The following is a 144,179-nucleotide window of genomic DNA, read 5'->3' as shown; positions in this document are numbered from 1 at the left end:
ATTTTTCATTATTGGTACTAATGATAAATATTTATTGTTTTTAAATCATCACTAAAACTAAAATGATTATAACATGAAAATACGATGTAAATTGATTTTATTTGTAAAACAAAGTTTTAAAAAAATTGCATGAATTCGCTAGGTAATCTTTCAAAGAAAGCAGTTGATTTACATGTCCCAAAAAATGTTGAAAAATTAAACAAAACATTTTTGTCAAGAAAAATATTTTCAAACATCACTGATAATTAAATGATACAATGGAAAATAAGCAACGTAATTTTGGAATTATAGAAACATTAAGCAAGTACGGAATAAAAATCGACTGTAAACAGATCGTCATATCAGGGAATATAACTTTAAATAGGAAGTAAGCGTTACACCTCAAACACTATTTAAGTGGCTTTCTATTTGATAGTTTAAATACTGCTGAATTTCTATTAAGTTTCGAACAATCACAGAGTAATTGATTTTTTCAAACTATTAACAAAATTTTATAATCACTGATGTATAAATGATTAAACCGAAATTTATTAATTAATTCTCGTAATAGGATTTCAATTTTTTATTTTTTTATTAATATAATAATTATAAAAGATAATACAAGAAACACTTACCTAACTTAGAAAAATCGATTTACTTGGTTTCAAACAAAAGTAAATATTTAAAAATATATATATTTCTGTGAGAGACACTTGAATCCTATTGAAAACTATATCGTCTTTAAAAATGGTTTTAAACTCTATCTTCAATTGACATTTATTCCTTAGATGCTTAATTTTCATACCTTACCAAAATTAGTTCCTCGGTGTCTAATTATATATATATTTCAAATAATTAACAAAATTTTATAATCACTGACGTATTTATAATTAAACCAAAATTTATTATGATGAATTAATTCTGGTAATAGGATTTTAATTTTTTTAATTTTTTATTAATATAATAATTATAAAAGATAATACAAGAAAAATCTCCTTAGAACGCGTACCTTACTTAGAAAAATCGACTTGCTTTTAAACAAGAGTAAATATTTAAAAATATATATATTTCTGTGAGAGACACTTGAATCCTGTTTAAAACTATATCGTCTTTAAGAATGGTTTTAAACTCTATCTTCAATTGACATTCCTTAGATGCTTAATTTTCATATTTTACCAAAATTAGTTCCTCGGTGTCTAATTTTCCTAAATACAATTCAAATTTAATTAAAATGAAAATATAAAAGTGATTTTTAATGTTTTTTATTCATTTGGGATTTTATCTGTTTTTGTTTTAATTAGCTGGTGGGTTTTGTCCGGTGTCCTTTTGTCCGATCCGCTAGGTATATATATATATATATATATATATATATATATATATATATATATATATATATATATGTGTGTGTGTGTGTGTGTGTGTGTGTGTGTGTGTGTGTGTGTGTGTGTGTGTGTATAATTTTTTCCCGATTCCGATTCAATTACCGATTCTGTCTTAAATCCCCGATCCGATACGGATTAGAAATTTAAAAAGAATCTGAATTGGAATGGATCCCCGATTCCGATTCTTTTTAAATTTCTAAATATTTAATTAGTGATTTGTTTTAGTCTTTTTTTTCCGAATTACTCTAAAATTTGCAAAAAAAAATGCATTAGTGTGTGTGTGTGTGTGGGAGGAACATATATTGAATATACGGTGGGGGGGGGTCTAAATATTTTTCTCGAATCTTTTCATTTAATTTGATTGAAAATAATGAAACAGCTAAAGATGCATTTCTCTTTTAAAACAACCCCGACTAGTTGGCAAAATGCTATTTGAATATTTCAAAAATACTTGAAAATAATTAACGATTGTTATGCAAAATAAAACGATAGAGGAACAGTATAGTTAAAAAGTCCCATCTCAATTTTAAACATGAGTTCTAAATAACATAGTTACTATATAGAAAACAATTCTTAACTTAAGAACGAATGTGAATGTATTCTTAACTATTCTATACATTCTCTCTACCAAAGAATGTTCATGTGTTCCACTAATCATCAATATTTGCCAGGTTATTACTACTGACAATGTCATAGATATGAAGTAGATTGATTTATTTTAATGAAAAAAATAAACGAAACAAACAAAACAAAAACAAAATACAGACAATTATAATAGAAATATTTTTACTTATATTGTGAGAATCTTAGACTAACACTCTTGGCTAAAAATGATATTTTGCTTTGGTTTTATTTGATTTTCATTTTGTTTTATGCGATTGCATATGGACATCCTAAAATCTTGCCGGAAAAAAGCACAAACAATTATTTTTAAATTTAAACTTTCGTACATTAATTTAACCTAAAATGATGAATAATTATCATTTCAAGGCTACTCTAACATTCTAGAAATGTTCACTAACTCGAAGTTTGACTGGTAAGGTTGTAAAACTATGCATAATCGATTAGACTCCCGCCCCCCAAAGCTTACAGAATTTATTTCCATGGGGAAAATAATCATTTTTAGTTAGTGTTCTAAAATGCTACAATGTGTATGAAATGAACAATCATTTTACGTCCAATTAATATTGCTCAAGCGTTTCTCAACTCTAGAGATCCAACTTGCTGAAGGAAACATAGTTGACAAACTAGAGCAATATCTTATTGAGAAGGAAACTAAGAAGTGGCGGGAAATTCTGGACATCATCAGATTTCTCGCCAAGGAAAACTGACACTACGGGGTCACCGGGAAGACATCCATAATTATGAAAGAGATCAAGAAAACAAAGGGAATTTTTTAGAATTGGTAAATTTATTGGCCAAGTATGACCCTGTGTTCTGTGAACATTTGATGAAAGTCAACCTGGGAAAGAAAATCGCTACTTCTTATCTGACACCAGAAATTCAAAATGTTTTGTGAGCATTTTGGCAAAGCAGGTGAGAAAGAAAATCATCGATCAGATCAAAGAAGGCAAACATTTTTGCATAATTTTTTACAGCACTCCTGATGTATCTCACAAGGACCAAATGAGTGAGGTGTTGCGCTACGTGAAAATTGACGAAAATAAAGTGAGAGCGGAGGAGTCGTTTCTCTGCTCCATCGAGACAAAAGGTAAAAACGCAGAGGACATTTCTAAGCGGATTTTGAGAGAACTGGAGAACGATGGGATTCAGATTGGTGACTGTATTGTCCAGCCACTTGACAATGCTGTTATGGCTCGCCACCGATCTGGTTTGTAGAAACGAATCTCAAGAAATGAATCAAAAAGCTCTATTTGTGCCATGCCCTAACAATTCATTAAATCTGGCTTGTGTACATGCCGCTTCTGTAGCGGTTCACTCTGTTACATTTTTTTTGTTTGCATACTGGACCGGTTATTTTCGTTCTTTTCTGCATCTACACATCGCTGGCACGTCTTGATTCAGTTGACCGGTCTAAATATCAAGTGGACTATGGAAAGTAGATGGAGTAGTTGAGCAGATGCTGTAAATGTTGTGTTAAAAAAATATTGGAAGTCGTCATTGCCCTGGAACAGCTCACAGAAAAAGGAGAAATGCAACCACAAGATCAGATGCATCTTTAATTCTCAACTCGGTATTGTCGTTTCCGTTTCTTTTATTTCTGGGTTTTTGGAAAACTATTCTCTCAGAAATCAATGATGCCCAGAAGTATCTTCAAGAAAAGGGGCTGGAACTGCAACAAAGTTCTGTCAGGCTGGCGGTGTTGAGAGATTGCTTTCTTCAGAATAGAGAAAAAATGGTGGACACTGCAATAGACGAGTCAAAACAACTCTGTTCTGAAATGGGGATAAGCATGGAGCATCGTATCCGCAAAAAAAAAGAAACGAATGGGTGGTGAACGATTGATTGATGCAGCACTGGGGTTTGATACTGAGTTGAGATGGGAAATGCTGTCTGTCATAGACATGTTGACTGACAAAATATCTTGCAGATTTTCGTAAGTTCACAATCTTGCAAGTAAATACGCTTTTCTTACACCTTCAAATCTGCTTGATGATTATTATGATTGTCAGCTTGGTGAAGTTGACGAAGATATAGAAAAAGATAAATTCTTTGCCGAAAGGAAGAGATTACTGTATTTTGTGAAAGCTTCAGCAAAAGACAAAATCAGTGGACCTCTTGAACTTTTGAACTTTATACAGATTCCATCCCATATATTGTGATCTTGCAGCGCATTTTTCTTACCCGTTGCCAGCTTTGAGCGCTCTTTCTCGAAAATGAAACTCATAAAAAACTACTTTCGATCAAAAATGAGTCAGACTTGGCAATCCTCTCCATGGAGAGGGAACTTGTCGATAGAGTGAATTTTGATAGAGTTATTGATAACTTTGCCGAAAAACAGCGTGAAAAGTATGTTTGTAAATTTTCAACCGACTTGATGCCTTGCGATAGTTATCTCACAGAATTTAAATTTACAGCCTTATTTTCAATTGATAAATACATTCATTTAAAAAATTTTTTTTAACTATTTTTATAAAGGATTGAAACATTATTAACAACAACAACAACAACAAATTTCTTAAATTTCGCGCTTAAACCGAGCGATTACACACACGGATTTCAAAAAGCACGGATACAAGACGGTTTTTTCTCTTTGGGGTGGGGGTGGGGGACTCGACCTTTTAATAATAACATTATGAAGAAAAAGAAAAGAAAACTACATCGGACTATCCTCTCCTTGATACAGCCATGTTTTTGTGAAAATTCGGAAATAACAACAATAAAAAAATAAATAAAAATGATTTTATCATTTCTTAACCTTTTCATGTTTTCAAATGTTCTCATTTAAATTTATTAAAAATCTTATCTAAAATGTGTGACTTTCCATTTCTTAAATTTTGCGCTTAAACCAAGCGATTACACATAAGGATTTCAAAAAGCGCTAATACAAGACGTTTTCCCCCTTCGACCTCTTAATAATAACATTATGAAGAAAAAGAAAAGAAAACTACATCGGACTATCATGTCTTTGATACAGCCCTATGTTTTTTTGTGGAACTTCAGACTTTAACAACAATAAAAAAGTAAATAAAAATGATTTTATCATTTCATAACATTTTCAGGTGTTCAAATGTTCTCATTTAAATTTATTATCATATTTGTTTGTGTAGCCAATTAATTTAATTTAACATTTTTTTATAATTTGAATTATACGTTTTTGTTTTGAAAAAAAAATATTTGGTTTCTTTTGTTTCATATTAACGTTTACATAAATCCTTTCAGATTAATGTTTACATAATTCCTTTCAGATTAATGTTTACATATTTATTATTATGCAAATTATTGAAAAGAAATTGTTAAATTAAATTAAAATAAAAAGGGAGAATTGTGTCGGAAGGGAAATGTGTAAACATTAGTCCAATGAAAATAAATATTTTGAGGGCTTTTTGGGATTTTGAAGGTTTTAACAGGTTGTCATATGCCATTAGTAGGCGAGGGGCAGCAAAACAGGTAATCATATGCCAGCGGGGGGGGGGGACAGTTAATTGTATGCCAGCAGGGGGTGCGGCAAATTTTCCGACCGCCCCTGGCGGCAAAAACTGATGCTACGCCACTGCATGTGTCTATATAAATCTAAAATACTGTTTTCCTTAGAGCGTAATGTTTAATTATTTCCCAGCATTAAATGCTATGTAAACACCCACTGTTTTTTTTTACCAACGTGATTGACTCAAAGTGAGACTCAAACTTTGTAATGAATAATTTATATTATTTTTCAGGTTTTAATTTTTCAAGCAAACTTTACAAACGGGTTGATACAACGGAAGAACTTTTGCGACTCTCTATTTACGAATGTAATTGATCGAAATATTTGTAAACTTTACATTCTTTTTCTTTTCTCCTTTTCGCAATTTGGTCAAGTCAAATGCTGTCTCTCTTTTTACCCGTCCTTTTAATCGGTTGATTATTTTTGTTGATTTTTTTTCCAAAAAGTAAAACTCAACGTTCCGTGTTTATTGTACAAATTAGTAATTACCAAAAATGTCTCTTTGAGACACGATATCCTTGTGCCTTAAAAAAATCAATCAATTTTATATTCATTTTCTTTTTTTGTACCGAAAATAATGACTTTGTAAAGTTCGGTATTTCTAGAAGAATCGTCAGTTGGTCTGTCATATTTGAAAAGATTGTGTTCGTCCTTCGATCTGTCACACTTTAGTTTCAAATAATATTTTTCAGATGCGTCTACGCAGTAGATTTTGTGTAATCAGAACTAACGCAGAGTTCCAACTACATATTTTGTCCGAAGGATCTACAACATTCTGACAACGTTATTATAACATTACAATCATCTTTTTCCCAGCTACAACGAACCACTCATTTCTATGTTAGTAAAAGTTGTGGTGAAGAACAAGAAAGATAAAGGGCATCAGGTCTGAACAATATTACAAAACCCTTGCCACTGATTGATGATATTCTCGCCTTGCTGGGGAAGTTAACATACGTCTCCACTCTGAGGCAGATAGGAAGAAAGCTGCGTTTGCGTATTATGTAGAATAATATTAGTTTAGATTCATGCCTTTCAGGATAGCTAATGCGCCGGAAGCACTGGAGTAATTCTCTTTGGCATACTTGGATGATATACTTGTTTTCTCCTGCAGTGTTGAGAAGCACGTTCAGCATTTGCAAACAGTCTTTGATCGGCTGAGAAGACATTTGTTGCGTATTAAACTACTCAAATGTCAATTTATGCGAAAGGAGACAAAATATCTGGGGTTAGGGTCATTAATGCAAGTGGTGTGAAGCCTGAGACTGACAAAATCGAAATGATTCAGGTGATGCCTGCACCATATACGGTCAAGGAAGTCAGGGGATTCATATGGGCGATTGGGTACTACAGTCGGTTCATACCAGCATTTTCTAGGTTGACTACTCCACTCATGGATCTGACAAAGAAATATACCCGATTCAAGTGGAGCAAGGATTGCCAACGTTCATTTGATGCTTTAGAAAAAATCAGTTGACGGCGGTACCTTTATTAGCCTATCCAGACTTAAGTAAACTTATTATCGCATACATTTCTCTTTTCACTGAAATGCAACTCGCAACATGAATGATGCGACGATGAAAGATTTGAAACCAGCATCAAGCAGAGATCAACTTGAAGTAGTAGGACAATAAACGAATAAAGGATTACCATCTTATGGTAAATTTATTAATGTAACTAAAAAAGGGGGAACTTATGAAAAAAATTTTCAACGAGGTACAGTGATGATCATATTTATTGGCACGGTAAAATAAAAGTTAAATTTTGTCTAATAAATTCTAAAAAAGGGATTAAATTAAAGAAAATAACAAAGTATATTATGTATTTTTAACTGGCCTTTCCGATGCAGCAATCGGATTTTAGAAAAAATAAATAACAAAGGAACAACAAACATAATTGCAAAAAACCCCTTGTTCCAAATTATTGGCACGGCTTTGTTTTTCTTTTAGTATCAGTATAATATCAATCAATTTCCGGTTTACGTGCTTTCTGAACTTTTTTATAGCCATATTATGCTTGTTTAATGCTAAGTCAGTGAATAATTTTTTTCAGATAATTTTTAGATAGCGATTTATTTAAACTATTATAAGTGACTAAATTATAATTTTCAATCGCCATGGTTAAAACTAAGGAACACAGCGAAGACGTCAGGAAGCTTGTTGTCATGCCATACCAATGGGGAGGGCTATGATAAGATTTCAAAGAAGCTAAACCTTCCCAAATCCACTGTTAGAGCCATAATAAACAAGTTCAAATCGCAAGGCCACGTTATGAGTTTAGAGGGTAGAGGGAGAAAAAGGATTCTTTCCCCAAGAGATGAACGGAAAATTGTTCGACAAGTAAAACAAAACCCAAGGATCTCTGTTGGGGAGATTGTTGATGAACAGAGCACCTCTGGAGTGAATGTATCTCGACATACAGTTGGTAGAGTTTTTAAGAGAGCTGGTTTAAAAGCATGTCGTCCGAGAAAGACTCCCTTATTGAAGCCTATGCACCTGAAAGCAAGGCTAGCCTTTGCAAAACGTCATATTGATAAAGATGTTGCATTCTGGAAACGTGTTCTATGGACTGACGAAACGAAAATAGAGTTATTTGGCCATAATAAAGTGTCTTATATTTACAGAAAATCTGGCGAAGCTTTCCTGTCTAAGAACACCATACCCACAGTGAAGCACGGTGGAGGCAGTTTGATGTTTTGGGGATCCTTTGCTGCCTCTGGACCAGGGCGACTTGTTAAGGTCACAGGTAGCATAAAAAAGGAAGATTATGTTAAAATATTGGATGAAAACCTGAAAGACTCTGCTAAAGAGCTCTCACTTGGTCGTCGGTGGTGGTTCATGCAAGATAATGACCCAAAGCATTCGGCTAAACTGACTAAGAAATGGCTTGAGGACAATCATATTAATGTTTTGGAGTGGCCATCACAAAGCCCAGACCTTAATCCAATTGAAAATTTATGGAGAGCATTAAAATTGAGGGTAATGCAAAGAAAGCTTAAGAATCTTATTCAATTGGAGGATTATTGTCAGGAAGAGTGGGCTAAAATTACTACTGAAGAGTGCAACAACTTGGTTGTAAACTATGAAAAGCGACTGAGGAAGGTAATCAAGGCCAAAGGCTATACAATTGATTATTAAATAAATCGTGCCAATAATTTTGAACAAGGGTTTTTTGCAATTATGTTTGTTGTTCCTTTGTTATTTATTTTTTCTAAAATCCGATTGCTGCATCGGAAAGGCCAGTTAAAAATACATAATATACTTTGTTATTTTCTTTAATTTAATCCCTTTTTTTAGAATTTATTAGACAAAATTTAACTTTTATTTTACCGTGCCAATAAATATGATCATCACTGTAACTCATAGCGATATAAATCTAATGAAAATAAAAATAATAACATGAGTCCAAATTTAATAAGAAAAAAACGGAAGAGCGAAATAAAAGAATACTTTTGAAACAAAGAGCGAGAGTTAAGTCCCTTGATACTGTTTAATCATTTATTTTTCTTTAACTTTTCTAGAATTTTTTAAACTGTTAAATATGGAAGACAGAGGCAATTATTCCTTTTAACGATTGCGTGAGTTATTATTTGCTTGAGATGTTGAACAATGGTTCTTATTACAGTGCATAGACTTGTAGTTAACGGATGAATTTGCTGTTGCAAAGAAAAAAAAGCACACAAAACCTCAGCTCACTGCAGCAGCGTCGTCCGTCAGTACTTTCTGTAGACTCGTTTTCACCTCTGTCCCATCTGCTCCAGTGGCCTGTTTTTATAAAAGACAGAGCCATCCAAATTTGAACCGTTCTTTTGTGTGTGCTATTTAGCGTAGATATCTAGTGTTTTGACCTGTTTTAAATCTAGGTTAAGTTTTTTTTTAATATGTTAGTTTATATATATATATATATATATATATATATATATATATATATATATATACAGTATATATATATATGATGGCAGCAAATTCGCTTTCAAACATTGCCATCACTCGATATAGCACAAAAAAAATGGTATAATCTGTATCTGCTTGATTCAAAGGCCAGGGCATTGCATGCTTATCTCGGGGGTGGTTTGGCGGATGGTGAGCAAGATCGATTGAAGGACAATTTTAAGGCAATCAAGCATGTGGTGCAGAGGAGGTTGCGAAACATGCAGGATGAATGGTAGAGGCAGAAAGCTGAGGAAATACAGCTTGACTCGTATTCAAACAACACCAAGGTCTTATACAGTCTACTGCATGCGGTTTACGGACCATTCAGATCACCTATCACTCCTCTGCGCTCGAGGGATGGTGGGGATCTTCTTCGAACCCCTACTAACATTCTTCATAGATGGCGGGAGCATTTCAATGACCTCCTGAACAAACCTTTTTACGTTGATCAGGAATTTGTTAGGTCGATTCCTAGCAATCCGGTCAAGGATATCTTGGCAGAGGTTCCTTATCTCCAGGAGGTTGAACAGCTGTCCATAAGCTGAACAATGGAAAGTCTCCTGACCTGAATCGTTTGCATGCGGAAATCTTTAAACGTTCTGGACCCAAGATGATGCAACGCTTTGCTGACTTGTTGCAGACTGCTTGGCGGGATGTCGGGATGCATTGACGGTAGTGCTATACAAGGGGAAGGGTACATCTACCGCAGATGTGCTGACGGTTATATCTCACAGGATTAGTGAATCTCTTGCCAAAGGCTTCCTTTCTAGGGCAATTGCTCTTGACATATCAAAGGCCTTCGACAAGGTATGGCATAAGGGTCTACTTCACAAGATTTCCAGCTACGGTATAACTGGAAATGTTTTCTCAATCATTAAATCATTTCTCTCCGATAGGCTCATAAGAGTAGTGGTAGATGGACAAAAATCGGAGGCCTGCAATATAAATGCTGGAGTCCTTCACGGGCCAATCCTGGGCCCAACTCTCTTCCTGATCTACATCAATGACCTCCCTAAACACATACTTAAATCATTCGTTGACATCTATGCTGATGACACGACCATCTACGGCAACACATCAAAGGCTGTAAATGACAAAGTTCTCTCTGATTCTCTCTCCTTTGATCTCGAGCGCGTGGTTCAGTGGGGGAAGACGTGGCTGGTTACCTTTAATGCATCCAAAACCAAGCTCCTATCCTTACATCATCAACGCTCTGATCCCCATCTGGCATCAATTGGGATGGATGGCTCTCGTCTGGGTGAGGCCCCGTGTTTTGACAAGCTTCTGGGTTTGACCTTTACTCCTGATCTGAAATGGAACACGTACATCAAGTCTGTTGCCAATGTCGCTGGAAAGATGGTGGGATCCTTCTACCGCTCCAGAAGATATCTCACTACTGATGCAATTCTCTATCTATATAAAAGCCAAGTACGTCCAATGATGGAATACTGCTGCCATATTTGGGCAGGAGCTGCTAAAAACAGCCTATCCTGCCTTGACAGAGTACAAAATAGACTTCGTGGCTTAGTGGGGGATGCCCTTTTCTCTACCCTGCAACCTCTCTCCCACAAAAGAGACGTTGCGAGCCTATCCTCGTTTTATCGTTATTTCCATGGAAGGTGCTCGTCTGAACTCCAATCTCTGGTCCCCCCTCGCCAATCTTTCACGAAAACACCCGTCTAGCTGAATCCACTGTGAAAAATTTCCCCCACTCTTTATCTGTGCCTAAATCAAAACGTGAATTCCATGAACAAAGCTTCTTTCTTAGAACTGCACGCTTGTGGAACTCTGTTCCGTCTGCCTGCTTCCCTCCGGACTACAACTTGGATGTCTTCAAGTCCAATGTTAACAAATTCCTAATGAACCGCCCCCTTAAGTAAACACTTCATCAAATCTCCACACTAACGTAATGTACTTGCAATAACCCTTATCCCTGAGTGGCTTCCGGGCCTTGATAAGTGGTGATCACTGTGTAAAAAAAAAAAGGGTAGCAGAGATGAATGTGGAAACTATCGGGCCATCTCTTTGCTGTCAGTAGTCGGTAAGGTGCTCTGTAGGATCATGCTAGACAGAATGCTGGAGCATATTGCTGACGATGTTTTGCCTGAGTTGCAGTGTGGTTTCAGAGGTCGAGGGACAGTGGATATGATTTTTACAGCCAGGCAACTACAGGAGAAATGTATAGAACAGCAAAAGGGACTGTATCAGATGTTCATCGATTTAACTAAGGCCAATAGGGATGCTTTGTGGGAGATTCTGAAAAAGCTCTTCCATGAAGGCTGTGATCAACGTTGGGAGAAAGCTGGCTGATCCTATCTTAGTAGAAAGTGGTGTTAAGCAGGAGACATTGTAGCACGCACACTCTTTGTGTTATATTTCACCATGGTCTTTCAGATGGCACTTGGGGGTTGCTCTGATGGTGTCTATATTCGCTACTGAACTACTGGGGGGGGTTGTTCAACATTAGGCGCTTCAATGAAAGTACAAAGGTACTCACCAACATGATTCGTGACTTGCTGAAGATTATGTCTGAGCAGAGCTAGACTGATGAGCCATCAGACTACTCATTGGCGCAGTGGGCCACAAAGCAGTCTTGAGTTGCCAGAGCTAATCTGTGTCAACTGCGGGCGGACGTACAAAAAGCAGGTGGTTTGAAACGGCATTTTATCATACATAAAAGAGAACATCAAGAACGTGCTGCTAGTGGCGCACATGTCTGTACAATGTGTGCCAAAGAACACCAGAGTTTGGCAGTGCTTAAAAGCCACCTTCGTGTGGACCATTACTGAATGTTTTCGTGTTTCTGTATAACTTTTTTTGTGTTGCATCAAGTAATGGCAATATTCGGAGACGAATTTGCTGCCATTATGTATATATAAAAATCGTATATTGTTGAGAGATATGTTGAATAAACAATTAAACGTTTAGAATAACTATTGTTTTCTCCGCCTTAAAAAAACGACCTTGGTGCTTAATTCTGACCCCGTGGCGAGGAAAAGTAAATAGGAACTATTGTTTTAATTAGAACCGAATATTTTGGCGGAATTGTCTATTCGGCTGAGCTAACATGCCAATTACGGCTGAGTTAAATAATGACCTCTGGTAACCGCGGCGTATCGACAATTCATGTGAACCAACAGTCCTTAAAGTTTAATTTAAATGCGAGAAGTCCTTCTGGTGAAAAGTCGCGTGGTAGACTTGGATTTGTCACTAGGAGGGAATGAGTCTTGCCCACCCATCCACTCCCTCAATATAAAAAGGTTGCACGTACGTTTTTAGACAGTCCCAGTTCAGTTCCAGTTTTGTTCCAGAGAATTCGAACAGAGTCCAGCACGGTTCCAGTTCAATCATGGGCAATGGTAGAGAGCTAAGAAGACAGATCTGGGTAGAAAAAAAACAAAAAAAACTCAATCAAGATGAAAAGCCGACCATAAAATTTAATTATTTAAAGAACCGAAAAAAAATGATAATTCGAAAATCCGCACTAATAAAAAAAACATTAACTTGAAACATCGTAAAACTCTGGATATAAAATTCTTTACAGCAGAAAAATCGATGGACTGACAGACTAACCAGTAAAAAAAAAAGTAAAAAAGCAACAAACACATGATTTAAAATACCAGTAACATTTTGATTAAAATAAAAAAAATCTTAATAGAAATTTAGAAAAAAGAAGTTATTCGTTGTCTGCCGTGAAAAGACTAAAAAAAAAAAAAAGAAATTAAACTATGAAATGCTACGGCAATTTTTTGTAAAAAGTAGAAAAGGAAAGAAAGAGAGTTGTGAAAAGCTACGACAATATCCTTAACGTAGCGAGGGAGAGAGTAAAGAAGTCCCCCTTTCTCTCTCTCTCTCTCTCTCTCTCTCTCACACACACACACACACACACACACACACACACACACACACACACACACACACATAATTAACAACTACTGCTGATCGGAACTGAGTAACCAGCAGAAGAAAAGAATAGAAAATGTGTACAACTTTGCTTTTTAATTTTTTTGTTTCACAATCATTTTTTGTTAAACAGAATTTTGTACAGATTTGTTTAACCAATTGGCAATATATATTCATAACATGAACTAAAGCAGATTTGTAGTTTTTCTCTTCCTTTTCCTGCCCCTATTGTTATAGCTGATTAGTGCTACTCTGTTTTACTGACTGTGAGAAAACACCATTACAATCGCACAGCACAGGAGCATATTCCATAGAAATCGAGTTCCATGAGTTTATCGGGATTAAACCAATTGACTATAAAATAAAAGCAACAAAACAAATTTAAAAAAAAACTTGAAAATGTCAGGATGTACGCAGCTTTCTAATAAATTACCTTGGAAAGTTTATTCCGCGACTGGCAACACTTAGTGAACCATCAAAAAGGTTGGCGCCGGCAAACACGCAATAGAGATGGACGAAGGAAGAATCTTGCTTTCTTTAGCTGGAGACTACAACAATCCAAAGCAAACCGTTCATGCATTTTGATTCCAAACTAGAAACATCAGTTATAGTGGATGTCAGTCCTGTAGGTCTAGGAGAAATACTCTGCCAAAAAAAAAAAAAAAAAAAAAAAAAAAAAAAACAAGGTATACTCACCCTCATCAGCTACACGTCGAGAACTCTATCGGAGAGTGAGGGCCGTTGTAACAGAAATGTGTAAGGAAAAATTCAAGATGGCGCCCGACTCTCTCTTTAACACGGTAAGTTCAGGAAAAGATGTTATAAATGTTGCAGCAATTCAATAATCTTTATACACCGGTTCTGCACGGAATCCAACAACGGTAAAATATCCTCACACGGCACAAGAAGCAACAGTCACACGATTCCCCGGCCAACTCAATCGTCGCTCTCCCCACGTCTTTTTCCTCACCCGCTTTTATCGTCGTTCTAGGCCGGCTAAATTTGCATATTCCGAGAATTCGTGTGACTTTGCGAGACATCATACTTTACAAAAGACGGCGGCCGCCATCTTGGTCTTTCTTTTCTATTTTTGGTCGGTAACGCTGAGCTGGTCTCGAGGTAAGTCTTTTCCCCTCATCCGTCTCTCCCACGTACCCACACAACACGCAAACACGCGGGCGCTTATCTCCTGGATGCACGTTACAGCCGTTACCGCCAACTAGAAAAAGAAGCCCTAGCAATCGTATAGGCTTGCGAAAGATTCCATTTTTAACTCTAAGCGACTATTTTCAATCATAAAAATGACCGCTCTGCTCGAATTTTGCGCTTGATTCTGCGCTTGCAGCAATACGATTATTTCATAAAATATATTAATGGCAGAAAACCTCCGGCAGACATACTCTTTCTGTAACCAATTAAGTATCAAAAGACAGTGTCACCCGCAGAAGAGATTGCTGAAGTGTTTATCAACACCGTTGTGGCTAATAGCATCACTAAATCTACTACTTTATCGGAAATGATGGCAATAAAACAACAAAACAATAGCGCTGCTTAGAACTAAAAGACATAGAGGCCACCGTAAGCCGATGTATTCCGTGTACAACCCTAGAACTTCAGAGGAATCACTGTCCATTGCATATGGCCGAAATGAAAAGCCCCTATGAAGTTCTCCACATTTACAAATGTGGACCTTTTTTCTAGCGGGCATTACGGTATTGAAATGGTAGATGCAGGCTCAGGATGGCCTGAAGCATTCGTTACAAGATCCACCAGGGCCGATACAATCCAAAACTGTTTTTATGCATATTGCATCCCAGCAACCATTGTTTCAGATAATGACCCCTCAGTTCATATCTTCGGAATTTAAGCAATTCTGTAAAGTGGGGTATCCAACACCGAAAGATAACATCTTATCATCCCCAAGTTAATGGGAAAATTAAACGGTCTTTTGGAACCATGTTGAAAGCTATGAATACGGAAGGAAAGACCGGAGAAAACATCTAGGAGAGTTCCTGATGTATTACCGAAATAGCCCCCATGCCATGACGAAGGAAACACCTGCAAAACTCCTTTTGGGTAAGGAAATGAACATCAACCTTCCAGGACTGCAAAAGAGGCCTGAAAGCCAGGCATGAAGAATAGCTCGGCAAAAAGACGAAAAAGAAAAGGACAAATTGAAGAATCGCATAGATCACAGAAATAAAGCTAAACATACTAACATAGAACCCAGAGATATAGTACTCCTTAAACAACATAAGCTAACTCCAGTATACCATTCAATACCATCGACAGTAGAAGAACGCAGAGGGGAGTCCACAATTATAAGGCAAGGCGATAAACTGATCCTAAGACACGCGTCGCAACTGAAAAGACTCCCCATAGACAGGAGCTGTCAGTAACTAACGGATTTCTCTTTCAGCGACGACCTCGGAAGACAAGAGGAGAAGGAAAATGAGCGAAAAAGTGATGAAAAAGAAAGGGAAGAAACGGATCTCCCGATCGCCCTCAGACGAGCAAAACGCCACATAAGAAACCCAGGTCATATGCAAGCAGCAGTTCAGAGAACGAGGAAAGCAATCTGAATAAAAAGGAAGAGGCCAGTATGACACCGAATACAACGTCACGAGCAGAAGTAGAAATATGACTCATTGAGGGAGTGTTCGAGACTCTTCAGCAAACAGCAAAGTACTCTTATATACAACTGTGATTCAATACCGACTAGGTCGAGGAACGCTCTTTTGTACGATAGAGGCACCGCACAACGTAACGAGAAGAATTGATCATTTTGACCACATTGAAAGAAGTTTCTTCACAGGTTGAGCAAGTGTCTCGCACAAACATTCTCACTTTAATAGATCTAAAGATTTGCTAAGACTGAGAGATTGTGAAACAACGGGAATTGTGAGCGTTCAAGGGGCGTCCATAAGTGAAAATGTTGCTTTCTAAAAAGTGAGCACATATATTTGTTTCAGCTGTGCGTTTAGAAACGATTCATAAGAATTGCCCGTCATATCCTCAATGACCTGTGACCCGGATCCAACTAACACAACGTGAAGTGTGTCACAGAGGTTACGTTTAGTGTCCGACGCTGGATGTTAAACGACTCTATACCCGACTGAGTCCGAACGATATATTAGATAAGACCCTGGCGTAAATATTACAATTGATGATCCCAGGGTTTGAAGGGTTTACAGTTGTTAGTTTTTTGCTTGTAGATGGCACTATTCCTAAGCTGTACGAACACTGCTTCCAGGGTATTCATAGCAGTATCGTAGTCATCTATGTCGGATATGTATTTAAATATAGTCAAAGAGACTAGATTAATAAGTAAATTTAATTTCAGACTGACAGATGAGCCTCTTGTGCGTCACGCAAAGAAAGACGAAATAATTTTTTTCCAGTGATGCCATGTATCCGCACTATCAAGTTTATTTGGATTCAAATTCAATTGCTCTAGTTTAAGATAGTTTTCTATTTTTTTATGAAGGTGTTCGAAATAAAAGGAGACGGAAGACCGAATTTTAAAAGCTTCGATGAAGCTTTATTCTACTTAAAATGAGCTGGCAGTAATACTGAGAGAAGGAAAATGGCCGACTGTTGCTGCTACTATTTTAGCGAGGAAGGAAAGCAGAGAGAAGTAATTTAGTACAGAAAAGGAAAGTAAGGTAGAATATTACAAACTTGTGTGGAATAGTCGTCTCATCAACAATTTGATAACTACGATAAATTGGTTGAAAAGTCACCAGATCTTGTTCGTTAAAAACACGTCTTGTTTCAACAAAAAAAAAAAAAACTACAAGATTGCAGGAAGTTATGTCGCCTTGAACTATTGCTCAATCTGATTAGAATCTATTTCGATCAGTGCAGCACTTTACGAAACATATTTCGATTCCAATTCGAACGATTAGTATTTTGTCCGCATCTGAAAGATTGCAGATCGTGGACACCGATGTGTTTTTAGTTTGTTTAAAGAAGCAGTGACAATAAATGTTGTTATTACGTATCAACTTTTGATTGGACAAAGTTCAGATCAGCAGCTTCATCTAACCAATCAACACGCAAGAAATATTAGTTTCTAGAAAATCGCATATACTATAAAAAAAAAAAGAAGAAGAAACCCCCATCTCACATACTATCAAAAAGCAAACGACTTTCTTTTTCTTTTACGGGATTTTTTCTTCAACAGACAACACGTATGCGTACAACACGTGCCGGTCCATTCGACAAACACAACGAAAGATTTTCACGGATTAATTAGCACAAAGTCAATTAACACTGATAACCGAAAATCTTGCACATAGGTATGAACCTTTCTCACTAACAAAACAATCATTTTAATACACAGACACATCTACATCTCATTTACGCAAACACACATAAACAAATGGGGAGAACTTGAATGCATACTAGACACTATCCTCGAGTGTCTAAAGCCTCTCTGTACAGGAGTTTGTTAGAACAATATGAAATGAGGATACGTTTCCCTAGAAGTAAACCCTAACCAAATATTCAAAATCACATAGTATTTGCAACCCAAATAAGATCTCCTTTCTATAGCTAACCCACATTAACTTTTACGAGGAATGGTGCACCTTCCCTAAGTGATGTTATTTCAAGTAATAACACGAAGCTGGGTACTCCACCAGAGTAAATGAATTCTTGTCCTGAAATCCATTAATACCAAGAGACCAAAACGAAAGATATACTACAGCATATGAAAGTGGTTAATTAGGGGTAAGGAAAATGATGTTCTCGATGTCTTTACTAACTCAGTGTTTGAAAGATAAAGAACTTTAATGGAACATTCGAATGTCTATGTAGAATTGAATATCTATATAGAGTTCAAGTGTTAGCGCCAAGTAGTGGGCTTCTTATTTTCTGAGAATTTCGACTGAAGTAAAATAAAACAAAAAGTGAAACAAATATATGTGCTCACTTTTTAGAAAACAACACTTTCACTCATGGACGCTCACAATTCTCATTGGTTCACGATTTTTCCGTTTTAGCAAATCTGTATATCTATAAAAGCGTGGTTGTGCGTGCGAGGACACTTCTTAACCTATATACTCAACGACTTAAAATTGGGTATATATCGTATTCAGACCTGTGGAAAACGTTTTAATCCGTTTTCATCCGGACAAAAGGGCAGCTAAGGGGTCCAAATTTAAAAAAATTATAATGTGGGGGGGGGGGGTATCAGATTTTTATGTTTGTCAACGAGGTTTGAAAAACAATGTTTAGAGAACTTGGAAAGCTGGTCTAATGGCTATCATACTTGACGCATGCTCTTTAGGTTTTGGGTTCGACCTTAGCTCGAGCATTTTATTTTTTTACTTACAAGAAGTGAACTGCTAAAAAAAAACTTAATACTCATATGCAAATATCTGTTTCTTTACACGTTTTTTTAATTTTCTTTAAGAATTTAACGTTACGTTTAATACTGGGCAACGTTGGGACATCTTCTAGTTTATTAATAAAAATAAAATAAGAATAAAAATGTGTTTTATGCATAGATTTCGTAATTTAATTTCATAATGAATTGCTATGAAAATCACCTATTTTAATGCCACACAAATTAATTCCTTGATATTTTAAACTGAAGAAGACCGGAGAAACCAATCGAAAGAGAGTTTTTTTTTAATCAAAATGCTTTGAACTAATTTGAAATTGGACGTATCCATTTAATTCATTGGCTCAACTTTGCAAATGAAATTTTAAACCAAGGTGTCACAGACCGACGGACAAAGCTTCTCTTGAATATGTGAGGACACATCAAAAACTAATTGCTGTAAACTTTGAACTTATTGCCAGTTTTGAATGCTGCATGCAGTTGGTGTCCGAACATTTGCCCGGTCAGCAGGTCATTACGTTCAACATGAGAACGCACACAATACCTCTAACCCTCTTAAGGCACGATTTCGACAGGAAATTTCACGATAATGAAGTTCGCTAACTGTAGTGCAACACATTTCGTTCTAAAACATTTGTTGGCACAAGGTTCTTTATTCAGACTTAATAAACAAAACTTTACTTTACATATATATATGTGTGTGTGTGTGTGTGTGTGTGTGTGTGTGTGTGTGTGTGTGTGTGTATAAATATATACACACATGTATATGCACACAAATTTATAAATATATAAGAAGAGATGCGAATTCAAAATTAAATAAAATCCAGGTTTATATATCGAGAAAATATATAAAACTGAGACTTTAACCTTTTCTGGTGAAAAGTATTTAGTTTTAAATACGATGGGCTAAAGCGGTTATTTTTCTTTATTTTTCTTTATTTTTCTGATAAAGTTTTATTTAAGTCTAATGTCGCATCTCTTACTGTATTCTAATTTATATATAAATTTATATATAAATTTATATATAAATTTATATATAAATTGCTTCACTTAACCGTGTAGAGCTTTTACTATTTTGGTGGATTTGTTTACTAAAAGATTATTTATATCTTTATCAATTATATATATATATATATATATATATATATATATATATATATATATATATATATATATATATATATACAGTGATGATCATATTTATTGGCACGGTAAAATAAAAGTTAAATTTTGTCTAATAAATTCTAAAAAAGGGATTAAATTAAAGAAAATAACAAAGTATATTATGTATTTTTAACTGGCCTTTCCGATGCAGCAATCGGATTTTAGAAAAAATAAATAACAAAGGAACAACAAACATAATTGCAAAAACCCCTTGTTCAAAATTATTGGCACGGCTTTGTTTTTCTTTTAGTATCAGTATAATATCAATCAATTTCCGGTTTACATGCTTTCTGAACTTTTTTATAGCCATATTATGCTTGTTTAACGCTAATTCAGTGAATAATTTTTTTCAGATAATTTTTAGATAGCGATTTATTTAAACTATTATAAGTGACTAAATTATAATTTTCAATCGCCATGGTTAAAACTAAGGAACACAGCGAAGACGTCAGGAAGCTTTTTGTAGCATGCCATACCAATGGGGAGGGCTATGATAAGATTTCAAAGAAGCTAAACCTTCCCAAATCCACTGTTAGAGCCATAATAAACAAGTTCAAATCGCACGTTATGAGTTTAGAGGGTAGAGGGAGAAAAAGGATTCTTTCCCCAAGAGATGAACGGAAAATTGTTCGACAAGTAAAACAAAACCCAAGGATCTCTGTTGGGGAGATTGTTGATGAACAGAGCACCTCTGGAGTGAATGTATCTCGACATACAGTTGGTAGAGTTTTTAAGAGAGCTGGTTTAAAAGCATGTCGTCCGAGAAAGACTCCCTTATTGAAGCCTATGCACCTGAAAGCAAGGCTAGCCTTTGCAAAACGTAATATTGATAAAGATGTTGCATTCTAGAAACGTTTTCTATGGACTGACGAAACGAAAATAGTGTTATTTGGCCATAATAAAGTGTCTTATATTTACAGAAAATCTGGCGAAGCTTTCCTTCCAAAGAACACCATACCCACAGTGAAGCACGGTGGAGGCAGTTTGATGTTTTGGGGATCCTTTGCTGCCTCTGGACCAGGGCGACTTGTTAAGGTCACAGGTAGCATAAAAAAGGAAGATTATGTTAAAATATTGGATGAAAACCTGAAAGACTCTGCTAAAGAGCTCTCACTTGGTCGTCGTTGGTGGTTCATGCAAGATAATGACCCAAAGCATTCGGCTAAACTGACTAAGAAATGGCTTGAGGACAATCATATTAATGTTTTGGAGTGGCCATCACAAAGCCCAGACCTTAATCCAATTGAAAATTTATGGAGAACATTAAAATTGAGGGTAATGCAAAGGAAGCCTAAGAATCTTATTCAATTGGAGGATTATTGTCAGGAAGAGTGGGCTAAAATTACTACTGAAGAGTGCAACAACTTGGTTGTAAACAATGAAAAGCGACTGAGGAAGGTAATCAAGGCCAAAGACTATAAAATTGATTATTAAATAAATCGTGCCAATAATTTTGAACAAGGGTTTTTTGCAATTATGTTTGTTGTTCCTTTGTTATTTATTTTTTCTAAAATCCGATTGCTGCATCGGAAAGGCCAGTTAAAAATACATAATATACTTTGTTATTTTCTTTAATTTAATCCTTTTTTTAGAATTTATTAGACAAAATTTAACTTTTATTTTACCGTGCCAATAAATATGATCATCACTGTATATATATATAGTCTAAAGAAGCTTTGAATAAAAAAAAATGCAAAAATAAAAATAAAGAATGCAGTTTAAATTCCCGGAAGAAAAAAAAATAATTTTAACCTATCGCAGACTTAGCACCTACATAATCGGATTCCTAAAATGTTTATAATGACAAAAGAGAATTCATTTATATATGGATGAAAAAAAAAGGCCTCAACTAAAATTGTTACAGAGAAATAGACTTGCATAAACCGGTTTCGAAAAAAGTTCTCAATTTTAAAACATAATATATATATATATATATATATATATATATATATATATATATATATATATATATATATATATATATATATATATATATAGTGTGTGTGTGTGGAATGATAACATTGTTATCCTAGAAAAAATGACATCATTCCATTTCATTTTGATGGAAACCGGTTTTCTTTTTGTTGCAGACAATTTTTGTTGCAGACAATTTTTTTTGCAGACAATTTTTGTTGCTAGTTGGTTAGGTGTGTACTAATCCCAAGAGCGATAGGAGTATTATTATATATATATGATGAAAAAGTGAACTATAATCGAATGTTAAAAAATAATACATAAGTCGAACTATAATCGAATGTTAAAAAATAATACATAAGTCGATTAAAAAAAGTCACGAAGATGTAATGCAACCCAAGAAAAAAGTTAACACTATTCGGAATGTTATAAATAAAAAAAAAAAATGTCGATTAAGAAAAAAAAAATAAATAATCACGAAATGTCAAAAGAACGAAACCCAAAGCGCTTTTCGTACAGACGGACTTTTTCAAGGATATACGTCTGTAAGGAGGAATAGAAATTTTTTTCGTAGAATTTTAGTAGTAATAATAATAATAATAATAATAATAATAATAATAATAATAATAATAATAATAATAATAATCCTTAGATGGAATAGTTCCAACTGCCAGCATAGGTTTCTGTGCTTACACAAAGTAGGGGGGCTGAAACTTATGGCAAGCGCCTCGAGGACAGGCAGGTGGAACTTAGTGCGTCCTCTGTGTAAAACAGAAAAACAATCCGAAGAGAATAAGTGTTGTCCAATAGCCGATTCTACTAATTGGGAACTCCTGGAAATAGGCTGATGATCTCGGATGTAACGCGGCACATGCTGGGCGATTCTAACCTGAAGACGCTGGGTCGTCTTGCCTATATAGTCGGCACCATACCGACATTGAAATTTATAAAAAATATTACTTGACTGCGAGATAGGCAAGACGTCCCTATGAAAAGAGGGAAAGGTGCTCTTTGTAAAGAAACAATTCGGAGGGTTAAAGCACCAAAATTCCAAGTGACAAGAGAGTACATCTTGTCTCCAATATGTTGGCCTTCAGGTCCAATCCAAGGTAACTTGAGGTATACTGGAAATCTAGATGGACCATATTTGGGTTGCTCGGAAAAGGATTCTATTTTCTTGTTTGCATTTTCTTTAACCAATGGAGGCAGATAACCATTTATAATGAAAATGCGTTTAATATTATCGATTTCTGAATCGATACAAGAAGGAGAGCAAATGGCAAGTGTCCGATGGGTTACATCGGCCACTTGCCATTTGCTCTCCTTCTTGTATCGATTCAGAAATCGATAATATTAAACGCATTTTCATTATGAATGGTTATCTGCCTCCATTGGTTAAAAAAAATGTAAACAAGAAAATAATTTCTAATAATATTAAGCTTCCTACTTGTTGGTGCAGAATCCCAACACCAGTAAAAGTAAGTTTTCTATAAATGGACGTGATTTGTCACCACATTTGGACATCCAAAAAGGACATCCAAAAAGGAAGGGAGTTGTCTTTTTTTACCTCCATCGTTAATGAGATGGAAGGGTACAAATCATTTAATAATTTAAAGAAAGACACAGCTTCGTCATGCGTAGTGAAACAAGAAAACATGTCGTCAACGTAACGGATGTAGAAGGTCGGTCTTGGGCACTTATTGAACAGTAACTGTTCCAAGAAACGGACAAAAATATTGGCTAGAGTTGGTCCCAGAGGAGAGCCCATCCATACCGTCAACTTGGTGATAAATAACGTTGTTGAAATTGAAGGCAATTCCATAAGTTCGACAAATACCGTCTCAGGAAACGAGGGAGGGGACCGGGGCCTCTATATAAAAAATCATCACAAATATTAATGACCTCGTCAAGAGCGAAATTTGTAAATAAATTATTAATGTGAAAATATAATAACAAGAATTACTAGTAAGAGGCAACTCCTTCATTGCCGAAGCAAAGTGAAAAGAGTCAGGAGTGCAATAAGTTGAATAGAAAGAACGGATTGGTTGAAGAATGTCAACCAACCATTTTGCCAAATTGTGTTGGGCCAAGCCTACCATCGACAAGATTGGTCTCAATGGAGTATCCAGCTTATGAACTTTAGACAAGCCATAAATTCTGGGTCGATGTGAGCCTACCGGTCGTATAGTATTATATACCTCCTTGGACAAAAAACATCCGTTTATGCCATCGGAGTAGCTTGTTTTTGAGTTTGGTCTCAGTGGAAGCAGTATCGTCCTGGGAACCCAAACAAATAAATTTACTATTGTTGTTTAAAATAGAAAGCATTTTTGCAACATATTCTTCGTAGTCGAGAATAATCACGCCTGCGCCTTTGTCTGGGCGGGAAATGTAAGTGTCAGGATTGCATTTTAATTGCTTTGCCGCAATAAAACGATTTCTTTGAAAAATAAAATGGCGACAGGAAATATTACACTGACTGAATTTATGGCAAGTTCTGTCAAACGAAGCTTAACTTGATTCAAATTGTCACCGAAACCGTGATTTTTTTATTTGAGAAAATAAAATCTCAAATTCACTAAAAGTTTGGGTAACATCAATTTTGCGAGGGGGAACACAAAATTCGAAACCACTAGACAAAACAAATATGTCAACGTCAGACAATTTAAATTTCGAAAAATTAAATATGTACTTATCAGAGAATGAAGGCTCACCAAATTTACTTTTAATCAAAAAGTTTTAAAAATTCGTAAACTTTTGATTGTTAGAGTTAAGGTGCTTAGCATCTTTAACTGAAAGTAGCTTAGAAGACCGTAATTTATCGAAAGGGGATAACGTTTTCCACGCAGAAGACCAGATCAAGTGATGTTTATTCCGTAGGTTCAAAAGCAAGTCAGAGTAAAAGGTAACTTCGTCTTTAAGAAAGGCAAGAGTAAGGTTCCAAGAATTCCTACATTTAATCTTAGAAATGCGTCTGGAGATATAACCCGCGGCAACATAATTGGATATGCAACTTCGAAGGAACTTGATTTTACATTTGAGAGTAGTGATCTTGTTCCTCAGGCTAATTATGTGATTTAATGAATGTATGAAATTTTTGCTATAATGGTTCAATAAATGGGACATAAATTTATTAGAATAGCAAAATTTTAAAATAATGAGAAATAAGTGAGCCATAATCGAATGCTAACAAATGATACATCGATTAAAAAAATCACGAAGTGTAATACAACCCAAGAAAAAAGTGAACACTATTCCGAATGTTATGAAATAAATAAGTCGATTAAGAAAAAAAATCACGAAATGTCAAAAGAACGAAACCCAAAACGTTTTCGTATAGACGTACTTTTTCAAGGATATTTGTCTGTAAGGAGGAATAGAAATTTATATATATATATATATATATATATATATATATATATATATATATATATATATATATATACATATATATATATATATATATATATATATATATATATGTAGTCGGAATCCGATGAAAAAAGCAATAAAATACTTGATCGCGAATGTGGGAGCTAAAATACAAATTATTTATCTAAACTCTCTGTTAATATATATATATATATATATATATATATATATATATATATATATATATATATATATATATATATATATATATATAATTCTTGGTTCGTTCAACATCGATAAAACCATATTTCTACATTACCAATTATATTGAAATTTTCAGAAAATCTATCTGTAAAGTCAATGAATGTTTGCATGTTATTAAAATAATTTAACATTGCGAATTATAAAAATATTAATTAAAATATATTTTTCGTAAGTCGTTTCTGCGAGACTGTCCGGTTTTATTTCCGGTAACTTCCGTTTCAACTACTCTCGAATTACAAGATAAAAAAAAAAGTACTCATGCAGAGAGTGATCCGTGCTGAAATAATAACGTTATTATTTAAAAAGCCATTCTTAACATGGGGAAGGGAGGGTGTTTTGTACCTATTCTGTACTTTAACCTTACAATTGAACAAAAAACATATTATAAAACTTTAATTAAACGTGGAAATACGATTTAAAAAATAGCGCGGATCACTCTCTGCATTAGCACAAAAAAAATCCCATATTTTTTTTTATTTAAATTCATTTATGTATCTTACCAATTTTTAAATTTTAAATTCCTTTATTTATCTTAAGGCTTTTCACTCATGAAACATTACGTTTTAATTGTTTAGTTTCTTTCACGGCATTGTTTACATAAAAAAGTTTGTTTTAACTTTTTCTAAACTGTTTCATTTTTACGGCATGTCTCAGCGTATTATAAATACCCTAACATCTCCATGTTAAAAACGGCTTTCAAATTAAACACGCCCTTCCACAAACCTCGAAAGCTGTTGTTAACATGGGGAGGTTGGAGGTGTTCATTCCGAAATCCGTTTTAATATGGGGAGGTTAGGGTGTTTATAATATGCTGGGGCGAGTCGTAAAATTAACGAAGTTGCTATTTATTATTTATTAGAAAAATTGCTTGAAATTTGTTTATTTGACAAAAAAAAAATTACATTTTGATATTCCTTGGGAGTTGAGTTCCATGGCGCCCAGCAGAAAAAAAATTATAGTAGCTCCCCTAGTCCCTCACCCCACCCCGCACGTAACATATGTTATTTACTGACATTGTCGTAACTAAACGATTATTTGTGACATTTACAAACATATTTTTTATTTATTTTGAAAAAAGTTTTATTCTTTATGAATATTAAAAGAAAAATGTTACTAAACATTTATTAATAATTTGTCACTTTTACAAACATTTGATTCTAAATTTCTTTTTAAATGACGACTTTTATCGACTTTTTTTAAATAGTATTTGCGAATGGGTTTCTTGATAACAAATATCAGTTAAATTTTGTAAATATTCCCCCCTCCCCAAATGGTGTTTATTCCGAAATCCGTAGTTTAACATGGAGAGGTTGAGTGTGTTTATTCTGAAAGCCGTTCTTAACATTTGTGGAGGTGGACCTAATGTAAAAAAATGAATAAATAAATAAATAAAATAACTAAATCATTTACTGATAATTTCTCACTTTTACAAATATTTTTAATTTACATGCGCGGATGAACAAATTGTTGAATAGTGCGAAAACAAACATTTTTGTAATAAACTTCGGGTTTGCAAAATTTAACTGATATTTGTTGTCAGTATACCCATCCGCAATTACTATTAAAAAAATTCGATAAAAGTCGTCATTTAAAAAGAAATTTAAAAACAAATGTTTGTAAAAATGAGAAATTATTAATAAATGTTTAGTAACTTTTTTTGCTTTTAATATTCATAAAGAGTAAAACTTTTTTAAATAAATAAATAAATAAATGTTTGTAAAAGTGACAAGTAATTGTTTAGTTATAACGGCAACATCAGTAAATAAAAAATGTTACGTGCGCATGCGTCAGGGCGCGAATAAGGGCGCGACTATTATATTTTTCTGTTGGTCGCATGGAACTCAACGCCCAAGGAGTACCAAACTTTTTTTCCAATATTCATGAAAAGAGTTAAGCTAACGTAAATAAATAAATGTTTGTAAAAGTGCGAAAGGCAACGTAAGTAAATAAATGATAAATGTTACGTGCGCATGCGTTAGCCTTGACTAAGGGGGTTAAGGGAGCGACGATTAAATAATTCTGCTGGTCGCCATGGAACTCAACGCCCAAGGAGTACCAAAAGTTTTACTCTTTATGAATATTAAAAGAAAGAAGTTACTAAACATTAAATGTTTAGTAACTTCTTTCTTTTAATATTCATAAATAATTAATAATTTCTCACTTTTACAAACATTTGTAATTCATGTATTTACTTACGTTGGTTTAACTCTGTTCATGAATATTAAAAAAAAAAAATTAAACCATGTATTGATAATTTCTCACTTTTACACACATTTTTAATTTACATTTTTGGGGTAAATATTTACATTTAGGTCCCCCTCCACAATTTTCTTTTTTAAATGACGACTTTTATTGATAAATAAATCTACTTCTCGGCAACGGGCACTGAACCCCTCCTTTTTTTAATAGTATTTTCGGGTGGGTATGCTGACAACAAATATCAGTTAAATTTTTCAAATAGTTTTTCACTCCCCATCCAAAAATGGTGTTTATTCCGGAAGCTGTTCTTAAGATGAGGAGGTTGGGGGTGATTATAAGGTGGACCTAATCTAAAAAAAATACCAAGTTTTTTAAATGATTAAAATAATTTCTCATTTTTACAAACATTTTTACATGCGCACATAAGCAACTATTTTTTATTAACTTTTTTTTACTTTTTTAGTTACAAATTTTATCATTAATATGTGTTTTTTGTTTTGTGTCGACTGAAACTTCTTTTTTCATTACAACAATAATGAACCAATTTAAATCTTCCGGCATGCGTTTAAGGGTTACGAAATTATCAATAAATCGATTAGTTACTAAGCCAACGTCAGTAAAGCAAAAATGTTACGTGCATGCGCACTTAACATTTTGACTTGACTAGGGGGGACTAAGGGAGCGACCATTAAATAATTATGCTGGTCGCCATGGAACTCAACGCCCAAGAGTATCTAAAGTGGCACTTATGCACTTATGTTATAGTGCTATATTTTAAAATAGTATTTTCACGTTAAATTCAAATTTTACAATATCTTTTTCTTTTATTAATTTGTTAGGTGAAAGTACGGATAACCCGGTCGGTTTCTAATGTGTGGAAAATCTAGCTCCCGAAAAAGAGGGGTACTCTGGATAGTAACAAAAATTAAAATTGCCTCAGTCTCGAAAGATTTCTTCTGAACGAGGAAAAAAATGGTGAAGTGTAGTTCACCTTCTGTTTCTCTCCCTCCTCTCTCTTCCTATCTTAATATCTCTCTCTATCCATCTCTCCCTTTCCCTCTCTCAATTTATCTTTCTCTCTATATCACCCTCTCCATCTCTCTTTGAGCCCTTTCTCTCTCTAACTCCCTCTATCTCTCTCTACTTTCCTCTGTCTCATCCCTTTTTGTTTCTAACTCTCCCCTTCTCTCTGTCTATCTATCAATCCCTTTATCTCTCTCTATTTCCTTCTCTTTGTCTATTTTCCTCTCATTTTCTCTTTTCTATCTATATATCTTCCTCTCTATCTGTCCATCTCTAATCTCTCATCCTATTTTAGTCTCCTAAATTAATTTCAGTGAATAAGGCATTGTCAAAACATGGATAAATCCTATTCTAGTCACCTAATTTACTGACTGTGAGAATAGAAGTTATTTGGAAACCTTGAACAGCACCAGAAGTAACTGGTAAAACCTTTCTAATTAAATTGATTTTGGCAGCCATTTGGTAACAAAATGATACGCTGCATGAGGAATACCTGCAACCTTGCTGCCAAATAGTAGAATTATTTATTCTACTTTGAAACATTCATTTTTACAAAAATTTCAGTTCAACATCTCCAAAACATCCAATATGGGGAAAAATATTGCAGAATTGCAAACTTATTGTTTAAGATGAATGCCCAATGGTACGCAAAAAATCACTTGAGGCTCTTGATCGATCCTTGCAAGATTTGCGTGGCAATGTCAGACCATTTGGGAATGCAGTAATAGTGCTTGCAGGAGATTTCAGACAAATGTTACCTGTTATTCTTCAATCAACACCAGTAGATGAAATAAATGCTTGCCTCAAATACTCTACTTTTTTTTATTCCATGTGAAGACATTAAACTTAACTCAATATATACATGTCCAGTTGCAGACTGTTCGATCCGCACAAAATTTTTTGCATCACTTGTGGGAAATTGGGTATGGAAAAGTGCCAGCTGATCAGAGTTAAGGGCAAAATTATTTGCCTTTTAACTTCTGTAATTTTATTACATCAAAAGAAGAGTTAGTTTAAAAGGTTTTTGCAGATATTCATATTATAAGAATTCCACTTGACTGAGTGAACGAGCTATTCTTGCAGGTCAATACAAAGATGTCCATGAATTTAACGCTATTATTCAATGTAAATTCCAAGTGAGGTAGTCAAATACAAATCCATCGACACTGCTGTGAAAGCAGATAAAATGGTTTATTATCCAACAGCTATATTTGTCAGGGATGCCACCGCAGGTATTGCAACTGAAATTTGGCGTGAAATATAAACCAATCCAAGATTTGCAATGGCACATGGGCTTGCAGTAAAAAAAAATTAACAAACAATATCATAGAAACAACAATCTTAACAGGACCTTTTACATATGAATATATCTTCATTCCATGCATTCCTATGATTCCACTGGATATATCATTATACTTTCGGAAATTGCACTTTCCAGTTTTATTGCCGTTTGCAATAACCATCAACAAAGCACGGGGAACAATATTTACAAGTGTGAGGCTTACAGTTACACACTGACTGTTTTTTTCACATGGACAATTTATGTTACGTATTCAAGAGTCACCAAACCAGAAAATCTCTATATCAGCTAAGAAAATGGAACAACAAAAACTGTGTACCCATACGAAATGGAAAATTATAATCTATAAGAAACATGCTTTTTCTCATTTTGGAACTTGCGCTAATTTGAGCCACACCATTGCGCTAATTTGAGCCACAGCAATGCGTGCAGGGTACAGCTAGTATATATATATATATATATATATATATATATATATATATATATATATATATATATATATATATGCGTGCAGGGTACAGCTAGTATATATATATAGTATATATATATATATATATATATATGCGTGCAGGGTACAGCTAATATATATATAGTATATATATATATATTGAGAGAGAGTTTATGTAAATAATTTGTATTTTAGCTCTCACGTTCGCAATCAAGTATTTTATTGATTTTTTCAACGCACCCCCGACTATATATATATATATATATATATATATATATATATATATATATATATATATATATATATATATATATATAGTCATCCACATGCAGTACTGTTTCGCTGTATCACAGCTCATCAGTGCGACTAGACCTGAAGCCATGATCGAAACCCGACCGCCCAAACGACAGTCAAAGCTTCTAACCATTACGCTATACGGCTGTTGCTGTGCACGTAATGAATTAACGATGTTTTGACATGGTATTTCGAAACCTAATGCTTCTCATCAGAAGAGGAGACAAGATGCTACGTAACAAAATAAAGATGCGACGTCTAGCGATAGTTAAGTAAGAGGCAAATAGAATATTTAATTTCGCTCCTAATGTAAGAATCGCTAGACGTTGCATCCTTATTATGTTACTTGGCATCTTCTCTACTCAACTGATGAGAAGCATTAGGCTCCAAAATACCATGGTATAAAGAGTTCTTACTCACCCTACACTCCAATTGATATTTACACTTATTGAATAAATGAATAAATCTCTATATATATATTACTACATAGTTTTATATCGTCATTTTCTTTCTTTATTGATTTATATATATACTAGCTGACCGCCCGCCATTACCCGGACGTAAATACACTTAAATATGATATTTTGATTAATACATATTTATTATTATATTATATTGGACCCAATATATAGTAATGATTTAAAAAGTTTGAAAAAAAATGATTATTGGTACGCCACCACCGAGAATCGAAACTAAAACGTTTAGCTTACGATTTACTTTTCCCTTTGACATTAATGGCTGTACTATGAAGACATGCTTGCTGCAAGGCTAAAAATTAAAACATGAGCAAATAGCTATTACGTCACGTATGCATATTCGCAATGTCGTCGTTCGACCTTCACCTGGCAAATTTCACTTTTTTAATTTTCACACTTTTGCACCGATTTTCCCCGGCTAAAACTCAAATGTAAATTTTTTGTTTTGGCTTTTTACTCTATTTTTTTTTAAATATATTCCATGTATATATTACGGCATTAATATGTTTACTTTCCTATGAAACACGCCATATCTCATATTTATGCCAAATTTATGCCATCTCTACAATAATTTCGAATCCTATAGAATTTGAAACAAAGACAGATCGACTATAGCAGTTGCAGTCTTTCCTTTTCGATCGACCTCGTTGACACTAAAATTTCATCAGTTCCTGAAAAAGATATCATTAAGAAAAGACGTTAAAAACACAGTAGAAAATAACAATGCGAGACGGATTAAACTCGTGCAAACTACTCTTACCAGCATATATTCCTCTTAAATAGAGTTGATTTTTTATCGTCGAGATGTTGGTATTTTATTTGAATTTTGTGACATCCTTATACTGTACAAGCTAGCACAGTCAGATGCCTAGTCAGAGGCCGACTAAATATCTAAAAATATCTTCCATTTCGGCATTACAGGACAAAGCAATCTGAATATATCAAACAACACTTTCAAATGAACTATTTTTATTATTTGAAATTTTACAAAATGACAATGTCAAGATAATGAGAAATAAATTCACATAAAGATACAAATATTTTGTATTCACTTTGTTTTTGTTTTGGGTTTATGTTTTTCATTTAAAAAAAAAACAAACGAAAGCATTATTTTTAATGTAACACAAAAAGCGATGGTAATGCTGTATTCATAGTGCACTGTTAAAGCACCGTTTTCTTAGGGTCATTAAGTACTTATCTAATCGCAGAAACGTAAGAAGTCACTTCAAATAAAAACATGGCTCGGATCAAAATAATAAAGGTAACTGTGAAGCTTGGAGTTTTGGAAATAATAATTGTTTGTTTGACTGATCTAATTAATTGAAGAATAATTTTCGTTTCCTGTTCATCTTTGAATAATTCTCTTTTGATGCTGGATTTGAAGTTGTACACGTAAGAAAACCATCTATTTAAATCTTTTATTACTGAGCAAATTGTTGTTGTTGTTGTTGTTGTTGTTGTTGTTGGTGGTGGTGGTGGTGTAATAGTAATAATAATAATAATAATAATAATAATAATAATAATAAGAAGAAGAAGAAGAAGAAGAAGAAGAAGAAGAAGAAAAAGAAGAAGAAGAAAAAGAATTTTCAAACGCCAACAACGACAACAAAAACGCCATTAATCTAACCCGGCAGCATATTCAAAAACGGTATTGCTATATTAGCGTTGTATATGGAGATTTTTTTCTCGTGTTGTAACATTACATGACAGCTGAAGGACTTTTTTATCGCGCCCTCTCTCTTTCTCTCTCTCTCTCTCTCTCTCTCTCACTCACTCACTCAGTCATGCACACAAACTTCTCTCTCATACACACTAGATACATCTCAAGGGTGCTCCACTTCGATATAGGGTTAAAGGATGTTGATAATTAATATTATGGTTCATGTTAAAAAAATAAGGAACTAAAAAAATATGCGTAAGATAAATTAAAGATGAGAACGGACAAGGAGATAAGACAACATTAGCAAAACGAAAGTGCTGGTTAATAAATCTAGCTTCTTGATAATTATATGTAAATATAAAACTTTGAAATCCTATAAAAAATTAATTATCTGTTTTTATTCGTATTGGAGTGAAATTTTATCTTTTTATGTTGAGAAAAGGTGATTTACCTTTGTAATGCAGTTTTATGAAATTCTCAATTTATGTAAACATCGATGGAAATGCTTGAAACAGTTTTGCTTACTAACGACTTTTGAATATCAAAATAAACTGATGAACAATCGTACAGAAAAGTCATATTTCTCGAAATCATTCCGAAATCACAATGGCAATGTCGACAAATATTAAAGATTGTTTGACGGAATTAAATAACAGTGGCCTCCCCTATCTCTGGCTTTTTAAAAGAAAAATGAATCTTCGAATTATTATCGATTAAACACAACATTTTCAGATTACAAATAAAAAGTTTGTTTAACGTAAAATGATCTTTTTAGTTGAAAAGATGTTTATAGAGCTCTTTATCTCAGCTAAACGTAAAATTGAGTCCTGAATTGAGTCAATAAACTCATATGTAAGCATATTTGTAAGTACTTTTTGCAATTTGTTCTCAACGATAAAAATCTGATGCATATTTGATAATAATCAGAACATTTTTTTAGAAAATGAATAACAATAATATTCGATAGGAGAATAAAGTCATTTAAGTCCGGCAAAGTGTTATGCATTTTCTTAGCATACAATTTCCAAAAGATGAGACGTAAGTAAAAATAAACGTTTTCTTATCAACAATGAAAAGGAATTGCAAATAGTGATTTAAAAAGTCAAAGATTTGATTATATAATAGTACAAATTATATAAATACGGTTCGTCACTTCTTTGAATAAGTTGGTTTTGCTTTTTATTTTTTGTTTTATTTTAGATGGACATTTTTTGTTGTTCAATTGGACCTTTTCATGCGGTTAAATCAACTGTGTTCGGTGATGTTCTGTGCAGCAATCATTTTCACCTGTAGAAAAACATAAAAAAAAACAATTTCAGTAGAATTTATGGTCAGATTCAAGTGACAATCTATCAACCAATCAAGTTACCACACGTGTCAACAAGAGAACAACAGATGAAAGTTATAATTGCTTTAAATGCTTATCTAAAAAGAAAATGCGAAACGTCAAAGGGATTTGAAGGAAAATCGCTTAGACCTTGATAAATTTAATTATTTGCTAAATGGATACTAAGTTATTTCCACAAACTTTCACCATTTTTAACAGCTATTATTTTAGATATCTAAATTCTAACTTTAACACTCAAATAGCTTTTGGCCTTGATAAGTGGTAACTTATTAGTACAAAAAAGACAACCCTTTTATTTACCATTATTTAGAATTATATAGATTAAGCAGAAAATTCACAGATTATAAAATTAATGTTTTGTAAAAACGACGGATTACTCAAAGATTGTGTAAGAACATAAGTGAGACTGCAATACTGAAAACGTGAGTTGAAATTCCGTCCAAATCTCAGATTTGACTACTTTTTAAAGTTAAAGTCATATAAAATGTGCAACTTCATTGTCTATACTATGGGCCAACTAGCGAGTCTCTATAATGAATAAAATCAAAGTTATCACAAAATTATAACTTTTACCTTTTTCCTAACGTTAACTTTCGCTATAGTTGTTACGTTAGTACATACTATATCGTTTGTCTTTATGTGTAATTTAGAAGCCGCGCAGATAAATGTGTAAAACAGTCAAATGCAAAGTATTCTGCATTACGAATTTGATGCCGTGGAAATAAATAAAAATATCGTCTCAAATATGGCGGCCATGTTGATCATAGTCACCAGAAACGGTCCAATTAATTTCTCTTGGGTTACATCAACAGTTATACAATGTCATGCAAATCTAATATGTAAACCTTATAACCATAAACTTTGAGACTGTGCCCCAAATCCGGTACTCAAAGAACATGAGGCTCCAATATAGTTCCTCATTTTCATAAATTTGTTGCATTTCTTTCATTTCTATCTTTTAAGAAAGGCTGAAAACTTTCCAGAAAAGCATGTAATAGTAATAATAATAATAATAATAATAATAATAATAATAATAAATAATAATAATAATAATAAGAAGAAGAAGAAGAAGAAGAAGAAGAAGAAGAAGAAAAATTATCATTGTCATTATCATGATTATTATAAGAAGAAGAAGAAGAAGAAGAAGAAGAAGAAGAAGAAGAAGAAGAAGAAGAAGTAGAAGAAGAAACAGAGAAGGTAACAAGCTCCTCCTATACCATCCCAACAGGTACTATTACAGACTTTAGCAACTTAATTTATGCAGGTGCCAAGACGGCAAGTATGAAATTTAAAGTAAAAAAAATGCTAGGGAAAGAAAATGGATCGACAAAACCTGGATGGGAATTCAGGCTGGAAATCCAGATCGACAAGCGTAAAAAGAAGTCAAAGATGGAAGCGAATAGAAGAGGATGAAAAAGTGGAAATGTGCCTCGCAGAAAGAGGCTAAACAAGAAACATGAAGAACTGAAGCAAAAATAACATTAAAAGGAGGGAGATTAATACGATACAGATACAAATCGAAACATGGCATTTGGAAACAATGAAAGCCAATTCTACCTAAATGTAAACGGAGGAAAAACGGAACGACCGGACCCGACAAAAACAAAACTATTGGGTAAAATATCGGAAGAGTGAAAAGATCACAATGAAAACGACAAATGGCATAAAGATATGAAGTAAGAATTACAACTAACCGAAGAAGAGAGAGAATGAAATTAGCAAGGAAATACTCAATAAAACCCTACGAAAAATGGCAAACTGGAGAGCATCAAATCATGACGGAATACACGCATGCTGATTAAAACATTCATGAAAGGCTAATTCAAAACCTGAAAAGATGTATCCACAAAGCAGACGTGCCATGATGGATAACCAAAAGTAGAACAACACTGATATAAGAAGACACGGAAAAGAAAACCACGTCAAACAACTGCAAGCCTATGGCATGCTTAGCTACCAAGTGGAATATCTTAATAGCACAACGAAGAGAAAAAATTTACCATTACTTTCATAGTCGAGGATCACTTCCTGAGAAACAGAAAAGGTGCCGAAAAGGAAAAAGAGGAACAGATGACCTACTATACAAAAGGACCCTGAATAAGGTAAGAAATAGAAAAAATAAAGAATATAGCCATACAAGAAAGTGTATGACGTGGATGATAGAATACCTGAGAATGTACAAAATATATGAGAATGTACAAAATACTTGAGAATGTACAAAATACCTGAGAATGTACAAAATACCTGAGAATGCACAAAATACTTGAGAATGTACAAAATACCTGAGAATGTACAAAATACCAGCTAACATAATGAACTTTATAGAAAATGTCATGATAACATGGAAACGTGAAGTGGCAGCTACATTACTGAGATATAGATACAAAGAGACATCTTCTAAGGTGATTCTCTATCACCACTACTGTTTATCATAGCCATGATGCTCTTTAGCAATATACTAAGGAAGTGCCAAGTCAGATACAAGTTCAGGAATATAGATAAAAGACTGGCCGGAAAGTTTTTGCAATAACTAAAATGGAACTAAAGACGCTAATAAACACAACTAGAATCTTCAGTAAGGATAGCCAAATGGAGTTCAGTGTGGAAAAGTGTGCACTGCTACTTATAATAAGTGGAAAACTGAGGCAACGGAGAGTATGGAAGTACCCAACCAAGCGAAGATGCAGGCTCTAGGTGAACATTATACATACAAATATTTGAGAATTTTAGAATCAGACACTTTGATAAGGAATAAAAATAATACATAATATATAACACAGAAAGGATAATTAGCAATAAACACTGAAAAAAATGAATAAGAAAATAAAAATGAATAAGACAGAAAATAAAGAATCGAGGGATGAAACGAAAAAAGAAAATGGGAATATACACGGCTACACGGATAAGGATGACAAAAGATGAGACTAACGAAAAATACTTAGACATGGCTAGGAAAATGACACCTAAACAGAGAAACTCAATCCCTTATAATAGCCACAAATATAACACGATTGATACCAACTACATTAAAGTAAGGATCAACAAAACACAAGAAAATGCAGACTCTGTGGACGAAGAGAGAAAAAGATAAACCACATAATAAGCGAATGCAGTAAACTAGCTCAAAAATAATACAATAATAGATACGATTAAGCGGGGAAGGCAGTACACTATGCAAACAGCTGCATCTTGAACATCCAGACAAATGATACAAACATAAACTAGCAGGAGATTTTGAAAAAAAATTCACAAAATTCTGAGACATAGACGTACAAACAGATAAACACATTCAACCAAGAAGACCAGATGTCATGATAGTTAACAAGAAGGAAAATTCCTGCCAGATTATAGATTTCGCCGTTCTACAAGACCACAGGATTAATATCAAGTAAACAGAAATGGAGCAAATACGCGAACAGAGAGCTGAAAGATATATGGAAGATGAAAGAAAGTCAAGATAAAACCAATAATAATAGGAGCACTAGGAACAATCCCGAAACACTTTTTTTAAAAAATGGGAGAGATTGGAATCAAGGGAATGGCTGAGAAGATACAACGAATAACAATAATGAAAATAGCTGAGTTATTAACGAAACCCTTGGAATGCAGCGATAAACAAGCATAAGTTACAAACGCTAACTGGACATACAAAAACTACAACAGAAGTAAAACGACAAAACATAAAGAAACACAACATAAAATCAAGAAAACTGAAACTGTATAATTGTAAGTTACCTCTCACTACTCTAAAAAAAAAAAAATTGTCGGCATCAACCGGCACCACATCAAATAGTCGTGAAGGATCAAGGAAGATGGAAAAACCGAGGATAGAAACAACTAACCAGACCACAAGTGGGTGAGTATGAAGAGGACTGAGACCTTGGAGAAGCTTAGTTCCACCCAAGTTCCAGTGGTCGTTGCCATCGAGAAATCAATGGTAAGTTTCTGTTGCAGTAATGCAAATTCATTTGCAAAGGTCTTCGAAAGATGTTGTTGTTATTCATACTCCAAGGAACAAGTCGATACTTTGATGACGGCCTGCGTGAAAACTCCTAGTAACTACATATTGATGATAATAATAATAATATGCATGGTGATTTTACTAAGATGGGTCGATTATTGCTTCAAAGAATCAATGAATCAATTGAAAAATGAACTCACTCGTCGTCGTCGTCGTCGTCTTTCAATTCCGGGTCGATTCTTGCTATAAGATAAACCGATGCGAAAATTAACAACATCTGAAAAAGAGAATGAAACAGAAACTGATTTTATTAACCATAATAACATAGTGTATTTATTTATAAATGTCACTTCTTAATTCGATGGCAGAAACAATAAGTGTTAGAACGACGATTAAAACTGCAATGGCTGAAACTATTCATAGAAGATGTGCTTCACAAATGATGATATGAAAGATTTGGAAGAAATTGCACGTATACTCACCACAACATGGCCACAATTATGGATTCTTTTAATTTTATTATCGATCGTTTTATTTTAGTCTTCCTTACAAGATTATTACACTCATGTTATGACATTCTTTCTTCTACTTCCTCTAAATTCGAAGAATTCTGTCTCTTTCTTTTTCTTTAAATAGGTCCATGATTTGTTGATGGAACTTGTGTGAGATATGTCAATATCTTAATATTGATATCATCTAAGAATTTCGTATTAATTCATGTCATATTGGATTGCCCAGTCGCGCCCAAAAGAGAGTTTTCTGCACTTTGTTTTATAGTAAATTAAGAATACATAAAAACTGATATGCGCCCATGGAATTCTCTGGTCCGGTGGTTTCGAACCATTTTTTTAGTCCGCACACCTCAAGGAATTTCACTCAAACCTCGAGCCCCTAAAATTTCTGACCTCGCGGTTGAATCAAATATATTCGACCATGTATTAAATGGTCACCTTATAACAATACTTTATAACAATAATTTATAACAATATTTTATAACAATATTTTATATCAATACTTTATAACAATACTTTATAACAATATTTTATAACAATACTTTATAACAACACTTTATATCAATAATTTATATCAATACTTTATAATAATTGTTTATAATAATACTTTATACCAATACTTTATAATACTTTATAACAATATTTGATAACAAGACTTTATATCAATCCTTTATAACAATATTTTATAACAATATTTTATATCAATACTTTATATCAATATTTTATAACAATACTTTATACCAATACTTTTTAACAATACTTTATATCAGTATTTTATAACAATATTTTATAACAATACTTTATACCAATACTTTTTAACAATACTTTATATCAATACTTTTTAACAATACTTTATATCAATACTTTTTAACAATACTTTATACCAATACTTTTTAACAATACTTTATACCAATACTTTTTAACAATACTTTATATCAATATTTTATAACAATATTTTATAACAATACTTTATACCAATACTTTTTAACAATACTTTATACCAATACTTTTTAACAATACTTTATATCAGTATTTTATAACAATATTTTATAACAATACTTTATATCAATACTTTATAACAATACTTTATATCAATATTTTATAACAATACTTTATATCAATATTTTATAACAATACTTTATATCAATACTTTATAACAATACTTTTAACAATACTTTATATCAATACTTCATGACAATACTTTATAACAATACTTAATAACAATACTTTATAACAATACTTTATATCAATACTTAACCATAAATTGAAAGCAAGAAATTGGTTAATTACAAAAAGAAAAGAACACAAAAGAGTAGTATATAGCGAATACCCTATTTTTTCTTCTTCTACACTTTTCACACACCCCTTAGCATATTGTTTCGCACCTCCTGGGAGTGCGAGCATACCAGGTTGGGAACCTCTGCTTTAGTCTTACTAGTTGTCCTGGTTCAGACACAGCAGAACTCAGTCAAAACATAATGCTCCCGCCGCCTTATTTTATTGTAAGTTTATGAACTTCATTCGATTTCATATCGGCAGTTTATGTGACCAAATGATGCTAGCTTTGTTACATTTCATCAAAAAAAAAACTGTTCAAATATTCGCTCTTATGTACTAATTTTATTTTAAATTAAAAATCCTTGATGAAACCAAATAATTCATGTCATTCGAAATATGTTTTATAATGTTCCTTTCTATTTCTCAGAAATTTACTGTTTTCTTCCAGACGACAAATAGAATTTCATTCTGCTTCTTGATTTGATAATGCCCAGAATTATCGATCTAGGAAGATGTAAATAATTAAATACTTAATACATACTCAGCATCCTTTTTCCCTATAAACATCAACTAGTTTACATTAGAATGTTCTTTTTAGATTAGTAATATTCGCAATGCAGAAGGAATGAATTATTGCGGAACGTGGCATTCACTCACTGTATTCATAAGAACCATATTAGTATCCAGTATAATAATAGTGTTTCATTTACGAACGCTGTCTGTATTAAATCTTGAATGAACAAGAAAAGAGAATATTATAATTGATGAAAGTAATATTGTTTAATAATTTCCATAATAAGTGGAGGAGGGATAATTTTAGGTTGAACCATTTTTTAAGAAAAATATAATTTCTCTGTGATAAAACTATCAGAAAAGACATATGTTCGCATGTGTTTCTCATATATATGTATTAGGATCAACCTAAGAAAAAATTAGAGTTACTTCAGTTCAACTGGCAAGAGAGTTATCGCCCTTGGTTGTAGGAGGATGCCTTCAGTCATGACACCTTGAGAACGAAAGACACACAGCTGCTAAGGTGAGATTTATCATCATTGCATACCCAGAGGTTCAATTATTATAATATCACTCGTAAGTCGTTGAATAAAGTTGTTCGATGTTCGTCCTCCTATCATTTTACGTGGTTATTTCACATATAACGCACATTTTAAAACCTGTAAAAATATGCAACTTTGTTAAAAATAAGTTTTACTAAAACAATAATTTAATATTGAATCATATCGAATTGAAATATTTTTTATTTATTATTAAATATTTATTAAAACAAAAATAAAATATACGGACATTGAAATCGATTTTTAAGGATTAAAAAATCGATTTCCAAAATAAATAAAATACTTTAAAACATGACTATATTTTAAATTATTTTTCTCTAAGCCACCAGTTGACAATATGTATTAACTCAAGCATTGCTATCGACCAAAATGTAAAAAAAAAATCACAAAATACTTTTAAGAATAGAAACGAGGAATAAATCATTTGTTTCAAATTTAGTAACTACTTCTAAACAATCGCATTAATATACTTCATATATAACATAATTAATAAAATATATAATTATTTAAATAATACTGGCGTCAGCTGTATATATATATATATATATATATATATATATATATATATATATATATATATATATATATATATATTCTATTGAAGGGAAGCATTCTTACCTGTTTGGCAGGAGAGGCAAATAGGAAAACTCCAAACAGTCGATTCAATAAAAAAAATAATGTGTGTTTGATCTAAACAATGAGTAAAAAAATCTTCTTGTGTGAAATCAGTTTTATTCAGTTTATGCGACGTTTCGATGGAATCGATGTCTTCTTCAGCCAAGATACAAAAGATTTTTCAAACATGAATAAATATTTGAAAATGTTAAGAATTTAAAGTGTAAACATGTGAACAAAATAGTTGAATTCAACAGTAAATCACCTTAAAATGTTACTGCCTCATCATGCCAACCAACACATGTGAATATATTGGCTTTAGAAATGCATAGACTTTTCTTTACGTACCTGAATAATTGTAGCTACCATCATAACACAGGCCAACGATAGTTCCGCTCGGCTGATGTAATTCCAAAGTTCATTGTAACAACCCTGTAAGAAAAAAATTAAAAGAAAAGTAATTAAAAATTAATTTCAAAATTGCTTTCTGTAATTTGCAAAGGCGCATTAGGTTGGTTATAAGGCTCCTCGTGATCAGCTTGTAATGGCAGATGTTGAGTTAAAGTTTCTGTGAAATAACTGGCCAACTTAGCCGGTGAGATTGGTTTACAAAATTAAATTATTGATGCTGTGAATGTTCTGTGTATCTATGTTAATCCGTTAATCCCAAGTAGGTCATTTTCTAATTGTTATAAAATATGTGATAAAATACTGATTGAACGTAGATGCTAGACAGAACTACTAGAAAGGCAATATCTAAGAGAAAAATTCTAATGTATTTAACAGAAAATTAACAATTTTACCTTTTCTATTTTCATTTTTATTAGAGATTTTAATTAGAGAGAATTTTTGAAATAATATGGGATTATTGAGATATGTGAGCATATCTATGTATTAGTTTATTCCATATGTTGTATGTCCATTTGTAAGTGCATAATATATTTATATGATATTATGCAATAATAAATCGATTATCCATTATATGTTAGACTATTTAAATATGCAGTAGGTGCTTTTCACAATGTTATCGCCTTCCTAATATTTATTATCGAACACATTAGACGATGATATTTGATACCATCTTATTATGTGTTACTGACACTGGCGATTAGTTGCCCAATAAACCTAATTTCTTACATATATAGAAATCGCTGATATGCTTAAACGTTATATATATATGTGTGTGTGTGTGTGTGTGTGCGTGTGCGTGTGCGTGTGTGTGTGTGTGTGTGTGTGTGTGTGTGTGTTATTCGCATATCCCTCAATATTCACATGAATAAACCAGAAAAGCAGCAGCAGCTGCGACGGCAACAACAATGGCGACGATAAGAAAAATCCGTTCATCGATGCAATACAAATGAACTCCATAAATACACACATCAATTTCAAAGCCCATTCTCTCACATACACACATCAATAGAATAGCTCGCACATCACTTCAACCAAGAAAACCGCTAGATAAGGCTGCACAACAAAAGAGAAAACCAAAATTAAAACACAAGCATCACAGCAAACGCAACTTAGATACCAAGTAAATATTACACAAAACATTGCAACAATTCAACACCAACTAGGTTACATTCACAACTTTTTCAGCTTTAAATCGATATAACACATGCATACATACACCAAACAGACGATTCCCTACAGCGCATTAAGACACATTAAACAAACACAAAAAAATAAATAAACAAACACAAAAAAAATAGCAAAATATAAGCTAATTATCAATTTGCCCTTTGTCTTCACCTACGTCCGCAACACCATTATAAAAACAGTAGCCGTTGCGACAAAAAGTCGGTCGCCCAAAGTCACAGCAGATCTACAGCATGGGATAATCATCGGCTCCGTCGGATTCCCCCCCCCCCCCCCCGACGTTAAATCCACTTTCACGCACATCATCCATCAATTTCTCCACGTGGAAACACCAACAGCAAGAACATTTTCACTTTCCATCACAATTTCATATTAACGCTCGACTTTTCTCTCCTACGAAGCACAAACATTAACCTTACGATGAAACTCTTCTTTCCCGAACTTTCATCACATGCTTACGAACTTTGAACATTTTGTTTATTTTACTTTCTCATTAAGTTTAATTTTATAAATAAACGACTGAGAAATCAATCATTTAAAATTTAAATACATATTGTTTGTCTGGTTCCTTCTCGCCACCATACGCTTATTCGTAATATAACATATATATATATATATATATATATATATATATATATATATATATATATATATATATATATATATATATATATATATATATATATATATTGTGGAAGCGATTATTTCCGTCCAGAAAGACACCATAGGAAAAGTAACACTGGGGCCATATATTAATCCAAAATCGCCACGTTATCTGCGTATATCTTTTTGCGCGTTTTCCAGCTATTACCTACCGACTTCATTCAATATGCTAAATTCCTAACAAGTCAGATTAAAAATACTCTTTGAAATAAATCATAGCTAGAGATGGTAGCATAATACTTCCCTGCTCTTTGTTATGCCTCTTCCTTCCGTAGTTAACACCGCCAGCAAATATTTTATAGGGTCCAACTTGTCAACGTCACCGAAAGTATTATATTTTCTCGTTCTGTTTAATCTATAGCTGGCTAATACTCTATCGACATGCAGTCATTCATTGGCCGCTCCCGAATTTTTGTCTTTATGCAATTTGATTGGCTGATCGGAGTCTCGAATGTCGAATTGCAATATGGCTTCAATGACTACTCGTTTCCAACAAACAGATCTTTTTCGCTAATCACACTTAGCAATTACATTTTCTTTTAACGAGACGCTGTCGCTACACAAATATTCATTTTCAATGATTACAGAAACATAAACATTGCCACACTTGCCTTCTTTTTTTCACGGCATACATAAACATTTTCACGACATACATAAACATTTTCAATTTTAACAAACCGCGAGCCAGTTCATTCATTTTTTTCTTTCTTTTGTTTTTCCAAAAAGGCGTTTATCTTTATTCGCTTCATCTCATATCGCGATAATAAATAAAAATTGTTGTTTTATTTTTTTACATTGCGAATAAGACCATATAAACACGTAAGTTGCTTTTAAAACATTTTATAATGTATGTCTTCTGTAATGTTGCAAAAGAAGATGGTCTTCTTTATTTGTCGCAAGAAAACAAAACAAAAACAAATGCGACTTCTTTTTTTAAAGAACTTTTTGGTCATATAGCAATGAAAGATGAATGCTTTAGAAGAACTGCTTGATTTAACTTAAATAATATAGAGGTGTTTTTCGCAATGTCTTCACCTTCCTAATTTGCAGCAAATCATAATATACTTGATTAGTATTTTCTACATTTACATACATGGGTGGAGAATCACTAGGGGTATCAGAATTGGGGGGGGGGATTTTTGACACCCTTAACAGAAAACTGCGAATAAAATATAAAAAACTCGTAAGAGATTTTAAAGTGTGTTGTTTATTTTCTGTATAGAATATATTTCCAAAATAAACTATTAAAGTTGTTTAAAAAATGATAGAAATATTATTTAAAAAAAACAAACAAACAATGTTTACAAAGTGCCGGTGCGGTGCGCGTTCAACCAGCCATTTTTTTACGTATGAAATCAATTGAATTTTACGAGTGAAATTCTTTTCAATTTTTAAACTTAAAAAATCTATCAAAATTTTTCTATTGGTTCAATGTTTACGATATTTTCAGGATCAATGTGAAATTTTATGCTCTTTCAAATAAACTGAATATAATATTTTAGACAAACGATTTTTTTAAAATTTACCCCACATTTTGAAATGTCTATTAAAATTTAAATAATTAATTTACGTACCAAAGTTTCATATATCACAAATTGAAGATAAAAGATCAATAAATAAAATATTCTAATTTAAAACAAAAAAAAAGAAGTGTTTGTTGGAAATTTACATGTAAAGTCCAAAGTGTAAAACCTTTTTTTTTTCAAACAACGTTGATTTTTTTTAATGTTATGCTTATATCGTCAAGTAAATACCTGACGCTGACGGCAATTTTTCTATTTCATTGAATGTTTTCTTTTTTTAGATATTAAAAAAAATCACTCGATAAAGTAGAAATAAGATATAATAATCCAAATCTCGTGTATTTCATTAAGAGAATTAAAAAAAATCAGTCGACTAGATTTTTTGTTTAACGGAAAAAACTTATAAGTGAATGTGTGCTTTTTTTAACTACAGAGACCCAAAAATACTAATTTTGGTTAATAGCACACAATAAAAAGACATATTAATTCTGGCTTCTGGCGTTAATAAGTCACCGTAAGATAATCGCGAAAAAAAAAATCAAAGATTTCTCTCCCTTTATTTGAACAGTCAATAAATCTGAGTTCGCGTTTTTTTTTGTTTTTTTTTTATCTTTGTTTAAAAAAGTATTTTATTTAAAAAGGACATGGAATATAAGTATAAATATGGATAAATTCTTAACAATGAACAATGGAAGTACACATTAAATAGAATTAGTTAGTGAAGTACACATTAAATAAAATTAGTTAGTGATTTTTTGGAATTTATATATATTTTTATATAAGTAAAATTTCGTTGATTTTCTTTAAATCTTTTTAAAAGAAAACCGATTAAAAAAAAAAACAAATATTGCATAATTTACTTTTAAATTTGTTATTTTTTTTTAAATTTGGTCTTTGCCACTTTAATTGAAAAAAAAATAGGGTTCGAATTATATTTTTCAAGTAGTTATAAGCTTCGAAAGATAGTAAGTTGATTTATTCAAGATCATATACGGCATTTTTAATGGCCGATTCTAGAGAATCACAGACAAAAAATACTTCCACTACTATAGATGACAGCATATGTATTTATCCTATATATTCATAGGAACGCTTATAACTATTGACACATTACCGTTAGTTTAACTTTACTAGACTTATATGTCTGCGCCTTTATATGACTATGCCATAGAGATGTTCTTTTAATGCTTCGATAATGTAAACATGATACCGAATAATTTCATCATTTTAACTTATAATTGAACAGTGAGCATTATCTAAGTCTATGAGGCATTCTCGTACAAAGAACAACCAAATACTTTAAACATTTTTATATACATTTCCGGGAAACATTTATATTTGCCTTGGTCTAGGAGGAATTCTCAAACAAATAAAACTTACAGATAATGAAAACAAAACACTTTAAACAGTATTTAGACTTTAAACTTTCTTTAAAACCAAGTATTTTCAGAATTTTAAAATACTTAATACAAACAAATTTATTTTTTCCTCGGTCTAGTTAATTTCAACATTTTTATATACTTATTTTGGAAAAAGGAAATATTACAGATATTACAGATATGTATGTATGTATGTATATATGTTTTTCGTCGATTCATACGTTGATTTATTTGGAAAATTATGTGTGAATTTGTCAGCATCATCATCATCATTATCATGTACTGCATATGTGTGAGTCTAAAACAAACTTTTTATTTTAACAAAATCCAAGCGCCTGTAATTTCATATCAATTGGACTGTTGTTTTTCGTCGATTCATATGTTGAGTTATTTGGAAAATTATGTGTGAATTTGTCAACATCATCATCATCATTATCATGTACTGCATATGTGTGAGTCTAAAACAAACTTTTTATTTAAGTAGATCATACAGCATAATGAATACAATCACAATAAATAGCACGTGTTACGAGTACATTTAAGACATTAAAATGAAGCACACCAAAGCAGAATCATATACTTATATATGTACAGGATTATTTATTCACACAGAAAGGTTACGAACATTACAGAGTGTGTGTGTGTGTGTGTGTGTGTGTGTGTGTGTGTGTGTGTGTGTGTGTGTGTGTGTGTGTGTGTGTGTGTGTGTGAATTAGCATGCATGTAGATAAATGTTCGTTGCGTATATGTGTGCGTTAATGTATACGACAGTTCGTCGCAGTATACGTGGAAAGTCCATTGTGTGAGTCTGTTATGTTATACACAAGTATCCGATTATACCTTGGAGAAGGAAAACGATTCTGTCAAGGCGTGTTTAAAGGTGTGTCCCTTCCTTACATGGACAATAAGGAATGTGTTGATAGGTCGAAGGAAAGCGAGGGAAAAAGAAAGAGGAAAGAGAGAGAGAAACGGAACAAGAAATAAAGAACGCCACCTGCTGGGCAAACGAGAGTTATAGGGGCAGTTAACCGGAGCGTTATTTAAAGGTGTATGCATGTTAGATTTAAAAGGGCATGTGCCTATATATATATATATATATATATATATATATATATATATATATATATATATATATATATATAAAATTATCTAACAATCAACTGATATGGAAACCTATGATTATAAGTTTTACAAAATATTATTGGCAGTAATATTCTATAAGGACTATCCCACCTATATAAAATTGCTCGATAGAGCAAATAAATCAAATTTCAGTCATTCAATAAATTTATAAAAGTTATGACGTGAAATGTTTAAATTTAACATCAAAAGATTTGTATTATTCTATGTAAGACAAAGAATACATTTTAAATATTATAACTCCTTATCCTATAGAATTTCGATGTCTGCCATCTTTTCAGAGAAAATATTAGCTAATAGTTATAATGGTTTACACTTATTTGCTAAAATCAGTGAGACATGGAAAATCACAATTAAAAGTTGTTTAAGCATAAAAAAAAAATTTTTTTTGATAGCTTTAGAGCATTTCATTTAACTAATATATTAATGCATTCTTATTTTTATATTATATAGAAACTCACCATACACGCATTTACATACTATATTTTAAATTCCAGCAAATAATTTACACTTCTAGGGTTTTGTTCGAATACTATTTCAAGCTAGTTTTTAGCATCTCTTAATTAAGGAGTTTATAAATCTTCTCTCTTTTTATTACCCACAAATAGAGTAAGCATTCCCCATTGGAAGGTACTTTCCCAATTCACATATATGAATATGAACACATAACACTCAATAATGTGTCATCTTTGTGTACGATAGAAACCCTGCTTTTATAGGGGTAGTTCCGTTACCCTATTCTCTTAGTTTTATTTAAGAATTATAGTAGTTACTTTGATTATTATTATTATTATTATTATTATTATTATTATTATTATTATTATACTTTAATTTTATATACATATAAAGGTTTTTTTCAGTTAAGTATTATTATCAATATTATGATATTTGTTCAGTAAAGTATTATCATTAGCATTATAATATTTATAACACGTATTCATATACGCCTAGATTTAGTTTTGCAAATTACTTCCACAGATTATTATAGTTCTAAATTTTCAGTTGAATATTGCCATATAAAGGATATTATCAATACACATAAAATTAGCAAGAATTGTACTGTATATATTAGATAAGATTATTTTGATTTGACTTGATTTAAATTTATTTAAGCGGGAATTTCTACTTGACAAGTGTGATTTTTTATTTGTTTTCTTTTTCTTTCCTGCATATGTCTAGACTTACTTTCGCGTTCTGACCTATTTTCGCTGCCTGTCACTTTATTTTCTTCGTCTTCTTAGTTCCTCTCCCCCTCTCTCTCTCTCTTTCTCCACTCTATTTCTTTCTTCATTATTATTCTCTATTTTATATCTCTCCCTATTCATTAATCTACATCCTTCCCTTCCCCTTTATTTTATTTAATTTTATCTAATCTTCTCTTATATATTCGTTATTTTATTACGCGTAAGCATTTTCTTTTCTTTTCTTTCTTTTACTTTATTTTATTATTATATTTTATTTATTTATTAATTAATTTATTTATTTATCCTTTTCATTTTTTTATTTTTATTTTTAATTTTAATTTTTAACTTTTTAATTTTTTAATTTTTCTTTTTTCTTTTTCATTTTTCAGACCAGTTCAGTTTTTCTTAATTTGCGTAGCCTATCTACTGTAAGCGATTTTATTTTATTTTATTAACAATTTGAAGTTATTTTGGAGTGGAATTTGAAGCTCATGTTCTATAATTATTAAAAAAATATTAAATATATTAAATTATATGTTTATTAATAAACAGATCCACCGGACCTATATAAAAAAAATTTCCCGCGCCCATTATATAAACAAAGAAAATTGATTCAGGAAAATGTCTACTTCGGACCATTACCTTGTGATGTGGATTACTCAAAATAGAGTTTGGATCATTTAACCACACTGCTATCAAAGACATTCACTTCGGATTTTACCATGCAATTTGGATATGAATTTTTATATCCTTTTCATTAGCTTCCCTTACTGTATGACATTTAAATACTTAAACAATATTTAATTGTGATTTTCCATGTCTCACTGACTTTAGCAAATAAGGTGTAAACCATTATAACTATTTGCTAATATTTTCTCTTCTGAAGAGATGGTAGACATCGAAATCCTATAGCATTAAAATGTATTCTTTGTCTTACATAGAATAATACAAATCTTTTGATGTTAAATTTAAACATTTCAATTAATAACTTTTTTAATTTATTGAATGACTAAAGTTATATATATATATACATATATATATATACACACACATATATATATATATATATATATATATATATATATATATATATATATATATATATATATATATATATATATATATATAATGTGCGTATATGTTTCTGCTGCATTTTTCTGTCATATAAATTGGCTGGAATATTTTATATTAAACTTTTCATCAATGCAATGTCACCTCTCATTATTGGATCATGTATTTTTGATGGTTTTTTTTTATTCAAGTTCTATAAAAACACAGGTTATATAGAAAGTATTTTTGATGTTTTTTTTTATTCAAGTTCTATAAAAACACAGGTTATATAGAAAGTATTTTTGATGTTCTTTTTGATTCAAGTTCTATAAAAACACAAGTTATATAGAAAGTATTTTAAAGCAGGTTCTGCATCCCACACTTTTCTTGATTCTACCATATTGTTTTCTGTTTTATCACTCGGCAAACGTATATATAAAATATAATGTTTGTCATAACGTCTGTCGATCCACAGTACTTAGCTGGTGTGCTCAAATGTCTTTTCTTAAATACGGTTGAAAGATTTCAATCATCACATCTGCACTCCATACACCTGATTCCGACGTGCAATAACTTTGCAGTCGACAATTTTCATTGCTCATTTGAAATAAACGGATACATCAAAAGATTAATGATTTCTAAGTTCTGTTTCTCTCAATTTGGTTGCGTCCGCATTGTACGCCAGCAGAAGGAATCTTCTATTTAGCAATCTTCAAAAAAATGTCTTCGTTACGTTTGGTTTCGTTATTTCCAGTTCACTTGCCTTCTTAAAAGGGCAGGGTTAGACACAACGTCGGTTTTTAATGTGGGAATTGGGGAAAAAATAAAAATTACTTTAGTCTAGAAACATTTCTTCTTCACTGATTGAAGACACAACAGATGAAGTATCAGAACAGATACTGTGATCATAGCCAAAAGATAATGGCCAATCTTTTCTTGTGTGATTATTTAGCGACGAAACACAAAATGTAATTAAACGATTCATTGCATACAATTAATTGAACACAAATTGATATTTCACCCATGCATAAAAATAAATTGTTTGCTTTTCCAAAGTTTATTTATGCATCACAACAGATTCTACGAAGATGTTCTGCTCCCATGATGTACACCGATCAGCATCAAAAATTAAAATCATTAAAATAAAACAATTAAAGAAAACAGATAAAAGCATCCGAGATAAAATCACTGACCGTTTTGTAATTCGAAGTGTATCTGTCTGGTGCTATCGCGCAGGTGAAATTCCTTGGTGGATTGATGTTCGGATAGTCACCCAAATTCTTGCAGCAAATCATTGGAATTGACAAATGAACTGATCTCATTGTGTGCGGGTCATGATAAATTCGGTCCCAATTGCGGCTTTTGTCAAAATCTTCTGCACCATCAACGCCACAACATTCCAACTGCAAAATAAATTGAAAATTTTAAGAATATGTTTAAATAATCTAATATATAAAAGACAAAAATTAGGCAATGGCTATTCTATCATATACACATATTGACACATACATAAATATTCTATCATATACACATATTGACACATACATAAATATTCTATCATATACACATATTGACACATACATAAATATTCTATCATAAACACATATTGACACATACACAAATATTCTATCATAAACACATATTGACACATACATAAACATTCTATCATAAACACATATTGACACATACATAAACATTCTATCATATATACATATTGACACATACATAAATATTCTATCATATACACATATTGACACATACATAAATATTCTATCATATACACATATTGACACATACATAAACATTCTATCATAAACACATATTGACACATACATAAATATTCTATCATAAACACATATTGACACATACATAAATATTCTATCATAAACACATATTGACACATACATAAATATTCTATCATATACACATATTGACACATACACAAATATTCTATCATAAACACATATTGACACATACATAAACATTCTATCATAAACACATATTGACACATACATAAACATTCTATCATATATACATATTGACACATACATAAATATTCTATCATATACACATATTGACACATACATAAATATTCTATCATATACACATATTGACACATACATAAACATTCTATCATAAACACATATTGACACATACATAAATATTCTATCATAAACACATATTGACACATACATAAATATTCTATCATAAACACATATTGACACATACATAAACATTCTATCATAAACACATATTGACACATACATAAATATTCTATCATAAACACATATTGACACATACATAAACATTCTATCATATACACATATTGACACATACATAAATATTCTATCATATACACATATTGACACATACATAAATATTCTATCATAAACACATATTGACACATACACAAATATTCTATCATAAACACATATTGACACATACACAAATATTCTATCATAAACACATATTGACACATACATAAATATTCTATCATAAACACATATTGACACATACATAAATATTATATCATATACACATATTGACACATACATAAATATTATATCATAAACACATATTGACACATACATACATAAACATTCTATCATAAACACATATTGACACATACATAAATATTCTATCATAAACACATATTGACACATACATTAATATTCTATCATATACACATATTGACACATACATAAATATTTTATCATAAACACATATTGACACATACATAAACATTCTATCATATACACATATTGACACATACATAAACATTCTATCATATACACATATTGACACATACATAAATATTCTATCATAAACACATATTGACACATACATTAATATTCTATCATATACACATATTGACACATACATTAATATTCTATCATATACACATATTGACACATACATAAATATTTTATCATAAACACATATTGACACATACATAAATATTTTATCATATACACATATTGACACATACATAAATATTCTATCATATACACATATTGACACATGCATAAATATTCTATCATAAACACATATTGACACATACATAAACATTCTATCATAAACACATATTGACACATACATAAACATTCTATCATATACACATATTGACACATTCATAAATATTCTATCATAAACACATATTGACACATGCATAAATATTCTATCATAAACACATATTGACACATACATAAACATTCTATCATATACACATATTGACACATGCATAAATATTCTATCATAAACACATATTGACACATGCATAAATATTCTATCATAAACACATATTGACACATACATAAATATTATATCATATACACATATTGACACATACATAAACATTCTATCATAAACACATATTGACACATACATAAATATTCTATCATAAACACATATTGACACATGCATAAATATTCTATCATAAACACATATTGACGCATACATAAACATTCTATCATATACACATATTGACACATACATAAATATTTTATCATATACACATATTGACACATACATAAATATTCTATCATAAACACATATTGACACATACATAAATATTTTATCATATACACATATTGACACATACATAAATATTCTATCATAAACACATATTGACACATGCATAAATATTCTATCATAAACACATATTGACACATACATTAATATTCTATCATATACACATATTGACACATACATAAACATTCTATCATATACACATATTGACACATTCATAAATATTCTATCATAAACACATATTGACACATTCATAAATATTCTATCATAAACACATATTGACACATGCATAAATATTCTATCATAAACACATATTGACACATACATAAACATTCTATCATATACACATATTGACACATTCATAAATATTCTATCATAAACACATATTGACACATGCATAAATATTCTATCATAAACACATATTGACACATACATAAACATTTTATCATATACACATATTGACACATTCATAAATATTCTATCATATACACATATTGACACATTCATAAATATTCTATCATAAACACATATTGACACATGCATAAATATTCTATCATATACACATATTGACACATACATAAATATTTTATCATATACACATATTGACACATACATAAATATTCTATCATAAACACATATTGACACATACATTAATATTCTATCATATACACATATTGACACATACATAAATATTATATCATATACACATATTGACACATACATAAATATTATATCATATACACATATTGACACATGCATAAATATTATATCATATACACATATTGACACATGCATAAATATTCTATCATAAACACATATTGACACATACATTAATATTCTATCATATACACATATTGACACATACATAAATATTCTATCATAAACACATATTGACACATACATTAATATTCTATCATATACACATATTGACACATACATAAATATTATATCATATACACATATTGACACATACATAAATATTCTATCATATACACATATTGACACATGCATAAATATTATATCATATACACATATTGACACATGCATAAATATTCTATCATAAACACATATTGACACGTACATAAATATTCTATTATAAACACATATTGACACATACATAAATATTTTATCATATACACATATTGACACATACATAAATATTCTATCATAAACACATATTGACACATGCATAAATATTCTATCATAAACACATATTGACACATACATTAATATTCTATCATATACACATATTGACACATACATAAACATTCTATCATATACACATATTGACACATTCATAAATATTCTATCATAAACACATATTGACACATGCATAAATATTCTATCATAAACACATATTGACACATACATTAATATTCTATCATATACACATATTGACACATACATAAACATTCTATCATAAACACATATTGACACATTCTTAAATATTCTATCATAAACACATATTGACACATACATAAATATTCTATCATATACACATATTGACACATACATAAACATTTTATCATAAACACATATTGACACATTCTTAAATATTCTATCATATACACATATTGACACATACTTAAATATTCTATCATATACACATATTGACACATACATAAACATTTTATCATAAACACATATTGACACATTCTTAAATATTCTATCATATACACATATTGACACATACTTAAATATTCTATCATATACACATATTGACACATACATAAACATTTTATCATAAACACATATTGACACATGCATAAATATTCTATCATATACACATATTGACACATACATAAACATTCTATCATAAACACATATTGACACATACATAAACATTTTATCATAAACACATATTGACACATACATTAATATTCTATCATATACACATATTGACACATATATAAACATTCTATCATAAACACATATTGACACATACATAAATATTCTATCATAAACACATATTGACACATACATAAATATTCTATCATATACACATATTGACACATACATAAACATTCTATCATAAACACATAATGACACATACATAAATATTCTATCATAAACACATATTGACACATACATAAATATTCTATCATATACACATATTGACACATACATAAACATTCTATCATAAACACATATTGACACATACATAAATATTCTATCATAAACACATATTGACACATACATAAATATTCTATCATATACACATATTGACACATACATAAATATTCTATCATAAACACATATTGACACATTCATAAATATTCTATCATAAACACATATTGACACATTCATAAATATTTTATCATATACACATATTGACACATACATAAATATTCTATCATATACACATATTGACACATACATAAATATTATATCATATACACATATTGACACATACATAAATATTCTATCATATACACATATTGACACATACATAAATATTCTATCATATACACATATTGACACATACATAAACATTCTATCATAAACACATATTGACACATACATAAATATTCTATCATAAACACATATTGACACATTCATAAATATTCTATCATATACACATATTGACACATGCATAAATATTCTATCATATACACATATTGACACATACATAAACATTCTATCATATACACATATTGACACATACATAAATATTATATCATATACACATATTGACACATACATAAATATTCTATCATATACACATATTGACACATACATAAATATTCTATCATATACACATATTGACACATACATAAATATTCTATCATATACACATATTGACACATACATAAACATTCTATCATATACACATATTGACACATACATAAATATTATATCATAAACACATATTGACACATACATAAACATTCTATCATATACACATATTGACACATACATAAATATTCTATCATATACACATATTGACACATACATAAACATTCTATCATATACACATATTGACACATACATAAATATTCTATCATATACACATATTGACACATACATAAATATTCTATCATATACACATATTGACACATACATAAATATTATATCATAAACACATATTGACACATACATAAACATTCTATCATATACACATATTGACACATACATAAATATTCTATCATATACACATATTGACACATACATAAACATTCTATCATATACACATATTGACACATACATAAATATTATATCATATACACATATTGACACATACATAAATATTATATCATAAACACATATTGACACATGCATAAATATTCTATAATAAACACATATTGACACATACTTAAATATTCTATCATATACACATATTGACACATACATAACCATGCACACATAGATATGTGTATGTGCATGTTTATGTATGTGTGTAAAAGAGAGATAGGGAGGGGATTATATTTAGAGAGCAGACAGAATATATAAATAACAAATATGGAAATGAAAAGCAACTAATTAAAACAAAACGACTTTGGCGCAATCCATTTATATTAAACGTAAACGCACACCCATTAAAATTTAACATAGATACTTATATACGCAGTTATATCTATACAGATATTTATTATAAAAATAGCCATACACCTCCGTGTTTTTTTATATATACCATCCCCATTATTATACCCGTATCAATAAAACTGTTAATCGGGAACCTTCAAACTCCAATCGGATATACCTTTCAATAAACTACATACACACATACAGAGAGCACTCTTTTACAAAATTACTCTGTTGTTGTATTTGGGAAGCCATTTAAAATCTGTTTTTGAGGTTGTGGACTTTGATAGCATTGCCTTCCCTGTGAGAAGTAACTCTAAGACGACCAGATTTAGGGGCATCATGGATACTGCCGATGTTTTGCGCATTCGTACCGTTTTCTTATCACATTTCAATTTGTGGCTGATTCTCGATTGGATAAACCAGAAAGATGAAGATTAATGAGCTCCTGGACGATCACTAAGAGAAAGCCAAGGAATATGGACTAACCTAGAACAACAACAACAATTACGATTAGGGATACTTTGTAGTCTAAAAGATGGATATTTTAAAATGGTTTTAAGTTCATTTGTTACTGCGGAGTTTCTTTTTGCCTTCTCGGTTTGAAGTTAATTTGATTTGAACACTAAGAAACCTCAATCAGAAGTCAAATATAAACAGGTGAAATTATAAAGGAATAAAAGGAGAATCAAATGAGGTAAAGGTTGTTTAAACAGTTTCATTCAATTTTAAATTAAATTTGTGGTGTTTGAAAAAGTGACAAGTGCGAACGTTTTTGGGGCGCCACTATATATATATATATAATTGTTTTTTTACTATAATAATTATTAAATACCTACAGACACTAGCGTTTCATCCTTTCGGGAATCTTCAGTGCAGGGTGTCACGATTAATACCAGTCGAACGATTCGAACCCCGCATCACGAGACATCTCTGGCTCGATTTAACGAAGACCTAATCCATTCGGCTACCATTAACCGCGTGAAATAACGTCGAATTTAAACATTTTTAATTTTAAATGTTCATTTACATCAGTCAGACAGTGATCTAATCGTTATACGATGATCTATGCATAAGAGCTAAATTGACCGACTTTAATTCAACTGAAAGTGCTCAACGATAAGAAACGAATTTCTTAAACGGGCTGTCATAGTTTCCGGTGTGATTAGAACCTTAACTTCTATTTTCTGCACGTAATGTTGCTTTACTTGAGTAGCATGAATGCACACGATTGAACTGTTAAGATGCTAATGATTCAATTTGCACAGACCATGCGGATTTAAGTTAACCACGCAGATTTGGGGTCATTAAAAAGAACGCATGTTTAATGCGTAAAAAAAAAACCGAACATTAAATTGTTGCTGTGTTGTTCGTTGTTAGTGACAGCGACAAGTACTTCATTTTTTGTTTTTTATGACACCAGATAATGTTTTAGCAAAAGGACGAATTCGCAGTTCCTCGTGTCATGACATTACACATGTGATGCTCATTTAAAGTGTAATAATGCGTATTATGTTTCTGTTCATTTGTTTACAAGATTAAGGGTGGTAACTCAATCTATCTATATATCTATAAAAGTGAACGTGTCTGTGTGTCTGTCTGTGTGTCTGTGTATCTGTCTGTCTGCGTACATTTCCCTACGCAATAACTCTGTACATTTTAAGTCTACAGACTCGAAATTTGATATACAGGGTACTGAGATTTGGGAAAATCGATGTGATCGGTTTTCGGCCAGAATTTTCGCTGTTAAGGGGTCAAAGTTCAACGATTTGACCTTTGAGAACTCTACCAAATTCCTCCGACAATTTTGGGTCTACACACTTGAAATTTTAGATATAGGTTCCTTGGACATGGATCTAACTTAATAACTTCATTTGAGCCCAAAACAAAAAGTTTTAGCCCAGGGAACGAATTCACACACACACACACACACACACACACACACACACACACACACACACACACACACACACACACACACACACACACACACACACACACAAAGTGTCTTTCTAGAGATAACAACAACTAACTTAATATTTAAGCGATAAAAAACCGTACATCAGGCAAGTTTTCGTAGACTAGTGGTAAAACGCTGGACTACAATGTAGTTGTGAGTTCAATCCTTGCAAAATTCCAGCCATACTGATGACTATTAGTAAGAAACGTACATCCGTGGATAACTTTTATGTACGTGAAAATTATTAAAATAATATATACAAATAAAATTATTAAAATGATGTATACAAATAAAATTATTAAAATAATATATACAAATAGAATTATTAAAATGATGTATACAAATAAAATTATTAAAATAATATATACAAATAAAATTATTAAAATGATGTATACAAATAAAATTAGTAAAATAATATATACAAATAGAATTATTAAAATGATGCATACAAATAAAATTATTAAAATAATATATACAAATAAAATTATTAAAATGATGTATACAAATAAAATTATTAAAATAATATATACAAATAAAATTATTAAAATGATGTATACAAATAAAATTATTAAAATAATATATACAAATAGAATTATTAAAATAATGTATACAAATAAAATTATTAAAATAATATATACAAATAGAATTATTAAAATGATGTATACAAATAAAATTATTAAAATAATATATACAAATAGAATTATTAAAATAATGTATACAAATAAAATTATTAAAATAATATATACAAATAAAATTATTAAAATGATGTATACAAATAAAATTATTAAAATAATATATACAAATAGAATTATTAAAATAATGTATACAAATAGAATTATTAAAATAATATATACAAATAAAATTATTAAAATAATGTATACAAATAAAATACTAAAATAATATATACAAATAAAAATGTGTCTCGTCAAAAGGGGCGAATTAATGCAGGAATTTTAATTCAAGAAAAATTCTCTCTCGATTAGGTAAGTGAATTAGAATTGATGTTTAACAGCTATAGTTAAAATTCACAAAAAATCTAAATTTTCACAAAGGATTTTCGCTCGATTTTTACCCACTTTCTATTAAAATGAATTAAATTAAGTCTATTCCTCATTTTGACCCTCTTATGCTTAACAGTTCTGTTTCAAAATTCATACTATTCGGTGAAGAATAAAGCAGTCTCAGAACAGGCGGACCTCCATAATGGGGGGAGGGTCACTTCTTAGACACACAAAAGGATTATAATTTCAGTCTATGTGCTGCCGAAGCGTGTACTCTCCTGCCCGATCTGGAATTGCTCAGCACCGAGAAATGAAGCTCATTTTGTAGTTTCCAGCTTAACGCGCACACAAGATTATGCGAGAACACACGTAATAAAATGCTGACCGCCATCTTTGTTTTTTCTTTTCTCGGCCTGAACTCACTCCCTGAGCACCCACGGTAAGATTTGTTTTTTTTTAGCTTCTAACCACATGCGTCCCTGATCTCAAGATCATATTTCGTAGTCTCTCATCCACTGTGGCGGTTGCCTCTCTCTACTTGGCCTCTGAGGTGTCTTATCCCCCTCCTGTTGCTGCACATTCCCCTCCATTGCTTCGCTTTCGACTGGTCTGATGTCGAGAATATGCCTCGGTACTCCATCCATCACAATGTTGTTTCTAGTGTTCCTCCCAGTCACGTGACCTCTACTCCATTGTGTGGTGCAGGACGCCCCCGGTAGCTTTACTCATACCTCATCCCCAAGTTTAATGGTCCCTGTAAGCCTCAGCCTCTCTGCTTGCTTGCTCAACCCTGGGATGTCTCCAGGAATATGAGAACGTTGACAGTTGCGGAACCGTCTCTGACACTTGTCCCAATGTAGGCGACATATTATACCAGTAAACGGCTTGCTCAGGTGAGGTGTCTCCTCTCTCCACAACTGCCTTTATGGTGTGGTGGTTTCTCTCCACAATCCCGTTGCCACTGGGTCTGTAAGCAGCTCTGAAAAATTGTTGGATATTCCACCTCCTCATTACTTCCGTCACTGCTACTGACTTGAATGCGGTTCCGTTGTCGGTTAACAACTCTTCCATGGGACCTCGTTCCAAAAACACCTCATCGAGGATTGTCGCTATTTCATTGCCTGTTCCTCCACGTAGCTTCTTCCATAGGGCAAATCGCCCGGGCCCGCAGTCAATCATGGTCAGTCCACCCCTGTAATGGGTGACATCGCATGCCAGTCTCTCCCAGGTCCCACTCACCCCCAATTGACCAGCTTCATGCGTGTTTGGAGCAGGATCAATCGAGGTGACATCTGTCCCATGTCCTGACCACTTGCCTCACTTGCTCCTTGGTGACACTCGAGTCGACTTTCTTCACCAAGTACCATGTCCTCTCTACTCCCATATGGTGCAGATTGTGCAGCTCTCAAACGCCAACATCATCTAGATCCGATGCAGCAACAACATCTTTCTTTGGCAAAAGCCAACTCTTCTTCACTCTCGTGAGAGCATCTGCTCGGTTCTTCTCAGAAGCCACCATGTCTACGCAAAGCTTAAAACAAAACGCCTGCATCAGCTCAGCTAGCATCCCAAGCCTGCGCTTCACTAACATCTCTGCTGCCCCTTTCGTTCTTATCCTTTTTTCGCTTGAAATGAGGGACTTTAGCCAAGCAAACACCATGGCAGAGTCTGTTTTGATGCAGATGTCACTCAGTCCCCATTTCAAGGCCAGATTGACCCCTTTGATTACCGCATCTAATTCCGCTACATTGATGTGGCTGACATCATTTTTCTTCCTTAACCAGGCCGCATCTTCTGCAACCACTTCTCCAACTTCCAAAACGACCCCTGTTGCAATGCTGTTTGCATCACACCACATGATTCCATCCAATGTCCGCGGTATGTCTGGGTCTTGCCGTTCTGCTTCTTTCAGGAGCTCTTCCATCATGGCGACCATTCTTCCTCCCACTTTATCATTCCATCCTCTTCCTTCGGCATGCCTCTTTATGTAGCTGCATACTGGTCTAAGCCAGCTAGCAATGGGGTAATGTCCGATCAACTTCCCGCATAGGTAAAAAAGTTCCCGTCTGTTGAGCTCTTGCTTCAGTTGCGAGATCTCATTCCCCCTGCGAAACTCTAGGCTGCCCGACGCACCTCGTTTCAGCCTTAGCCACAAAGCAGCCCCTCCGTCTAATTTTTCAGGCGCTTTGGCGACCAACCCAAACCTCTTCAAATGAGTTACCACCTCCACCAGAGTCTCATTCACCAGAATGTCGTCTATGTATGAACTCACTGTCCCATCTCCTTTTCCCATTGTCTCCAGAATCTTCCTGAGGATAGTTGACATGATCTTGGGTGCCAAATTCAACCCGAACCCCACTCGCGTAAGGCAGTAGGGTTTGCCTTTGTACCTGACTAACTGGTGTTTCCAGAGCTTCTTGGCAACATGGAGTTGCAAATAGGCAGATTTTAGATCTACCAACGTAGACGCCCCGTTCATCTGCCTCCATTCTCTAATGGTCTCATTGCACACATCTACGGTGTCACCTCCAGTATGGCACTTAACAAGCTGGATGCTCACCAAGATCTTTGCAGTTTTGAACAGCTCACTCACATCCAGTGTCTCCACGCCCAGGACCTGCTGCAAACGTTTCGATATCTCTTCCGGGATCCCGGTAACGAATGTCATTTTGACTACGTGACTCGTGGCATGTCCTCTGATGCTCGACAACTCAACCAATCTCCTTATCTCGTTCACGTAGACATCAACAGATTCACCAGTCCACCTCTTCTCCTTCAACTTATTAAAGGCCTCGAAAGGCCCCTCTGCAAAAGCTTCGATCAGTCGACCCTTGATGGCGTCCGCATCACCCTGTTCCCGCTCGCTGAGCTCCAAATAGAGGGCCAGTGCGTCCCCTTCTAGAAACAGTGGTATTACTGCGGCCACATCGTCCAACTTTTGAATCCTTGCCACAAGGTCCACTTTTTTAAGCCACGCCATCATATCACCGTCGCCATTAAAAGGCTTAATTGTGTTGCTTAAGCCAGCGTTGGCCATCGCCGAAATAGCTTGAAGAACAGAGCAGACGGAGCTCCGTAATGGGGAGGGGGGTTACTTCTTACATACAAAAAAGATTATAATTTCAGTCTATGTACTGCCGAAGCGTGTACTCTCCTGCCCGATCTGGAATTGCTCAGCACCGAGAAATGAAGCTCATTTTGTAGTTTGTAGTCACACGAGATTATGCGAGAACACACATAATAAAATGCTGGCCGCCATGTTTGTTTTCCCTTTTCTCGGCCTGAACTCACTCGCTGAGCACCCACGGTAAGACTTGTTTTTTCTTAGCTTCTAACCACATTCGATTAATTAGTTTAGGAGTGAATCCTGCGCCTACATTCGTAAACATTGTTGATGTGCTTTTCGTATTCCAGATATTTTGATAAACATTTAAAATGGTTTCTCTCGACAAACCTTTGAAGCTTCTGGTGTGCTATATTATTATTGCTTTGTTTCTTCAAACTCTTCTTTGCTTATTAGCCGGTCAGGTTTGAAAGATTTAAATTCCTTCGTCACACTAAATACAGACAATGCCAAGGGTCAGATATAAAGGTGTGCTTTTTTTTAGTAGACTGATGCATTTTAAACCTATGTTGCTTAATATAATTTCGTTTTTTTTAACAGCGCGTTAATAAAATGCCGAGTTTAAGAAAAACAAAACAACAACAACAACAAAAAAACAGGATCTCTATTATAGAAGGATTGGTACCCAGTGCGAGTATAATTATTGTCAGCACTAGTATCAAGACCGTCATATGTAGCCGTATATGGGTATTTCTAAAATTATTATTTCCTTGTATAATTCGTACGCATTTTCTCTTCAGGTCGCATTTTGTTGAATGCATAGTTATAACTTACCGAGTTCATGATATAATTCCATGACACACTAATGGAATCCTGTCCTTGTATTCCTTCATATTGAGTCAGCAGCGTGTCCTTCCAGGGTTTCTTTAAAGCAAGGTCAACCTGAAAGATTAAAATTGAGGATTATTGTATACCGACGTAAAAGACGTGCATGGGTACACGCCATCATCATAAACATATTCCTATTTGCTTGGCTCCTTACAAGGGCACAACCAGATAGAAAGTTAGTTTTTAATTTGGGGAGAATCCAGCTCCCAAAAAGGGGTACTTTATGAACGCATCTACAAGTTTATAATTTATTTCTTTCGATGTTAGAGACTAAATGTGGTTAGAGTGGAATGACAAATACGAAGCAGTGATTGCTTGAGCAAATCATGTGACAGGGAAAATGCATTTATAGCGAATCAGTTGACGAGACATAAAGGACGACTTCATGGGGAAATGTGAGACAATCTTCGTCATTGTCACTATCATATAAACAATGAAATGAACGTGAACAGTGGACTTGAAAATATCAGAAAGCACCATTTTGCATGAAAATTTGTCAGTGAGAAAACTGGGTTCAAAGTGGGTGCTGCGCTGCATTTGCTCACAGTTGACCAAAAACAACAAAACGTTGACGATTCAAATCGTTATTTGCAACAATAAAAACGAGATTTTGCGTCAATGAATGAAATGCATATCCATGACTTTACCCCGTAATTAAAGTGAGTGAATGGCAACAGATGAAAGTCATCGAAAGACATCAATTAAAGTGAGTGAATGGCAACAGATGAAAGTCATCGAAAGACATCAATTAAAGTGAGTGAATGGCAACAGATGAAAGTCATCGAAAGACATCAATTAAAGTGAGTGAATGGCAACAGATGAAAGTCATCGAAAGACATCAATTAAAGTGAGTGAATGGCAACAGATGAAAGTCATCGAAAGACATCAATTAAAGTGAGTGAATGGCAACAGATGAAAGTCATCGAAAGACATCAATTAAAGTGAGTGAATGGCAACAGATGAAAGTCATCGAAAGACATCAATTAAAGTGAGTGAATGGCAACAGATGAAAGTCATCGAAAGACATCAATTAAAGTGAGTGAATGGCAACAGATGAAAGTCATCGAAAGACGCGAAAGAAAGTGAGTGAATGGCAACAGATGAAAGTCATCGAAAGACGCGAAAGAAAGTGAGTGAATGGCAACAGATGAAAGTCATCGAAAGACATCAATTAAAGTGAGTGAATGGCAACAGATTAAAGTCATCGAAAGACATCAATTAAAGTGAGTGAATGGCAACAGATGAAAGTCATCGAAAGACATCAATTAAAGTGAGTGAATGGCAACAGATGAAAGTCATCGAAAGACATCAATTAAAGTGAGTGAATGGCAACAGATGAAAGTCATCGAAAGACATCAATTAAAGTGAGTGAATGGCAACAGATGAAAGTCATCGAAAGACATCAATTAAAGTGAGTGAATGGCAACAGATGAAAGTCATCGAAAGACGCGAAAGAAAGTGAGTGAATGGCAACAGATGAAAGTCATCGAAAGACATGAAAGAAAGTGAGTGAATGGCAACAGATGAAAGTCATCGAAAGACGCGAAAGAAAGTGAGTGAATGGCAACAGATGAAAGTCATCGAAAGACATCAATTAAAGTGAGTGAATGGCAACAGATGAAAGTCATCGAAAGACATCAATTAAAGTGAGTGAATGGCAACAGATGAAAGTCATCGAAAGACATCAATTAAAGTGAGTGAATGGCAACAGATGAAAGTCATCGAAAGACATCAATTAAAGTGAGTGAATGGCAACAGATGAAAGTCATCGAAAGACATCAATTAAAGTGAGTGAATGGCAACAGATGAAAGTCATCGAAAGACATCAATTAAAGTGAGTGAATGGCAACAGATGAAAGTCATCGAAAGACATCAATTAAAGTGAGTGAATGGCAACAGATGAAAGTCATCGAAAGACATCAATTAAAGTGAGTGAATGGCAACAGATGAAAGTCATCGAAAGACATCAATTAAAGTGAGTGAATGGCAACAGATGAAAGTCATCGAAAGACATCAATTAAAGTGAGTGAATGGCAACAGATGAAAGTCATCGAAAGACATCAATTAAAGTGAGTGAATGGCAACAGATGAAAGTCATCGAAAGACGCGAAAGAAAGTGAGTGAATGGCAACAGATGAAAGTCATCGAAAGACGCGAAAGAAAGTGAGTGAATGGCAACAGATGAAAGTCATCGAAAGACATCAATTAAAGTGAGTGAATGGCAACAGATTAAAGTCATCGAAAGACATCAATTAAAGTGAGTGAATGGCAACAGATGAAAGTCATCGAAAGACGCGAAAGAAAGTGAGTGAATGGCAACAGATGAAAGTCATCGAAAGACGCGAAAGAAAGTGAGTGAATGGCAACAGATGAAAGTCATCGAAAGACATGAATTAAAGTGAGTGAATGGCAACAGATGAAAGTCATCGAAAGACGCGAAAGAAAGTGAGTGAATGGCAACAGATGAAAGTCATCGAAAGACATCAATTAAAGTGAGTGAATGGCAACAGATGAAAGTCATCGAAAGACATCAATTAAAGTGAGTGAATGGCAACAGATGAAAGTCATCGAAAGACATCAATTAAAGTGAGTGAATGGCAACAGATGAAAGTCATCGAAAGACATCAATTAAAGTGAGTGAATGGCAACAGATGAAAGTCATCGAAAGACATCAATTAAAGTGAGTGAATGGCAACAGATGAAAGTCATCGAAAGACATCAATTAAAGTGAGTGAATGGCAACAGATGAAAGTCATCGAAAGACATCAATTAAAGTGAGTGAATGGCAACAGATGAAAGTCATCGAAAGACGCGAAAGAAAGTGAGTGAATGGCAACAGATGAAAGTCATCGAAAGACATGAAAGAAAGTGAGTGAATGGCAACAGATGAAAGTCATCGAAAGACGCGAAAGAAAGTGAGTGAATGGCAACAGATGAAAGTCATCGAAAGACATCAATTAAAGTGAGTGAATGGCAACAGATGAAAGTCATCGAAAGACATCAATTAAAGTGAGTGAATGGCAACAGATGAAAGTCATCGAAAGACATCAATTAAAGTGAGTGAATGGCAACAGATGAAAGTCATCGAAAGACGCGAAAGAGTGTGAGTGAATGGCAACAGATGAAAGTCATCGAAAGACATGAAAGAAAGTGAGTGAATGGCAACAGATGAAAGTCATCGAAAGACGCGAAAGAAAGTGAGTGAATGGCAACAGATGAAAGTCATCGAAAGACATCAATTAAAGTGAGTGAATGGCAACAGATGAAAGTCATCGAAAGACGCGAAAGAAAGTGAGTGAATGGCAACAGATGAAAGTCATCGAAAGACGCGAAAGAAAGTGAGTGAATGGCAACAGATGAAAGTCATCGAAAGACATCAATTAAAGTGAGTGAATGGCAACAGATGAAAGTCATCGAAAGACATCAATTAAAGTGAGTGAATGGCAACAGATGAAAGTCATCGAAAGACATCAATTAAAGTGAGTGAATGGCAACAGATGAAAGTCATCGAAAGACGCGAAAGAAAGGTAGTGAATGGCAACAGATGAAAGTCATCGAAAGACATGAAAGAAAGTGAGTGAATGGCAACAGATGAAAGTCATCGAAAGACGCGAAAGAAAGTGAGTGAATGGCAACAGATGAAAGTCATCGAAAGACATCAATTAAAGTGAGTGAATGGCAACAGATGAAAGTCATCGAAAGACGCGAAAGAAAGTGAGTGAATGGCAACAGATGAAAGTCATCGAAAGTTGCGAAAGAAAGTGAGTGAATGGCAACAGATGAAAGTCATCGAAAGACATCAATTAAAGTGAGTGAATGGCAACAGATGAAAGTCATCGAAAGACATCAATTAAAGTGAGTGAATGGCAACAGATGAAAGTCATCGAAAGACGCGAAAGAAAGTGAGTGAATGGCAACAGATGAAAGTCATCGAAAGACGCGAAAGAAAGTGAGTGAATGGCAACAGATGAAAGTCATCAAAAGACATCAATTAAAGTGAGTGAATGGCAACAGATGAAAGTCATCGAAAGACGCGAAAGAAAGTGAGTGAATGGCAACAGATGAAAGTCATCGAAACACATGAAAGAAAGTGAGTGAATTGCAACAGATGAAAGTCATCGAAAGACGCGAAAGAAAGTGAGTGAATGGCAACAGATGAAAGTCATCGAAAGACATCAATTAAAGTGAGTGAATGGCAACAGATGAAAGTCATCGAAAGACATCAATTAAAGTGAGTGAATGGCAACAGATGAAAGTCATCGAAAGACATCAATTAAAGTGAGTGAATGGCAACAGATGAAAGTCATCGAAAGACGCGAAAGAAAGTGAGTGAATGGCAACAGATGAAAGTCATCGAAAGACATGAAAGAAAGTGAGTGAATGGCAACAGATGAAAGTCATCGAAAGACGCGAAAGAAAGTGAGTGAATGGCAACAGATGAAAGTCATCGAAAGACATCAATTAAAGTGAGTGAATGGCAACAAATGAAAGTCACCGAAAGACGCGAAAGAAAGTGAGTGAATGGCAACAGATGAAAGTCATCGAAAGACATGAAAGAAAGTGAGTGAATGGCAACAGATGAAAGTCATCGAAAGACGCGAAAGAAAGTGAGTGAATGGCAACAGATGAAAGTCATCGAAAGACATGAAAGAAAGTGAGTGAATGGCAACAGATGAAAGTCATCGAAAGACATGAAAGAAAGTGAGTGAATGGCAACAGATGAAAGTCATCGAAAGACGCGAAAGAAAGTGAGTGAATGGCAACAGACGAAAGTCATCGAAAGACATCAATTAAAGTGAGTGAATGGCAACAGATGAAAGTCATCGAAAGACATCAATTAAAGTGAGTGAATGGCAACAGATGAAAGTCATCGAAAGACGCGAAAGAAAGTGAGTGAATGGCAACAGATGAAAGTCATCGAAAGACATCAATTAAAGTGAGTGAATGGCAACAGATGAAAGTCATCGAAAGACGCGAAAGAAAGTGAGTGAATGGCAACAGATGAAAGTCATCGAAAGACATGAAAGAAAGTGAGTGAATGGCAACAGATGAAAGTCATCGAAAGACGCGAAAGAAAGTGAGTGAATGGCAACAGATGAAAGTCATCGAAAGACGCGAAAGAAAGTGAGTGAATGGCAACAGATGAAAGTCATCGAAAGACATGAAAGAAAGTGAGTGAATGGCAACAGATGAAAGTCATCGAAAGACGCGAAAGAAAGTGAGTGAATGGCAACAGATGAAAGTCATCGAAAGACGCGAAAGAAAGTGAGTGAATGGCAACAGATGAAAGTCATCGAAAGACGCGAAAGAAAGTGAGTGAATGGCAACAGATGAAAGTCATCGAAAGACATGAAAGAAAGTGAGTGAATGGCAACAGATGAATGTCATCGAAAGACGCGAAAGAAAGTGAGTGAATGGCAACAGATGAAAGTCATCGAAAGACATGAAAGAAAGTGAGTGAATGGCAACAGATGAAAGTCATCGAAAGACGCGAAAGAAAGTGAGTGAATGGTAACAGATGAAAGTCATCGAAAGACGCGAAAGAAAGTGAGTGAATGGCAACAGATGAAAGTCATCGAAAGACATGAAAGAAAGTGAGTGAATGGCAACAGATGAAAGTCATCGAAAGACGCGAAAGAAAGTGAGTGAATGGCAACAGATGAAAGTCATCGAAAGACATGAAAGAAAGTGAGTGAATGGCAACAGATGAAAGTCATCGAAAGACGCGAAAGAAAGTGAGTGAATGGCAACAGATGAAAGTCATCGAAAGACATGAAAGAAAGTGAGTGAATGGCAACAGATGAAAGTCATCGAAAGACGCGAAAGAAAGTGAGTGAATGGCAACAGATGAAAGTCATCGAAAGACGCGAAAGAAAGTGAGTGAATGGCAACAGATGAAAGTCATCGAAAGACATGAAAGAAAGTGAGTGAATGGCAACAGATGAAAGTCATCGAAAGACGCGAAAGAAAGTGAGTGAATGGCAACAGATGAAAGTCATCGAAAGACATGAAAGAAAGTGAGTGAATGGCAACAGATGAAAGTCATCGAAAGACATGAAAGAAAGTGAGTGAATGGCAACAGATGAAAGTCATCGAAAGACGCGAAAGAAAGTGAGTGAATGGCAACAGATGAAAGTCATCGAAAGACATGAAAGAAAGTGAGTGAATGGCAACAGATGAAAGTCATCGAAAGACGCGAAAGAAAGTGAGTGAATGGCAACAGATGAAAGTCATCGAAAGACATGAAAGAAAGTGAGTGAATGGCAACAGATGAAAGTCATCGAAAGACATGAAAGAAAGTGAGTGAATGGCAACAGATGAAAGTCATCGAAAGACGCGAAAGAAAGTGAGTGAATGGCAACAGATGAAAGTCATCGAAAGACGCGAAAGAAAGTGAGTGAATGGCAACAGATGAAAGTCATCGAAAGACATCAATTAAAGTGAGTGAATGGCAACAGATGAAAGTCATCGAAAGACATCAATTAAAGTGAGTGAATGGCAACAGATGAAAGTCATCGAAAGACGCGAAAGAAAGTGAGTGAATGGCAACAGATGAAAGTCATCGAAAGACGCGAAAGAAAGTGAGTGAATGGCAACAGATGAAAGTCATCAAAAGACATCAATTAAAGTGAGTGAATGGCAACAGATGAAAGTCATCGAAAGACGCGAAAGAAAGTGAGTGAATGGCAACAGATGAAAGTCATCGAAACACATGAAAGAAAGTGAGTGAATGGCAACAGATGAAAGTCATCGAAAGACGCGAAAGAAAGTGAGTGAATGGCAACAGATGAAAGTCATCGAAAGACATCAATTAAAGTGAGTGAATGGCAACAGATGAAAGTCATCGAAAGACATCAATTAAAGTGAGTGAATGGCAACAGATGAAAGTCATCGAAAGACATCAATTAAAGTGAGTGAATGGCAACAGATGAAAGTCATCGAAAGACGCGAAAGAAAGTGAGTGAATGGCAACAGATGAAAGTCATCGAAAGACATGAAAGAAAGTGAGTGAATGGCAACAGATGAAAGTCATCGAAAGACGCGAAAGAAAGTGAGTGAATGGCAACAGATGAAAGTCATCGAAAGACATCAATTAAAGTGAGTGAATGGCAACAAATGAAAGTCACCGAAAGACGCGAAAGAAAGTGAGTGAATGGCAACAGATGAAAGTCATCGAAAGACATGAAAGAAAGTGAGTGAATGGCAACAGATGAAAGTCATCGAAAGACGCGAAAGAAAGTGAGTGAATGGCAACAGATGAAAGTCATCGAAAGACATCAATTAAAGTGAGTGAATGGCAACAGATGAAAGTCATCGAAAGACATGAAAGAAAGTGAGTGAATGGCAACAGATGAAAGTCATCGAAAGACGCGAAAGAAAGTGAGTGAATGGCAACAGACGAAAGTCATCGAAAGACATCAATTAAAGTGAGTGAATGGCAACAGATGAAAGTCATCGAAAGACATCAATTAAAGTGAGTGAATGGCAACAGATGAAAGTCATCGAAAGACGCGAAAGAAAGTGAGTGAATGGCAACAGATGAAAGTCATCGAAAGACATCAATTAAAGTGAGTGAATGGCAACAGATGAAAGTCATCGAAAGACGCGAAAGAAAGTGAGTGAATGGCAACAGATGAAAGTCATCGAAAGACATGAAAGAAAGTGAGTGAATGGCAACAGATGAAAGTCATCGAAAGACGCGAAAGAAAGTGAGTGAATGGCAACAGATGAAAGTCATCGAAAGACGCGAAAGAAAGTGAGTGAATGGCAACAGATGAAAGTCATCGAAAGACATGAAAGAAAGTGAGTGAATGGCAACAGATGAAAGTCATCGAAAGACGCGAAAGAAAGTGAGTGAATGGCAACAGATGAAAGTCATCGAAAGACGCGAAAGAAAGTGAGTGAATGGCAACAGATGAAAGTCATCGAAAGACGCGAAAGAAAGTGAGTGAATGGCAACAGATGAAAGTCATCGAAAGACATGAAAGAAAGTGAGTGAATGGCAACAGATGAATGTCATCGAAAGACGCGAAAGAAAGTGAGTGAATGGCAACAGATGAAAGTCATCGAAAGACATGAAAGAAAGTGAGTGAATGGCAACAGATGAAAGTCATCGAAAGACATGAAAGAAAGTGAGTGAATGGTAACAGATGAAAGTCATCGAAAGACGCGAAAGAAAGTGAGTGAATGGCAACAGATGAAAGTCATCGAAAGACATGAAAGAAAGTGAGTGAATGGCAACAGATGAAAGTCATCGAAAGACGCGAAAGAAAGTGAGTGAATGGCAACAGATGAAAGTCATCGAAAGACATGAAAGAAAGTGAGTGAATGGCAACAGATGAAAGTCATCGAAAGACGCGAAAGAAAGTGAGTGAATGGCAACAGATGAAAGTCATCGAAAGACATGAAAGAAAGTGAGTGAATGGCAACAGATGAAAGTCATCGAAAGACGCGAAAGAAAGTGAGTGAATGGCAACAGATGAAAGTCATCGAAAGACGCGAAAGAAAGTGAGTGAATGGCAACAGATGAAAGTCATCGAAAGACATGAAAGAAAGTGAGTGAATGGCAACAGATGAAAGTCATCGAAAGACGCGAAAGAAAGTGAGTGAATGGCAACAGATGAAAGTCATCGAAAGACATGAAAGAAAGTGAGTGAATGGCAACAGATGAAAGTCATCGAAAGACATGAAAGAAAGTGAGTGAATGGCAACAGATGAAAGTCATCGAAAGACGCGAAAGAAAGTGAGTGAATGGCAACAGATGAAAGTCATCGAAAGACATGAAAGAAAGTGAGTGAATGGCAACAGATGAAAGTCATCGAAAGACGCGAAAGAAAGTGAGTGAATGGCAACAGATGAAAGTCATCGAAAGACATGAAAGAAAGTGAGTGAATGGCAACAGATGAAAGTCATCGAAAGACATGAAAGAAAGTGAGTGAATGGCAACAGATGAAAGTCATCGAAAGACGCGAAAGAAAGTGAGTGAATGGCAACAGATGAAAGTCATCGAAAGACATGAAAGAAAGTGAGTGAATGGCAACAGATGAAAGTCATCGAAAGACGCGAAAGAAAGTGAGTGAATGGCAACAGATGAAAGTCATCGAAAGACATGAAAGAAAGTGAGTGAATGGCAACAGATGAAAGTCATCGAAAGACGCGAAAGAAAGTGAGTGAATGGCAACAGATGAAAGTCATCGAAAGACATGAAAGAAAGTGAGTGAATGGCAACAGATGAAAGTCATCGAAAGACGCGAAAGAAAGTGAGTGAATGGCAACAGATGAAAGTCATCGAAAGACGCGAAAGAAAGTGAGTGAATGGCAACAGATGAAAGTCATCGAAAGACATGAAAGAAAGTGAGTGAATGGCAACAGATGAAAGTCATCGAAAGACGCGAAAGAAAGTGAGTGAATGGCAACAGATGAAAGTCATCGAAAGACATGAAAGAAAGTGAGTGAATGGCAACAGATGAAAGTCATCGAAAGACGCGAAAGAAAGTGAGTGAATGGCAACAGATGAAAGTCATCGAAAGACGCGAAAGAAAGTGAGTGAATGGCAACAGATGAAAGTCATCGAAAGACATGAAAGAAAGTGAGTGAATGGCAACAGATGAAAGTCATCGAAAGACGCGAAAGAAAGTGAGTGAATGGCAACAGATGAAAGTCATCGAAAGACATGAAAGAAAGTGAGTGAATGGCAACAGATGAAAGTCATCGAAAGACATGAAAGAAAGTGAGTGAATGGCAACAGATGAAAGTCATCGAAAGACGCGAAAGAAAGTGAGTGAATGGCAACAGATGAAAGTCATCGAAAGACATGAAAGAAAGTGAGTGAATGGCAACAGATGAAAGTCATCGAAAGACGCGAAAGAAAGTGAGTGAATGGCAACAGATGAAAGTCATCGAAAGACATGAAAGAAAGTGAGTGAATGGCAACAGATGAAAGTCATCGAAAGACGCGAAAGAAAGTGAGTGAATGGCAACAGATGAAAGTCATCGAAAGACATTAAAGAAAGTGAGTGAATGGCAACAGATGAAAGTCATCGAAAGACATGAAAGAAAGTGAGTGAATGGCAACAGATGAAAGTCATCGAAAGACGCGAAAGAAAGTGAGTGAATGGCAACAGATGAAAGTCATCGAAAGACATGAAAGAAAGTGAGTGAATGGCAACAGATGAAAGTCATCGAAAGACGCGAAAGAAAGTGAGTGAATGGCAAAAGATGAAAGTCATCGAAAGACATGAAAGAAAGTGAGTGAATGGCAACAGATGAAAGTCATCGAAAGACGCGAAAGAAAGTGAGTGAATGGCAACAGATGAAAGTCATCGAAAGACATGAAAGAAAGTGAGTGAATGGCAACAGATGAAAGTCATCGAAAGACGCGAAAGAAAGTGAGTGAATGGCAACAGATGAAAGTCATCGAAAGACGCGAAAGAATATGAGTGAATGGCAACAGATGAAAGTCATCGAAAGACATGAAAGAAAGTGAGTGAATGGCAACAGATGAAAGTCATCGAAAGACGCGAAAGAAAGTGAGTGAATGGCAACAGATGAAAGTCATCGAAAGACATGAAAGAAAGTGAGTGAATGGCAACAGATGAAAGTCATCGAAAGACATGAAAGAAAGTGAGTGAATGGCAACAGATGAAAGTCATCGAAAGACGCGAAAGAAAGTGAGTGAATGGCAACAGATGAAAGTCATCGAAAGACATGAAAGAAAGTGAGTGAATGGCAACAGATGAAAGTCATCGAAAGACATGAAAGAAAGTGAGTGAATGGCAACAGATGAAAGTCATCGAAAGACGCGAAAGAAAGTGAGTGAATGGCAACAGATGAAAGTCATCGAAAGACATGAAAGAAAGTGAGTGAATGGCAACAGATGAAAGTCATCGAAAGACATGAAAGAAAGTGAGTGAATGGCAACAGATGAAAGTCATCGAAAGACATGAAAGAAAGTGAGTGAATGGCAACAGATGAAAGTCATCGAAAGACGCGAAAGAAAGTGAGTGAATGGCAACAGATGAAAGTCATCGAAAGACATGAAAGAAAGTGAGTGAATGGCAACAGATGAAAGTCATCGAAAGACGCGAAAGAAAGTGAGTGAATGGCAACAGATGAAAGTCATCGAAAGACGCGAAAGAAAGTGAGTGAATGGCAACAGATGAAAGTCATCGAAAGACATGAAAGAAAGTGAGTGAATGGCAACAGATGAAAGTCATCGAAAGACGCGAAAGAAAGTGAGTGAATGGCAACAGATGAAAGTCATCGAAAGACATGAAAGAAAGTGAGTGAATGGCAACAGATGAAAGTCATCGAAAGACATGAAAGAAAGTGAGTGAATGGCAACAGATGAAAGTCATCGAAAGACGCGAAAGAAAGTGAGTGAATGGCAACAGATGAAAGTCATCGAAAGACATGAAAGAAAGTGAGTGAATGGCAACAGATGAAAGTCATCGAAAGACATGAAAGAAAGTGAGTGAATGGCAACAGATGAAAGTCATCGAAAGACGCGAAAGAAAGTGAGTGAATGGCAACAGATGAAAGTCATCGAAAGACGCGAAAGAAAGTGAGTGAATGGCAACAGATGAAAGTCATCGAAAGACGCGAAAGAAAGTGAGTGAATGGCAACAGATGAAAGTCATCGAAAGACATGAAAGAAAGTGAGTGAATGGCAACAGATGAAAGTCATCGAAAGACGCGAAAGAAAGTGAGTGAATGGCAACAGATGAAAGTCATCGAAAGACATGAAAGAAAGTGAGTGAATGGCAACAGATGAAAGTCATCGAAAGACGCGAAAGAAAGTGAGTGAATGGCAACAGATGAAAGTCATCGAAAGACATGAAAGAAAGTGAGTGAATGGCAACAGATGAAAGTCATCGAAAGACGCGAAAGAAAGTGAGTGAATGGCAACAGATGAAAGTCATCGAAAGACGCGAAAGAAAGTGAGTGAATGGCAACAGATGAAAGTCATCGAAAGACGCGAAAGAAAGTGAGTGAATGGCAACAGATGAAAGTCATCGAAAGACATGAAAGAAAGTGAGTGAATGGCAACAGATGAAAGTCATCGAAAGACATGAAAGAAAGTGAGTGAATGGCAACAGATGAAAGTCATCGAAAGACATGAAAGAAAGTGAGTGAATGGCAACAGATGAAAGTCATCGAAAGACGCGAAAGAAAGTGAGTGAATGGCAACAGATGAAAGTCATCGAAAGATATGAAAGAAAGTGAGTGAATGGCAACAGATGAAAGTCATCGAAAGACGCGAAAGAAAGTGAGTGAATGGCAACAGATGAAAGTCATCGAAAGACATGAAAGAAAGTGAGTGAATGGCAACAGATGAAAGTCATCGAAAGACGCGAAAGAAAGTGAGTGAATGGCAACAGATTAAAGTCATCGAAAGACATGAAAGAAAGTGAGTGAATGGCAACAGATGAAAGTCATCGAAAGACATGAAAGAAAGTGAGTGAATGGCAACAGATGAAAGTCATCGAAAGACGCGAAAGAAAGTGAGTGAATGGCAACAGATGAAAGTCATCGAAAGACATGAAAGAAAGTGAGTGAATGGCAACAGATGATAGTCATCGAAAGACGCGAAAGAAAGTGAGTGAATGGCAACAGATGAAAGTCATCGAAAGACATGAAAGAAAGTGAGTGAATGGCAACAGATGAAAGTCATCGAAAGACATGAAAGAAAGTGAGTGAATGGCAACAGATGAAAGTCATCGAAAGACGCGAAAGAAAGTGAGTGAATGGCAACAGATGAAAGTCATCGAAAGACATGAAAGAAAGTGAGTGAATGGCAACAGATGAAAGTCATCGAAAGACGCGAAAGAAAGTGAGTGAATGGCAACAGATGAAAGTCATCGAAAGACATGAAAGAAAGTGAGTGAATGGCAACAGATGAAAGTCATCGAAAGACGCGAAAGAAAGTGAGTGAATGGCAACAGATGAAAGTCATCGAAAGACGCGAAAGAAAGTGAGTGAATGGCAACAGATGAAAGTCATCGAAAGACGCGAAAGAAAGTGAGTGAATGGCAACAGATGAAAGTCATCGAAAGACGCGAAAGAAAGTGAGTGAATGGCAACAGATGAAAGTCATCGAAAGACGCGAAAGAAAGTGAGTGAATGGCAACAGATGAAAGTCATCGAAAGACATGAAAGAAAGTGAGTGAATGGCAACAGATGAAAGTCATCGAAAGACATGAAAGAAAGTGAGTGAATGGCAACAGATGAAAGTCATCGAAAGACGCGAAAGAAAGTGAGTGAATGGCAACAGATGAAAGTCATCGAAAGACATGAAAGAAAGTGAGTGAATGGCAACAGATGAAAGTCATCGAAAGACATGAAAGAAAGTGAGTGAATGGCAACAGATGAAAGTCATCGAAAGACGCGAAAGAAAGTGAGTGAATGGCAACAGATGAAAGTCATCGAAAGACGCGAAAGAAAGTGAGTGAATGGCAACAGATGAAAGTCATCGAAAGACGCGAAAGAAAGTGAGTGAATGGCAACAGATGAAAGTCATCGAAAGACATGAAAGAAAGTGAGTGAATGGCAACAGATGAAAGTCATCGAAAGACGCGAAAGAAAGTGAGTGAATGGCAACAGATGAAAGTCATCGAAAGACATGAAAGAAAGTGAGTGAATGGCAACAGATGAAAGTCATCGAAAGACGCGAAAGAAAGTGAGTGAATGGCAACAGATGAAAGTCATCGAAAGACATGAAAGAAAGTGAGTGAATGGCAACAGATGAAAGTCATCGAAAGACGCGAAAGAAAGTGAGTGAATGGCAACAGATGAAAGTCATCGAAAGACGCGAAAGAAAGTGAGTGAATGGCAACAGATGAAAGTCATCGAAAGACGCGAAAGAAAGTGAGTGAATGGCAACAGATGAAAGTCATCGAAAGACATGAAAGAAAGTGAGTGAATGGCAACAGATGAAAGTCATCGAAAGACGCGAAAGAACGTGAGTGAATGGCAACAGATGAAAGTCATCGAAAGACATGAAAGAAAGTGAGTGAATGGCAACAGATGAAAGTCATCGAAAGACGCGAAAGAAAGTGAGTGAATGGCAACAGATGAAAGTCATCGAAAGACATGAAAGAAAGTGAGTGAATGGCAACAGATGAAAGTCATCGAAAGACGCGAAAGAAAGTGAGTGAATGGCAACAGATGAAAGTCATCGAAAGACGCGAAAGAAAGTGAGTGAATGGCAACAGATGAAAGTCATCGAAAGACGCGAAAGAAAGTGAGTGAATGGCAACAGATGAAAGTCATCGAAAGACATGAAAGAAAGTGAGTGAATGGCAACAGATGAAAGTCATCGAAAGACGCGAAAGAAAGTGAGTGAATGGCAACAGATGAAAGTCATCGAAAGACATGAAAGAAAGTGAGTGAATGGCAACAGATGAAAGTCATCGAAAGACGCGAAAGAAAGTGAGTGAATGGCAACAGATGAAAGTCATCGAAAGACGCGAAAGAAAGTGAGTGAATGGCAACAGATGAAAGTCATCGAAAGACGCGAATGAAAGTGAGTGAATGGCAACAGATGAAAGTCATCGAAAGACATCAATTAAAGTGAGTGAATGGCAACAGATGAAAGTCATCGAAAGACGCGAAAGAAAGTGAGTGAATGGCAACAGATGAAAGTCATCGAAAGACATGAAAGAAAGTGAGTGAATGGCAACAGATGAAAGTCATCGAAAGACGCGAAAGAAAGTGAGTGAATGGCAACAGATGAAAGTCATCGAAAGACATGAAAGAAAGTGAGTGAATGGCAACAGATGAAAGTCATCGAAAGACGCGAAAGAAAGTGAGTGAATGGCAACAGATGAAAGTCATCGAAAGACATGAAAGAAAGTGAGTGAATGGCAACAGATGAAAGTCATCGAAAGACATGAAAGAAAGTGAGTGAATGGCAACAGATGAAAGTCATCGAAAGACGCGAAAGAAAGTGAGTGAATGGCAACAGATGAAAGTCATCGAAAGACGCGAAAGAAAGTGAGTGAATGGCAACAGATGAAAGTCATCGAAAGACGCGAAAGAAAGTGAGTGAATGGCAACAGATGAAAGTCATCGAAAGACATGAAAGAAAGTGAGTGAATGGCAACAGATGAAAGTCATCGAAAGACGCGAAAGAAAGTGAGTGAATGGCAACAGATGAAAGTCATCGAAAGACATGAAAGAAAGTGAGTGAATGGCAACAGATGAAAGTCATCGAAAGACGCGAAAGAAAGTGAGTGAATGGCAACAGATGAAAGTCATCGAAAGACGCGAAAGAAAGTGAGTGAATGGCAACAGATGAAAGTCATCGAAAGACATGAAAGAAAGTGAGTAAATGGCAACAGATGAAAGTCATCGAAAGACGCGAAAGAAAGTGAGTGAATGGCAACAGATGAAAGTCATCGAAAGACGCGAAAGAAAGTGAGTGAATGGCAACAGATGAAAGTCATCGAAAGACATGAAAGAAAGTGAGTGAATGGCAACAGATGAAAGTCATCGAAAGACGCGAAAGAAAGTGAGTGAATGGCAACAGATGAAAGTCATCGAAAGACATGAAAGAAAGTGAGTGAATGGCAAAAGATGAAAGTCATCGAAAGACGCGAAAGAAAGTGAGTGAATGGCAACAGATGAAAGTCATCGAAAGACATGAAAGAAAGTGAATGAGTGGCAACAGATGAAAGTCATCGAAAGACGCGAAAGAAAGTGAGTGAATGGCAACAGATGAAAGTCATCGAAAGACGCGAAAGAAAGTGAGTGAATGGCAACAGATGAAAGTCATCGAAAGACGCGAAAGAAAGTGAGTGAATGGCAACAGATGAAAGTCATCGAAAGACATGAAAGAAAGTGAGTGAATGGCAACAGATGAAAGTCATCGAAAGACGCGAAAGAAAGTGAGTGAATGGCAACAGATGAAAGTCATCGAAAGACATGAAAGAAAGTGAGTGAATGGCAACAGATGAAAGTCATCGAAAGACGCGAAAGAAAGTGAGTGAATGGCAACAGATGAAAGTCATCGAAAGACATGAAAGAAAGTGAGTGAATGGCAACAGATGAAAGTCATCGAAAGACGCGAAAGAAAGTGAGTGAATGGCAACAGATGAAAGTCATCGAAAGACATGAAAGAAAGTGAGTGAATGGCAACAGATGAAAGTCATCGAAAGCCGCGAAAGAAAGTGAGTGAATGGCAACAGATGAAAGTTATCGAAAGACATGAAAGAAAGTGAGTGAATGGCAACAGATGAAAGTCATCGAAAGACGCGAAAGAAAGTGAGTGAATGGCCACAGATGAAAGTCATCGAAAGACATGAAAGAAAGTGAGTGAATGGCAACAGATGAAAGTCATCGAAAGACGCGAAAGAAAGTGAGTGAATGGCAACAGATGAAAGTCATCGAAAGACGCGAAAGAAAGTGAGTGAATGGCAACAGATGAAAGTCATCGAAAGACATCAATTAAAGTGAGTGAATGGCAACAGATGAAAGTCATCGAAAGACATCAATTAAAGTGAGTGAATGGCAACAGATGAAAGTCATCGAAAGACGCGAAAGAAAGTGAGTGAATGGCAACAGATGAAAGTCATCGAAAGACGCGAAAGAAAGTGAGTGAATGGCAACAGATGAAAGTCATCGAAAGACATGAAAGAAAGTGAGTGAATGGCAACAGATGAAAGTCATCGAAAGACGCGAAAGAACGTGAGTGAATGGCAACAGATGAAAGTCATCGAAAGACATGAAAGAAAGTGAGTGAATGGCAACAGATGAAAGTCATCGAAAGACGCGAAAGAAAGTGAGTGAATGGCAACAGATGAAAGTCATCGAAAGACATGAAAGAAAGTGAGTGAATGGCAACAGATGAAAGTCATCGAAAGACGCGAAAGAAAGTGAGTGAATGGCAACAGATGAAAGTCATCGAAAGACATGAAAGAAAGTGAGTGAATGGCAACAGATGAAAGTCATCGAAAGACGCGAAAGAAAGTGAGTGAATGGCAACAGATGAAAGTCATCTAAAGACATGAAAGAAAGTGAGTGAATGGCAACAGATGAAAGTCATCGAAAGACGCGAAAGAAAGTGAGTGAATGGCAACAGATGAAAGTCATCGAAAGACATGAAAGAAAGTGAGTGAATGGCAACAGATGAAAGTCATCGAAAGACGCGAAAGAAAGTGAGTGAATGGCAACAGATGAAAGTCATCGAAAGACATGAAAGAAAGTGAGTGAATGGCAACAGATGAAAGTCATCGAAAGACGCGAAAGAAAGTGAGTGAATGGCAACAGATGAAAGTCATCGAAAGACATGAAAGAAAGTGAGTGAATGGCAACAGATGAAAGTCATCGAAAGACGCGAAAGAAAGTGAGTGAATGGCAACAGATGAAAGTCATCGAAAGACGCGAAAGAAAGTGAGTGAATGGCAACAGATGAAAGTCATCGAAAGACATCAATTAAAGTGAGTGAATGGCAACAGATGAAAGTCATCGAAAGACGCGAAAGAAAGTGAGTGAATGGCAACAGATGAAAGTCATCGAAAGACATGAAAGAAAGTGAGTGAATGGCAACAGATGAAAGTCATCGAAAGACGCGAAAGAAAGTGAGTGAATGGCAACAGATGAAAGTCATCGAAAGACATGAAAGAAAGTGAGTGAATGGCAACAGATGAAAGTCATCGAAAGACGCGAAAGAAAGTGAGTGAATGGCAACAGATGAAAGTCATCGAAAGACATGAAAGAAAGTGAGTGAATGGCAACAGATGAAAGTCATCGAAAGACGCGAAAGAAAGTGAGTGAATGGCAACAGATGAAAGTCATCGAAAGACGCAAAAGAAAGTGAGTGAATGGCAACAGATGAAAGTCATCGAAAGACATGAAAGAAAGTGAGTGAATGGCAACAGATGAAAGTCATCGAAAGACGCGAAAGAAAGTGAGTGAATGGCAACAGATGAAAGTCATCGAAAGACATGAAAGAAAGTGAGTGAATGGCAACAGATGAAAGTCATCGAAAGACATGAAAGAAAGTGAGTGAATGGCAACAGATGAAAGTCATCGAAAGACGCGAAAGAAAGTGAGTGAATGGCAACAGATGAAAGTCATCGAAAGACATGAAAGAAAGTGAGTGAATGGCAACAGATGAAAGTCATCGAAAGACGCGAAAGAAAGTGAGTGAATGGCAACAGATGAAAGTCATCGAAAGACGCGAAAGAAAGTGAGTGAATGGCAACAGATGAAAGTCATCGAAAGACGCGAAAGAAAGTGAGTGAATGGCAACAGATGAAAGTCATCGAAAGACATGAAAGAAAGTGAGTGAATGGCAACAGATGAAAGTCATCGAAAGACGCGAAAGAAAGTGAGTGAATGGCAACAGATGAAAGTCATCGAAAGACGCGAAAGAAAGTGAGTGAATGGCAACAGATGAAAGTCATCGAAAGACGCGAAAGAAAGTGAGTGAATGGCAACAGATGAAAGTCATCGAAAGACGCGAAAGAAAGTGAGTGAATGGCAACAGATGAAAGTCATCGAAAGACATGAAAGAAAGTGAGTGAATGGCAACAGATGAAAGTCATCGAAAGACATGAAAGAAAGTGAGTGAATGGCAACAGATGAAAGTCATCGAAAGACGCGAAAGAAAGTGAGTGAATGGCAACAGATGAAAGTCATCGAAAGACATCAAAGACGCAAGCATCAACAGATAAAGTTTGAGCCTTCGTATTTTAGGAGACGCAATGTATTTTTTTCATCGATTAACTTGAGAAAGGAGAATAATTAATAGCAAATATTATATAGTATTAATGGTGCGTTTCAAGGAAGAAATGAAGAAAAAGAAAAAAATGCTCCTTCACTAAAAGAATAAAAATGACCATGTCACAAGTCCATCATAACGATAGAAAAACTAAATGAATTGCTTCCACTTTCACCCAGATCTTCCCCGCAGCGACTACTGACTGTTTACAAACCTCAAAATAATGCCCTAGGAAAAGATATTTTGGCTGCAATTCACAAGGTGTATCTGAAATTGTAGCATATTTTGAAGTCCAAGAAAAATTGATCAACAAAACTGCCATTAATTTGTCAGAAAAGAGCTGGAAGACAATGAGACAATTTTAATGAATAAAATCGAATTTAGTCTAAAAGTTTATTTTATTTGTTATGTTTGTGACTTATTGATATTTTTTAGGTCAGAGGTTTGTTGGGTAAAAAAAATGTTAAAAACACCTACATTTTTATTTAAAAATATCCGGAACATAATTTGGTTTAAAGGTGCGTCTGTTTGATAGAAATGCAGCAAATGAATTATTCAAATGTTTTTATTTTATGCCGAATCAAGTAATTATAGTAACAAATTTTATGTTTACCGTATTTAATATATTCCAATATTTATGTTATTTGTCATTTATGATGTAAATGTACATGTAACACCATCAGGTGTCATTTCATGTCATAAATACATTCGATTTTGATTTCACTCAAAGATGGAACTTAGAGAGGTACTACTATTCCAAACCAGAATGCTATATATTAAAACTACACATCTATTTAATCCATATATATATATATATATATATATATATATATATATATATATATATATATATATATATATATATATTTAGTGGAAATGGTAATTAATAAAAACTGAAGAGAGTGCTCAATACTGTTGTAGAGCAAATATGCGTTTTATTTTTTATTACCGTATATTTCTGTTAAGTTAAAACGCATATATATATATATATATATATATATATATATATATAAATATATATATATATTATATGCATATTAAATATATATATATATATATATATATATATATACATACATATGTATTTACATATTATGTATATATATATATACTCTGTCTGACTGTATACTGTGAAATCCCACCAAAAATAGAATTCGTGGGTTCTTAATTTTCTTCTAGTTGTTAGTTGTTGGGGACCTGGAGGAAAGACGCTAACCTGTTAAGCCAAGAGTTGTTTTGTTGACTGTGTTTGAATCTCCCAACCAGCAGTATTATACCTATACAGATGATTGCATAAGCATGAAACACTGCTGTATGTAGGTATCAAATACTTAATAGTTATTTTAAAATATTATATATAGTTTAAATATATATGTTAATCAAAGGATAACTTCGTACCTCTCAAAGTTCCCAAATTTGATCCTTATTGCCGAATGATATTTTTTGTTGGTCAAAGCCACGACAGTCGCTTATAGAACATGGGTGAAAGTACAGGAAAATGTATGTATTTTTGTGTGTATATATATATATATATATATATACGGGTTAGGATTCATGTTAGTTGGCGTGTGTGTGTGTGTGTGTGTGTGTGTGTGTGTGTGTGTGTGTGTGTGTGTGTGTGTGTGTGTGTGTGTGTGACTTACCCTAGCTCGCATAACTACGAGCACTACGATGACGGTCACTTGTAGAGCTAGGATCATGGTTAGGATGCAAGCGTACTGAAAAACAATAGAAGAAAGGAATAGTAATTAAATAATTTATGTTATTTGAAATAAATGCGATAATCCTTTGAAATAAATGACATTAGATGGAAAAATTAGGATTAATATGGGATGTCAGTTTTTTATTCTCTAATATATTGTAATTGTAATTAATAACTTGAAAAGAGTTCGAAATATTAATTTACACTCCATTAATTGTTACCTGGTTAAATTACTTCATTAATCATAAATTGTAAAAGAGTTTTAAGCATTATAAAGTCATAGATAACAATAGCTGGTCTTTTTACATAAAAGTAAACAACCATCCAATTCGGAGTATATTTTATCAAGGTTGATCTGAAACGGCAACTCAAGTCAAAAATTAATGAGATAAGTTAGTTAATGGCATTCCAAGAAAAAAGAGGTTAGTTTTTAAGGGTTTTTTTGAAGTAGGAGCTTTGTAGGGTATTAATTACTTCCCAATTAAATAGATTTTATCGTTGATTATATTGGAAATTCTACGAATCTAATCGATAATAATACAATCGATAATCCTTCCAATAACTAAAATAAACTATGTATTAGTTGAGGGTTCAAGTGGGGACTTAAACTGGTACAACATCAATGGAAACGCTTTACTTCAGTAAAATACGGTCTAATGGGTATATGTTTGAGGGGAGGTGGGTTGTGACATTGATGATTAGATAGAAATACATGAGTAACCATCTATTCTTTCAAATTGTGTAGTTTATTTCCGAAAGGGGATATAAATGACTCAGCAACATATACGTAGGAATTCAGAATTGGAAATCACTGATAGGAAGTAGCAATATTTTTTCCTTATGTAATGAAAATTAATAAAAATTAATAAAAATCAATAAAAATTAATAAAAATTAATAAAAATTAATAAAAATCAATAAAAATTAATAAAAATTAATAAAAAGGGGAAAAATAAGCAGGGAAGTATCTATTTTTTCATTCAGATTTTCGTTCCTTGGGTTTTCTTTTAAAAACGAATAATTAATTGCGAATTATATAACAATATTTTTATTAGAAAATAGGAAAATTCACGAAATAATCCGAATTATCTACAAGTTTATTTTCTGTAGAAGTTATACTATCTGTTATAAATTGTGAGAAATTTAATTCTCACAAACCAATTTACTCCTTGGCAAAGACAAAAGAAAACCACAAATTACAAAAGCTGTATCTTCAACTCAAAATTTATTCAACAACAACAGTAAAGAAACGTCATTGGTCATGGTTCAATTGCAAAACGGTGGCCAGTTTTGCCTCCATATCATGGAGCCGGTAGTGTAAACTTCTATTGTTGGAGTTGGTAGTTCTCTTTTCCTCGGAAGGATCCATGTATATTCATGGTGTTCTCGGCGGGAATGTTGGCGCCTATAATCAGGCATAATGCGAGTCGCTTGGGACTCTAATTGAATTGAGTTAAGTTCCAATATTTCGTAAATATAAACATGAAGAAATGTTCATGGATGTCATCCGGTACTTAGGATAATTTCAGCAATATAAAGGTGTCTCTGCTTGTAGAGATGTAATCCTTTGTTCACCAACAGTTTGGTGATATACATGAAGAAATTGACGTAGCTCCATCCTCATTTGAGAGATGCTAAAAAAGGAGTCCTTCCCATGTTGATTTCTGTACGTGGACTGAAAAATAAAAGCATGATACAAAAAAGGGCGCCAAGCAATTCACTTGACTCATTCAAAATTAACCAATCACGGACCGGCTACTAGAACTGTGTATGCGGCTTAAACAAGAAAGATGGCGGTTGTAATGGAATTTCTCACAAAATTAAATATTTGCCTGGGATTGTGGTTATTTACATAATATTGACATGTAAAACTAATATACGCTTATGTTTAGTGTCTTTATAAGCTAAAGACAGTTTCGTATATAACTGTCCTTCTCGTCTTTATAAAGTATCTTTATTCTATTCTTTTTTTTTCGTTTTGAAATACAGTATCTGCTTAGTATTAGTCTTTGATCGTCTCTGAAGGGCAGCCAAATAAACCTCCCAATGTTTTTCAAAAGACAATAATATAGTAATTCGCCGAAATAAATTTTTTTTTTTTAATAAACAATTAGTATGGGTGTTGCCTTTTGATAATCTGAATACAATCTAGCAATATATATGCTCTGAAACTAGTAACATAACTCTATTGAGCTTTTTATTTGAAACAACTTGAACGTTATTAAAGGAATATATACTTTAAAATATATTTTATATCAACTCAGGAATATATATATATATATATATATATATATATATATATATATATATATATATAGATATATATATAGATATATAGATATATAGATATATTATTTATTCACTATGGGTTCACACACAGGTAATCATCAGTGATTACTCACTAATAATAACTGATGATGTCTAGATGACAACAAGTCTCTCCAGATTTCTAGTACTTTCCACCTCTTTGACAAATTTTGCAAATGAATTTGCATTATCACAACAGCTGCTTGTCATTGATTTTTCAATGGCAGTTGCTATTGGTCTCCACTAAAATTTGGGTGGTAGAAAGTCTAATCACGGTTCAAGTCTTCTACAATCTGGCAAGATTTTCTCTTCTTATTAATTATTATGACATCCGGTTTCCTTGTTTGGATGGGTTTATTTGTTCCTCTATGTGGCATAAGATTTTGATTTGCATTTTAAAGTACTGCTACTGATTTGTGTTTGTACTATTTGTCTGAGTTTTTCATATACAGCATTCAATTATTATGTGATTAATTTTTTGTCTCTTTCCCCTGAAAGTCCACATTTGTGCTTTGATATAGTTTGTTCTAATCGCTTTATCCTGTGAATCTTTCAGTAATGATTCCGACGCTCTATTTATTGTAGCCATGTCCATGTGTTTTCATGTCCCATCTTTTGTCATCCTTACGAATCGTCCGTTGCTTTTCTTCCCATTTTCTTTTATTGCCTTCTCCCTTTGTTCATGTGTATAGAGTTTCATTCTGCGTTCTGCATTCTGAATTTTTCTACGTTTTTTCTGTCATTCACAATGTCTTCTGTACTAACCAATTCTCTTTCCCCAACTTACCTTTTTACGTAGAGTTGGTCAGCATTAACATTTCGTTATAATGTATTGTGCATAGTAATAAATTTCCTGGTTTCTTTGGCCCTGCCTGTGAATGGTTCAGAGTATCTTGTTAGTGATACTGCTCGTGTGTTTATAGTTTCATTATGTTTCTTCTATAGTTTCTTGGAATTTTTTTTTCTGGTTATGTATTCTTTACCATTTTTTAAATTTCTGTTGATTTAATGGTGTCTGCTTCCAAAACTCCCAGATATTTGTGTCATGTTGGCCTAGTCTCCTCATCTCCTCTTGGTTTGATAGTTCCATATCCTACGTTGTCTAAGTTTTCCGTTTCTTATTCAAATTCAAGTTCATTTTTGTTTCCTGTGAAAATTTTAGATCGCCTATCTACATAAGGTGGTACATTCTTTCGTCTGTATTAGTCAACTTGTATACAGCCATTTCTTTAAGAGGCATTATAGCTATGATGAATAGTAGTGGGGATAGGGAACCACCTTGGAAGATGCATTTTATATTTTTATCTCAGTTATATATGGTCCTTCAGCTGTTACTTTAGGTTTCATTATTATTATTATTATTATTATTATTATTATTATTATTATTATTATTATTATTATTTCTAAAGACATCGTTTCGATTTTATTGGAAAACCGATTTTTTAATCATTCAAACACTAACGTGTTTGAAAATATGGTTAATTGGCAGTTTTAGTCTTTTAGAACTGCTTTAAAACTTTATCACTCACTCATTTTTCGACCAAATTTCAAATAATCATTACAGTTTATAGATCACCTTCTCAGTGAATAATTATTACAGTTTATAGATCACCTTCTCAGTGAATAATTATTACAGTTTATAGATCACCTCCTCAGTGAAGAAAAATCAATTTTTGTTCAGTAAATCAAAAGTTATGACGAATTTACTGGTGTTACAAAATCGTAAAAAATCGCAAGGAAGTTAGCGACATTTTTATGACTGGTTTCCATAGCAACTACGTCGCTTCAGCGACTAGTCTTGCTACCAATTCACCGTTCTCGCGAAAAAAGAAGCAACAAGTGAAACAGACAGAATGAAAGAATGAAAGGGAGATAATTGGGGGGATTTTATTGAAAGCAGACGAGTGCCATACATTGTTATTACATATGTGTATGCTATGTTTATGGAGAAAAAAAAATAAGACTGCAATTAAACAAAGAATTTACTGGAAGCCTGGAAATGTCATGGATTGCAATAGAGAAATGCGAGCAAAGAAAATAATATGGTTAAAAATCGTAAAAATCGCAAGGAAGTGAGCGACATTTTTATGACTGGTTTCCATAGCAACTACGTCGCATGGAAAAGTAAAGGACTAGTTGTTAAAACTGGAAAAGAAAAGGACAAGATATTCTAGTAAAAAATATAATAAATTTATAACTTAAAATATTGCAGCATTAAGAATTTTTTTGAAATTCAATTTATAACATTATATAATCAATTTTTAATGCTGCAATATTTTAAGTTATAAATTTATTATATTTTTTACTAGAATATCTTGTCCTTTTCTTTTCCAGTTTTAACAACTAGTCCTTTACTTTTCCATGTATAAGCTTAACCATATTACTTTTCATGTTAGCATTTTTCTATTGTAATAGTACATATCCTTCTTTGTAAAATTTTTTGTCAAGACATTAAAAGAAAGAGCAATGATAGGGCTTGGTCTATAAAAATGGTTTTAAGATGTCCGGGCAACACCGATGTGGCACAATGATAAATACCCCTTGGAAGCTTATACTCGACTTCTTTTGTACCCGAACGGAGACAAGTATATTTTAAGATGTGCTTTTATAAATATGACGAATACAGCTTAACTCAACTTGAAAAAAGCGAAAGCAGCCGAGTTGAAAAACCTCAATTCAATGTTAATGACATAGGCCGTCTGAAAAGGTTCAGAACACTCTGTTGTAATTTAATAATAATAATAATAATAATAATAATAATAATAATAATAATAATAATAATAATAATAATAATAATTCGTTTTTCGTCGCGAAGAAAGAGATAAACCAGTTGGAATTTCAACTTTGTCAAGAATGGGTCTCGAGTTCAAATGCTAAATTGTTAAAACAAATCAAAATTAATAAAACTTTATGAAAAGAAAAAGGTCTTATTCGCTTATTTCGTACAGTGTTCAATTTCAGCATAGCCCCCCCCCCTGCCAGTAACGATACCGACAGAGAACCCCAAGAGAAAATCCCACCAACAAATGTAGCCGACGACATAATTAGTCTTTGATGTAAGGGTGGTTTTATCGTTTATGACTTACCGTTTATTTTCCTGGGAAGTTGGTTGCCGTAGCAAAGACGTAATAACCGTCACAGAGACGTCCCCACGACACGGACAAACCAAGACACGCTCCCCGGTAAGCGATAGTAACACAGCCAGTAGTTTGGTAATAAAAAGAATTATAAAATAAATTTAATACATTGTTGTGGTCAAGCCGCTTTGCCTATTTATCACCATGTATTATTAATATACACACACGCGCGTGCACACACTCATATATATATGGAGATATGAAAAAGAAACAACGAAATTATATATTCATCGACCAGTAAAATGTTTGAAAATATACTTGCAAAACATTCTACTAGCATTGTAGTTTCTCCAATTTAATCATCCTGAGAAAGTGTTGAAATAAAGACGAAATGTTGATGAAATGAACATATAACTTGGTTGTTCTATTTTCATCTTTCCATCTCGTCGGAATATTATTTTATTTTATTCCCATCATACACACGCGCGCGCGTGTGTAAAAGAGCAGTAGTATTTTAAAGTGATGATAGTTTAAAAAAAAGATGTCTGCGATCAGACATGATGCAATGTGTAATAGATACTTTAAAACTTACCACGACAAGCATCGTTCGTTTTCTACACAATGCACCACACCATCCAAACCAAGCAATAAACATAAGAATTACTCCAATCACAATGGTGGCGGTGGCTGCTTCGAGGATGAGATGAGTGATACTAATATGGCCGAGAGGATAATGTTTCGCTTCTGAAATTTGCTGAATGCTGTCGAAAAGGGGTTCCAAATAGCGTAACAGGTTCGCCGAACCATACTTGATTAAACAACCGAGCGCGATCATCACAGCTGACACCAACTGAAATGAAGAGAAGAAAAAAAAATGCTGTACTTGTAGGGGTCTTTCATTGAACACTGTTTTTATAAATCTGGAAAGATGGTATTATAAAGTCAACCGATACTCAAGATACCAGAAGAGACAAATTTAACCCTGCAAATAATATAATGCAATCAACTCTTAGCCATGAAAAACTGTCCTCTTTTCTCTAGAAAACAAACAAAATATTGTTTAACACACGCAAATAGATGAATGTATAAATAGGCCAATTAATTACACACACTCATTAAATATACACATACCCAAAATCATTAAATTTACACATACCCAAAATCATTAAATATACACATACACAAAATCATTAAATATACACATACACAAAATCATTAAATATACACATGCCCAAAATCATTAAATATACACATACCCAAAATCATTAAATATACACATACACAAAATCATTAAATTTACATATACCCAAAATCATTAAATATACACATACCCAAAATCATTAAATATACACATACCCAAAATCATTTAATATACACATACCCAAAATCATTAAATATACACATACCCAAAATCATTAAATATACACATGCCCAAAATCATTAAATATACACATGCCCAAAATCATTAAATATGCACATACCCAAAATCATTAAATATACACATACCCAAAATCATTAAATATACACATATCCAAAATCATTAAATATACACATACACAAAATCATTTAATATACACATACACAAAATCATTTAATATGCACATACACAAAATCATTAAATATACACATACCCAAAATCATTAAATATGCACATACCCAAAATCATTAAATATACACATACCCAAAATCATTAAATATGCACATACCCAAAATCATTAAATATACACATACCCAAAATCATTAAATATACACATACCCAAAATCATTAAATATACATATACCCAAAATCATTAAATATACACATACCAAAAACCAATAAATATACACATGCACAAAACCAATAAATATACACATACCCAAAATCATTAAATATACACATACCCAAAATCATTAAATATACATATACCCAAAATCATTAAATATACACATACCAAAAACCAATAAATATACACATGCCAAAAATCATTAAATATACACCTAGCCAAGTAGTGCACATATTCATTTTTATACAGTCTCTAAAATATGATGTGCCTATTGATGCCTCCGTTTAGTCTCAAGATGCAATGGACACCCATGTAAGAGTAGCTGCGCATGTAATTGTGAGGCAAGTGTTGTGCAATCTACACCTACACCTCTCTTGAATCGGCACTGTTTGCGTCCAGTAGCAAGGAGAGGCCCAAGCTTGACTGGAAACAAGGAAACAGTCTTTATAATCGGAGAGCATATACAGTACCTAGAATTCCCAAATGCTCACCCATTTTAGTATTGACCAGGCTCAACATTGCTTAATTTCGGTAATCTGACGGGAACCGGTGTGTCAATTTGATTATGCCATACATGATGATATGTCTATATACACATACACAAAAGCATTGCACACAACACAACACATATACACAGCGGATATCTTTCATCACAACCATCATAAACGTTCACGAACAAACACTTACATTTCGTTGTGTGTTCTGCGACATATCAACACTTCTGGTATGCTTTAATGCTAATTTATGTATTAGTGAGCGTGATAGCTATCTCGATATGTGAAAAAGGTAATGCCGTACATCTGCGTTTGAACTCGGTTTAACCGATTAGTATGACGTGTGTGTGTATGTGTGTGATTGCTTCATTTAATCACATAAATTAATATACGAAGATATAATTTTATGCGTAAATTTTTCAGTATTTACTTCAACAGTGCTCGATACATAGGTAGAGCTAAGTAGTAAGTTATGAAAATATATATGACGATTAAGCTAAACAGAATATTCCGGGTTTCATTCTTTTACAAATTCGTCAGGTTTATGGCATAAGCCCGACGAATTTTCATGAGATTGAAAGGCGCAATATTCTGTGTATATTTTTTTAATAACTTAGAAGCTTCGATTGTCATATGGGCGGTCGGGTTTCCATCCTGGCTTGAGGTAGTTGCTTGTCTAGCCACACTGATGAGCTGTGAAACAGCGAAACAGTACTGTATGTGGATGACTATCTATCTATCGATATATATATATATATATCGATATATATATATATATATATATATATATATATATATATATATATATATATATATATATATATATATATATATACTAGCAAAAGTACCCGTCGTTGACTGGGTTCAAAAACAGCTTACAGAAAATGGACTCTGATTTATGAAAGTATGATAGGTTATGAAACGGAAGGGTTGTAAAGAGATAGCTTCGAATTTGGGGGTATCAAAATCAAAGCAAAATATGATGAAAGTAAAAATAAAATAGATAAACTCCATAATTTATTATACCATACCTGCTCCCACTGAAACACTTATCACAATATTCTGTGGATCTATATTAAAATACTTTGTTAAACTTTGTGACATATTTCCAGTCTATGGAGGTCAGGTGCGAACGAACACCCCATAATTTTATTATACTATTTTCCCTCAAACTGAAACAATTATCAAAGTATACTTACGCAGATAGATATGAAAAGTCTTTATTAAAGTTTGTGCCTATTTCCATTCTATGGAGGCCAGGCGCGAACGCAGACCTCACAATTTTATTATACCATCCCTATTTAAGTTAAAACATACTTATCAAAGTATTATTATGTAGATCTATATCAAAAACACTTGTAAACGTTTTTTTTTATTTTTTTATTTTTTATTTCATACATCTATCATTATATGTGATCAGTTTTCTATAATAGTCAACCATATAGGAGCCTATTCGTGACCAGACACACACATAGACGTTCACCTTTATATTATATATATATATATATATATATATATATATATATATATATATATATATATATATATATATATATATATATATCATAAGAATAATGTTAATAATATGAATCATATAACTATTTATGGAGGCAACTTCACTCTTTATACTTTTGTCAGTTTCAACTCAGAGCTTTCACTTTAATTTTACAAAACACTCGATTCCAAATAAAATATTTTTCCAGAAACGTGAGAACGTGACAATTTTTATAAACGATGACGTGAACTGATTCAACGTGATACGGTTGTATGTCACCTGGCCATCACTTATCAAGCATTACGTTTAAGATACTTCATACGTTTAGAGCTCCTGAAATGATGGTTTAATCTGCCAGACGAGCTCGTCAATTATCAATCAACGGCTAACAAGAACACAGTGAAGATATTAAGCTTGGATTAGTTCAGCAGATAACTACAATTTCACCACACCCAATAATGACACACTGTTTAAAATTATTTCAACTAGTAAATATCTGCGTTCTACAGGAGAATAGGTTTGCTTGTTTATTGAATTGATTTTTGTTGAAACGTTTAAACAATAATCTGTATATTTGTCTAACAATTTATGTTAAAAATTATGTGAAACTCTTAGAAAATGCTGTCTTTGTACAAAGCGAAGGCAAAAGGATCATTCAAACTCGATATTATAAAAAATAAACTTGAAAGGGGAATGTTATAGTTTGCTTCAAACATTGTGCATAGTGTGAAAGGAGTTGTGTTTGAAGGCTATGACAATGCAGCATTGTAGAAAAATACCGTTGAATTCGAGTTAAGTAAAAAGAATAATGGAAATTATTGAAAGATTTCAATAATTTTCATGATAAATATTTATGTGTTGCAGGAGAATGCTAATGTGGTGTTAAGTTCTCAAAATGTTCGAGATAACCCTTATATATATAGGATATAAAGAAAATTAATATGTGCAATCACTCGGTGGAGGCGTGTTTATGTCGGAAGTCGGAAATAGCAGTTTCGCAGTTAGAATAGTTTTGCATGCTTATAAATTATTTCTGAAATGTAGGCCAGCATTTGTGCTAGTTATTGTTAGGAGATTTATCAGTAATAATAATATGATTACGTGTTCTGCTGGTAGTTGGTCATTTATAATTGTTTACTATTATTATTATGCACACGTTCGTATGCATATTATCTTTCCTTCTGTGTTGTTTAGTACCAATTCTAAGGGAGATAACGACTGTCGCTATTTTCGGAGTTAAGTAAAGTTATTTCCCCTAGATCATATTTTATATATTTTTTATATTACATACTTATAGCTGTAATTATTTATTTGTTTACGTATTCTATTAATTATTTATTGCAATTATTATTATTTAGTGTTGTTTAGGATTAATATCTAAGGGGTGTTAGTAAATTTGGGGGTTAAGTAGTGTTTTTCATTGATAAAATTCTATAATGTGTTTTCTATTTGATTTTTCACCCTTTATTTTGTTTATTTATATATTATATTACATATTTAATTATTTATAAAAGAAGTAATAGTAGTTAATTATATTATGGGTTTATTTGGGTGAGTAGTTATTAATTAATTTATTATATATATTCTATGTTATTGCATATTAATTATCGTACATATGGGTTTATTTGGGTCCTAGTGTTGCGTTTAAGGGTCCTGCAGTCCTGCACGAGAGTCAGATGCTAGTTTCATATTTTCGTTCATAGCTCAACACACATGTGCACCAAATATTAGTAGTGTATGAAAAATAGTATTCATATTTCAAAGTAATTTATACCTGTTAACAGTGCTGTTAGTGTTGATGTGGTTATATCAAAAAGCTGCAATTGAGCTCCGCTTTATTGCTTATTTTTAGTTTGAATTAATGTATTAGCAATTAGTCCTTAATTTCCAGATTACCTAGGTCCCTTTCAGTCCCTAGTATTTTTATTTGTATGCCTTTGATGGGATTGTAATCATGGAATACGTGCTTATGGAATAAAGACACATTGGTTGTATTGTATTTTTACGCGTATGTGCAATGGCTTACCTCTGCTATCGCATTCTTTATTTGATATACTGATTGACGATTGCATAAGCACGTGTTGTTGATGTGACAGTTTAGTAGAATGCAAGGACCGTTGTCCGTTAGTTTTTTCGTTCTGGATAAGTTTTGTCTCAGTGTTTGTCCAGAGTGTATGAGTGTGATATCTCTGCAAATGACTTTGCGCATGGCTGATGTAATTCTCTCATTACTTGCCATTATATATATGAACAGATTAGAACAGCGTGCATTACGAACCTGCCATTCCAGCATTTTATTGACAAGATATAGATATTCTCATCCTCACATCGTGTTGCAAAGAAGCTAATAAAATGGCCATCACCTTCACAAACACTACATATCAGCACTCTCCACCAGACCAAAACAGGATATGAATCCGGCTAATTAGTTAAATAAATACGATCACCATTAATAAATATATAGGCAGAGCAGATGCCCTACAAGTGCCAAGCACCACTCTAGAGCACCTAGAAAACAACCACACTACACACTCTCCAGCAGCTGTTTCGTAAAACTATCACACTTTAAAGATAAGGAAATAAAATATTAAAGAAACATTCGTTTATTTTATTTAACATTTAATTAAAAACGTTTTTGTAAGAAGTAGTAAAACAATAGTTTAAAACTAATGTAGAGTATAACGAACAAAAAAAAAACGATGAAAAAAGTTTGTTATCTATTAGATTGACTGTTAAAATATAATGCTATTTGTTCTACGACGGAATGACTCTGTAAATTTTGTTGCATGGCATAAATAACCACACGTTGTGACGGCATAATTAAATGTTAAATATTTGTCTTAATTAATGACGTGTAAGAGAAGATATATCGTCTGCAATAAATTTTAACCGAACTAAACATAAAAGCTAAGTTACTATTCAGTAACGAATTAGTAAAAGAAGATAACGAATTGTTGTTAGTGTTTATATTAGGATATCTAAGAATGAAAGTGGTTTTGATTTGGACAATTATGAGTAAAATATTTTGTAAGAACAGAATCATTTTAATTTAACGGCGCGTGTATTTTTAATCGGACACGTTGTAGTGAATGGATGAGAAAACGCCATGTTTGTTTGATGTCCGGCAATTATATTCTATTATTCCTCGAATGGGATTGTAGTTAGTCAAGCGTGATAAAAATAAGTTTTAAGATGGCGGAACTGGTTCGTATCTACCGAGAAAAGTTATTTTTTGGTGACAGATAATATCACGCAATTAAAAAAAAGAAACAATGATGGACTGTAATTAAAAAGTACAGTTAATTAAGGAAATTTCGCAGTGTTTTATGGGAGAAAAGTGGTAGAATGAGTGAGTGAAAGTTACACGCATTTGCTCTAAGAGTGACTGCCTTGTAAACGTCAGTTTTGACAGAATAAATATAGGAAATTCTGAATTCCAATAAAAGTTACTATTAATTTACGAAAACGTACATTAGTCATTGGTTTGAAGCGCCTCTGTTTATATTTCAATTGCTTCTGAACTGAGAAGGGAAATTGAGGTAATTTTAATATATGTATACATATACATATATATGTGCGTGTATGTGTGCGTGTCTATGTGCGTGTTGCATATTCTTTCTTGTTGCATATGTTTTGCAAGTACCTTCTATTTGATTCCTCAAATCATCATCATGCGGTTGATGTTTGCTAGAATTCAAAGAGACAGTGTTTAATCATTTATTGATGTAAATTACTGAATTCGTCACTTCACAAATATGTGATGTTTTTAATGTTTGTAATTGTGGAATGTAGATGGCTTTTATGATTTTCAATGTTTTATGTGGGTAGAATAGTGTAATGTTTGAGTTTTATTAACATATGTCTATATTCAGAAGAGCCGACCGTGTTCTTTAGGTATTGGCAAAGATAGCTAGTGTCAAAGTGTGAGAGAGAGATATTGTAAATCGATGGGAGAGTGTTGTGGCATAACCCAGGTATTAGTTTATTATTATTATTAACGTATAAACATTCTCTGAAAAGACAGAAACCTATATGATTTTTTTTACTGCTTTGGGACTTTACTTTCATGTTATTAATCTATTTTAATATAACAATTAAATATATATAATGTTTATAATTTATTTTAGCTAATATTTAGCCAATGTTTATAATTCATTTTAGCCAATTTAAAATTTGGATATATTTGCTTACAATAGAATAAATTCTTATGGAGGGAATTATTGCATAGATTATTACTATTATTGTTGAACAAAATGTAATTATTAGATCATTCTAATAATTAATTCAATTTGTCCATCAACAATATAAATAAGATATTGGTTGTTAATTCGAATTTGTTTTATATTTTTATATTTCGCATATTTTAAATATGGAATTATCATTTGTACTATTTGAATTTCTGGGATTACTCCTCTTATCTTGGATGCTATTCTTATAACGTTAACGCTTATGTAATCTCCTAAATTTTTTAGGTGCGTTTTGTCCAACTGGAAAATTTGTATGGAATTTCGAATATACTTTTATTTAATACACAGAGGCAAGACTAACCCAAAATTCGTCAAACAAAGGAGAAAACTTAAATAATTCTTGATTATATTCTTAGTATCGCGTGTACCTTCAACATTCAACCTCTAGAATACTAGTACCAATTATTAGTAATTTATCCGTTGTGCCACAGGTTCGCATTCAACTTTTTAATAATTCTCAACGATAGGCTGCAAAACTAATTTTTTTTTCTTTTCAACCATATTTCCCGTAATTGATCCAAGTGAATTTTAATTAAATTAAAACACACATTAATGTTGTATTTAGTTTTTTCTTCTTATTTCACATACGCAAACAAAAGTCCAGATAAACGTCCAAAACATTCATTGGTCAAAAACATCTGCTGACTAATGCAAGTTTTGACCAACGGATATTTTCAACAATTATTCGCTTATTATGGGCTGAGCACCTTTCGCTCGAAATAATGAGAAATCGGATCAAAGTCAAAAGTTTCAACGCGATTTAATCTCTTTAATTCAGCAAAAATGTCTGACCTTAATGGGTGGAGTCCTTTCAGGTATCATTGCTTGATTTCTGTCTAATAGTTGAGATATACACGATCTTCTCTCTCCTTTTCTTTCCCTCCACACACACACACACACACACACACACACACACACACACACACACACACACACACACACACACACACACATATATATATATATATATATATATATATATATATATATATATATACTAGCATGGATACCCAGCGTTGCCTGGGTTGACATGAAGTTCTGTTTGAAATACACCTGTATACTAATCATTTTCATCATGGGCAACGTGGATACTCCTACAACAAAAATAAAAGAACGGATGAAAACATGCAAATGTAATCGCCCCAAAAAAGAAGAAGTATGTGATAGCCTCTCCAGCAGATATTTCGGCAGAAGGGCTACAAAAAGAAAAAACTATTCTCTGAATATTGAGCACTGGAAAGACCCTCCCCCCAAAAAATAATTAAAAATAAATCATTACAACTTTTGTTTCAATAAAAAATAGCAGCGAATGCGAGTGCGATCGCAACAAAAAAAAAAAATAAATAAAAATAAAGATCTACCAAAAATTAATTTCAAAAACAATTAAATGAAATTTTTCATCATCTTATATTTCTAATGTAATCGTCCCCCCCCCAATAAATGTGTCATACTTTGGGGTTCGTTCTGTTTATGAAATTGTTAGGTGAAAGTACAGAATGGTCTCATAAAAATTAATTACATTTATCGTTATTTAATGTTTCTCACCACAAAAAAAAACAAAAAAAAATGTATTTGTAATGTTTCGACCCCCCCCCTCGATCGCCAAAGTTGAAAACATACTAGAGATGACATGACTGGTTGAACGCTTTGTGGACAAAAAGTGGGTGCTCATTTTGCGTTAAAGTTATATAGAAAAGTTATCCCCCACGCTAAAATGTTAAATTTTTGTTTTTCAAAATTTCTTCTTTCATATTATTTATAAAGACTGCTTAAACATAATAGGCCCCAGAAAAGCAGGTCTTTATTTTTTTAGGGGTTAAATGACGCTGGGTCACGTCGTAAAAATTGGCCATTTTTGATTTAAGATATTAAATAAATTATAAAGAAAATCTGTTTTGCAGGCAATTAAACACACTTGCTATGGTATAATTATTATAATAAATTCTGGGCAACACCGATTAAATTTTGTAAACAAAAAAAAGGATGATAGATTTTGCTCACATGGGAAATTGGACCCTGTGTCTGACTAACTCTGCCCTCGTGGGGATGCAAGTAAATGAGGACATTAGTTTTGATTATTTCTCTCGATAAATATGAAGAATAACTCCACCCTCGTATTCCTTTGAAATTACCACTGTCGTAGGTTTTCGGGGGCGCTAAACACGAAAATAACGTTTAAAATTACAGCAAATGAGTGGGTGCATTTCTTCATATCCTATAAACTACTTGTTTCCTGGAATTTTTAACGTTAGTGGTAATTTTAAAAGATTTTCCGAGGGGGGGGGAGACCCCCCCCCCCCCAAAAAAAAATAAAACATAAGATCACAGATTTGTCCACCTGTAAAGGGAAAATTCACGATGGAATAAAAAAAAAGCTATGAAAAAATTGTAAGTCTTTGAGTTTTAACAAAATGTTTATGCTATATATGCTCTGCTACTATAAGGCAGATTATTGAGATTTATTCTTTTTTAATGTCATTCTATTTTTCCGTAACAAAATGTGTTAAAAACACTAAATAAAAACGGTATATATTGACATCATATAATTCCCACCGGTTTTATGTGCCAAATTCATTTTTTACTTGTTTATTCTATTAAGTTTATTTATTATTTCTGTTTATTTCAGTTTGTTCTTTAAATGCAAACGTATGTAGACTAGAATTTTTTTTTTTTTTTAAATCTATACATAACAGTGTCTTGTTGACTCAATTATATAAACTCACGCATAAATATGGGAGGGGAGGGTATCTTCAAATTATCAATTTCAAATTAAACCTACGGAATTATACTAAGTAAATATTAATAAGTCCCTTAAATCCCTTTGGGGGGGGGGGAATGGAGAGTAGAAAATGCATTGTGGATGCATTATCAGCAGTTCTCGTTACTCTCGCTTCTACTTATTTATCCCTCAGTCCTTATTTTTTCAATGAGTGATTTTTCTGACAAAGGGAAAAGAAAAAGCTGTTTACTAGGTTGGCAGTATTTTGTGTGAACAGTTGCCAGAGATGTTGGAAATTCTGTTTCTTTGTCTATCCTTGTGGTCATGTCACTAGCAAGGGTGATGGAAGTAAACGTTTCAACTGGGCTGACGTTATAGTCAGGGATCCGAACCTGGGATTAACCACTAAGGAGGTTGTCCTATCAGCAGGTGCAAAGTACTAGGACTGCTGCATTGCCATTTGGTGAATGGATTCTGGACCATGCAGTAGCTTCTGGTGGGGCCTCTCGATGCCATAATAGTGGGTAATTGTTACGGCTTTACCTTATCATGTGCTACAAAAAATCTTTTTGTTTTCTCTTACTTTTCCTTTTTGTCCTGCTCTAAGCAAGTCTGTAAACCTATTCCAAAAATCCAAAATCCCAATCATGAACGGTTTCAAGAAAAAATACTGTAATTAAAAATTCAGATGATCGGACATCTGCCTCTCAGTACAGCCCAATAAGTCTCCTGTCATCATAAGTAAATTGCCAGAATCTGTATTAAATAGAGAAGTAATCAATCATCTCAGCAAAAATAACCTTCTTAGTGACACACAATATGTCTGTGAAGACTTTAATGTTCACAATGTGGAATAGTTAACCCACTCAAACAAGACCTATGACAAGGCGAGGTTCTGTCATGATTTCTCCATTACTTATGACCTCACTCAGATTGTTCATGAACCCACCTGTGTCCCCGACACTAACGCCCAGTATGCAAGTCTCCTGGACGTTTTTCTCACAACTTGCCCCGAACTGTGTTCATCTTCCGTTCTGTCTCCACTGGGATCTTCCGACCACTCTGTTGGGTCAGTTAAGATAAAAACGAAATGTAATAAGTCCTCAGATGTACCTCTCCATCGTACAGTATATTGATACTCTATGACTGACTGGGATAGCTTCTGTACATTTATATCAGATCTACCTCTTAATGAACCGTCCCCCTTAAACAATCCAATTTACAAAATTCCCACTACTTATGTTTACTGCGCTATAATCACATTGACTAATGTATACCCATTAACCCTTATCCTTGAGTGGCCTCCTCTTGATAAGTGGTGATTCCTGTGTAAAAAAAATCCTGTGTAAAACCAATAATATTTCTAAAATAAGCATTCATTGTGTGCGTATATATATATATATATATATATATATATATATATATATATATATATATATATATATATATATATATATATACTAGCATGGGTGCCCGGCGTTGCCCGGGTGTTTGGAGGTGTATGCTGAGCAAAAAAAAGGGGGTAATTTTTTAAACTTTGACCCCTATTATGACCCCTGAAAATTTATTGTTTTGGGCTCAAATCAAGTTATTAAGTTAGATTCATGTCCACGGAAGCTATATCTAAAATTTAAAGTGTGTAGACCCAAAATTGTCGGAGAAGTTTGGTAGAGTTCTCAAAGCTCAAATTGTTGAACTTTGACCCCTTAATCGCCAAATTTCTGGCTAAAAACCGATCACATAGATTTTTCCAAATCTCAGTACCCTGTATATCAAATTTCGAGTCTGTAGACTAAAAATTGACAGAGTTATTTCGTAGGGAAATGTACACAGACACACACACACTTTCACTTTTATAGATATATAGATTTAAAATTTGAGTCTGACAGAATGACAAAATTATATTGCAAACCGATATATTAAACAAACGAACTTCAAAGAGACAAATGAACACATAAGTAAAAACAATTTGTATTAGAAAACATTTATTATTCCACGTCTTTTTTTTTACAGACCTGACGACTGAGGTTCGCTCTTAATAAAAATTGTTTTTTATAGTCTTAATTTTGACTTCCTTTTTCATAAAAAACTAAAAAAAAAATCAAGAAAGAAAAGAAATTTAATTTTATTTTTTCATTAATTTCTTTCTGTGCAAAGCAATTCTTTCAAACTTACTCTGTTTCCAAAATGTTTTTATTTTATTCCCCTCCCCCTTCATTCATTTTCCTCCGCATCCTGGCAAGATTACTGTACACATAGATTCGAAAAAATAGTCAAAAACAAATATATAAATAAATGTTATCAAAGGCAAGATAAGTTACTTTTCTACCTAACTGGATATCTTTTTTGTGTTTTTATTCAATGTAATATATTTATTCAGCTCGAAAAACATACAGTGTTTACCGATGTGTTGGAAAATTCAAGATGGCGTCTCACACCCTTTTTAACACCGTAAGTTTGGGAAAAGGTGTTATAAATAAAAAACTATACAAAATACTATTAAAAACCCGCCGAATATATGTCAACCTATGTCACGGTAACATATATTGAGCGAGTTTTTAACAGTATTTTAACAGGGCACATCGTAAAAACTGACCCATTAATTTTCCTGAAGTAAAAACTATATAGTTTTTAAACTTTTAAAACTGTACATTATAAAAAGAAAACTGTTCGAGTGATTTTTTTTTTTTTTTTTTACATGGGTGTCACCACTTATCAAGGCCCAGAGGCCACTCAAGGATAAGGGTTAATAGGTATACATTAGTCATTGTGATTTTAGCATAGTAAACAGTGGGAATTTTGTAACTTGGATTACTTGCAAAAGAAAACTGTTCGAATGATTGAAAATGAAAACAAAATAACAATGTAAATATATTGATAAGAAAAAAACAAAAACAAACGAAGTTTCCGTTTCAGGAACCCGAGTTTAATTTTATGTCGTAATCATTCAACTCGTTAGCGGTTTTATTCAGCGATTAGGGATAACCATACGACATATCTAATTACCAAAGCGATTTTTTTTTAATTTTTTTTTTTATTAAAACTAAACCTGTTTAGTTTTAATGAACCATTTTTTTTAAAGCCAACACTTTAGTTATTTTGAGAGCGTGCAACTGCACCCGAAAGGTTGATTAGGAAACTCCAAATCCTTTTATGACTCGGAAAAAAAAGGGCTTTTTATCGGCTTAAATGATAAACTAATGTTAAATATTAGTATTTGCCATCGATTCTGAAATAAAATGAAATCCTGACATTGTGATCATTTTTGCAGGTGTTATGTGCCAAATATTGAAATAAGAATGTTTAAATTCAATTATTGTAATTTAAGTCTTTAATTTTAAAGTCGATTTTATTTATAAAATATCTTTTTAGAAATCAATCTCAAAAACAATCTGAACAATAAATCTCTTTTGTTATGGCTAAGTTTTTGTCAAGGGTAGAAATTATAATAGACAAGTATTCATCCATGATGACATTTTACCGATTTCCTGGTTTACAGGTATTCTTGCTAAATTTCTTCGAAAGAATTGACATAAACAATACTTCAACTAAATACGTATATTTCATGCAATAATGACTTTTTATTTCTTCTGACTTTTCCTAAACTAAACATAAAACATCGGTTAGGGTTAGTTTAACATTCTGTAAAAGTACCTTCCGTTTTTTTTTTGTTTGTTTTTTTTTTGTACTTCTGCAGAGAAGGTAAAAAACCGATAAAAACTGGATATATTTTTCGTGTTTTTATTCAATTTAACATGTTTATTCAGCTCGAAAAGAATACAGTGTTTACCGATGTGTTGGAAAATTCAAGATGGCGTCTCACACATTCTTTAACACCGTAAGTTTGGGAAAAGGTGTTATAAATAAAAAACTATACAAAATACTATTAAAAACCCGCCGAATATATGTCAACCTATGTCACGGTAACATATATTGAGCGAGTTTTTAACAGTATTTTAACCGGTTTTTTATTTATTACACCTTTTTCCAAACTTACCGTGTTAAAGAGAGAATCGGCCGCCATTTTGAATTTTCCAATACATCGGTAAACACTGTATGCTTTTCGAGCTGAATAAACATGTTAAATTGAATAAAAACACGAAAAATTTGCCTTTGATAACATTTATTTGTTATATATTTGTTTTTTGGCAACTTACTCGAATCTATGTGTACAGTAATACAAACCCGAAATGAATTTAAGACCACGAGTGAAATAAGAAAAAGAAGTCAGCGGGTTTGGTTGCCATAACAACGTGACGGTAGTGAACGCGTGTGTGTGCGTGTGTGCGCGTATTTCGTGTAGTTTAGTTTCGCATAATAGTTTCGTATTTTTTTAATTTGTAAATAACAAGTTATTAACAAATTAAACCCTTCCAAGATGGACAATAAATAAAGCCATAATATTTTATGGTAAAGGTAAGAGCGTAGAAACGATTGTTTTTTAGGAGATGTGATTATTGGATTAACCAATCAGAAATCGTCTGTGGCACACACACATCTCTGTTTTTATAGATATACTAGCAATCGGTGCCCGGCGTTGCCCAGGTGTTTTGAAGTGTTTGCTTAGGAAAAAAAAAAGGTCAATTTTTTAAAACTTTTACCCCTATTATGACCTCGTAACATTTATTGTTTAGGGATCAAGTAAAGTTAATAAGTTAGATCCATGTCCAAGGAATCTATATATATAAAATATCACGTGTTCAGACCTTAAATTGTAGGAGAAGTTTGGTAGAGTTCTCAAAGGTCTAATTGTTGAATATTGACCACTTAATCGCCAAATTTCTGTCGAAAACCTATCACATCGATGTTCCCAAATCTCAGTACCCTGTATATCAAATTTCGAATCTGTAGGCTTAAAATTGACAGAGTTTTAACGTAGGGAAATGCACACAGACGCACCGACACACACAGACACTATCACTTATACATATATATAAACATAAACATCATATATATAAAGATAATAGTACGCCATATATATAACAAAAGACCATTATTTACTGAAGTGAAAGGAAAACCCGGGGGAACTTTACCCAAAAATAAATCTATATTTTTTTGTGTGTATTGATAGTCTGGTACTTATACAGTTTAGTGACGACATTAAAAAATGGAAATATTGAAAAAAAAATTTTATTGTACGTAACTGTTATAGACTGAAGTTCTCCGAAAAAAATTTAACTTCATTTGATCAAGTAGTTTTTTTTTTTTTTTTACAGCGAAAAACAATGATTTATCACGGCTACGTCAACGTGGCCATTTTGGAAATGTTATTGCAGGCCCAGGAATTCCCCAAGGGCAGGTAACTGCCGTACATAGCAGAATACCTGCATTTTAGGCCAATCTAGCCCTTTTTCCCCCCCACCAGAATGAGTTTTTTTTTTTTTTTTTTGCGAAGACAGATGCCATTTTTGGGGTGTTTTTTTTTTTTTTAATTTGTAACAGAAGTAAATAAACGAAGTTTCGAAGTTATCCATGCGTGTCCAACTGAGCATGTTTCGAAAATAATCTCGTATAAAAATTCCTCAATTCTTTGCATTATTCAATTTCTTTGCATATTCAATAGTATTCTTATTTATAAAAAAAAAAATACGCAAAAAAATTGCAGATTAAAAAAAAAAAAAAAAAACGTAAAAAAATTTCAGATGTGTTGTGCGCATCTCAATATGGCGAGAAAAAAAAAGGCTAGATTGCGAAATTTGGCCTAAAATGGAGGTATTCTGCTAGGTACATTTCCAAAATGGCCACGTTGACGTCGTCGTGATAAATAATTGTTTTTCGCTGTAAGAATTTTTTTTCGGAGAACTTCAGTCTATAACAGTTACGGACAATAAATTTTTTTTTCAATATTTCCATTTTTTAATGTCGTCACTAAACTGTATAAGTATCGATAGTCTTATCAACACCCCTTTTTTCTATTTATTTATAAAGAAAATACAACTTTATACAAATTCCCTATTAGTTTTTTTTTTCGGTTCTCTTATACGATGATCATCTTTATTTAACTATTACGTGTAATTATATTCATACAGATATTCTATATGATTTATATTTGCGTAATATTTGCGTAGAAATGAAGAAAATCAAATTTACTGTGTATTTATCGTGTTGCCATAACAACGTGACGTAGCCAAGGACGGTAGTGGACGTGAGTGTGTGTGCGTGTGTGCGCGTGTTTTCGTGCTGTATTGTTTGTAGTAGTAGTAGTACTAATAATCTGTCCAGCGTTTGCTTTCTTGTGTTAATGGCGGACGTTGAGTCAGAGGTTGGATTGTGATGTCTGTAACTTTCGTATTTTTCTAATTTGTAAATGGCAAGTTAGAAAAAAATTAAACCCTTCCAAGATGGACAATAAATAAGACCAAAATATTTTATGGTAAAGTTAAGAGCGTAAGAACTATACTTTTTTAGGAGATGTGATTATTGGATTAACCAATCAGAAATCGTCTGTGGCACACACATCTCTGTTTTTATAGATAGATAGAAGATATATATAGATAGATATATAGATAGATTTTTATATTTTTTATATTTTTCATTGTATTTATTCAGTTATATTTTACTTTTTTTTTCTTTATTTTTTTTTTATTGTTTTATTAATTTATATTTTTATTTATTTCTATTTTTATTATGATCTTTATTTATTTATATTTTTATTATTACCTTTATGTATTTCTATTTTTATTATTATCTTTATTTATTTATATTTTTATTATTATCTTTATTTATTTATTTTTTTATTATTATCTTTATTTATTTATATTTTTATTATTATCTTTATTTATTTATATTTTTATTATTATCTTTATTTATTTATATTTTTATTATTATCTTTATTTATTTATATTTTTATTACTATCTTTATTTATTTCTATTTTTATAATTATCTTTATTTATTTATATTTTTATAATTATCTTTATTTATTTCTATTTTTATTATTGTCTTTATTTATTAATATTTTTATTATTATCTTTATTTATTTATATTTTTATTATTATCTTTTTTTATTTATATATTTATTATTATCTTTATTTATTTATATTTTTATTATTATCTTTATTTATTTATATTTTTATTATTATCTTTACTTATCATTATTTTTATTATTATCTTTATTTATCATTATTTTTATAATTATCTTTATTTATTTATATTTTTATTATTATCTTTATTTATTTATATTTTTCTTATTATCTTTATTAATTTATATTTTTATTATTATCTTTATTTATTTCTTTTTTTACTATTATCTTTATTTATTTCTATTTTTATTATTATCTTTATTTATTTCTATTTTTATTATTATATTTATTTATTTATATTTTTATTATTATCTTTATTTATTTCTATTTTTATAATTATTTTATTTATTTATATTTTTATTATTATCTTTATTTTTTTCTATTTTTATTATTATCTTTATTTATTTCTATTTTTATTATTATCTTTATTTATTAATATTTTTATAATTATCTTTATTTATTATCATTTTTATTATTATCTTTATTTATTTATATTTTTATAATTATCTTTATTTATTTATATTTTTACTATTATCTTTATATATTCATATTTTTATTATTATCTTTATTCATTTGTATTTTTATTATTATCTTTATTTATTTATATTTTTATTATTATCTTTATTTATTTATATTTTTATAATTATCTTTAGTTATTTCTATTTTTATTATTATCTTTATTTTTTTATATTTTGTTTATTATCTTTATTTATTTATATTTTTATTATTATCTTTATTTATTTATATTTTTATTATTATCTTTATTTATTTATATTTTTATTATTATCTTTATTCATTTATATTTTTATTATTATCTTTATTTATCATTATTTTTATTATTATCTTTATTTATTTCTATTTTATTATTATCTTTATTTATTTATATTTTTATAATTATCTTTATTTATTTTTATTTTTATTATGATCTTTATTTATTTATATTTTTATTATTATCTTTATTATTTATATTTTTATTATTATCTTTATTTATTTCTATTTTTATTATTATCTTTATTTATTTCTATTTTTATTATTATCTTTATTTATCATTATTTTTATAACTATCTTTATTTATTTGTATTTTTATTATTATCTTTATTTATTTGTATTTTTATTATTATCTTTATTTATTTGTATTTTTATTATTATCTTTATTTATCATTATTTTTATTATTATTTTTATTTATTTCTATTTTTATTATTATCTTTATTTATTTATTTTTTTATTATTATCTTTATTTATTTATATTTGTATAATTATCTTTATTTATTTATATTTTTATTATTATCTTTATTTATTTATATGTTTATTATTATCTTTATTTATTTCTATTTTTATTATTATCTTTATTTATTTATATTTTTATTATTATCTTAATTTATTTATATTTTTATTATCTTTATTTATTTATATTTTTATTATTATCTTTATTATTTATATTTTTATTATTATCTTTATTTATCATTATTTTTATTATTATCTTTTTTTATTTATATATTTATTATTATCTTTATTTATTTATATTTTTATTATTATCTTTATTTATTATTTTTTTTATTATTATCTTTATTTATTTATATTTTTATTATTATCTTTATTTATTTCTATTTTTATTATTATCTTTATTTATTTCTATTTTTATTATTATCTTTATTAATTTATATTTTTATTATATCTTTATTTATTTCTATTTTTATTATTATCTTTATTTTTTTATATTTTTATTATTATCTTTGTTTATTTATATTTTTATTATTATCTTTATTTATCGTTTTTTTTATTATTATCTTTATTTATTTCTATTTTTATTATTATCTTTATTTATTTATATTTTTATTATTATCTTTATTATTTCTATTTTTATTATTATCTTTATTTATTTCTATTTGTATTATTATCTTTATTTATTTATTTTTTAGTATTATCTTTATTTATTTATCTTTTTATTATTATCTTTATTTATCATTATTTTTATTATTATCTTTATTTATTTCTATTTTTATTATTATCTTTATTTATTTCTATATTTATTATTATCTTTATTTATTTCTATTTTTATAATTATCTTTATTTATTTCTATTTTTATTATTATCTTTATTTTTTTGTTTTATTAGTATGTTTATTTATATCTATGTTTATTTTTATCTTTATTTATTTATATTTTTATTATTATCTTTATTTATTTATATTTTTATTATTATCTTTATTTATTTATATTTTTTATTATTATCTTTATTATTTATATTTTTATTATTATCTTTATTTATCTTTATTTTTATTATTATCTTTATTTATTTTTATTTTTATTATTATCTTTATTTATTTATATTTTTATTATTATCTTTATTTATTATTTTTTTTATTATTATCTTTATGTATTTATATTTTTATTATTATCTTTATTTATTTCTATTTTTATTATTATCTTTATTTATTTATATTTTTATTATTATCTTTATTTATTTATATTTTTATTTTTATCTTTATTTATTTCTATTTTTATTATTATCTTTATTTTTTTATATTTTTATTATTATCTTTATTTATTTATATTTTTATTATTATCTTTATTTATCGTTATTTTTATTATTATCTTTGTTTATTTCTATTTTTATTATTATCTTTATTTATTTATATTTTTATTATTATCTTTATTATTTCTATTTTTATTAATTTCTTTATTTATTTCTGTTTTTATTATTATCTTTATTTTTTTTTATTATTATTATCTTTATTTATTTATCTTTTTATAATTATCTTTATTTATCATTATTTTTATTATTATCTTTATTTATTTCTATTTTTATTATTATCTTTATTTATTTATATTTTTATTATTATCTTTATTAATTTCTATTTTTATTATTATCTTTAGTTATTTCTATTTTTATTATTATCTTTATTTATTTTTTTATTAGTATGTTTATTTATATCTATGTTTTTTTTTATCTTTATTTATTTATATTTTTATTATTATCTTTATTTATTTCTATTTTTATTATTATCTTTATTTATTTCTTTTTTATTATTATCTTTATTTATTTATATTTTTATTATTATCTTTATTTATTTGTATTTTATAATTATCTTTATTTATTTATATTTTTATTATTATCTTTATTTATCATTATTTTTATAATTATCTTTATTTATTTCTATTGTTATTATTATCTTTATTTATTTGTATTCTTATTATTATCTTTATTTATTATTATTTTTATTATTATCTTTATTTATCATTATTTTTATTATTATCTTTATGTATTTATATTTTTATTATTATCTTTATTTATTTATATTTTTATTATTATCTTTATTTATCATTATTTTTATAATGATCTTTATTTATTTCTATTTGTATAATTATCTTTATTTATTTATATTTTTATTATTATCTTTATTTATATTTTTATAATTATCTTTATTTATTAATATTTTTATTGTCTTTATTAATTTACATTTTATTATGATCTTTATTTATTCATGTTTTTATTGTCTTTATTCATTTATATTTTTTATTGTCTTTATTCATTTATATTTTTATTATTAATTATCTTTATTTATTTATATTGTTATTTGCTTTATTAATTAATATTTTAATTTTTATCTTTATTTATTTATATGTTCATTGTCTTTATTATTTTATATATTTATTTTTATATTTTTTGTATTTTTTATTGTATTTATTCAGTTATATTTTACTTTTTCTTTATTTATTTTTTTTTTATTGTTTTATTAATTTATATTTTTATTTATTTCTATTTTTATTATGATCTTTTTTTATTTATATTTTTATTATTACCTTTATGTATTTCTATTTTTATAATTATCTTTATTTATTTATATTTTTATTAATGTCTTTATTTATTCATATTTGTATTATTATCTTTATTTATTTCTGTTTATATTATAATCTCTATTTATTTCTATTTTTATTATTATCTTTATTTATTTATATTTTTATTATTATCTTTATTTATTTCTATTTTTATTATTATCTTTATTTATTTCTATTTTTATTATTATCTTTATTTATTTATATTTTTATTATTATCTTTATTTATTTATATTTTTATTATTATCTTTATTTATTCATATTTTTATTATTATCTTTATTTATTTCTATTTTTATTATTATCTTTATTTATTTATATTTTTATTATTATCTTTATTTATTTATATTTTTATTATTATCTTTATTTATTTCTATTTTTATTATTATCTTTATTTATTTATATTTTTATGAATGTCTTTATTTATTCATATTTTTATTATTATCTTTATTTATTTCTGTTTTTATTATAATCTCTATTTATTTCTATTTTTATTATTATCTTTATTTATTTATATTTTTATTATTATCTTTATTTATTTCTATTTTTATAATTATCTTTGTTTATGTATATGTTTATTATTATCTTTATTTATTTCTATTTTTATTATTATCTTTATTTATCATTATTTTTATTAATATCTTTATATATTTCTATTTTTATTATTATCTTTATTTATTTCTATTTTTATTATTATCTTTATTTTTTCTATTTTTATTATTATCTTTATTTATTTATATTTTTATTATTATCTTTATTTATCATTATTTTTATAATTATCTTTATTTATTTCTATTTTTATTATTATCTTTATTTATTTATATTTTTATTATTATCTTTATTTATTTATATTTTTTTTATTATCTTTATTTATCATTATTTTTATTATTATCTTTATTTATTTCTATTTTTATTATTATCTTTATTTATTTCTATTTTTATAATTATCTTTATTTATTTCTATTTTTATTATTATCTTTATTTATTTATATTTTTATTATTATCTTTATTAATTTATATTTTGATTATTATCTTTATTTATTTATATTTTTATTATTATCTTTATTTATTTCTATTTTTATTATTATCTTTATTTATTTATATTTTTATTATTATCTTTATTTATTTATATTTTTATAATTATCTTTATTTATTTATATTTTTATTATTATCTTTATTTATTCATATTTTTATTATTAACTTTATTTTTTTATATTTTTATAATTATCTTTATTTATTCATATTTTTATTATTAACTTTATTTATTTATATTTTTATTATTATCTTTATTTATCATTATTTTTATTATTATCTTTATTTATTTCTATTTTTATTATTATCTTTATTTATTTCTATTTTTATAATTATCTTTATTTATTTCTATTTTTATTATCTTTATTAATTTCTATTTTTATTATTATCTTTATTTATTTCTATTTTTATAATTATCTTTATTTATTTATATTTTTATTATTATCTTTATTTATTTATATTTTTATTATTATCTTTATTTATCATTATTTTTATTATTATCTTTATTTATTTCTATTTTTATTATTATCTTTATTTATTTATATTTTTATTATTACCTTTATTTATTTCTATTTTTATTATTATCTTTATTTATTTATATTTTTATTATTATCTTTATTTATTTATATTTTTATTATTATCTTTATTTATTTCTATTTTTATTATTATCTTTATTTATTTATATTTTTATTATTATCTTTATTTATTTATATTTTGTTTTTTATCTTTGTTTATGTCTATTTTTATTATTATCTTTATTTTTTATATTTTTATTATTATCTTTATTTATTTATATTTTTTTATTATCTTTATTTATTTATATTTTCATTATTATCTTTATTTATTTATATTTTTTATTATCTTTATTTATTTATATTTTTATAATTATCTTTGTTTATTTATATTTTTTTTATTATCTTTATTTATTTCTATTTTTATTATTATCTTTATTTATTTATATTTTTATTATTATCTTTATTTATTTATATTTCTATTATTATCTTTGTTTATTTCTATTTTTATTATTATCTTTTTTTTTATATTTTTATTATTATCTTTATTTATTTATATTTTTTATTATCTTCATTTATCATTATTTTTATAATTATCTTTATTTATTTCTATTTTTATTATTATCTTTATTTATCATTATTTTTATTATTATCTTTATTTATTTATATTTTTATTATTTTATTTATTTATTTATATTTTTATTATTATCTTTATTTATTTATTTTTTAAATATTATCTTTATTTCTTTCTATTTTTATTATTATCTTTATTTTTTTCTATTTTTATTATTATCTTTATTTATCATTATTTTTATTAATATCTTTATATATTTCTATTTTTATTATTATCTTTATTTATCATTATTTTTATTATTATCTTTATCTATCATTATTTTTATTATTATCTTTATTTATTTATATTTTTATTATTATCTTTATTTATCATTATTTTTATTAATATCTTTATATATTTCTATTTTTATTATTATCTTTATTTATCATTATTTTTATTATTATCTTTTTTTATTTGTTTTTTTATTATTATCTTTATTCATATTTTTATAATTATCTTTATTTAATAATATTTTTATTGTCTTTATAAATTTACATTTAATTATGATGTTTATTTATTTATATTTTTATTGTCTTTATTCATTTATATTTTTATTGTCTTTATTCATTTATATTTTTATTATTAATTATCTTTATTTATTTATATTTTTATTTGCTTTATTAATTTATATTTTAATTTTTATCTTTATTTATTTATATGTTCATTTTCTTTATTATTTTATATATTTATTTTTATATTTTTTGTATTTTTCATTGTATTTATTAAGTTATATTTTACTTTTTCTTTCTTTATTTCTATTTTTTTGTTTGATTGATTTATATTTTTATTTTATATTAATTTATTTATATTTTTATTGCGTTTATTCATTTATATTTTTATTATTATCTTTATTTATTTATATTTTTACTGGCTTTATTAATTTATATTTTTATCATTATTATTTATATTTTCGTTGTCTGTATTCATTTATATTTTTATTTTTTATCTTTATTTATATTTTTTATTGTCTTTATTAATTTATATTTTAATTATTATCTTTATTTTTTTTCTTATTGTATTTATTCATTTATATTTTTATTTTTATCTTCATTTATTTATATTTTTATTGTCTTTATTTATTTATATTTTTTTTTGTCGTTATTTATGTATAATTTTATTATTATCTTTAATTATATTTTTATTGTCTTTTTTATTTATATTTTTATTGTCGTTATTTATTTATATTTTTATTATTATCTTTATTCATATTTTTATTGTTTTTATTTATTCATATTTTTATTATTATCTTTATTTATTTATATTTTTATTGTCTTTGTTAATTTATATTTTTATGACTATATTTATTTATATTTTTATTGTCTTTATCAATTTATTTTTTAATTTTTTTCTTCATTTATTTATTGTCTTTATTTATTTCATTTTAAACATTATCCTTTTCTTTTTATTGTTTTTATTAATTTATATTTTATTTTTATCTTTATTTGTTTATATGTTCATTGTCTTCATTTATTTATATTTTTACAATTATCTTTATTTATTTATATTTGTATTTTTTTATGTTCTTTATTTATTTATATTTTTTATTGTCGTTATTCATTTAAAACTTTATTTTTATCTATTTATAATTTTTTTTCTTTATATTTTATTGTCTTTATTTATTTGTATTTTTTTTGTCTTTATTTATTTATATTTTCATAATTATCTTTGTTTATTTATATTTTTATTTTTATTATTATCTTTATTCATTTTTTTCATTTTTATTGTCTTTATTAATTTATATTTTTATTATAATCTTGGTTTATTTATATTTTTTATTTTCTTTTAATTTTTTTATTTTTATCTTCTTTAATTTATATTTTTATTGTATTTATTAATTTATATATTTTTATCATCTTAGTTTATTTTTTTGTTTCTTTATTAATTTATATGTTTATGTTTATCTTTATTTATTTATATTTTTCTTGTATTTATTCATTTATATTTTCATTATCTTTATTTATATTTTTATTTTCTTTATTAATTTGTATTTTCTATTATTTATATTTTTATTGTCTTTATTAATTTATATTTTTATTTGTATCTTTATTTATTTATATTTTTATCGTCTTTATTAATTTCTTTCTTTCTTATTATCTTTATGTATTTATATTTTTATTGTCTTTATTAATTTATATTTTTATTTTATCTTCATTTATTTATATTTTTATTGTCTTTATTAATTTGCATTGTTGTTTTTTATGTTTATTTATATTTTTATTGTCTTTATTGATTTTTTTTGTCTTTATTTATTGATATTTTCTATTGGCTTTATTAATTAATATTTTCATAATTATCTTTATTTATTTATATTTATATTTTTATTATTATCTTTATTTTTTTATATTTTTATTGTCTTTATTCATTAAATTGTTTATTATTATCTTTATTCATTTAATTTTTATTATTATCTTTATTTATATTATTATTATTATCTTTATTTATATTATTATTATTATCTTTATTTATATTTTTATAATGGTCTTTATTTCTATTTTATTATTATCTTTTTTATTCATTTATCCTTATTGTCTTTATTCATTTGTACTTTTAATATTATCTTTGTTTATTTATATTTTCATTATTATCTTAATTATAATATTGTTATTGTCGTTAATTATATTTTTATTATTGTCTTTATTCATATTTTTATTGTTATCTTTATTTATGTTTAATTATTTATATTTTATTATAATTTTTATTTATTTGTGTTTTATTATTATCTTTATTTATAATTTTATTCCTATCTTTTGGATTGATATTTTTATCATTATCCTTATTTTTTTATTTTTATTATTGTCATTATGTATTCATATTTTTATTATTATCTTTATTTATACTTTTACTGTGGTCTTTTTAATTTATATTTTTATTATTGTCTTTGTTTATTCATATTTTTATTATTATCTTTATTTATTTATATTTTTTATTATCTTTATTAATTTATATTTTAATTATTGTCTTTATTTATATTTTTATCATTGTCTCTATTTATTAATATTATTATTTTCTTCATTTATTTATATGTTTATTATTACCTTTAATAATATTTTTATTTTTGTCTTTATTTATTTATCTATATTCTTAGTATTGTCTTTATTTATATTTTTATTATTGTTTTCATTTATGTATAATTTTATTATTGCCTTTATTTATATTTTTATTATTATCTTTATTAATTTATATTTTTTATTGTCTTTATTTATTTATATTTTTAGTATTATATTTATTTATTTATATTTTTGTTATTTTCTTTATGTATATTTTTATTATTATCTTTATTTATATTTTTTATTATTGTCTTTATTTATATTGTTATTATTGTCTTTGTTTATTTGTATCTTTATTATTGTCTTTGTTTGTTTATATTTTTATTATTATCTTTATGTATTCATATTTTTGTCATTGTCTTTATTGCTATTTTTATTATTATCTTTATTTATTCATATTTTTATTATTATCTTTATTTATATTTTTATTATTATCTTTATTTATATTTTTATTATCTTTATTTATAGTCTTATTATTATCTTATTTATTTGTATTTTATTATTGTCTTTATCCATTTATATTTTTATTTTATCTACAAGTTTAAAAATTGAGTTTCATTAGATCAAACACCAACTTATATATAAATATCTTTGTCTGGTTCAGTTCCTGTGATATCCATTGGATTTGTGTGTGTTTGTGTGGTTTGCCAAACAGTGTAGTTATTGAACAGTGGGCAATTTTGTAGTTGATGAATGAATAAGAAAATACAGTAAATTGACGGTTTAGTTGTGATTGAAGAAAAACACATTGTAAATCAGGGAAATGTGTGCGATAGAAGGATTATTTGATGCGTTTTGGAATATTTTCTAATTCTTTGGAAAATGTTCCTAGTTTGATGAGAGTGATCCGCAAGGATGATGTCTATGTATCGTCGCAGTGTCTTGTTGTTATATGTATTTATGATTTTTATGCCTACTTTCGTTCTGTCTCTTTTGATATAATGCTAAAAATAAATATATTGCTTCGATATAATGTTACGCAGTCAAATTTAATTAAAAATAGACTTAAAATTGAAATAAAAAAGCACTCTTTGAACATGTATAATTTTTTATTAATAATTAAAAAGACGTTTTTATTGGTTAAGAAAAAAGTTATCTTAATGCATTCCTTATTTTTTTATTAAATAATTTAGCAGACGGTTTTTATTAGTTAAAAAAAATACTTTTGCCATCTCTTATTTTTAACAACGCTTCAAAAAAGAGGAAAATAACTATTCTTGAAAAGATCAGAATATATATAAATATATATATATATATATATATATATATATATATATATATATATATATATATATATATATATATATATATACTGGGAGTAATGTACAATATTTTGGCTTTGTTTGTTTGTTCTTTTTCTCACGAATGCTGTCTTAAAAGTAAGTGCTAACGTAATTGTCATGTGAAAATTTAAGTTGGAAAATTTCGAGCCACAATCTCCTTCTATCTTGTTGAATATTGAGTATTTTAGCATGCTTTCCAACATGTGGCACAGGACTGAAAGATGGGAAAAGCCAATTCCATAGCCGATATCTCTCTCCTCCCCACTTCTCTCTCTCTCTCTTTTATTCTAAAGTCATTTATTTCCTGCGGATTCTACAGTCGATATACATCCAAAGTTTTAATTTATTTAAACAAACCAAACAAGAAAATTATACTTACAAAAAATAAGAGGTTGAGAGTCGTTATAACTCCCCGCGACACAACTTCGAAACAAGTTACTTTTCTTTCTGAAATAAAAAAAAAAAAATGCAAATCTAGAAAAAATTCAGAAGACATAAAACGAAGACAAAATCTTTGTTTGGATGAATAACGCGTATAAAAATATGTCGACAAGTTGAAATGCAGAATGTTCATTTTGCCTTCAACGTACGTTTTCTCTTTTTCCTTCGCTACGGTTTAAATAGTATTGCTACTAGTGATTATGTTTCCTTTTTTATAACCAACTATTCCAACCTGTAGTTTCATAGTTTTATCACGGCTGACTGTTTATAAGCAGAGATTATGAGAGTTACAAAATTTGCGTGTAATAGAAAGCAAATAAAAAGTCATTTGGCAAACAGCATACAATGAGAGAGGAGGGGAGTTTTAGGCAAACCGTGAGAAATGGATCATTTCGTGAGTTAATTGTAAATTATGGTTAATTAGAACAATTAAACTGCATTTTTTTAAGCATAACTAAATTCTGAAAGTGAGGAAGATTTTAACATTTTTTAGATAATTAAGATTCACAGAACAATGTTTACAGGATAACACACCTCAAATACAATTTAAAAAATCATTTGAAGGAAAATTTAAAAAAAGCGCAAATGTATTGTTTACGCTCCGATATCATAACAAAACAATAATTTTACGAAAGGGGAGATAACTGAGTCAAGTTTATTATAGTTATATTTTCTAAATACAAGAGAGATAATTCCATAATGAAGCCACTCAACAAAATACTTAGGAATTGTAAATACAAATTCATAGACACAGAAGAATGAAGAAACCACTTCGTGCATATTGATGAAGTTGGATTATTACAACAAAAAAATGAAACAAAAACAAAAATCCTCAATCATTCTGGTTGTGTTTATCAACTCCATGAAATGATTAAGAATGGAAAAGTGTGCACGAGTACTGATTAAAAGGGGACTCTCGAAATAACGGATGGGCTTGAAACTATATAAGCACGAGAAGATGACGCCATTTGGAAAAACCAATCGTCGTGTTTCTTACTTCAACCAGTTTCTACTGAATAATTTGTGAAAATGTTAACATTTTCACAAATATTGATTCACTTTTCTTAGTTTTAGCGTCAAATAAATCGCTATTTATGCATAGAACTAGAGAAACAACGAGACAGCATATCGTATGCTTATATTATCGAATATTGACGCTAGTAATAATTCCATCAGTTCTTGCTAACGTTCGTTTGAACACATGAATTGCGTCCCTTTATTATGACAAACTAAACAAATATCTATTTCTATCGGCACATCGAAAAGACATACGACACGTATTAGCGATCGATACATTGTTACTTACGACTTTCTGAATCCTCGCTAAAGTTGTCATCATCATCGCTACTTTTTCTTCTGTCTGGACGATTAAAATCTGTATTTTGTTTAATGGCCTTCATAAACTCATCAATGGTCCTTTTAGACACGTCATAGCCTTTTTCTGAGCATTTTTTCAAAATTTGCGAATAGTTGAAGCCTTGTTCTAGAAACGCTGTGATGTATCCCTCAATAAATTGATCGAGAGTATCCGCCTCGGCCCTTGCCTCAGCTATTTTCCGACGGGCTTGTAACGCAAGAAGGGGCAATGGTGGAGGGCGCGGCGGAAACGGTCTCATAACTTCTGACGGCTTCACGTTATGCTCCATTTTTAGTTATTCGTTTTGGATTAGAGTTTTTGACGGTGTCCTGTCTACGGTGTTCTTTTCTTTCTTCGATTAAATTTGGTTAGTTTTTTTATGTCTGTTATGGAATCCACCAAAATGGTACCAATCCCCAATTATAAATAAAGAGAGCTCCAATGTCGAGAGAAATAATATACTGAACGTCTCTATTAAATCCAGAACATCAAATAAAATAAAAAAATTAAATAAACAAATATGATAATCACTTCATCTTTCGTTCGATTAAAACTGATTAAAGCTGAATCGAATAATTATCACCTTGACATTGTGCTTAGAAACATTGATTTGGCATTATTGTGCTAAACGTTTTAATAAAGTAGCCAAAATTAAAATCGCTTCTCTGCTGTCAATCGGCTGCTAATTTTACTGTGACTATACTCCACCCAGTTATTTTGTTATTTGTAAATCTTTTTTTTTATCTCTTTATTTTATTTTTTCCTGAAGTGACTCTTCCACGATTAACATTCAGCTAAATTTTGTCATCCGTGAAAAGTTTCTGCAGTATTTAGTTAAATAAATCAAACACGTGATATTTAATCGTTAATCGTATTTGGGGATTCCTTGTAATGAAGTCGGATGTCATAAAAAGATTTACATCCAGACCTATATTCAAAGCCATCGCTACCTGCCTCAAAACTCATCCCCTCTACTGGACAGGAGGTATTACTGAAGTGAATAGTTTGATAGCTTCCTTAGCTTTTTTTTTCTCTGAAAAAAAACTAATAAATTTGCTTTAACAGCACATGTTTATTGTGCACGTATATTATTCTGACACAAGCTGAAGTTTCGCCCGACAGGCACTGTTTTAAAAATTCTTATAATGTGAAATTTGAAAACTAGTATTTCTCATAAAATACATAATTTATTGATTAAATGATGAAAATATAATTAAAAGTACATCTTTCTTTCAGATTAAATAATGTAATAGGGTGCTTTGTTTGGTGTGGCTTATAAATTAGAGGATATGCGCCTCCTATAGACTGCATTGGCGGACAGGGCAGAATTATATATATATATATATATATATATATATATATATATATATATATATATATATATATATATATATATATATATATATATAAATAATTTAAAGGAGATTAGAACAATAGTCTAAAGAGCAGAGTGTATTTTAATGTAATAGTAAAATTACTAGTTTAATTAAAATACAGGGAAAAAAAAGTGCTCGTTGTAATTTTAAAAATTATCAATCACATTACTAAATATATATACAAGGCACGCCGCCACTTTGATGTAGGGGGCTACTATCAGGGACATAAGCTACAGGGGTACTATATAGGGAGTTGGGCAGCAAGGTGTCGGTTCACGTTACACTTGAACTTCTGCATGTCAGTACAGTTGGGGAAGCAGGGACCCGGAAGGGAATTCCAAAGTCTAGCGGTTCTGGGGAAGAAACTACTGGAGTAGAATGCTCTCTTACATCTAGGGATCTCTAGTGTGAAGGGGTGGGATGTTGCTGCTTGTCGGGTTTGTCAGGGGTATTTACGTCGAGGGGGTAAGAGTGCTTGCAGTTCGTCAGAGCATTCACCGCTAAAGTACTTGTAGAACAGGCAGAGGGATGCAACATTTTGTCGATGGGACAGAGACTGAAGATTAGATGACAGTTCAGGACCTATCAGGTTGACGACTCTCTTTTGAACCTTGTCTAGGAGCAAGAGACTAGTAACAGATACACCAGCCCAAATATGATAACAATACTCCAATAGTGGCCTTGTAAAGGTACAGGATACTTTCGGGCGTTAGTAGCTTTCTCTGGAACACTTTTTTAATAATGAAATCAATTTCACACGACCGGAGCACTTTTTTAATAGCACAGCCGGGATGAGATCAAGTCGAAGTGTCAAGATTTTTTATGATAGCATGCACCTGAGAAGGGGTGATTTTCAGATCGTCTAGTGTGGCGTCTGTCCACAAAGGAAAGTCAGGAAGGAGGTGGTTAGCAGGGTCCAGTGTGGAGTGGGAGGCAAACCGACTGGCAAGCATGTTAGCCTTCTCGGTTGCTGAGCAAACAACCTCATGATTGTTGGATAGTGGGGGAATTGCTGATTATCCATTATTTACTGTTGTAAATTTTCAAGAAGTCACGGGTTCCTAATTTCCGTGCTTCGATGCATGTTTTGGTGGTTTCAGTAAATTCTTTCTTAGCTGTCTTTATTTCTTTCTTACTTCTGGCTTCTATATACTTGTGACGTGATCGTCTTGAGGGAGCGAATTGCTCCCCATTGGGGAGGTTGAGACCCCTCCGGACGCCTGAGAAAGACCGGGTAAATATGCTAAGATTGTCTAATTGAATCCCAGACAACAGCAGGTATCAAAAATACTTGAATGAAAATATATAGATATATATTTTGTTTTATTTCCAAAGCTAGATATATATTTTATTGTTTGAAAACAAATGACAGGAAATGTTAGAATAAGGGCCAATGACATTCGTCTGGCCTGAAGAACACCAGCCCAGGTGTTCTGAGTTCTAGGCAGGAAAATTGACAGGGCTTGACCTCTGGGGTCATGTGAAATTGATTTCATTTTGGTCTCAGATTCACAGAACTCTAGACTATAGCCGAACTGCACTCACACAATTCGGATCTGGGTTTTCCCCAGATATGTAGCTTGCTCTGATTGGTTGGGTGGACTGTCCACCCTAACCCAGACCTTACTATAAAAGCCAATATCCGCTCGAAAGCAAACAGATTTGCGCCAATCTCGAGGGGAACCAGCTCCTAACGCCTGACCCCCCTCTCCATCCACCTGAGTGACGAGAAGAGAGATTTGTGAACTTTAATATGTGTTAATAACTGAACGTGTATATATGTAAAAAGAACTGTAATTTTTGTGAAATTAATTTTTTAATAGATAGAACACTGATTCGTCTGTTTCTTTCTAGTGCATGCAGCTTCGTGTTTTGCTTTCAGCAGAATTCTACACAGATGCGTTTAGAATTCAATGTCTCTCGGACGACTAGACATCACGAGCCACAGTTTCCGAAGGAAGTCAGGGGTCAGTTGCTTGACCTGAGCAGGAGAGACTGGCCACATAGTTCTGTCTATTTGAATTGGACTTATGTCGGTTAAATCTGCCGTACGATGCTGCTTGTGTGCTATGGAAGCTGCACAAGTAGAAGTAAACCATTGGGGAGAGTGGGGCTTGCTATAAAATTTCCGCATGAGAACATGTGCTTCAATTGCAGTTTTGAACAATTCAATGGTCTCATTTGCGCACTGTTCAGCAGGAAGTGAAAAGATATTTCGCCATGGGGCGTCTCTGATGAGATCCCTGATGGCTTCCCAGTCAGCCTTTTTATAATATCTCGTTGTTTTGAGCAATGGCTCTTCAGTTTTGGCTCTAGAGTTTAGGGTGATTTCAACCATTATCACTGCATGATCGGCGTTCCCAAGTGGGCTGTGGGCATTCGTTACACAATCATCAGGAACTGTGGTCAGAAACAGATCTAGAAGTGATGTGTGTTGTTCTTGCTGGTCTGGGAAACGGGTTGGAAACGTAACCATCTGTGATAGGGAATGAGATATAGAGAAGCTATGTGTTGTGCTACCAGCTGTGTCTGTGTAAGTAGAAATTCCACTTCCGGTTTGGCGGTGGTCGTAACAGCATAGACGTCAGGGGTTTTCCCCCCGTTCTTTTCATACTGCGTGGTACGGGTTCGAACCTGCCTTTCTACTACCACTTTTTCTTTTTTTTTTTTTTTTGCTTTTTTTTCTTTCCTCAACAGACACATCCAATCCAAACACCCGGGCAACGCCGGGCTGAAATGCTAGTATATATATATATATATATATATATATATATATGTATATATATATATATATATATGTATATATATATATATATATATATATATATATATATATATATATATATATATATATATATATATATTAGTGATGAGACGATTCCAAAAATTTTCACGCTTCTAATACAATTACCGATTCCATTCTAAATTTCTGATTCCGATACGGTTCCTGATTCCGATTCTAATAACAAAAGCGGCCGAAAAAACTCACCTATAGCATACGAGACCCCCTTTCGCCCCTATCGAATGAGTTCACTGTTTAAGAAATGCTCCGATATTTGGAGCTTTACTTATTACAGAGAACAATGAGTTTAAGATATAAATATAAATTTATCTATCTATATCTATATATCTATAAAAGTTTAAGATATAAATATAAATCTATCTATCTATCTATCTATATATCTATAAAAGTTTAAGATATAAATATAAATCTATCTATCTATCTATATATATATATATATATATATATATATATATATAAAAGTGAAAGTATGTGTGTGTGTGTGTGTGTGTGTGTGTGTGTGTGTGTGTGTGTGTGTGTGTGTGTACATTTCCCTACGCAATAACTCTCTCAAGTTTTAGTTTACAGATTGGAAATTTGACATATAGAGTACTGAGATTTGGGAAAACCAATGTGATTGGTTGCTGGCCAGAAATTTGGCGATTAAGGAGTCAAAATTCAACGATTTGACCTTTGAGAACTCTACCAAACTCCTCCGACAATTTTGGGTCTAGACACTTGAAATTTTCGATATAGGTTCTTTGGACATGGATCTAACTGAATAACTAGATTTGAGCCCAAAACAATAAATGTTAAGGTGTCATAATAGAGGTTAAATTTAAAAACATTGACAGTTTTTTTTTGTTTTTTGTTTTTTTTGCTCAGCATATACCTCCAAACACTCGGACAACGCCGGGTACCCGTGCTAGTATATCTATAAAACTGAACTTGTCTGTCTGTGTGTCTGTCTGTGTACATTTCCCTACGCAATAACTCTCTCAATTTTTAGTCTACAGACTAGAAATTTGATATACAGGGCACTGAGATTTTGGAAAATCTATGTGGTTGGTTTTCGGCCAGAGATTTCGCTGTTAAGAGGTCAAAGTTCAACGATTTAACCTTTGAGAACTCTACCAAACTCCTCGGACAATTTTGGGTCTACACACTTGAAATTTTAGATATCGGTTCCTTGGACATGGATCTAACTTAATAACTTGATTTGAGCCCAAAACAATAAATGTTAAGGGGTCACAATATGGGTCAAATAAAAATTATAAAAATTAACCCTTTTTTTGTTTTTGCTCAGCATACACCTCCAAACACCCGGGCAACGCCGGGCTGAAATGCTAGATTTAATATATAAACATAAATATTAATATATAAATATAAATATTAAGATATAAATATAAATATTAAGATATAAATATACCAAATTTATAATTTAAAAAGCAACTAACAATTTGTTTGCGTCAGTTTTTTCTTTCTCTTTAATAATTTTATGAAACAAAATCTATAAATAACAGATACGTTAATTTTTTTATTTGTATCTCGCAGATAAATTATATACAAAATACACATTGGGAAACACATAAATAAATCATGAATTCTTTTCATGTGAAACTCATGCATTTATAACAATGTCATTAGAAATACCGGAAAATTTGACCCAAAGCCGATAAGTTTTTTTTTAAACTCTATAGATTGTTGTGGTAGTGGGTATACAGATATTTTTGTATGAACTTTTATTGATTGAATTTCTAACACTAAATATATTTATTATTGGCAGATAATTTATTGATAGTTTTTAGCCATATTATGGAAAATATTTTTTAAATTAAAAATCGTATTAATATTTAAAGAAAAATATTATATATATATATATATATATATATATATATATATATATATATATATATATATATTCAACATATTGACACGTATAGCTGGAAATGTCTGCTCAATTATTAAATCATTTCTCTCTGATAGGTTCATAAGAGTAGTGGTTGATGAGCAGAAATCAGAAGCTCTCAGTATTAATGCTGGAGTGTCTTAGGGGTCGATCCTGGGACCAACTCTCTTCCTAATCTACATTAATGATCTTCCAAATCACACCCTTACATCATTCATAAACATTTATGCTGATGACACTACCATCTATGGTAGCACATCTAAGACTGTAAGCGACCAAGTTCTCTCCGATTCTCTTTCCTCTGATCTTGAGCAAGTGGTACAATGGGGAAAGCGGTGGCTGTTTACTTTTAATGCATCTAAAACCAAGCTTTTATCTTTACATCATCAACGTTCTGATCCCCATCTGGCATCAATTGAAATGAATGGCTCTCGTCTTGGGGAGGCCTCATGTTTTGACAAGCTTCTGGGCTTAACCTTTACTCCTGATCTTAAATGGAACACATACATTAAATCCGTTACCAAGGCCGCTGGAAAAATGGTGGGATCCTTCTATCGATCCAGTAGATATCTCACAGCTGATGCAATTCTCTATCTATATAAGAGCCAGGTACGTCCAAGGATGGAGTAGGAGCTGCTAAAAATGACTTATCCTGCCTTAATAGAGTTCAAAATAGACTTCGTAGTTTCGTAGGAGATGTCCTTTTCTCTTCCTTGCAACCTCTTTCTCACAGAAGAGATGTTGCGAGTTTGTCTCTGCTTTATCGTTATTTTCATGTTAGGTGCTCGACTGAGCTCCAATCTATGCCCCTCTTGCCAAACTTTCACAAGAACACCGTCTAGCAGAAAACATTATCACTAGTTTCCACCACTCTTTATCTGTGCCTAAACCTAAACGTAGATTCCATGAACAAAGATTCTTTCTTAGAACTGCACGCTTGTGGAATTGTCTTCCGTTTTCCTGCTTTCCGGCTGACTACAATATGGTTGTCTTCAAGTCTAACGTAAACAAGTTTTTGATGAGTCGTTCCATATAAGTTAACAAATTTACCGAATTTCCATTACTAACGATTACTATATTGTCCATTTTCTACTGTACACTCTTTAACCCTTATCCTCGAGTGGCCTCTTGGCCTTGATAAGTGGTGATGCCTATGTAAAAAAAAATCGATGTCCCTCTTTTCTGGCCAGATTTTTAAGCTCTATCGAAAACAATCAGAAAAATGTTCTAGAAATATACAGGGAATATTAATAGTGAAATCGAGGAGATATAAACGAAAATTTAATTTTAAAAATTCAAAGGTCAAATGTCCATATACATATATATATATGAATATCTATGGACATTAAAATAATCATATATATATATATATATATATATATATATATATATATATATATATATATATACACACACAGAGAAAAGGGGATACTTACGAATATCTGAATCCTCACTACTGTTGTCATCATCATCGCTATGTTTTCGACTGATCGGACGATTAGTATTTGACTTTTGTTTAACGGCACCCATAAACTCATCAATAGTCTTTTTAGACACGTCATACCCCTTTTCCAAGCATTTGTTCATAATATGCGAAGTATTGTATCCTTGTTCAAGAAATGCTGTGATATAACCTTCAAGAAATTTGTCTTGAGCCTCAGCCTCGGCTTTTCTCTCGGCCACTTTCTTACTTGCCTGAAACGCAAGAATAGGTTCTGGCGGTGGGGTTGGCTTGAACGCTTTCATAACGTCTGATACCTTTACTTTACGCGCCATTTCTTCTTTCGGTTGAACTTGGCGTTTTTTTTGTTTGTTTGTTTGTTTTTTTTTTAGTATAAATTGTTTCCGCTTTTATATTATTTTTAAAAACTCGACGAAATCTTACTAATTTCCAATTTCAAGCGCTCCAATGGCGAGGAGAAAATGTAAAGTGTGCGTCTCTAATAAATCCTAACTGAAAAGTAGAAAATATAACAACGTGATAATCACTTTATCTTTCGATCGATTCGAAATCACGTCTCTCCTGTCAACGCTTTGTTGGTTTCCCGCTGCTCCACCCTATTTTTGTGTTCTTTTTTTATTGTTTGCTTAATGTTCTACAGCGACTCTTCCAAGATTAACATTGATCTGGATTTAATCAGTCGTGAAGAAATATTTGTGACGTTGTAGGAAAACACAAATGAAATGCATCAGAAACGTCAACGAAAAGGCCTTGCCATATCATTATTAGATATTTATACATTCTGATTTGGATATTGTTCTCAGAACGTTTTTATTGAACTCGAAAATGTGCATGTCAAACTCGAAAATCTTTATGCCAAACTCGAAAATGTGTATGTCAAACTCGAAAATGTGTATGTCGAACTTGAAAATGTGTATGTCAAACTCGAAAATCTGTATGTCAAACTCAAAAATGTGTATGTCAAACTCAAAAATGTGTATGTCAAACTCGAAAATCTTTATGTCAAACTCGAAAATCTTTATGCCAAACTCGAAAATGTGTATGTCAAACTCAAAAATGTGTATGTCAAACTCAAAAATGTGTATGTCAAATTCAAAAATATGTATGTCAAACTCGAAAATCTGTATGTCAAACTCAAAAATGTGTATGTCAAACTCGAAAATGTGTATGTCAAACTTGAAAATGTGTATGTCAAACTCGAAAATGTGTATGTCAAACTCGAAAATCTGTATGTCAAACTCAGAAATGTGTATGTCAAACTCAAAAATGTGTATGTCAAACTCGAAAGTCTTTACGTCAAACTTGAAAATGTGTATGTCAAACTCAAAAATCTGTATGTCAAACTCAGAAATGTGTATGTCAAACTCAAAAATGTGTATGTCAAACTCGAAAGTCTTTACGTCAAACTTGAAAATGTGTATGTCAAACACGTAAATCTGTATGTCAAACTCGAAAATGTGTATGTCAAACACGAAGATCTGTATGTCAAACTCGAAAATGTGTATGTCAAACTCAAAAATACAAGAAACAGCGTTTCAAAATCAAAATAACAACAGATCGATAAAATCGTACGTAAAATTTGGCAGAGTTTCGTAGCTAAGTGATAAAACGCCAGACTACAGTCGTGAATTTTGCCAAAACTGGCGTACCCTGCCACGCGTTGCTGTGGTTATAATTGGCGCAATGAAAAAAGTTCCAAAATGAGAAAAAGCATGTTTCTTATAGGTTATAATTTTCCATTTCGTATGGGTACACAGTTTTCATTGTTCCATTTTCTTAGCTGATATAGAGATTTTCCGGTTTGGTGACTCTTGAATACGTAACATAAATTGTCCATGTGAAAAAACAGTCAGTGTGTAACTGTAAGCCACACAATTGTAAAGATTGTTCCCTGTGCTTTGTTGATGGTTATTGCAAATGACAATAAAATTGGAAAGTGCAATTTCCTAAAGTGTATTGATGTATGAATCATAGGAATGCATGGAATGAAGATATATTCATCTGTAAAAAGTCCTGTTATGATTGTTGTTTCTATGATATTGTTTGTTAATTTTTTACTGCAAGCCATGTGCCTTTGCAAAGCTTGGATTGGTTTATATTTCACAACATGATAATTAGTACACCAAATTTCAGTTGCAATACATGCGGTGGCATCCCTGGCAAAAATAGCTGTTGGATAATTAACCATTTTATCTGCTTTCACAACAGTGTTGATGGATTTGTATTTGACTACCTCACTTGGAATTTTACATTGAATAATAGCGTTAAGTTCATGGACGTCTTTGTATTGAGCTGCAAGAATAGCTCGTTCACTCAGTCAAGTGGAATTCTTATAACTTGAATATCTGCAAAAACCTTTTTAAACTAACTCTTCTTTTGATGTAATAAAATTACAGAAGTTACAAGGCAAATAATTTTGCCCTTATCAGCTGGCACTTTTCCGTACCCAATTTCCCACAAGTGATGCAAAAATTTATGTGCGGATCGAACAGTCTACAACTGGATATGCATATTTTGAGTTAAGTTTAATGTCTTCACATGGAACCAAAAAAAGTAGAGTATTTGAGGCAAGCATTTATTTCATCTGCTGGTGTTGATTGAAGAATAACAGGTAACATTTGTCTGAAATCTCCTGCAAGCAATATTACTGCATTCCCAAATGGTCCGACATTGCCATGCAAATCTTGCAAGAATCGACCAAGAGCCTCAAGTGATTTTTTGCGTACCATTGTGCATTCATCCTAATGCATAAGTTTGCATTTCTGCAATATTTTTCCCCATATTGGATGTTTTGGAGATGTCGAACATGAGATTTTTGAAAAATTGAATGTTTCAAAGTAGAATAAATAATTCTTCTACTTGGCAGCAAGGTCGCAGGTATTCCTCACGCACCAAGGGATAAGGCTATGTCATTTTGTTACCGAATGGCTGCTAAAATCAATTTAATTAGAAAGGTTTTACAAATTACTTCTGGTGCTGTTCAAGGTAGCAGTAATTTCCAAATAACTTCTATTCTCACAGTTCTCACTATTAGGTGACTAAAATAGGATTTATCCATGTTTTGACAATGCTTTATTCACTGTAATTAATTTCGGAGACTAAAATAGGATGAGGGATCAGAGATGGACAGATAGAGAGGAAGATACATAGATAGAAAAGAGAAAATGATAGGAAAATAGAGAAAGAGAAGGAGATAGAGAGATATAAAGGGATTGATAGATAGACAGAGAGAGGGGAGAGTTAGAAACAGAGAGGGCGAGACAGAGGAAAGGAGAGAGAGAGATAGAGGGATTTAGAGAGAAAAAGCGCTCAAAGAGAGATGGAGAGGGTGATATAGAGAGAAAGATAGACTGAGAGAGGGAAAGAGAGAGATGGATAGAGAGAGATATTAAGAGAGGAAGAGAGAGGGGGAGAGAAACAGAAGGTGAACTACACTTCACCGTTTTTTTCTCGCTCAGTAGAGAAGAAATCTTTCGAGACTCAGGCAATTTTACTTTTTTATTACTATCCAGAGTACCCTTTTTTTCGGGAGCTAGATTTTCCACACATTAGAAACCGACCGGGTTATCTGTACTTTCACCTAACAAATTAATAAAAGAAAAAGATATTGTAAAATTTGAATTTAATGTGAAAATACTATTTTAAAAAATAGCACGGTAACATAAGTGCATAAGTGCCACTTTAGGTACTCCTTTAGGTACTTCCATGGCGCCCAGCATAATTATTTAATGGTCGCTCCTTTAGCCCCCCCTAATCAAGGCTAATGCATGCGCACGTAACATTTTTTTATTTACGTTGGCTTAGTAACTAAACGATTTATTGATAATTTCGTAACCCTTAAACGCATGCCGGAAGATTTAAATTGGTTCATTATTATTGTAATGAAAAAAAAAGTTTCATTCAGCACAAAACCAAAAACACATATTAATGATAAATGATTTATTATTCTATTCATTGAAATTTAATAATTTTTAAATAAAAAAAGTAAAAAACGTTAATAAAAATAGTTGCTTATGTACACATGTAAAAATGTTTGTAAAAGTGAGAAATTATTTTAATCATTTAAAAACTTGTTTTTTTTTTTTTTTTTTTTTTTAGATTAGGTCCACCTTATAATCACCTCCAACCTCTTCATCTTAAGAACAGCTTCCGGAATAAACACCATTTTTGGATGGGGGGGGTGAAAAAATATTTGCAAAATTAAACTGCTCGTAAGCATACCCACCCGAAATACTATTTTAAAAAAAAAGGAGGGATTCAGTGCCCGTTGCCGAGAAGTAGATTTATTTATCAATAAAAGTCGTCATTTAAAAAAGAAAATTGTGGAGGGGGACCTAAATGTAAATATTTACCCAAAAAAGTATCCACTCATGTAAATTAAAAATGTCTGTAAAAGTGAGAAATTATCAATACATGATTTAGTCATTATTTTTTTTAATATTCATGAAAAGTATTTACGTAATTAAATACATGAATTACAAATGTTTGTAAAAGTGAGACATTATTAATAAATGTTTAGTAACTTTTTTCTTTTAATATTCATAAAGAGTAAAACTTTTTTTCCAATATTCATGAAAAGTGTTAAGCCAACGTAAATAAATAAATGTTTGTAAAAGTGACAAATTCAGGTTTAGTTACTTTTTTTTATTCATGAAAAGAGTTAAGCCAACGTAAATAATGTTTGTGAAAGAGCGAAAGGCAACGTAAGTAAATAAATGATAAATGTTACGTGCGCATGCGTTAGCCTTGACTAAGGGGGGGCTAAGGGGACGACCATTAAATAATTGGAACTCAACACCCAAGACGAACCCCACTTTATTTTGAATATTTATTTTCCAAAGGACTGTTTGAATAATCAACAATGAATAAAATGGCGCTTCTACCCTTTATTCGCGAAATTGGAGACGCCATGTTTTTTCACGCATTTGCTATCCAAATCTAGGGGAGACATCATTATATGGCCGCACGATTGCTTCCGGAAAGGGAAAGAATAAATTTACCAAAATTAACATTTATTACTTCTGGAAACGTTAAATTAAACAAAAATTATCATTTATTACTTCCAGAAACTTGGTAAACCGATATTACTGGAGAAAATGAATCTTGACAATTCAAAAGAATGTTTAAAATTATTTATTTGTTCGAAAAAAAAAAGAAAAAGAATTAAACTTCCGGAAAGAACTATGAAAAAAGGTAAATAAAGAAAGTGAAAAAGAACATATATCCATAATTGTTTAATTGGAAATGTTTCGATTTAATTAATGAGAACGGGAAAGTTTTTCATGGAATATTTTTTTTTTATTAAAAACAGAAAATTGAAATGACATATTCATAATTATTTAAACTGGGCGAGCGCCATTTGAAACCCCAAAACAAAACCAAAACATTTATGAGTTTTTGTTTGTTTGTTTGTTTGTTTATTTTTCGTGTGTGTGTGTGTGTGTGTGTGTGTGTGTGTGTGTGTGTGTGTGTGTGTGTGTGTGTGTGTGTGTGTGTGTGTGTATGTGTGTGTGTGTGTTTTCGAATAAATAAATAATTTTATACATTTTTTTTTAATTAAAGCAACTTTGAAAGGCCAACAACAAATTAATTTAAATGATTGTTTTTTTTTTAACGGAGAAGTGGGTTGTTTTTTATTTTATTTTTTTTTTTTACTGGGAATCGAAATACAGGGTGTTTCAAAAGTCTTGGGAACATTACAAATGCGTATATCTCATGAACTATTCCAGGTAGAAAAATGAAACTGGTGTCATTTTAAAGCTTGCTTAATCAAGTTTATGGTCATACTAATGATTTTCGTCTTATCTTTCCATGTGCAGTAATGGCGTTCTCTAAACAAGACAAGGCGTTTTGCGTCCTCCAATTTGCAAAGACTGAATCGTGGACATGTGTTCAGCGTGCATTTCGCAGGAAATTTAAAAAAGAAGTCCCTGAAAGGAAACCCATTGTCAGATGGCATGCTAAATTTGTGAAAGATGGGTGTTTGTGCCCAAGTAAGCGAACAGGTCGCCCTTCAACTTCAGAAGATGCACTTGAGCAAGTCCGGATAGCCTTTCAGCAGAGCCCCCGTAAATCAGTGAGAAGAGCCAGCAGGGAACTTCAGCTTGCTCCGGCAACTGTCTGGCGTGTCTTAAGGAAACGACTGCAAATGGTACCTTACAAGCTCAAGTTGGTCCAAAAGTTGAAGGACACTGATAAGCCACTTCGCCGTGACTTTTGCATTGCAATGCAAGAAAAGTTGGAAGATAACGGCTTTGATGACCGGCTTGTTTTTAGCGATGAGGCGACCTTCTATCTGAATGGCAAAGTTAACAAGCATAGCACTCGCATATGGGGTACTGAGTGTGACTTTTTCCTTTGGGGCTTTGTCAAGCAACAAGTCTATGTGCCGCCCCTTCCAAGAGATATTGACGAACTAAAGGCTCGAATAACGGCAGTTGTGGGAACCATTGACGTCAAGATGCTGGAACGCGTTTGGCAGGAAATGGACTATCGACTAGATGTCTGCCGTGTGACGAATGGTGCTCATATTGAGCAAGTTTGAAGATTCCCCACAAAACTTGAAACTTTAACCTTTCCAACGGTACCAGTTTCATTTTTTAACTCCTAATAGTTTTTGAGTTATTAAAAATCTTTATGTTCCCAAGACTTTTGAAACACCCTGTATAATTGTAAAACATTGATTGAAAAGTTTGCGTACAAAAGTATAATTTTAAGAAAACAATTTTGAAATGAAAACAACATTGGAATTTTATAAAATAGTTTGTTTTTTTCGAACAAATAAATAATTTTAAACATTCTTTTGAATTGTCAAGATTTTTTGTCAAATAGATAAATTTCAAGCAATTTTTGCAATAAATAATAAATAGCAACTTCGTTAATTTTACGACTCGCCCCAGCATATTATAAACATCCTACCCTCCCCATGTTAAAACGGATTTCGGAATGAATCCCCCCCACCAACCTCCCCATGTTTAGAACGGCTTTCGAGGTTTGTGGAAGGGCGTGTTTAATTTGAAAGCCGTTTTTAACATGGGGATGTTAGAGTGTTTATAATACGCTGAGGCATGTCGTAAAAATGAAATAGTTTAGAAAAAGTTAAAACAAACTTTTTTATGTAAACAATGCCGTGAAAGAAACTAAACAATTAAACCGTACTGTTTCATGAGTGAAAAGCTTAAGATATTTAAAATTAAAAAATTGGTAAGATACATAAATAAATTTAAATTTAAAAAATATGGGATTTTTGTGTTAATGCAGAGAGTGGTCCGCGCTATTTTTTAAATCGTATTTCTACGTTTAATTAAAGTTTTATGATGTTTATTTTTTTATTCAATTGTAAGGTTAAAGTACAGAATAGGTACAAAACACCCTCCCTTTCCCATGTTAAGAATTGCTTTTTAAATAATAACGTTATTATTTGAGCATGGATCACTCTCTGTATGAGTACCTTTTTTTTTTTTTTTTGCTTATCTTGTAATTCGAGAGTAGTTGAAACGGAAGTTACCGGGAATAAAACCGGGCAGTCTCTCAGAAACGACTTACGAAAAATATTTATATTTTAATTAATATTTTTATAATTCGCAATGTTTAATTGTTTTAATAACATGCAAACATTCATTGCTTTTACAGATAGATTTTTTGAAAATTTCAATTAAATTGGTAATGTAGAAATATGGTTTTATCGATGTTGAACGAACCAAGAATTACATTTATATATATATATATATAGATGTATATATATAGACATGGCAGAAAAGAATAGACAACCATAGAAATAGTTTACTTCAATAAACATAATTTATAGAAAAAAATCCAAATAAAGAGTCACCAATTTAATAACTAATACTTGGTTGATATTTACTTTGCTGTTTTTAATGCTGTGATTCTTTTAGGCATGGAATTAACCAGTTGACGAATATCATCCGGAGGAATTTCTTGCCATGTCTGACGCAATAATGATAAGAATTCAGGCTGAAAGGTGGTTTCTTTTTCTTTTTGCGAAGGTTCCGGTTTAATATGCTCCAAATGTTTTCAATTGGATTCATATCCGGGTATTGACTTGGCCATGAAAGTTTATTAACCCCATTTTGACTCATTTTGTGTCGCCCTAGCAGAATGACAAAGAACTCCGTCTTCCATAAATGGGGAGTTAACTTGATTCATTTTACCACTTGAGAATATTGGTAGGAGTCCTTCATGTACTATTGAGACATATTTAGCAGAATTGGTGCTTCATTCGCACTCCACCAGGTCTGAGTGACCATCACTTCAAATTGCATCCCCATACCATAACCTAGAATCTCCCCTCCGACTTGTTTCAGCGTTGGCTACAGTCTTTTTAAGTCAAACTCTTGCTGAGGAAGGCTCCGTGCCCATATCCTTCCACTGTTGCGAAATAATGAAAATCGTGACTCATCAGAGAAAATGACATTGGTCCAAAAGGACATAGGTCTCTCCATCTCACGAGCCCAATCATTTCTGCGCTTGATATTGGCAGAACGAAGAAGAGGTTTCCTTTCGCGGCTCTACCATAGTAGGCCAGCTTAGTAAGTCATCAATTAGTTTACAGGACTTGTCTCTCAGTGGTGGTGCCCTAATTCGAATAATTCAAATAATACAAATTAGCAATCCTCGTATAAAAAATTCCGGAACAGTAAAAAGTAAGTGATTTAAAAAAAAAAAATAAAAACGATAAATTACTAACAAATTTTTCTTAAATTAAATCAACATTGTTTACTACGAGGCATACGCGAGAGGTGGAAAGGGGGGATAAGAGGTTAGTTTGTTTGTTCACTCGTTCTTCCTTTCTTTCTTTATTCACTAATGAGTCGCCTGAGGGGGACACTCGATAAAGTTTTAAAGGGATTGGTAGTTATACGATGATCGTCGTTATGATTGGAAAGAGTAGAATGGTTACTTAAGAGGATTTGATTTTTCAAAGAAAACGACTTACGTGTACGGCCCTAGTTTGTTTTTTAATTGTAAATTTTTTTTTACATTTTTTTTTTAAATACTTTGAGATGAGGCTTTTTTTTTTACATATTGTTATCCTCATTTTCATAGTTGTGTTTGTTTTACCACGTTTCGGCCAACTCATCCTTTGCGACAGGATAGGAATGCTGAGTATTGTAACTTATCTCCAGTAATTCTTTCCTTCCATAGTTGTAGTCTCACCACGTTTTGTCCAACTAATCCTCTGACCTGCTTAGGTAGGATTGCAACCGCTATCTTTAGACAATGCTCACATGGAGTCGTAGAGATTCAACGACTTTTATCAACTGCGCCACTGGCCCCGAAGGGGCGAACAAGGTTAGATTTTATGGTCTTATAAATCCAATGTTTGTTCTTATCTGGTGTTTCATTGTCGGGTTCATACCGAATGTTATTATTTACTTATTATTGTTTTTTAATTTTGTTTTTGGAATATTTAGAGAGGAGATTTCATAATTTGTGCCTTTGTTCTTTTTGCGGACTGTTATCCTTACCTTCATAGTTGCTGTTGTTTTCAACTTTCATTTGATTTAGTCACTAAAAGATGATTCGACGAAGAATCGGAAATATTCGTGATACCTATGGAACATACATTACTTATATATATATATATTCAACACAACATAACATTAGAAAAAAATAGAAACATTGATAAAATGCAGTAAAAAACAAATAGTACTTATCGGAGATTAGAGTATGTTATGAAGTAGCGAGGTATATCGCGTTAAGTGTGTGTTTTTTTTTGTCGGATATTTGGTTAAAGAATAAGAGCTGAGTCTAAGGTTTGCATTAGCTCGTGAGAATGGTAAGAGTATTATCAATGTATTTGTGACGTGGATGACAGAATTCATGCTTAAAGAGAGTTTAGTTTGTAAGGCCAAAATCTTGTTCTTGTATACAACTCGTTCATTAGTAGAATTGTTGTGTTTGAGGTTTTGATTCGTAATTACGAGACTTGATCGTCGATATAAAATATTGGAAATAAGGCATAGATAAAAATGTTATTCTTATGGGGTAGATGGCGTGAGATTTGATGTTTAGTCTTAATCGTTTTGCGAGTTAATGTTACTATTTTAAACACAGGTTTAAATAGTTTTTGTAATGAGGTAAGCGTCAGAGTTGGTAAGATATATTTTTATCTTGTTAATGCTATATGTGCTGATGAAGTTGATACGAGGGAAAAGTTTTATAGTGTTTTTATATTGTTGTGCATATTTGAGGATGTTTTATCTGACATTATGTAAGTTTAATCGATTTTATGGAATTATGTATGTTTAATCGATTCAGTGGAATTGTAGCGAGCTGCTGCTACTACTACGAGACTAGGCTGTATTCTCACCTTAGTTCTCTCTTTCTCCCTACTCTTTTCTCTTTTCCTTCCTTTCTTCTTATACGTCATCAGAGGTTCCAGCCAATGAAAAGCGAGAACGGTTTACGTAGGACATTCGAGTGAAGGAAACGTCCTTACTTCCACGGCGACTAGAGACAGAACACACGCCTCACTCCTCAGCTCCCCTTAGGTAGCCAAGAGGAGCATTGAACATTAATACAGACGTTACAAAATGCAGTCTTTCTTTGTAACCCGAGTTTCGGAAAACACACATATATATATTGGATATATAAAACCTCATGAATTCATAACAAAATCGCGTTACATTTTTATAAGAAGACAATGTCTTCTTTTACCAGTATTTCTTTCTATTTCAGCGCTCCAGTTCTCCCTATTATCGGAGGCGCCCCGAAGTGGGAGTCTACCGAAATGGTGACCTCTAATTAGTACCCCTGTTAATGTATGGTAATAATACCATAGAATTGCTTATGCTTTATCGAATCTATGAAATTATTTATGTCTAATCTACGAAATTATCCACGTTTTATTGATTCGATGAAATGTATGTTTAATCGATTCTATCAAATTATGTATGTTTAATTGATTCTATGAATTTATGTATGTTTAATCAATTATAATTAATGATTATGCATGTTTGATCGATTCTATAAAATTATGTATTATGAATTATTATTTAACTTTGTTGTATTAGTCGGCGTTTGTACGAAGGGGGTCATTTTAAAAAGCGATTGTTAAATGTTTATTTATTTATTCATTTATTTGTAATTTAACTCGAATAATATTATTGCCCCTGCTTGTGCTGCAATACTCTGAAGTTTCGATAGGATTCAAACCACATATCATATCTGATGAAAGCTGAGCTTATCAACACATGTCATACAATACTAATGTTATATGTTCCTGTGTGCGCGAAATAGGCAAAGCAATTGACAAAACTAGAAAGCTACTTAATGGAAGAAATGTGAAGGATGAAGTTAGCGGATTATATTAAAATCTATCGATATAAATAAAACAGTAGAGGTGTGTGTAAATATTTTACATGTAAACTCTTAAACTTATGATCATACAACACTGAAATTAACAGGAAATAGTAATTACACACGAAGGATATAACGAGTAAAATCTTTGTTTGGATGGTTGATAAAGCATGCAGACATGTATCGACATGTTGAAATGCGAAATTTTCATTCCGATTAGTCGACATGTTTATACTTCTTTCTGCGCATGATCACATAAAATTCATTATTTCAAGTTAATATTTAGACGTTATTGTCGTTGTCTCGATACTAACATCAATGGAGCACGCGGATGGGAGGGGAAATATTTTGGTTTCGATTCTAGCTGATGGTATTAAGTTATTTTTTAAAACTTTTGCCATCATATATTTGTTTATAGTAAATGTGAATATCTGCATGATTTTAAATATCTTAACTAAGACTAGGGTGCATCTCTCCCAGTGCATTAATGCGCCTCCAGATATCAACCTACAAATTTCTTATGACTCGGCATTTTACATGAATTAAAATACATTTTTTCATATGTACGAATATTTTTAGACTTTGAAATGTGGTGAGGAACAAAATTTAAACATGGTTTAAATTTGCGCAATTTTAGGTTAAATATGCGCACATTTTTAAATAATTTTTAATTTTTTACCATTTTTTTTCCTTGGTAACACAACAAAAATGATGTCTAATTATTATTTTTTTAACTTTATATTTTTTAGCACGTCACCCGGCGTTGCCAGGTCGTAAAATGCGCTGAGATATAATATTTTAATTTATGCAGGTTTTGTATTCATTATTATAGAGCCAATTCTCTATAATCAATATATAGTAATGTGATTCAATTGTCTATAACCAATATATAGTAATGTGATTTCAAAAGTTTTAAAATATGCCATCAACTAGAATCGAAACCAAAACATCAAACTCGCCTGCATTAATAATTATATTATTTAATAATAACATTATTTAAATCCATATGCATATCAAAACATTAAAAATAATGTTGTTAAACGTATAAATGTATATTTGCGCATACGTAGCTCTTTTTTGTTTTTATTATTATCATTATTATTATTATTATTATTATTATCATCAAAATAATAATAATAATAATAATTATCATTATTATTATTATTATTATTATTAATATTATTATTATTATTATTATTATTATTATTATTATTATTATTATTATTATTATATTTTTAGAAGAAAAGTCGAGTAAATAACCATACTACACCTTTCCTCTTGACCATTGACGTGTTTTACCCGTGGAGATTAAAACACGATTAACTATAATTCCTTAAGTAGATTTCTCATTTGGCTTAACACATTACTATTGTTAATCTAATAGATAATCTATAAACATTGTTTCCTTTCCTTCTTTGTTTGTAGATTGTTTGTCTTTGTGTTTCTGCCAAGATATGCTGTCATCAGACATCTGCGGTTCGGCATACTTCTTTTTTATTCTTTTTTGCTTGTTATTTTGATAGCAGTGACTTTTATAGCTTAAAGTCGAATAGTTAATGTAATATAATCTATGTAGTAATACGATAGCGTGTGTGTTATTTTCTGTGTCACGCTTACATCCGGGCCGTTTAATTGTTATGTACTTCCATTGCTTGTCATAAATAATTTTACCAAGAATTCTTTATGAGTTTTGGTTTCGGTTTCGATTATAGCTCACGCATTTAAATTATCTTTTTATATATAAATAATTTTATCGAAAATTATCCATGAGTTTGTGTTTCAGTTTCGATTATATTTAATGGCATTCCAATAATCTATTTTTAAAAATAATTTTATACAGAATTCTTCATAAGTTTTGGTTTCGGTTATACCTGAAGGAACTAAAGTTTATAAATATGCACACATATATATATATATATATATATATATATATATATATATATATATATGTGTGTGTGTGTGTGTGTGTGTGTGTGTGTGTGTGTGTGTATATACATATATATATGCGCATATACATATACATATATATATGTGCATATACATATACATATATATATGTGCATATACATATATATATGCATATACATATACACACACGTATATATGTGCATATGCATATGCATATACATATATATATATATGTGCATATACATATATATATATGCATATACATATACACACATATATATGTGCATATACATGTATATATATATGTGCATATACACATACACGCATAAATATATATATATATGTGTGCATATATATATATATATATATATATATATATATATATATATATATACATATATATATATATATATATATATTCATAAGTTTGGGATTCCGTTTCGCTTCAACCTGATAAACCTATATATTACGATATATTTTTTTAATTTTTGAAATCGCAACTTTATAATATATAAAAATCTATAGAACATTAACTCGATAATAATATATATACGAAATCTGCAAGAATTAAAATATCATATTTAAGTGTATTTTACGAGCTGGCTACCCCGGGCGCCCCTGTTAGCTTGGATAAATACTTTTGTAGTTTTACCAAAAGAGCTACAATAATATCAGAATGTCTCCATTTACGCTGAACATCTACAGAATGCCAATATCAATATATTACATATGAATGAGTCCCCTGTGGAATTTCTTCAGGTCACGCTAGTCAAACAATTATTATACTAAAGTTGTGGAAATCAACGTTTGTTTCCCTGAGGCTGTTCCCTATATTTTTAAGACATGTTTAAATATTTTTAAATTTTGGAAATCAACTATGATTTTTTAAAAAAACTTCCATTTTAATTAACCGCAATTTGCAATTAACTCAAAAGTTACTAATCTTTTTTTTTCTTCTTTATAACGCTCACCTCGTCTTACTGTATGTTGGTTAACCCCTATTCCTCTCTCTCTCTCTCTCTCTCTCTCTCTCTGTGTGTGTATCGTTCCACCGCTTCTGTCTGTCTGTCTGTCTGTCTGTCTGTCTGTCTGTCTGTCTGTCTCTCTCTCTCTCTCTCTCTCTCTCTCTATATATATATATATATATATATATATATATATATATATATATATATATATATACTAGCATTTCAGCCCGGCGTTGCTAGGGTGTTTGGATGTGTCTGTTGAGCAAAAAAAAAAAAAAAAAAAAAAAGTGGTAGTAGGAAGGCGGGCTCGAACCCGTACGGCGAAGGAGGAAAAGAACGGGGGAAAAACCTGACGTCTATGCTGTTACGACCACCGCCAAACCGGAAGAGACACTTAAAAATTAAGGCTAGACAATCGAAAGGAGAGGATGGCTTTCAAAAATATCGGCGAAAAAAGCGACCCCTCCCCTGTAGAAAAGTTTCCAGTTGAAGGTGAAGGTATTAATATTTTTAGCCAATTTTTCGATATTTGTCGTCTGAAAGGTCGAATATTAAAATGATACTGATCTTGGTAAAATCCGTCACCTCTGTCGAAAGTTTTAGACAGACATGCAAACATACATACATTTATATATTGGTAACTAAAAATTTTCGACCCAAACCGATTAAAAAGGTTGCCCTATCTCTGAATACCCTTTATGTCAAATTTCAAATGTTTAGACCAGAAATTGTCTGAGGAATTTGGTGGAGACCGCAGAGGTCAACTTTGTTTAACTTTGACCTCTATTATGACTCGTTAACATTCATTGTTTGGGGATCAAATCAAGTTATTACCTGTATATCAAATTTCTAGTCTGTAGACTAAAAATTGACAGGGTTATTGCGTAGGGAAATGTACACAGACAGACACACAGACAGAAAGACAGACACACAGACACGTTCACTTTTATAGACTAGCATGGGTGCCCGGCGTTGCCTGGGTGTTTGGGGGTGTATGCAGAGCAAAAAATAAAAAAAATAAAAAATAAAAAACGGTAAATTTTTTTAACTTTGACCTCTATTATGACCCCTTAACATCTATTGTTTTGGGCTCATATCAAGTTATAAAATTAGATCCATGTCCAAGGAATCTATATCTAAAATTTCAAGTGTTTAGACCCAAAATTGTCGGAGGAGTTTGGTAGAATTCTCAAAGGTCAAATCCTTGAACTTTGACTCCTTAATCGCAAAATTTCTGGCCTAAAACCGATCACATAGATTTTCCCAAATCTCAGTACTCTGTATATCAAATTTCAAGTCTGTAGACTGAAAATTAACGGAGTTCTTGCATAGGGAAATGTACACACACACAGACACACACAGACACGTTCACTTTTATATATTATATATATATATATATATATATATATATATATATATATATATATATATATATATATATAATGAATTAAAATAGAGAATTTAAAAGGAGCATATCAAATTGTTGTATTTACCATTATTACTTCCGCTAAGGAAGTTATATTTTCGATCGATTTTGCTTGTGACTACGTCCGTGTACAACATAATAATATCAGTCATGGTCTAGCTTAGAATTGATTTAATTTTGAGATGTCTGAGCTAACAGTTATAGTCAAGGTTACGGGAAATGTGAACGTCACACTTTTGACAATAAATTCGGTTCAGTTCATAGTAGAGGCGCCTTACTCGGTCCAGTAATGTCCCGCATCTTATAGAACGATAAATTTGATATTTAATCTCGACCATTAAAAGTCGACATTTTGACGTAATTTCAACTTTTCTCATTTTTCAAATATTGATCCATGGATCTTATTGTAACTACCATTCAAAATTTCATCCTGATTGAATAGTTTTTTTTGTTTGTTTTGTTATTTTAAAAGTTTCATTAACGTTTCATTAACTTCGGGAATACTTCATACAATATGAAAAAGTAAGTCCCACATAATATTTGGGCCCATGCTTACGGTGTCAAACATAGATATGCACTTTCACGACTTGTCTGCATTTTGTTAACACATCAGATGTGAAGACTGTGCTTTCACCATACATGCATGGTGCGTTAACAGTTGTAGTTTTGCTTATTTTTATAGAAAACGTGCAGCAGACGTCGAGTAAAAAAAATAACAACTATAAAAGTAATTCAAGCGTAATTCAATATGAAAAGTCAATCGTTTTTGTGGGAAACGGATAAACAATTTAAAAATTTTTTCTATGAATCTAAACTTTATATTATTTGTTTATAAGAAACTTTCTTCTTTTTTTGCAGAAATATTTCCGTTGGGATTGTTCAAAAAGATGACAAGGCTGATTTCGGCTTAATGAAAATATAAATTAATGAAAATATAAATTAATGAAAATATAAATTAATGAAAATATAAATTAATTTGCAAAACAAACATATGACCTTGAATCTTGTTCACCAGCAAAGTGGTCTCATACTACAAGAAGATAGCGAAAACCATGTTGTTCGGAACAAGTGTGCCTTGTATGATTGTCACTTGTTTGGCTTCTCTCAAAGAATTTGGGCATGAAATAATGTGATGATATGAAGAGTCTCCTGAGCAAATTGTAAAAAAGGCCAAAGATTTTTGTCTTGAAAAAAAGTGTCTGAAAAACAATTGAGATTATATATTTTTTTTTAATTTAATAACGAATTTCACCTTATTTCTTGAATGTCATCACAGAAAATTATCACTGTCATATCAAGTCATTTTC

General features: G+C 31.6%; 1 protein-coding gene across 1 annotated transcript; it reads right to left on the bottom strand.

The window, feature by feature from the left end:
- Positions 1 to 33,146: 33,146 nt before the first annotated feature.
- On the bottom strand, positions 33,147 to 120,008 carry LOC145248732 (tetraspanin-1-like). Its single transcript, XM_080110380.1, has 9 exons — positions 119,669 to 120,008; positions 118,301 to 118,368; positions 90,454 to 90,711; positions 84,421 to 84,495; positions 64,000 to 64,107; positions 51,284 to 51,493; positions 41,904 to 41,987; positions 38,278 to 38,354; positions 33,147 to 34,055 (listed from the first exon to the last, which is right to left on the bottom strand). The coding sequence occupies exons 1-9, from the start codon at positions 120,006 to 120,008 to the stop codon at positions 34,052 to 34,054; spliced, it is 1,224 nt and encodes a 407-aa protein (XP_079966506.1). The 3' UTR covers positions 33,147 to 34,051.
- Positions 120,009 to 144,179: the final 24,171 nt, after the last annotated feature.

The sequence above is a fragment of the Euprymna scolopes genome, chromosome 27 (assembly GCF_053919585.1).
Source record: "Euprymna scolopes isolate OS-2025 chromosome 27, ASM5391958v1, whole genome shotgun sequence".
NCBI classification, from domain to species: domain Eukaryota; kingdom Metazoa; phylum Mollusca; class Cephalopoda; order Sepiida; family Sepiolidae; genus Euprymna; species Euprymna scolopes.
Note: the sequence above shows the minus strand (reverse complement) of the source record. Positions and strands in the feature narration are given on the sequence as shown.

What these genes read in the sequence shown, in the direction of transcription:
- LOC145248732 (XM_080110380.1), bottom strand. Translation starts at nt 120,008, where the DNA reads ATGGAGCATAACGTGAAGCCGTCAGAAGTTATGAGACCGTTTCCGCCG. An exon ending in CTCTCAACCTCTTATTTTTT is followed by an intron (nt 90,712 to 118,300) that starts GTAAGTATAATT and finishes TCTTCATTTCAG; the next exon opens with TTGGTGTCAGCTGTGATGAT. An exon ending in GGAATTATATCATGAACTCG is followed by an intron (nt 51,494 to 63,999) that starts GTAAGTTATAAC and finishes TTTATTTTGCAG; the next exon opens with TTGGAATGTTGTGGCGTTGA.